This window comes from Hirundo rustica, chromosome 10 (assembly GCF_015227805.2).
Source record: "Hirundo rustica isolate bHirRus1 chromosome 10, bHirRus1.pri.v3, whole genome shotgun sequence".
NCBI lineage: Eukaryota > Metazoa > Chordata > Aves > Passeriformes > Hirundinidae > Hirundo > Hirundo rustica.
The window spans coordinates 13,974,336-14,117,706 of record NC_053459.1 but is presented as its reverse complement, the minus strand read 5'-3'; the positions used below and the strand labels follow the sequence as shown (position 1 = coordinate 14,117,706).

Sequence of the window (143,371 nt, the reverse complement as noted above, 5' to 3'; positions counted from 1 at the left end):
GGCAGGAGACCTGTGACACAGGCACGTGAACAATCAGAGATACAGCAGGAGCTGAGGACCCCACACTGTGAGGGTACAAAATCCACACCGTTTCTTTTGTTGGGGGTTCCTCCTTGGAGGCACCCAGCTCAAGCTGTTGTTTTGTTGTTGCACCATGATGAATTTATTTTAAGGATCCAGGTATTTGAAACTGCTATGGGAAACTTGGGGCCAAGCAGGTAGAAGAACTTTGCCTGAACGTGTGAGTGTAAGGTGTACAGGGAGTGAAGGGGGGCACCTCAAAGGGGCTCTGATGAGGCCTCAGTCCCAGCTCAAGTGCAGCAAATGTGACTGCCAGAGGGGGTCCTGGATGGTCAGGCAGGAGGGTTTCCTTAACAGGGCTTGCTGTTGTTTCCGCTGTAATGCAGAAACATTATTTACTGGTTATTATTTACTTACCCTTTCTCCTTTCCCTGGTATCCATGAACTCATGTGTACTGTTAGCCAGAGAAATATTTGCAGCCTCTGTGGTGAGTTAGGTTATTCTGGTCCATTCAAGAACACACCAGATGACCGTATGCACGGGCAACATTTATTTTGGAAAGGATATGAATAGAAAGGGCCTTTCAACCTCAATACACAATGAAAATGAATCAGCGAGAGAAACCTGCTCGTGCACAAATGAACTGTCGATTTTATGCTGGAATTTCACTGTTTACAGTACCATCTTTGCTGCCTGTTGAGCGGCAGTTTCTGTTGCACTCTCGTGCCTGCTCCAGTGTGATTCAGTGACTGCCGAGCAGTGCTGACCACACTCACCTCCCTTTGCACTGGGTGCGAGCACAGGACAGTCCCTGCCCTGCAGGATCCCAGCTCAGGCTCCCCCAAGCAACAGGACCCTGCTGTGCCCAGGTAAAGCAGATATCTGGGTTTCCTTATATATGTTTGGTTTGTTGGGGTTTTTTTTCCATACCACAAGAATCACCTTGGTGATTCAGTTTCCACTGCAAAGCTTTGCAAACAGTTCAGTCTTAGAGAAGAGGATGATATAGAAAGCAGAAATGCTGTTCAATGCTCCTCTGAATCAACAATTTTATATCACTGGAAGACATGATGACAAATCTTCCACTGCTCTCATCTTTTAATTCAACCATCTTGCTCGCCTGACTTCTGAATTGCAAAGCTTGAAATACATTGCTTAGTTCAACTTACCCAGAGGACAGTTTTCTTGTTAGTTTTAGCACACTGTGCCAGCACCAGTAAAGGAGATGGCCATAAGGGCTCAGCTGTGCTCATCTCTTGGACCAGGACCCTTGCTGAGCACAATCATGAAATTCCTCTGATGTCCCAAAGGAAATGCCCAGGCCACGTCATAAAAACACATCCTAAAAATCCCTTTGCCCTAAAATTATTTCACTCAGAACTCCACCTCCTTTGTTTCTCTTCACGGTGAGGAAGTAGAACGGCGGCATCCCCGCTTTTTCCTCGAAAGGTTTCCTGGTGAGGGATGCTCACTCGCCGCTCGGCCGAGTAGGACCGGAGCCCCCCGAAGGCTGGAGGGGCTCGAGGAGCTGAGGCAGTTTCCAGGAAAAGTGGCAATGGCAGGTCCTCCTCGGGACAGAATCGGACTTTCCACTAAACGAGCGATTTTAGCAACAGTCTCGGGAGCGGAGCGTCCGCATGGGACGCGCGGCGGGAGGGAGAAGGGGGGGGCGGTGGGAAGGGACGGAATGGAAGAGAAGGGGACGGACGGGACAGCCCTCGGTCAGAATCGGCAGTGAGCCCAGCAGGATCGGCGCAAGCGCCATCTTCTTGCTATTTATAGCGGGACCAGCGGGCGGAGGGCGCGGCCACGACAACAGCGAGACAGGGGCCGGGGTGAGCGGGGATCGGGGGATGCGAGCGGGCGTCTGCCGGCAGGATACGGCTCCTAAAGACTGCCGGCGTCGGGCACGGCTCTGCCGGGCGGCCGGAGATGGCCCAGAGCCCGGGCACGGGCTGGGCACCGCGGGCACCCCCGGGCAGCCGCGGCCCGGCGCCGGCAGCAGCAGCAGCGGAGCCCCGAACGGAGCGCGGCCGGGAGCGGAGCGCGGGCACCGCGGGCGGGCGGGGGCGGCCGGGCACGGCGGCAGCAGCCGCACGCCCTCGGGGCCCGGCCTCGGCCTTCGGAGGATGCGGCGGGGGGGAGCGGGGCCGTGCGGTGCCTCGCCCCGAGCCGGGGCCGCCGCTCCGGCAGCCGCTGCCCTCGGGGCCCGGCACTGACACCCGCCGTGCCTGCGCTCCCGGCAGCTGCCCCTGCACAGCCTCGCCTCGCCGCCGCGCTCTGCCCTGCGCTGAGCCAGCCCAGCCACAGGTGCGCCTCCTGACTGCACGCTCCTGAGATGGCAGATGGCAGGCGCCATCCTCAGCCCGGGGACCTGATCGAGGTCTCCCGGCCAGTCTACCAGCACTGGGCCCTCTACATGGGGGATGGATATGTCATCAACGTGACACCCGTAGGTAAGGCTGGTGCAGCCTGGCAAGTTGCAGAGTGTGTGTTGGGATGCCCCAAGAGCCCTGTCTCCCTCCATGGGCTGCTGCTGGTGGACCCTGTGTGTGTAGCTGCTTTTCCCAGAGCAGTCAGAACCCCATCTGAGATCCTGGAAGGGCCAGAGAGGGTCTGCCTGCCTGCTTTATCTCCTCCTTGGCTTACCCAGATGAAGGAGCCCCATCCCTGTTGGTGAGCACCACATCAGTATTTACCAGAAAGGCCAAGGTGAAGAAGCAGCTCTTGAAGGAGGTGGTGGGAGATGATAAATGGCATGTCAACAACAAGTATGACCGCTCCCACACTCCTCGTCCTGTGGGGGAGATCATCCGGCTTGCTGAGTCCTGGATTGACAGGGAGGTGCCATATGATGTGCTTGCCAACAACTGTGAGCACTTTGTGACAATGCTTCGCTATGGAGAGGGAGTCTCTGACCAGGTGAGTGACACGGGGTGAGCCCCTGGGTGCCTCCCAGAGCAGCTCCTGGCTGTGAGCCGGGGACTGGAACACAGCCTGCAGCCGGCATGGGGTCAGGCAAGTCCCAGGCATGGGCTCCAAACCAGCGCTGCCTCTGACCTCCCCAGAGCCCCGGGACGTGCAGGGTCACTGTGGTCTGTCTGCACCCTGGCAGTGCCCTCTCACTGAGGGCCAACTCCTGGGGTACAAACCTGGGTGTTACCCCTTCTGCTTATGGGGCACATATCTCTCACTGATTTATTTGCCCTGATTATCTCTGCTTTTTCTACATTATCATGCTGGGGGCAGTAAATACAAGTGCTCCTCATGTTTCCAGCCTGTGTTTACTTTCCCTTTATAGGTCAGAAAAGTAGTTATTGGTGCTACAGCAGCCGTAGGAGGTATCATTCTTGCTGGTCTTGCCACTGCTGTTGTGAAGAGCTTGTATGGGGATTCATCCAAGAGAGAGAGAAAGTACCACTGATGGGCTGCCTGGAAGAGCTCAGAGCAAGGCAGTGGGAGACCCTGGCAACAGCAGTTGCTGGTCAGCTATTGCTACGCCTGCCATCAAGGCTGATTAGCAACTCTGCCATCCTTGCTGTAAACATTAAATATGCCTTAATAAAATGTCAGAAACCCAAAAAACTTTAATTGCCCTCAAATCCTCTTTTATCTGAGCACAACTTTGTATCCAAGTTCCACTGTTTAGCCTGCTTTTCCCTGCTATCTCATTAAGAAATAAAAAGTCATGATTGGCACCATTTCAGGTGACCTCCAGCAGCACAAGCCTTGTTGCCACGTCTGCTTTTATTTCATTGCCTGTGATGATTTTTGTGGTAGTCTGGTTGCATTTGCTCTGGTGCAGGCTTTTCATCCATTTTCATCAATTGATTCCTGTAGGCATTTTCTGTATATCTGTGATTTTAACCTCAACTTTCCGAAAAAGTCTAATAAAAGTACTGCTGAGGGTTTTTCAGCTGAGGCTCTATGTGGGTGGGAAAGCCGTGGCTGCAGCATCTGCAAAGGAGCAGGCAGAGCATATGCAGTTTCTTAGAGCCTGTACTTGTGCTTCTTAAACTGAGAAACTCCTGGGAGGTTTGGAGGTTGGAGGGAAGGGCAGGTCTTACAAGCTGTATCTTTCAGACTTTTACAGGAGTACTCTGATTTTGGCATGGTGGTGTTATGTTTGGTTTTTCCCTGCCTAAAAAGTGTTTACAAATGTACTGAGCATGCTATATCCTTATCACAAAGCTGATGCGTGGATTGACTTGGAAGAAAACTGTTCAGGGAAAGTGTGCTTTATTTTTCTTTCCCTGGAGTATCTGTCTTAAGTGTTTGGAACCAGGCTACCTCTACCCCACTTGTGAGACACAGAATCCTGAGTTACTTTTCTTACAGACAGCTGCCTGGACTGCAGGGAGAGGTGAGAGCAGAAGAGCTGACTGTGAGAGGCTGGCTGGTTTTGTCTGCCCTGAGCAGGTTGTCCAGGTTTTACCCCAGCCAGCAACAAAGCACCAGGCAGCCTCTCCTTCACTCCCCTGCCAGCCCCATCAGGGATGGAATCAGAAGAGTTGCAGTGAAAAACTTGTGGCTTGAGAAAAAGTTGGTTTAGTAGGTAAACCCAAAGCTGTGCAAGCAACCAAAGAAAATGAATTAATTAATTAATTGGTTTTTTAAATGGCAGTTTTCCAATGTTTGAAATAATCAAGCCAAGGTTTCCAATTGTATTTTGCACTGCCCTTTGTTATTACGTGTGAGTAAAGCTCCTCGTTTTAATACAGGAAAACACATTATAATCAAACTGAAACTGAAACTCCTTTTTGGATTCCTGGAAATGAAACTGAGACTTCTGTCATGGCCAAGTTATTGAGGTGGTTATGCAGAACCTTTGAACTTTCCTGCACTCAGAGTATTCTCTCTGCAGCCCCTGAAAAGGAAGTGCAGTGTGAGTGCAATGTAGGGACCTCTCACATCTCTAATTCATCATGGAATGCAAGAGAACTGGAGTTACTTCATCTGGGGAATTGCCTTGCTGTTCTTGTAAGCTGTAACATTTCACAGAATGCTAAAGTTTGCAATCGTGCCGTGCTTCTCTTTGCAGTCAGGATGGTATTGCCCATTAGGGGCTGCCTTTCCGTGGAACCTGGTGGGTGCATTGACAGGATTTGGTGGAATGCTGCCCAAACCATAAAGAGAGTGTGAGGAGGAGCAGCAAAATCCATCACTTGCTGCATTCAGCACTTGTGAGCCTTTCTAGGAAATGCTGGCAAGACCTGAGAAGTGCTCAAATTGCCATGCAGAAGAGTCAAGGCTGTTCTTTTCCCAACAGCTGAGAGAGCAATCCTTGTCTGTGATGTGGGGCACAGCCAGAACAGGCACAGTGTGTCCCTAAAAAGCATGGAATTTGTAGGACATTAAACCATCAGAATGTGGTGCACATCAGAGGATGAAAACCTGGGCTGATTCAGTGCAAGCCAGGGAAGCCCCAACATTGTGCAGTCCTGACCCTGGCTCAAGGGCCTCACCTGGTCCTCTTCACTGTGTTTGTAGGTGGGGTAATGTAAATCTAATCCATCATGGTTTTGCTGCAAAGTCTTTTGAATTTACACAAGGCCGTTTGCACTGGCCATTTACATCCTCTGCTGGGTTCCGTACCAGTGGACTGGTACACAGGCCAGACATTAAACATGATCCAAAGGTTGTTTTAAAAGATGATATCCTGCCATGCGTACGGGAGCAAAGTCAGGATTGTTGCCCATCCCTGAACAGGACCCCTTCCAAGGCAGGGGCTCCTGGCAAAGAGGCAGTGACCAAACTTCCATCGTGGCAGGACCAGATTTTCCACACAACGGTGGTATCGGCAACAACCTCGGGAGCAGAAGGATCTGGAGCAGGTGGCGGGTGTGCCCCGATGGGTGGCTCCGGGGCAGTGGCGGCAGTGAGCCGGGCAGATTACACGCAAGAACCTCGTTCGCCCAATTTACAGCATTTAGAGGGAACTTTGATCCCGGCCACGGCAGCAGCAGGACAGGCACCGAGGTGAGCGGGGATCGGGGGATGCGAGCGGGCGTCTGCCGGCAGGATACGGCTCCTAAAGGCTGCCGGCGTCGGGCACGGCTCTGCCGGGCGGCCGGAGATGGCCCAGAGCCCGGGCACGGGCTGGGCACCGCGGGCACCCCCGGGCAGCCGCGGCCCGGCGCCGGCAGCAGCAGCAGCGGAGCCCCGAACGGAGCGCGGCCGGGAGCGGAGCGCGGGCACCGCGGGCGGGCGGGGGCGGCCGGGCACGGCGGCAGCAGCCGCACGCCCTCGGGGCCCGGCCTCGGCCTTCGGAGGATGCGGCGGGGGGGAGCGGGGCCGTGCGGTGCCTCGCCCCGAGCCGGGGCCGCCGCTCCGGCAGCCGCTGCCCTCGGGGCCCGGCACTGACACCCGCCGTGCCTGCGCTCCCGGCAGCTGCCCCTGCACAGCCTCGCCTCGCCGCCGCGCTCTGCCCTGCGCTGAGCCAGCCCAGCCACAGGTGCGCGTCCTGACTGCACGCTCCTGAGATGGGACAGGACAACAGCCACCCCCAGCCCGGGGACCTGATCGAGATCTACCGGGAATTTTACCAGCACTGGGCCCTCTACATGGGGGATGGATATGTCATCAACGTGACACCCGTAGGTAAGGCTGGTGCAGCCTGGCAAGTTGCAGAGTGTGTGTTGGGATGCCCCAAGAGCCCTGTCTCCCTCCATGGGCTGCTGCTGGTGGACCCTGTGTGTGTAGCTGCTTTTCCCAGAGCAGTCAGAACCCCATCTGAGATCCTGGAGGGGCCAGAGAGGGTCTGCCTGCCTGCTTTATCTCCTCCTTGGCTTACCCAGATGAAGGAGCCCCATCCCTGTCGGTCAGCATCGCATCAATATTCACCAGAAAGGCCAAGGTGAAGAAGCAGCTCTTGAAGGAGGTGGTGGGAAATGATAAATGGCATGTCAACAACAAGTATGACCGCTCCCACACTCCTCGTCCCGTGGGGGAGATCATCCGGCTTGCTGAGCGCTGGATTGACAGGGAGGTGCCATATGATGTGCTTGCCAACAACTGTGAGCACTTTGTGACAATGCTTCGCTATGGAGAGGGAGTCTCTGACCAGGTGAGTGACACGGGGTGAGCCCCTGGGTGCCTCCCAGAGCAGCTCCTGGCTGTGAGCCGGGGACTGGAACACAGCCTGCAGCCGGCATGGGGTCAGGCAAGTCCCAGGCATGGGCTCCAAACCAGCGCTGCCTCTGACCTCCCCAGAGCCCCGGGACGTGCAGGGTCACTGTGGTCTGTCTGCACCCTGGCAGTGCCCTCTCACTGAGTGCCAATTCCCAGGGATAAAAACCTTGGTGTTACCCTATGGACAGCCATTTATTCTGTGGCCCGACCCAGAATGCCGTGACCTTCCCAGAGTGAGAGGTCCTGCTAGAGACACCCTTCTGTGGGTCTTGGGCACTCCTCCAGCCACCAGGCAGCCTCAGCAAGGTGCAGCCAGTGGCTGCCAGTGATTTAGCTCTGAGTAGTGATTTCTGCTCTTAGCAGTGATTTCAGCTGCCTTGCAAGGTTCTTCCATCCAACTCAGGCACAGAGAGACACAAGTACCATATAGCGATTGCACAGGGTAGGCTTCATTGTCCAGCACCCTGCAAAGGGTAGCCAGGGACTACAGCTCCCAACTAAACAGGGCAAATGCTGCAGTATTTATGGGGGAAAGCAGGTGTGGTACCAAGGGGGAAAGACCAACCGGTTGGAAAGGATCTACATGGGTATATCAGAGCATTGTGGCTTCTTTGCCCTATCTGGAGAGAAAACTGCCTCATCTAAGAGTTATCTCCCCGGGGAGGATTGAAATGAGCTTATAACATTCCATTCAAGAGACATTCCTCCAGGGCAGAGGCCTGGCAGGCTCATCCACCTCCACATTACCCCATCTGCTAATGGGGCACATGACTCTCACTGATTTATTTACCCTGATTGATTTACCCTTCCTTTTCTGTATTATCATGCTGTGGAAGGTAAGTATAAGTGCTCATCATGCTTGTAGCCTGTGTTTTTCTTTCTCTTTTAAGGCCACAAATGCAGTTGACGGTGCTACAGCAGCCGTAGGAGGTATCATTCTTGTTGGTCTTGCTGCTGCTGTTCTGAAGGGTTTCTCTAGGGACTCATCCAGGGAAGAGAGACGGTACCACTGATGGACTGTCTGGAAGAGCTTGGACCAAGGCAATGGGAGTCCCTTGCCACAGCTGTAACTGGTCAGCTTTTACTACACCTGGCACCAAGTCTTCCCAGAAACCATGCTACCCTTGCTGTAAACACTAAACAATCCTTAATAAAATGTCTGCAATCCAAACTCATATCGTCTTAAAATCCTCTTCTATCTGAGTATAGCTTTGTGTGCAAGTTCAAGTCCAGCCTTGCTTCTCCCTGCCGTTCCATTAAGAAAAAAAGTCAGTGCTTTACTGGTGTGCTGTAATTTTGACATGGTGGTGTTTTGCTTACTTTTTCCCTGCCTACAAAGTGTACCTTTCCCTGGCTCTTCTGAGTCTCTTTGGGACCAGTAAACCCCGCAGTGTGGGGAGCTCTGACAGGAAAACCCAGTGGGCTCTTTGTCTCTCACCAGTTCCACTGTGCCATCAAAGTTTTTCCCCTTCACAACAATAAATGCAGTGATTGCTGGCATTGCACCCGAACAAGCCTGACAGATGATTCTTATGGTCCCTTCCCTCCCAAACCAATCCAGGATTCTGCTCTTTGAGCAGTGAAAACATTGAGGCTTAAAGAATAGCACGGGCAGACAGGAGCCTTTGCCTGCCATGGCTGGGGCCAGTGAAACTTCAGTGACCAAATGTTGATTCTAAAGCGTTCATAGTCCCAGCACCAGCTAAACCTTCCCCCAGCCAGCAGGAAGGAAAAGGAAAGGTCCCTGCAGTGCTGGGGGGAGGGTTGTGAAGAATGAGTTGTGAGGCATCTATGCTTCATCTCCCAAAGTACTGGGCCATGCTATTTTCTCACCACAAAGTTGGTGTGTGGATTGACTTGGAAGAAAGCTGTTCAGGGAAAGTGTGCTTTATTTTTCTTTCCCTGGAGTATGTGCCTTAAGTGTTTGGAACCAGGCTACCTCTACCCCACTTGTGAGACACAGAATCCTGAGTTACTTTTCTTACAGACAGCTGCCTGGACTGCAGGGAGAGGTGAGAGCAGAAGAGCTGACTGTGAGAGGCTGGCTGGTTTTGTCTGCCCTGAGCAGGTTGTCCAGGTTTTACCCCAGCCAGCAACAAAGCACCAGGCAGCCTCTCCTTCACTCCCCTGCCAGCCCCATCATGGAGGGAATCAGAAGAGTTGCAGTGAAAAACCTGTGGCTTGCAAAAAATTGGTTTAGTAAGTAAACCAAAAGTTGTGGAAGCAAGAAAAAACCCCAAAGAATTAACTCATTGTTTTTTTAAACATTAGTTTTCCAATGTTTGAAATAATTAAGGCAGAATTCCTGTTGTTTTTCTGCTGTCCTGTGTTTTTGCAACCTAAAAAGATTTTTAGTTTTAGTACAGGAAAACATGTTATAATCCATCTGAAACTGAAACTCATTCTTGGATTCCTGGAAATGGAATCAAAACTTTTTTCACAGCTAAATCAATTAGGTAGTTTTACAGTTGGCCATGAGTGTAGTCAAGACTGTTCTTTTCCCAAAAGTTGAGAAAAATATCCTTGTATGTGCTCTGAGGCACAGCCAGGATAGGCGTAGCCTGTCCCTAAATGGAAAGACTTTGGTAGGGATTTCAGCCATGTGGATCTGGTTCATACCAGCGGATCAAAACCTGGGCTGAAGCCCCAGCATTGTGCAGCTCTGAGCCCAGCTGCAGGGTCTCATATCGATCTCTTTGCTTTGTTTGCAGGTGGGTTAAAATAAATCTAATCCATGCTTTTTCCTGCAAAGCCTTTTGCATTTGCATGGGACCATTTGAGATCCCTCTGCAGCATCCTCTGCCATTTGTGGAATGGACTGTTTGACTGGTACTCAAGGCAGGTTTTAAGCAGCATCCACAGGTTGTTGTTCTGCATGATAATGTCCAGTGGAATGACAGGGTTAGTGCTGTTGCCCATCACTGGACACGAGGATCAGTTGAGGACAAAGACTCACTGCAACGAGGCGGCAGCTCGACTTCCTCGGGTACAAGATGAGATTTTTCTAATCAGCAGGTGGTCTTGGCACTACGACTGGAAGCACAGCCTTCTTTAGAGCAGGGGTTGACCGTGACAGGGCGGGACGGCTCTGGAGAGGCACTGGCAGTGAGCCCAGCAGGATTTGCGCAATTTCCTCAGCCATGAGCTAAGTTATAGCGGGAGCAGCGGAATTCTGCAAACCATGAAATTCCTCCCAGTAGCAGCTTTTCCCACAACTGCATATGCACGGGCATTGCCACTTGTCCTGAATTTTCAGATGGGCAGCACTCTCTCTGCTTTAGAGGAGGTATTTGGAAAACTCGTGTGTGTTGGCCCTCAGGCTTTGGCAATAAAAACTGTGCATCCAGCAGTACTTCCGAGAAACATCTTGCCGCCACCAGCAGCCTCACAGGCATGGTGCAACCCCATGAGGAATAGCGAACCCAGCTCACCCACTGGATTCCACTGAAGCCCTTGCTAATTCACAAAACTTGTGGGTTAATGTGGCATTTGAATGTTTTTCCACCCTTCTCCCTGCAGATTCCAATGTCCCTTGAAACACTGAGATCAGGTGATGCACTCCCAGCAGGCAGTACTAGCAGTGACAGCCAGACTTTTCCTTCATGCCAGGTTGAAATGTCTTTGGGTAGAAGGGACATGGACAAAGTTGGTGCCCCTGGACTATTGACTGGGGAAGCTGTCCCCACATGGTGACCCACCAGTGGTCCCTGTTGGCCACCAGCCCTGGGATGAGCCTTGCTGATTCCCAGCATCTCACTTTGCTCTCTGCCCTTCACCCTCTGTGGGTTTATGCCCCCAAGAAAGGCATGGACTGGGGCAAGGGAGAGAGCTCAGAGTAAATCCATACACAAATTTCCTTCACTCTTTCTTTTAATGTATTAAGTTTCTAGAGGACCGTCACATACTGGTGATATACAATGGTAATTTCACCCTAATTACCCTCCCTCACCTGCCTGCGACACTGACTTCTTTCTCAAGGTTTTGCTTTTTTTTTCCCAGCTCTTCAAAATCCCTATTTTACAGCAAGTCCTCTTCCTGTGCCTCCACCAGCCAGCTAGGCAGCACTCAGACCCTTCTGGCTCCCTTTCTTCTTTTAGAGGAGATGAAGTTGTACCATGCGGCTTTTCCCCAACTCGCAGGGTCCCCAGAGTCAATCTACACCCGGACTGTAATTATACAGCTTTTCACAACTTTGTTAAACTTGAAACCCTGTATGTCCTTTCTCCCCGGATGAGTGATACCAAGTAAGATAAAAACCTGTGGTGGGAACCATGTACTGATAAACAACGGGGATGCAACCCTGACCCAAAACACCAGAATGGTACCAACAAACTGAATCAGGCTGTAAATGGTCAGGTGTTCACAGCAAATCCTACTCACAGCTACTGTGGGTTTAGTCTGCAGATGGTTTCTGTGTTCAGGATCTATGTTTAGGCTCCCTCAGAAGAGTAGAAAACGGTTCAAATTCCATAGACAAATATTTTTGCCTTAAGGTTTTGCAGAGCTATTTAACTATGCTTCATCTGCAGCAGTTTGTTTCTTTTGTTTTATTCTGCAGCTACAATTTTAATACCCAGATTAAACTGCTGTTGCTTTTACATTACTAGTTTGCTCAACAATTCTGGGAATCAAGCACATTTCTACACAAACAGGTAATTATCTTCACATACATTTGCTTAAAAGGCATTGTTACTGGCTGCCCCATGACTGTCTGCAGCATCTGGAATTGAAAGTTTTTTAAGTAATGGAAGGAAAATCTATTCTGTGCTCATCATTGTATTTTGCCTTTTCACATGATTCCACTTTTGTACCCGATCCAGAAATATTAGCTACCAAGCCCAAAGCTCTCCTAATGTCACAAAAATCCTCCCAGTACTGAAGTGTGAGGTCAAACCTAATTCAAAGCCCCATTCTTCTATAATTTTTACAGTTCCTGATGAATTAAATTTGGTTTATCAGCACCTTTGAGAGCTGTGCACTTGCACTCACAACCCCATATATCAAGCTCAGAGCAGTCAGTAGTACCCTGTGAGCAAACTCACCTGATCATCTCCAGCAGACACTGGATGCTGGGGACATGGGAGGTGAAAGCTGAGGTCACAAACACCCCCTGTTCTAACAGTGGTATCACTGCATGGACCACTTTCAAAGCCTGAAATCCATGGCAGTCACAAGATGGAAAAAAACCCTTCCACTACATAATTAATAAATAATGAAATGTTGCTTTTTCAGAAAGACGTCATCTCTTGTTTACACTTAAAATGCAATGTCCATAGTTAGTGAGGATTGTGTTTGAGGGACAAAGCTTTCCTTTGGGAGACCCGGAGGAGTATCTTTAGGGCCAAACCCCCAAACTATGCCAGGCTGTTCTCAGCTCTGCTGGGATGCTGGACAGCACCAGCCACTGTGTGCTGGTGTTGGGGCTATTTGTAAATGTGGGAGTCTGCCTTGGTGTTTTTCTCTCAGCCTCATTTAGTGCTGCTCTCTGTGGTGTGCTGGAGGGAGGCTCTGTCTGGGTGAGGGATGCCGGTACTCGGGATGCAGAGAGGTGCCTGTAAGGGAACTGGCAGAAAAGCAGCTGCAAAGGATGCAAAAGGGGATTACTTGTGAAGAAAGGAAGGGTGGGAAAGATCAGCCTAGAGAAGCACTAGATGAATCACACTTCAAGAAAGCACAGTTCAGGAAAACACATTACTGATTTGGCTCCAGAAGAAAACAAAAGGGAACTTTACTTGAGTTCTGAAACCCTTCAGCAAGGCTGTACTTCTGGCCAGGAGACATCCTGCCGAAGACAGGCACATTCACCATTATCTGCAAGAAAAAACAATGAGCTTCCCTGGCAGTATTTGTGCTTCCATTGCTCCACCGAGGCAGGATTAGACCTTCCTGGTGTGTCCCTGACACTTGTAAAATATTCTAATCCCAATTCTAAAACCTTGACATGGTTTTGTTCCCCTTAGGGTTTAGGTGTCCTCTAACTTCATATTTATCCTGCTGTTTTCTGCCTCACCTGTTCTGTCAGAGGTTCTGAGAAGCCAGTGATCACCACATGCTCTGCAGCAGCTTTTAGAGCAGCCAGGCGTTGTAAGGGCTCCCCAAGTGCACAACAGATGGTTCATGACAGCAACAATAACACTGCTCCGCCTGAGGTTTCTTCTATCTGAAATTCTGAATATAAAACCTGAGAATCTGTCCCAGCACCAGCGATTTTATGGACTGAGTGGTAGGGGTTGAAGATCTCTGCTGCTGGAGGTGGTTATTTCACATTCCTGATGGCCCTGCTGAGCCAAGGCCATTGCTGGCTGTGCAAGTGGCACATGGTCATGGGGTTGATGTTTTTAATTAAACTGGAATTGAGAAGGTGACCATGGAGTAACTGTACTGCACAGCTGCTCACAGCACCACAGTCACCCCTGTCATCTGAGGTGTTACAAGATGCTGAAAGCAAACTGTTCAGGTTAAACCTGAGGCATGGTGGGAGCTTTCCTGGAGTTGTCAAAATGTGAAGTAACATTACAGCTGCTGACAGAAAAAACACTTTCTCCCAACAGAACACCACTGACATGAAATGAAATGAAATAAAATAGGGGGACAAGTGCATTGTTTTCTCTGAACCAAATTTTTGCAGCAAGCTGTACGAGTGCTTGACAGTAATCTGAGAGGACTTTCCATTCATTGAAAAATTGTTTCAGGCTTCTTCTTCCAAGGTGAACTCTACCTCAGTATTAGCATATACCTACTAGAAATAAGACATTTAGTTTCACACTAAAGTCATAACATGGCATTTCATCTCCACCTTGTCAGCCTCCCCAGGAAACCAGGGACACAGCCTTCTGCAACATCCCTTTGTAAAACTTTCACCTGGCAATACTTGATTCTTTACACCTTTTCACACATACCAGCCTGCTGTTAGCCACAGGCTGCTAGCTCAGACACCGAAATTTGGCCCAGCAAATTGTCACACAGACAATTGTGTTCAACTGCATTAATTCTGCACACTTCAAGCACGACTGAGGTGGCCACTGCAACTGCAAAGCCTTGCCAGGTATTCGTGCAGTAATGTCACAAGTCCTGAGGAAAGAACCACTCTACTAAGGATTTCTCACCAATGGATGCATAGTCTTTACCACACTTCCATACAGCCTGGGGTAGATATGAGCTAGCTCCCAGGTTTCCCCTGTTCCTCAGAGCTACTCCTGAATCCCCAGCAAGAAGACAGTTATTAGGCATTAGCACCGTTACATTCCCCTGGCACTCAAAAGCAGCCATCCCTGGCTGTGCTTACATAGGGAGCAGCTGTGTTTGCTTTGCATTTTCCTGCCAATCACCGGGTGATGGAAGCTGGAATGAAACCCTCCAGTTTGTCTGCTTCAATGAGCCTGACTTTGCTGCCTGTTAGTAGTAAGCCACATGACTGAAGAAATTGCTTTTATTCTTATGTGTTAATGTAAGAATTCTTTTAAATTTTCAATTTTCTGATCATTCCTCTGATTCTAAAAGCAAATATTTCCTCTTAACTCCGCAGCATTTTTCTGCATATACTTTCTACTACACACTGCAATCACAACTTTACAGTGCAGTACTTAATGATTCATTAAGCTGCAATCAATAGAGGAACAAACGAGATATAAGAGGAGCTATTGAGAAACCTAGGAAAGTAGAACATAATTTTGAAGACATATTTCTTGCTGCTGTCGGCTTGTTTGGAGGCTTGTGTCATTAGATCTTATGTGCTTCTAAACTAAATCTTTCTGTTGTCTGTTAAAACTGTTTTCACAGAATCACAGAATTGATAGGGTTGGAGGGGAGTCCAGAGATCGTCCAGTCCAACCCCCCTGCCAGGCAGGTTACCTGGAGCAGGTGAAACAGGAACCATCCATGTGGGTTGTGAATATCTCCAGTGGGGAACTCCATGATCCCCCTGGTCAGCTCTTCCAGTGCTCTGCTGCCCTCAAGAGAAAGTTCTCCCTCATACTGAGGTGGAACTGTCTATGTTTTAGTTTATGGCTGCTACTCCTCCTGTCACTGGGCACCACGGAAAAGAGTGTGGCACCTTCTTCTTGACACCCATCTCTGAGATATTTATAATATTAATTAATGAGATTTCCTCTCACTTTTGCCCAGACTAAACAGGCCCAGCTCCCACAGTTTCTCCTCATAAGAGAGATGCTCCAGACCCCAAATCATCTTTGTGGCCTTTGCTGGACCACAGGGAGCTCAGGTAGCTCCTTGTCTTTCTTGCACTGAGGAGCTCTTCAGCTCTTTGCAGGTCAGTGACACATAAAACAGCTAACCACAGAGCCACAGATCATTGGTTCTGTGTTGGCTTGGGATGGTTTTAAGGTATTCAGTGAATCATAGGAGTGACCTGAGTTCCAAATTTGCAGACAAATTTGAGTACAAACCTATAATATTCTTGATAGACAAAAAAGAAAAGCCTGTGCTTATTTGCAGCAAGAGGACAGAAGCCTTGACTCGAGTATTAATATCAATTATCCTTAATAACAGTAATTTGCATGTCCACAGTGAGTTTTGCACTGCTAAGATTTAAAGCTTTTGCAAGCTGGGTCAGTAACTCAATGCTGAATTTACATGGAAATAAATTAGGAGGAAATTTAGGAACCTGTACAGCACAACACACTTGATGTGACACATGCAATTACCGTGATCCTACATCTTCTCTGGATATTTTGACATATCAATATTATTTACACACTAAATCTTCAACAGAAGCAAGTCAGCTAAGAGATACAGAGCAGCTGAACTTCAGGCTGTACATCCCTAGTTGTTGTGCTCTGTGCATCTTGAACATACAAGCAGTGAAAACTTGTTTGTAGCATTAACTAATGACATTTAATGAGCCCAAGGCTCGTTTGCAGGAGGACCCATATACATGTAGTTGCAGTGGGGCCAGTGGAAATCCTTTTAGGATTTCAGCCCCAGCATAAGCTCGGATTAAAGTTTTTATTAAGGTCAGAAACACCATAAAGTTTCTCTTTTTGTATGAGTATAGAAACTCCACATGAGTGTCTTGTCTGCAAAAGCTGGACAATATTTCTGGTGGTACTTCCATGTGCATGTTGTACGGTTCCTCCCTGATCTTCCGTGGAACAATGACTGTTCTCCACAGCCCAGAAGAAAATGGGAATTGAGGTAGCATTGCTATTCCTTCCACACGAGCCCAGAAGAGGTCAAGAAAGTGAGATATTATCTGGGTCATTGATTACCCAAACCAATTCCATCCTGAACATTTCATCTTTCTTGATAAAGTGATTTGTTAATAACAAGCGACTGTTTTGCTTTTGACAATTTCACATTCTTTGTCTTCTGGCTGTGTAATCAGACCACTGAATTCAAGTTTATGAACCACCGTCTCAACAACTGTCATCTCAGCATACTTCCCAGGAATCTTGGTGGTTTTCTTTATATTTCACTTGTTTTCCAGTCTTTGTCCCAGCCTTTCTCTTAATAAACATTTATTAATGCAATATTCCTGAATCGACAGTCCTGGAAAACTGGAAACTGAAATGTGATGAGTTACTGTGACATTGTCATGGGAACAGAGCGACTTTTGAAACATGACTGATTTCATTGTTGCCATAGCACTGTCCTCCTGGTATTGTTACAAGAAATCTTGCTCCTTCTTCTTGGAAGAAGCAGGTTGGCTCTACGTTTTCAGCTGTTAGAACACAGAGCTTCCCAAGGGCCTTTGAAGACAAAGTCCATGGTGTGGTCTGATAATCTACTTTCAGCAAGCAGTGACCAGGCTCTCCCTCCCCTGCCTTACACTCTGGTGTTTCTAAGTAAAATTAGGAGAGGAAATGCAGGCAGCCCTGAGTCACTCAAAACCTTTTCAGATCCAGGGGATTTCCCTGAATCTCCTTATCCAGAACAACCAGTGGATGACAGGTCTCCTTGCCTTCACATACGGTTCCCCAGGCGGAGGATGGAAACCTAGGGATTTTCTGAAACTTGAATATTGAAACCATATTGTTAGTGGGACTGTTTTTAAGAGGGCCAAAAAGTACCCAATGATTAATTCTCATGAGTTCAGCTTGATGTGAAGTAACTGAGGTGGGAAAACACTCTGGGGCTGGGACAGGAGTCCTATTTAACAATTGCAGTTTGAGCAGAAGCAGCCCTATTGGAGAAGGAACAACTCGCAGCAGAGCTCTCAAACAATCCTGGCAGTGTGCCCTTGGAGAAGGGTTGTAAGGCTGCAGTATGGAAAGGGAGTGCATCTGCTTGGCTGGTGCTGCTCGCTCACAGGGCTGCATCAGCACTGTTGGCCTGCTCCCAGTGCCCCTGGGAGCAATCTGAAAGCCACAAGGAGCCCCAGTTTCACTTCCAGCTGTAGATTTTATATCTGCATAGCCACAGGCACCTTGTGCCTCCCACCTTGGTGTTAAAAATGGGTAAATTGGTTAGCCCCAATTGACACCATGCCTCAGCATAACTCAAGTATTCATGCCCCAGGGTTGTTTTTTTATGAAACAAATTTCTTTCTGTTTCTTTCTTTTCTCTTTCAGCTCATCCTTGAGGTTTATTCCCCCCGGGCATGCAGTTCGGACTGAAGACACGCAAGGCTGGCCTGGGTGAAGACACTGTCTTTTCATCACAGAAGTTGTTTATCAGAGTCCTCTTTTTTCATACACACACATTCCCCCCTAAGAAGCTGCTGACTGACATTGTGTCTGCCAGACCACAACGTGGCCCAGCACCATTTAGTCTGGCCTCTTAAGGAGAACTTTAAATAGATATATTTATCTTTGATCACCACTAGCATCCCCTGTTACTAGCACAGGCACAATGAAATTAATCTGGAAGCAAGCAGCTCTGTTAAAAAGCACAATGAATCTAGACCTGTTGTGCCTCTGGGCCATCAAAGACCCTTCTGTCTCCAACACATTATACCTTCTTCTCAGCCTGATCATAATTGGCTTATCAATTAATTATTACTTCAGAGACACCATGAAGCTGCTAAACATCACATAAAACCAGCAAATATTTATATCTTATTAAACATAAAATAGGATATTTTGTAAGTAGAATTGATTCCTTTACTGCCTCACAGTTTTGAGCTGAGCTGACAGCTAGTCTTACGATACATTTAAAAATGTGAACATTTAGGAAGGAGTAATTATGCAAATAGACCAATGAGATCTATGCACGCAGCAGTCATTCCTCCTCATGTTCTTGGCAAGAGGTCACCAGCACATTCCGAGCCAGATGCACACTGAAAACATCTGCAAAAAGAGCTTTACATTGTGGTGCCTTCCAGAGGATGTATTAAATTACATGAATTGATTCTGACACATGGATCTTGTTTTGTTCTGCTGCTTATGTGAGACACTGCCTGCAAAGGTACCTTGGTGAAAATCACTCTGGCATTGCTGGAGCTGGCTGCCTTTTGGGGGGCTGTGAGCCTGTTCGACATGCACCTCCTCAGTGGGGCTTCCCCAGAGCACTGGAGGAGGGCCAAGAAGAGATTGTTCTACGTGCCTGCAGTCTGGTCCCACTGGAGGAGTATTTTATTGCTTGACACTTATTAATTTCAGCTCATTAATTTGCATCAGATAGTAATTTCCCCTCTGCTTTCTTAAGAAGTATTGGGAATGTGATTATTCTCCTCTTGCAATGAATTTCTTCTTTCATTCATTATGGCATAATTATCTCTGTGGTGTTGAAGTATCTGGTGCACTAATAACTACTAATTATCCTGGGAGTTGATATGGGGTGTATGATTTGTCCTGGCTACAGGAGAAGTTTAACATTTTGAGTTTGGCATCACATGCACTGAAGTGCTGAAGTCTGTTATTGCATTTTGCAATATGAATTAAACAGTACAATTTTGAATATAATCAATTTTCAGGTTTATGTGGTTATTCCTTTAGGATTTCAATGGTCTTTAGGCTTGGAATTGGAAACTCTGCCAGGGTTTAGGGAAGTCCCTAAAGACACTTTGCAACTCTGATCTCTGGTCTCATGGATTTTGCAGAAGGTAGGTGATATTTGACAAACACCAAAATCAGCAAGACTTAATTTCAACAGAAGGAACATTATCCTAACATTTACAAGGTGAACGGTTTATTGACTAGATTAAGAATATTTATTAACTGTGCTGAGAATGACATAATTGAACAGCCCTGTACATATTCTCCTAATGCCCTCAGGGTAATTAAAAGCACTCAGGCTGATGTTGAGTTCTGTTTGCCTTGAATTAGCAGCCTTCTTTGTGGTTACACCTGCCACAGTAGTGCCCAGGTGTCTTCCTCCGAGGGACAGAGCTGAACAGGGAGCAGGGACACCCATTGCACTCTGCCTCCCCAAACACACCCGGGTATCTCTCTTAAGGAAAAGGTTGACAAGAAGGAGAAAGAAACTACAAGGTAAACTGTAGAGATCCAGAACCACTCGGGCCAGGACATGGCAGAGAGAAGAGCAGCTTGTTTCCTTCTCTTGCCTGCTCCCACCCATGGTATGATAGGTTTTTCTGAACACTATGTATGAAGAGGTTGGGTCACATTTTGTCCCTGAATCAATTTTATGCCTTGCAGTATCTTGATGTTCAGGGCTAACACTGGCCTCCCTGTTCCGTGTACTTGAGCTGAACTGCTGCAACATCAGAATCCAAAAACTAAAAAAATATATATCCAGTGTATTTAAGTGTTCTCACTTTCTACTCCTAACAGTACATTAATGCTGCTTGTTTTAAATGTGGATAAGAAAGGTATATTATACAATGGCAGTGTCCAAAAGCTTAAGACAACTGTGAATTATTCAAGCCACAGTTCTTCTCCCTCCTGCTGCAAACTACACTAATAAATAGTAAATAATTTGCTGTCAGAACAGAGAGAGATACCTTCCTTTCAGAGAACCTTAGCATTTCTAGCGCTGAACCTGAGAGCATCCCTTCATTCACAATGCAGCTTCCATCAATCAGGACAGCATCACAGGGGAGACAGAACCTTTTTCTACCTAAAAGAAATGTGTCTCCAGGGACTAAGTAACAAGATTCCTGTAGAATGATACAAAACCAAACTTTACTTGTGCCCAAGTTTTGGGCAGTTAAATTAAGTCTCAAGACACACACAGTAACAGTAATGTTCTCCCCTATACTATTTTAAACCAGTGCTTCTTAGAAATAATACTGGCAGAAAAACAACAGCTCGAAGGTCAGCCCTTTAAGCGTCTCCAAGTGAGCATCTTCAGCTTCATTTGCCTAGTGTCCATAAAACACCCTCACCAGGAAAACCTACCCAGGGCCTTTATATCTCCCACCACCCTAACTATTGCTCCTGCCAATGCCTTTGGGAGGCAAAAATAGCCATAACCCTTATTTTATGGTGAGGAACTGAGGCTGGGAAAGAAAGCACATACCTTGATGGGAGCTATGTGTCTAGACACCTTAAAAACCACTTGCCAACTGCTTGACAAGATTGTGTAATCAGCCTATAGCAGAGTCAGGAAGCAGGTCTTGGAAGGCCGGAATTGTTATCTAGCTGCTTGTTTGTGAAATTAAATTTCCAAGCTCTTCTTGACTCTTAACACAAATTAGTGTCTTCACCTGGGTGATGACAGATGCTGCAGATACAGATGTATCATTACTGCATCATACAGGCTGTGTCCACACTTTTTTGCTGCCCTGCCCACCTCACCTCCCTCTGCCCCATTCCTCCTTTGCTGTGCAATTCCAGATACACTTCAACATATTAGTTCATTATATAGGCTGGTGAGGAAAATAAGATGCAGGTGACTCACTCCTCACTTGGTGCAAATGGTAACCTGAAGTTTGTTATGCTCCTCAGTGAGGTGATGCAGCTTGGGAGGCTGCTGTGGATGGGAAAGCGATTGCAGCATTGAGACACCAGTATGTAACATGAATCAGGGGGGTTACAATTCAGTTGCCATGCTAACAGCACAGAAACTGAACTCAGAGTTATCCAGGGAGGTTTCACATCACTCATTAGAAGTCAGGATGTGAGTTCATTGAGTTAACATAGAACAAGCTGTGGTGGGAACATGGATCCAATTTTCTGTTTGATTCCAATTCATGCCCCTATATCTCCCTTGGCCTTCACGGAGCAATTCCTGCTTCATGCCAGAGTCAGCTCCCTTAACTGTAGCATTGCTATCTGCAGTCCCTTAGTAGAAGGTTTATTTGTGCTCAACAGTTGCAGGATATCAACAGAACCACTAAGTTGCAAAAACTGTCATTACAAAACACATTGCAAGAAGAAATACAGAAAATCTAATTGAGTTGGGTGTCTGAGCTTTGCCAGTTATTGCAATCTAATTCATACAACTGGATCTCCTGAGATAATGAAGTTAATTGTCATTGCAAGGCCATTAGAGACAAGCCTTATCTTGATTTAAAAGTTGCAATTGCAAAATTATACACACCAGTACTTAAGTACAAAGGTACACTGACATCTCTGAGCACTTGTTCAGCGTGGGAGTGCTACTCATCCTACAGATATTGGAGATACAAAAGCGTGATGTGCAGCCAACACATCTGTGCTGACAAAAGCCGCAGCTCTTCACGTGGACTTTGCCGAGATCAGTGAGAGGCAGCAATAAAAATGCTCCTGGCAGCACTTCGCAGACAGCACTTTGCAGACAGCACTTCATCTTCTCAAGGAACCTCTCAAAAATCTGAATCTTGCCCTTGCCAAGTAATTCAGCCCAGGAACAATGATTTTAGCAGTGAATTTGGAGTCAATGTAAGCTGTGCCTAGCTCTAAGCAGCACGTGGCCATGGCAAACAGCTCCATGCACCTCAGAGCTGCCATCCCTTCACGCCCTCCACCACCTCTAATCACATCACGCTGTCTTCAGGAGCTACAGCCCTCAGTGTTGACCTCTAACCCTTATGTCTTCCTGAAGACTAATAAAACATTTATCAGTTGCCTGGCTGGCAGTGCTGTGCCTGGGGCACCCCAGGGCACAGCTGTTCCAGCTCAACAGCTTTTCTAAGTTAAACAGCATATCAGCTTACATATGTCTGTAACTATGTAAGCTGTAAAAAATGTTGATAGCCAATTCCTCTTTGGCAGCAACTATTTTGGAAACCGAAAGTCAGACTTTTCATGACTGTAAGTCATGTGATTTCCCAGAGAGGTGACATTTCTGATGTTATATGACTGCTACACGGGAGACAGCACCCAAATATGGGGAAGGGAGAAGACTGAATTAGCATAAAAGTTTTCTGTGTTTTATGGTTTAAGAAAGTCACTGTGAGCATGATATTTATTTGGAAAAAAGAAAATCTAATGGTCTGTGAGGTCAGTAGTAATCAGCCTCAGGCTTCTGCTAAAATGACAGTTTGATTTCCTTGAACTTCCATATTTTAGCTACTCTACATCCTGTCAGCCTTGTAACAACAGCCATCACTCACTTTTATGTTTTATGTTAAAACAGGTCACCAGTCCCACAGATATCTGAGAGCATAATTGTGGTTATTGTGGTACCTAACTAACAGCAAAGTATTTAGATGAAGTTTTTCAGAGATTTACTCACCACTTGGATTCTCTGAAGTAGTAACAGATTATTCTGCAGAGCTAGTGGAACTAAAATAGCCAGTGAAAGCATTTTCTACATAAAGTTTGGAACTGAAATGAATTATTCATCTGACAAATTTATTCCCTCATTGAAAATTTAATGCCTTCTTCAACATTCAGTAGAACAAAGAGACAGACACTAAATCAAGGTGCCAGCCCTTCAACACTGAAGCTGTATCTGGACTGAACCACCACAAGCTTATGAGGACCAGTCTGCCTCCAGGCACTGTCATTAGTATTTCAAACATGAAGATTCACCCTTGGATGGAAGTGCAAAGTTCAAATTAAATAAACTTTTCAGAGTGCCACGCTGGAGTTCTCTTCAAAACCTCTTTCCAGAGGGCACTGAAAGGTTGGTAATATCAAATCTAACCAATTTCCAGAGCCCTGGAACTTTTCATGAATTTCGGTAGGGTTTCAAACATACTTCACTAAAAGTTCAGGCACATACTAGTTTAGAGTCTCAGCACTTACAGGTGTCTCTCATTTTAAAGACACTCATGTAGCTTCCATAGCCCAGTAAAGTGAACACAGATGGCACGACAATATCTTGTATGCAGAAACACATGCCTGGCATTTCTAAATGCAAACTCAGCAACCAACTATCCATAACTCTTTCCCCTCTTAATCGCAAGATTTGTTTGCTTTGTCCTCTGTAAAGGAAGATCAGTCCTGCAGGATGTCCTTATTTATGCAGGGAAAAAAAATCCATCCTGTGCCTATGTAGGAGAAAAGGAAGTTATGAGGTGAAAAAAGCAATTAAAAATATCAATTTTGCAAATATTTCCCTCTGCTCTAAAACACACTTGTGTTACTCTGCTGTTGAGGCCACAAGCAAGCCCAGCAGCAGCAGCAGTTCTCTGGTGGTTTGTAGTCTCCAGACTACACTCCAGGTGTAGCACTCCAGGTCTGTGTTTGCTGCTCAGTCAGGAGGCAAAATGTCCATATCCACAGGAAAAGTTCTGTCAGGAATAAAGGCCAACAGCAGAGGAGGAAGACAACAGTCTTTGACAGTACTTCCCTCCAAGAAGGGACATAGTCATCATAAGGAAAATATTTAGCTGTTACAAGTATGCAGCACCTCCTTAGCTTCTTATTATTCCCAGCAGCCTTCTGCCAGGAATGTGTGCTAATAGCCAAAAAAAAGATGTTCACCAGCTTTCCACCACGGATTATGTCTATGAAGTAGCAGTCTTCCCGTCCCAAAGCACCCAGGTGAAATCTTCCTAACTGTCCCCCAAGTGCTGACCCACTGACCTCTTTGAAAAGGAGCAGAGGTTAAAGTGGCAGAGGTGATTACAGTGCTTAGAGTGGCAGTGTTTAAAGATTACCTAGCATGTGAATTCTGTTCTCTTGCAGATAAGGCTGTATTTCAGCAGCAGGCAAGCAGGTCTTTATCTCCTCAAGCCAATAATTACCGCAAGTTTACTAAGACTTGATACTTTCATAGTGTCAGTGGTATCTAAATATAAATCACATGCCCGGTCTGCAATGCTACTGCCACTGTCACTGTATCACATGCAGCAGTTTTCTGAGGGAGTTCATACTAGGACAGTGAATTCTGTCTTCAGAAAAGTGTTATTGTATCTAAAAGACAAGATGTCAGGAATAACTCCACTAACCCGCTCTCTGGTGCCTCAAGCTGTAAGGAATGCAGAGAGCATCTGGCCTTCCCCTTCAGTGGCTTTTGCTGTGAACTGGGAACCCATTAAAGCTCTGGAGACACTTCTAGGAATTAAATATTAAGTATTTTTAGTTTGTGTCAAGTTATGCGGCTTTGTGACAGGCATTTACCATTAGGTATACTACTGTAGGTAGGAAGGTATTTATTCCATTTGCTTACGCCAAACTTGTCAAAAACAGATGATAAAATTGCTTTGAATCAAATGTTTTGTTCAAGTTGAAATAGTGTTTGGTTGAGTTTGGGGGGGGGGGGGTGTTTGTTTGTTTGTTTGTTTTGTTTTGTTTTTCTTATTCTTCTTAACTATGATTTCTTTATTTTCTTTGTTATTTTTAGATTCAGGCTAGATTATTTTCCGACTCTACTCTGGTGCAGATATGTTGACTCAAAACAATTAATGATTTCTTCTGATTTGCTCTTTGTTTCCCAAACTGCTTTTTAAGTCTAAAAACCAAAGAAGTCTTTCCCATGATTCCCAACTTGCCCAATTCCTTGCTTTCTGTGGCAGCACAGGAGTGCTTTAGCACACAATGATGGGAAAATACAGTTTACAATAATAAAGTGATTCTCAGCCCCACCCAACAAAAACATGGGTTAGCTCCAGCTGTGCAAAACTAACTGTGAAGTCATCTCAGAATATAGCTCCCCTGCACAGCTTATCCAAAGAAGGAAGGGTTCTTCTCAGTCCAAAGCCCTTTTGCTTGACTATCGTGTTGTTTTATCCAGCTAGGGACCAAAATTGCGAAATGCAGTGAGGAGAAAGGCAGATTAACATCAGTGGGCTAAGAGAGCATGTGCAGGTAGAAGCTGTTTTGTTTGGTTGTTTTTTTTGGTTTTTTTTTTTTGTAGGTAGCACTTGCAGGAATGTGCATTGTTTTTGCATTTATGTAAGGCAAACACAGTACAGCAAAGCAAGTAAAGCAAGTAACATTCTCCATCAAAGGTTAACAAATGAGGCATATGAGCTGATGGTTGAATTGCATCTGCAATTATAGAGAAACCAGAGACTAAACCTCAGATGGTTCAACCCAAGAGCATGCCACAGAATTAAAAAAAAATATTTTGAGACCTAGCTGACTTCACCTCTTTTACTTCAGGCCTTAGGTCCTTGAGGTTAATAACCCCATTAATGTTTGCTTCTTTTGGCACTGGTACAGCTGATGCCAGGACCAAAGCCAGGTGTGCAGCACTCGCCCTAGTAAAGCAAGCTCACACCACAAGGGACAGCACGTCCTTGAAGACCCATAGGATGAGACCATCACTTGTAATTAATACATTCCATTCTACATTTTTAGTGGATGTCCTGAGCAAATACCTCCTGCCACAAAAAAAAAAAAAAAAAAAAAAAAAAAAAAAAAAAAAAAAAAAAAAAAAAAAGGGTTAAATAATGAAGTAATTCTGCTTTGCAGGTCAGAAATTTTTTACCTATAAAATGCAAGTATCACTTGCTAAAAACTAAGAAGCAAACAGGTTTCCCGGCAGCAGTGAGCTAGCAAGAGAGCTCTTTTTGTTCCCACCATGGGAAGAGCACAGTGGTGCTGGGAGTGAACATTTCCAGATGGCTTTGGATGTTCGCAACTCCTTTCAGCTCTGGAAGTCAAGATTTGCCAGAAGGATTAAAACCTCCCCAAAAAAACAAGACACTGAGTAGCAGCATCTGAAATTCCATGAGGAATCCCAGGAATGCCTGTGCTCAGCAGCCTCTGTCCGGAGTAAGTTCTACTTGTTTTCTCAGAGGGGATCTGCCCAGAGGAGTACTGCTATTGCAATTAATTACTTTTCATCTGGAGCATCTCCCATCATTAGGGACTGCATAATGCAGTTCAACAGAGGGACACAACAACGGGGTGTTTCAACCACAAATACTTTACCAATATTCAGCAAGGTATTCCATTTACAGCCGGCAGCCATTTATGTATGGGCGAGGGGACAGAGGAAATGTCACTTTGGCTTTATGTTACTGCAGCAGATTTCATGCTTCCAGTTAATTTAGATGTAGGCAAAAGCAGGTTACTGCTAGAATGGGAAGGCAGTGATGACTCAGCTCTTCTTCTTTCTAAGTCACTGAGTCCTTTCAGGGTCAAATGCAACTGTCCTGGACATGTGCAATTTCCTTCAGAGTGACTCCTCGCTGCTGTCAAATGTTGGGTTGCTATGGCCTCCCATATTTCCTTCTACTGTTACTGCCACAGAATCTGAGAAGAAGGTTTCATTCAGAGGTGGCCAGGCTGAATCCTGCTCCAACAAGCGCTGCAGCCTCTTGTAGTGACTCTTTGAGTGGTACCGGAATGTCTTTTTCAGAAGCAGCCACAGGGGTCTGTTCTCAATGACAGCTTCCTGTAAAGGTAAAAGCAAAAAGGTTTAAGAGGACCTGGATAGCAGCTTACTCTTCTTCCAGAGTACACACATGGGACAAGTAGTGGAGACCCAGATATCCCACCAGCCCTGCTCATCGTTCCTTAAACAGCCTTTTATTGACCACATTTCCTACCAGCTCTACCAGAGTTCTCCACCAGAGAACTGAGACCAGTTCCTCCTGAGAGTCTTCAGGATCTGAGCAGAAAACACCACAAACTGCCCATATTATTTAGCCTGGGGTAGGGCCTGATAGATCCCACTCACCAGAGGAAAGAAAAGGTGGCCAGGACTTGCATTCCCTTATCATTCAGATGGAGAGCTTTAAGAAAAGGGAGCAAGGGTGAGGTAGCAGCAATTACTCCTGTTTTACTAGCTGTTCCCAAACTGGGCTGAGGAGGAGGGAGAAAGAGCAAGACTTGCCCATTTTGCCTCTCCAGTTAGTGCTGACCAGCGCGTCCAGTGATGCACACTCACCTCAACAAGGAGGGACACAGCAAGTGTCACTGCAAGCATTACCACCATGGAGATTCGCCACGAGGTAGGGGTGCAAACGAGCTGGGAAAAAAAGCAGAAGTGATTCAGCAAGGAGCCCACAGTAAACACTGGTGGGCAGTAGTGCAATAGAACACAGAATCATTTAGGTTGGGAAAAACCCTAAAGGTCACTGAGCCCAACCATAAACCTGGCACTGCCAAGTCCACCATGTCACTAAGGGACACAACTACACTTCTTTTAAATACTTCCAGGGATGATGCTCAAACACTGCCCTGAGCAGTCTGTTCCAGTTTGTAACCGTTTTAGTTAAATTTTTTTCTTAATCTCCAGTTTCAACTTTCCTTGGCACAACCTGAGGCCATTTCCTCTCTATCACTTGTTACATGGAAGAGAAAAAATGACACCCACCTTGCTCCAGCCTCCTGTCAGGTAACTGTAGACAGAATTAAGGTCTCTCCCGAGCCTCCTTTTCCCCAGACTAAACAAACACAACTCCCTCAGCCACTCCTTACACGACTTGTGCTCCAGATTTTCAGCACCTTTGTGTCATAAAAAGTTAGATTCTCAAACTGGCTTACCCTGCTGATGAGCTAATACTGCTATTTGTCTTGAGGAATTACTGATAAAGATGCTTTTAAATCTATGATGCAGTAGAGAAAACCAAAAACCACTCTTTAGAATTGCAAGAAGAAATCTAACTGTCTTTTTACTTTTTAATATCAAGAAACAGTTGAAACTGAGTATTTTAGCCCTAAACCCAGCTCTAGATTCCCAGAGATGGAACTGGCTTCCTGGCTGTAGCTTAATGGCTTTTGGAGATGCAGCTCAGATCCACAATTTGGATCAGCAATTTCTCCAAGGCTAGGCTATTGCAGAGGTTTTTATTACTACTCGCTCCTTTTCTCTTCTCAGCAATTCCAGTGAATTCCCTCCAGACCACTTGGGCTGGGAGTTTTGCAGTTCTCCCCAAAATCATTTTATCCCCTCGCAGCTGCAGTGCTGAAAAATGTTCTGCGCCACCACAGTCCCCAACAGGACAGTGACTTGCTTTGAAGTGCCATCTCGTGGCAGGTTCTCTAGCTGGCTCTGCCCGCTGAGCCGGGCTCTGCAGATAGTTACAGGCAACAGTGAGAAGTGGCCTGTTTGACATTTAAAACTGAGTCACGGACCTTTGACTCTCTTTCTTTTTCCACATTTCATTACTTCCATCTATTAAACAACTTGCTAACTGACGTGCCAACATACAGGACTGGAAGCTGCATTGTGTTCAGCACTTGTGACTCAAAGCCACTGCTCTGATTGCAAATATACAGAAAAAAAATAGCTGTGTGGTGCTTTTCTTGTTTTGTTCCTGGGACTCCTACAGCAAGGAGGTTAACATCTCCCAGCCTCAACATACTAATTGTCAGGCCTACTGACAACCTGTCCTTCAGCTGATGTAGATCTTATCCTTCCCTCACATTTCCCTTGGGATGGATTTGCACAAGACAACTCCCAGCTTGCATTCTGCCAGACTACATAAGTCAAGCTTTATTGGTATTTATTAATCAAGGATCAACATAGATCCTCTCTTGCCATGGCAGCCCCACTCGTCTTTCTCTACAACTGTTTTCAACCCAAAACCTGCTTTGGGAAACTGTAGGGTCTCTAAAATTTAAACGGGGAGCCTGAAAAGATTGGGGACTGAGAGCTGTTCTGAGTGCTAACTGGCAGATTTTGGCAAGAGGACCTTTGTTCAGAGTAGCACAGCTTGAGAAACAGAAGAACACGATGCTTTATTTTAAACTCACAGAGCCCAGCCCTGTTCTGTTCTTGGCTTCACAAGCCACCAACATACCACACATAAGCTTAGTGATGTTATCTTCTGTTTCTTGGACAATGTGCTGAAACAATCAAAATTACTTGTGTAGCTGTCCTGCTGAATGCGCAGATACTAGTTTGGAGTCATCGTATTTCCAGAAGTTTCTACAATCCCATCATCTAAAATCCACCTCTTTAAAAGTGATTTGTCTTTGGACTGGCCATGTCTCCCTGCAAAAGTCTGTGCCTTTTGTTAAAACAGTCCCTGTGTGCTTATAATGGATGGGCAGCAGGAAGAAAATCCCCTTTGGAACAATACTCACATCCATTTTGGAGTAGAGATCATCAATGTCAGCAAACATGAAGAAGAGGCAAATGCCCAGCTGCCCTATGAGCACCAGTATGAACACATCTGAAGGAATAAGAGCAAAGAAAAAAACCCCACAGGTTTATGAGGAATCTCAGCTGCTTGCCTTTACTGCAGAAGATCGTAATAAATTCCTGTGTTACACAGCCATCAAAAGAATCCATGGGATAGAAAGGAATTTTCAGCAAAAGGAAAATGAACAGAGGAAAATCCCAGGCTAACTCAGTCAAGTAGCTATACATGAGTGTGAGACAGGCATTGTAGCCACAGATTTAAAACACCAAATGGATATTTTGAACATTTGATTTGACCTTTTACACCTGAGAAGCTTTACAGCCTTCCAATGAGTCTCTCTCTGATCACAGTATATCCTGTGATTCAGAAAAATGTCCAGGATGTAGTCTTGATCTTGTTAATATGATTACGAATTCTGCCTTCAACTTCACTGATGTCAAGACTTTGCTCTTGATCAGGATCTAAAGAGTCTAAGTAATGGAGAATCTATTACCTTCTCCATCTGTAGGCAAATGTTCCAATGATGCATAAATTCATTTTCTCTCCAGCTGGCAAGCACTGAACTTCATCCTCCACCCACCCATTTGTGTATTGCCTTGCTCTGGGAGACTGATGACCCACTTTTCTGCTCTCTACAAGGAATGTCCCCTCCTCACTATTACTATATCAAAATATCAAAGCCATGAAACATGCAGCATTATTTTAACTCTTCAATTAATATGTATATAGCTGAAGAGAGATTTTCTAAGAGCATGCTATAGGATTTGTACCAAAGAGAAAAAGAACAGTTCTTCCATTACCCACTGCACCTTCTGCAGTGCTCATCTTACCTTCACATGACAGTCTTTCTCTTGATTTTTTGGCTGACATAACTTTGTTCAAGTTTACTTTTTCCATATTGAACTGTCCCAAGCTGACTTATACGTAATTTCTTCTCTCCCCATACTTACAGTTGGTGTAGATGGGTTGCCTGAAAGGCTTTCCCTTGGAAAACACTAGTGCTACAATGAGGCAATTGATGGTGCTCAGCAGCCACACTGTGGTGTTTTCATAGCTCTTGAAGCCATTGTCTGTTTGCTCATGGGCTCCATCTCTCACCCCATGGAGTCCCAGGCTGGTGGATGAATTCTTCTCATGGTTGTCCACTGACAGGCAGGCACTGAAAAAGTGTCACACTGCTCAGGGAATGATCATTGTCCTGGTTATTTCCCCCAGCTTCCACGACTAACTTTCAGGAGTCCTCTCTCACAGCCATGATATAGGTTATTGGCAATGTCCTCAATCTCACCACTGGTTGAGCTTGCTGAACTTGCTAGAGCTTGAACTCAAACCTGGTCCCTCCTGCAATCAAATCCTCCTCTCTGTGCTCAGCAGAAGCATTCTCACCACATGAACTGTGCATGGCAGGTTGCTGGAGACCTTTGGGACCTCAGACAACACAGTTTAAAGTATTTGTACCCTTGGGCAGCACAGGGTCTGCTGCAGCTGCTCATCAGGACTGCAGTTAAGCTGATCAATAGTTTCACGCAGACCAGCACCACTAGGTCAGCCCTGTGGTATCCAGAGTCCCAGAAAGGGGTCCTACCTGTGTATATTGGTCTTGGAATACCAAGGCTGCTCCTGGACCACCACAAACCCGAAGATCTGCATGCTGAGGCTGAAGAGGATGTTAAGCACAACAGAGAGCAGCAATGGGGGTGAGATGAGCTGGCTTGGAGGCCTGTAGGGGACCAGCTTTGGATAGGCACCTGTGAAACTCACTGAAACATGCACAAATGTATTTATTGGTGTGTCCAAAATACAAGCAGTGATTTTGCAGTCTGCAATATTCTTAATAAAACATACAAAGATTGTATCAAGTACAAAACACAGAGTTGTTTTCTTAAAAAATCGTCTTGACACAGAAGAGGTTAACTAATGTCATCTGATTATCATGAGGCATTTTTGAAAAATAAAATGTTGGCTTTTTATTTGGCTACTGTCAGGCCCAAGAATATGAACATATGCTCTTCCGTTCTCTTTCTGTCACTTGTCAGATGTGGATTGGGAGTTTTGCTGTCCTGCAATGTTCTGTTCATCCTCCTGCACTAAACACCTAATAGCTGGTTATTTGAAATGGAGGAGGACAACATTACCTGACACAACAGGTTTTCCTCTGTTCTTAGATTTAATAAAGTTATCCAGACTTTGAGTAAAAGAGCTGTGCACAAAGCTTTGATGCAATTCCAGATAAACTACTTGCAGCAATGTAGTTTTTGGCACTCAGTGGCATTGTGGCTGACCTTTATAGGCTTGATTTCATCAAAGTCTTTTCCTGTTGTCTGTGTTCCAGCAAGGATTGAACATACCAGGATGTGGTTTTGCTCTATGCTTTTCATGGCCCTGTCCTTGCCATTCCTGCCTCTAAAACCCTCCCTGCACTTATTCTGTCTCAATAATATTTTCTTTTTTTTTCTGCCTCAGCACTGGTTTCCCCTCTCATTGGCTTACAACTCCCTGCTCTGTAGTGTCTGACATCTCTTATTTCTTTTTTCCTCATTTCCACCTCTCTCTTCTTTCAGGGCTCTGGCCTACACAGCTTCAAATGTGAGCTGGACTCAAAAAAGTTAATCCCTACTTTTTCATTTGGGCATGGAGTCAGGTATCTTCTTAACCTGCCTTCCTAAATCAACAGGAAAATGCCCAAATAGATTTTCCACTGCACTAGGCGTGGGCTTACTCTTTGGACCTAAAGATAGGACCCCTGTTAGAAACAACCTACACACTCAGCAAATGCACCACTAAGTACTTCCCATCTTCAGGGCTTTTCTCAAACAAGACCCCTCTTCTACTAATCTAAACATTCTGTACTCTACACAGAGGATGTTTATCCTGCAGGAAGCTTGGCCTTCATTTTCTTCCTTTCTGTATGTAGCATTATGCATTTCTAAGGAGGAGAAAAATATTTGAGATCATTCTGTCATTAATACATAGGATGACTAAGGGGCTTACTTGTCACACCAATTACAGTGGTAATAGCCAGATCTTGGAACAAAAATTGGTAATTCCCAAAGGAGTTTAGTTGCTGAAAAGAGGAAAACAAAGAAAAAAAATCACAAATCAGACATTTGCCATGGGCATGTTTTTATCCTCTCCAGAAAGCCGTATTATATCCATGAAGCTACTGCTCCGCTTGTTCTGAAATGCTGCTCTGCAGATAAGGAGACCACACATTTCACCACCCTGCCAATAGGTTCCTCACCATTGGGCCTGAGATGAATATTCTCATTTTGCACATTGTTCAGACTAACTACACTTTCAGTTCACTCCAGGCAATAAAAGAGAAGAATATTTGAAGAGACTGCTTTCTCACTGCTGGGTTACTTCTGAACACAAAGCCCCCCTCTCCATCTGGGAAAAAGCCATGCAAAAGTGGTTTAAGGCACTCCAGGGGATTTGCTTACTGTCAAGTTAATTCATGCTTTAAATACTGAATAAATTGTAACAGCATATGCTTACACCAGATTCTTCCTTTTCAGAGACATATGCCCTCAACCAAAACACCATTCAGTATCTCAGCTTTCTTTTTGCCCAGATTGGGTCTTGAGCCCTCTGGCTGAAGTTAATGGGAAGAATCTTGCCAGTTTTCTGCTGAGGGTATAGGAGGACATGATCACACTCCATATGATCACAGCACAGAAGATTGCAGCTCAGGTAAAGGTAAAGCTCCTTCTCTAGTTTCACATGGCTTTTGTGCCCTATTTTTCCTACAAGGAAATAGTAGCTTATCCAGTTCCAGACAATGCGCTCCCAATACATACCCAGTAAAGCAGGAGAACACCAAGGTACTGAATTGTGCTGTAAAGTGCCATGTACTTGAACATGCAGAAGGAAGTGACAAGAGCAGCACGGCCTTCCCTGTGAGAAGGCATAAATAAAGTACAGCAATTAGGTGATGGGTCTGCTCCTGGTGCCAGTTCTCTCAAAAAGCTGTTGAAAAACAAGGCATGTCTCACAAGCAGGGAGGCCTCTACCAATATCTTGCTGGGAGGTGAAATAAATAAAATCTGATGTAAATGAAAGTAAAAATCTTTACTTGCAGATAGCTTGTTCGATGAAATGGGCTTGGTTCCAGTCACCTGTGTTTTGTAGACTACAATTTACCCCAACAACTTTTTCTGCTGACATTAATAGTGTAGGTAATAAGTCTGTACGAGGAAAAACTTACAAAGCCAAGCAGCTGCTCAGTGAGTTCAGAACTACCAAGTCCTCTCCTCCCACAGTGAACATATAATATCCAATCACGATAACGCTCTCTCCCTAGCTACTCAAATGTCCTAGTAAGCAAAATCAGGATCCTGGCATAACAGATGCCATATTTTATTAGCATAGGGTATCAGAAGTAGGACCTAAAATTTGTGTACAGGTTGGCTGGTGGACATTTGATTCAGCTTTATGAAACATTGTTCATTTTGTTATTTCTTTTGCATTTTAAGTACTTCTGATGACATAAAACTCAACTGTAAATGTCCACCTCTTGTGATAATTAATGTGTCTTAAAGCAATTACAGATAGGGACTAGGCAAATGGCAATTTCAAGGTCAAAGACATTTCTTTTTCTCTAGATATGCATATTGTGACTCGATGGGAACACCCAAGCCTAATGTTTGAGAGGAGTGGGAACTTTCTTCTTTATGAAATAGGAAACAAAACCCCACGCTTACCTGATTAGCTCTGGAACACAGGCTATGCTGGGCGTTTGGGATGTGAAAGGTGAAGCCACAGATGCCTCCTGCTCCGACAGTGATATCCCTGCGTGTGCCATTTTCAAAGCCTGAAAGTCACATTCCTCCTTAGTGCTCACTAGGAAGACACAGCAACTTGCATGTCAGCCAAGCAGTGACCCCTTATTACTGGATGTGTTCTGTGACAGCAGTCCCTCTTCACTCCCTGGGTGTGCTCCACCCTGGGGGCTCCTCCAGTGAGACGCCGAGTCCAGGGAAAGAATGGGGATGAGAGCATGGCAAAGTTCATTTTCCACAGACCCCACAGCCATCCACTCCCAGCTGCAGAAGACAGGCTAGGCTCTGCCTCCTTTTTTAGCACTTGTTTGCTCCCACACTTTATGCAGCTAGTATAGGTTCTCTGCTTGCTTCCCCCCAGGAGAATCTTCTGGTTGCTTTTGCAAGGAAAATGAACTGGTCTTTGAGATCACAAACTGCAAAAATCTCTTCCTAGGACAGCTCTTGCATGGTAAGGACCACACAGTGGGACCTAAATCACTGCTGGTGATAGTAGAGCTGCTCTGTGAATAAGTGGCACACTCTCATTTCTGGCATGTGCTCAGTTTGGAATATTCTACTGGCATTGCATTAATTTCTCATTTTTAAAATATACTGTAAAAAAATTTCACTTACCCCACAGTCATTGGCTCCATCTCCACACATGCCCACAAAGTAACTGCAAAATAAAGTGATAAGGGAAGTGAGGAAACAGAGTTCGCTCCACGCAAGTTATTTATGCAAGCCATGCAAGGTTTTTGTTAAAAGCCTTTCTGGAAAGTTAAAACCTGTCTGGCCAGACAGAACAGTTGAGGTGCTCACAACTGCACACACCAGGCTGATAACCTGAAAAGGCCTAAAGCTCACCTTGCTTTAGCACAAGGCCTGGGATGAAGTAAGGGTGAGGGTTTTCAAAAGACTTGGGAAACAGCTGAACAACAGACAACAAGATGCCAGTGACTCAGGAATATATATATATATATATGTGTGTGTGTGTGTGTGTGTGTGTGTGTGTATATATATATAAAAATCTATCCCACTGTGACTCTGAACAATCCAGACTGCCCTGCCACATTTCCTAACCCATCATACTGAGCCAGCAGTAGCACAGAAAACAGCCAGCCAGCTCAGAGAAGATGCAGTGCTGGGAGAGATTCTTAAAAAATCTTGGGGAGAAAAGTGTCAATCCTTTAGGCCCAGAGAGGAGTAAAAATGAAGGATGATATGAACAAACAAAAGCCAGGAGCATGGAAGCATTTGATCTTTGACAGGTTGCCAAGCCAGCATGGAGTTCAGTGTCTCTTTTTTAACAGTCTTTTGGAATTTAATTGCCAACTTGCAGATGTGTGGAAGTTTTGGTTTTGTGCTGTTCCATTAAATTCTATGCTAGACAAAATCTAGATCTTCCTAGACTCTTTTCAAGCCTGAAAATTCAACAAACACTTTCAAATTCATTAGGAACTTACTCCAGCTTCTGAAACTCTTCTACAAGGCTGGATTTCTGACTAGGAGACATTCTAGCAAAAACTGTTCCATTCAGCAAGAGCTATAAGGAGAAAAATAGGAAATAATTTTTAAAACACTTGAAGTAATTTCAGCAATAATTGGAATTAATATTGCCAAATATCACATTTATGAACAACTGGTTATAGACTCTGAAGCAAGAAAGGCTGATGATCAAGGATAAAGGGGATCTTAATCAATATTTTGAAAAAGTAACAATGACAATAAGGACAAGAGGCCTGATATGCCATCTGAGTTACCTGATGAACACAGATTGCCAGGCAGGGAGTTATAAGAAGAGAATTCATGAGATTATTCTGTCCATGGAACAGACAAGCTATGCTGAATTGCACCATGAGTAATATTACGTTTTCTCCTCTTCTCCAAAAGAGGTCAGAGTCAGTGCTGGGGAATAGGTAGGAATAGAGGCACGGATGTTTTAAATCATGTCCTCACACCTTAAGGCATGCCTGCTCCTCTCACATGCAGAGAAAAATACAAGGATTTTCAGATCCTTCCCCATATATTATCAGAGATTCATCCAGCCTATAAGTATTTCATGGTTATGTTTGTTCCCAGATGTCCTGATACACGTCTCTTCAGCTAATTCTACTGGGACAATTCATATCTCCTGAACAGCAAGGCTACTCAAATTATCCAGATCTTACCTTTGGAAGTAAATGCCTGAAATGCTGTGCTACAATTTGGTAAGATTTTCCACTCATGGCAAAATGGTACTGGCCTGATCCCAATGCCAGCCTGACTCCTGGCTCAGTCTGACTGTCATCCACCTATAAAATGAGACAGAATGAGTGCTGTGTCCAGGCCATCAAAAACTACTTGAGTTTACACAGACACTACTACGGACAAAGTAAAGGGCATACCATGGGGAGGGTGCTTTTGAAGGCTCTGGGAGACTTGGATTCAAGGCCCATTGCCCTTGCTTGGATTTGTAAAGGGATTGAGGCATATAACACCAATAATTTCAATGTTCACTGGGTGTTCGTTGCATGAGTTCTATCAAATGGATTGTTGCATTTGGTAGAATTCATGCAACAATGCCAATCTGGTGGGCTGCACTGGAAATGAGAGGGACTAGAGACAGCAGATGGGCACCACATCTAAGGAAGTCTTGGTGCAGTGGCTCAAGAGCCCCTGCAGATATTCCCACCATCTGCCTGACTCTCTACTTCCCAGAGAAGGGTCAGTACCTTCAGACTAACTCTTCAGGGAGAAAGTAACTGGTCTTTGTCCCTGCTTCTCTGTGGAGATGCTTGATGAAATAAATTTCTTATCCTGGCTTGCCTATGATTCACTGTGTACATGCAATTTCCCAAGAGTGGATCATGTTTTGATTCTGCAGGTATGGGAAAGTGCTAACACTCTACCTGCTTGAACAGGGCTGGTTTGTTCAACACAGCTCCACAGATTTTAAGTTCACATCTATACCATCAAATTTATCTTGCAGGGAAAGGAAGCATTTAAACTGGCATCAGCTAAGCATGAGGGCTAGAGACAACTCTTTCTGGGATTTATGCAAAGCTGGCCTCAAACCCAGCTAGGCAGTTAGCAAAAATGTGTCCACAGGATAATATGCAAGGAAGTAAGCTCTACAGGAGCACATTTTTATAAAGATCCTCTCCTCATAAACACTCTTCTAGCACATATTATGATGGCAAATGGAAGTTCTCTGTTATACCAGCATAATCCTTCTCCTTATTTAAAGCATTCCATCTTAGCTTGCTTTCCTGCTGTACAAAACCTGCTTCTGATAGGCTCACCAGGCTTCTGTAATCTTCAATTTTGTTTTCTTCTAGGGATTTCCAGGTTATAGATGCTGAAAAAGATCCAGGCACTTTGTCTGCTTCCACAAGAATCACTCTGTGTGTTGGAGCAATCATGCCAGCATTTCTGGCAACTGTTATAGCTGTCTGAATGTTGTCCCCTACAAAAATCAAAGGAAGTGTTATCTAAAAATGACTGCAGTGAGGGATTGGTTTTTTTTCATTTGCCTGAATTCTGAGCTTTCAAATATATCCAGAAGAATCAGTAAGATTTCAGCATCTGTGCGTAACTTTTAAACTTTTGATAAAGATTAAAACTTCGCAGATAAGGCTTGTCTCAATCATTAAACATATTTTCATTTGGAAAAGAAACATTTTGATATGGACATAAAGTATTTTCATATTCAGCTTGAAGAAATTCATATGGGGAATGTGCTCCTAGATTATTTGTTTTAGACAAAAAAAAAAAAAAAAAAAAAAAAAAAAAAAAGAGGCTTCAGTGTAAAGTTGCTGCTGCTATCCCTGATTCTCATTGATTGGCTTCGGTGTATGTGGGCTGAAAGGGATGAGGCCCAAGTCTATGGAAAAAATTGGGGGGTTTTATCCAAGCCCTGGTTTGGATTTGAAAAGAATAGCCCTTAAAGAAAAAAAAAAAAAGGGATAAAGTCATGCCACTGGTAGGCACGAGTTACAGATGTCAAAATATTTGGAGATTTGTCCTAAGCATGCACATTCCATTTCTTCTGCTCACTTCAGGAGGCCCTATAAAAAGGGATCTTCCATGACATGCCTTTATTAGAATCAGGCACATCCTGGCCAAGGAGGACATGGTTCACCCTATGTCATGATTGAAACACAGATGCTCCTTGGCTTAAATATCCATGCCTTCCTACCAGTGGGGTTGACAACAGTAGACTTTTCATTTAAACATTGGTGGACACCCTGTGTGGGCCAGTGGCCACAAAAATAATCCACCTTTTTCAGATACCTGTGACCATAACACTCCTGATGCGGGCAGCACTGAGCTCTTCCAGAACAGGTTTTGTCTCCCTCTTTAATCGATTCTCCATTATCAGCAGACCCAGGAATGTCAGATCAGATTCTACCTCCTCCCTAACAATCAAAAAGAAACAGACAGATTTAAGTATTTATTTTACCTTTATCACATTGGATTTGGTGATAACCAGTTATAACTATCAACCATCCCACCTAACTCAAAAGAATTAAAATAATTTGTCTGTTTTCTGCAGTCCCAGGATGTCTGTCTTTTGTGAATTAGCAGTGCTAATTCAGAACCAGAACCCCAAATTTCCTGCAGGATTCCCAAACTGTGCTGGTTTGATTTGGAAAGTTCCTGCACATTAGACCTTCTCATTTGAGGACTGTACAAAAAAGAAACACACCTTAGCTAATGTGTCTGCTCCTCTTGACAGTTGGACCTACGCGAAACAGCCTGTGTCAACTCCAATTCTGTTTTCCCTACATTTTTCTTTTCACCTGTGCTATTGCTTTTTTACAGTTGAACATGTGCAGTTGAGAACAGAATTTAGTAGACACCCCATCCCTGACTCATGAACTAGAAGTCTCTCAGGGACACAGGTCAACTCTGAAGAATGTGGAAAGAAGAAAAGCTTTCAAGCACTTATTTTAGACACCAAGGAGATGCCAAACACTTGCACGGCAGTCAGAGTTGCTGAGTCAGGTGGTACCTGAACAGTCACTGCTTTCACAGCAGATCTTGTGTTTGACCAGCAGCTTTCTCCTTTCTCCTGGCAGCATAAACATCACACATGCTGTAACTGCATACACAACTGGAAAATTTGGGCCATTTCACACACATTTGCTCATTGGGTTGGACAGGTCTGTTATGACACTTGTCACAAGAGTTACGTAACCACTTGCACTCTGCCTCAGTGTCATCGGCCCCTTCAGCAAAGCAAAAAACCCTGTGAAAAAGCAAGTGAGCCTCACCTGGATTAGGACCTGCAGCTAGTAAAGAGAGAGGACAGCAGTCACTCAGTAACTGCAGGTATTTCAGAAGTGGTGCTTCTGGAGTATCACAGGCAAAAGCAAAAGGGATTTGGGAAAAAACTATATGAATTTGTGTGCAAGTGTTCTTTTGTGAGGCTTGTGAAAAACTAATACCATGAGAATAATAGAAGAGTTTGCTGAAAATTTGCTTAGAAACTAAACAAGCTAAAAAGTTAAATGACTGGACCAACACAACAGCGAAAGATAGTTTGATGATCCTGGCCTGGAGAACAGTAATGGAGGTAATCTGCTGCCTTTGCTTAATTGAAGAGTCTCCATAATAAAAAAATTTTGGAAAGACTTCTCTTCAACTGAAATCATGGGTAAATCTGCAAGGAGACTAGTGTAAAGGATGGAATGAACGGGGACATGCACTGGTCTTCAGAGTGTAACACAATTATGCTTCCCATGTTAATCCAGAGTTGAGAAAATTAAGAAATGTGCAAGGATTCTGTGCATGTGCTATAGGAGTGCCCTGTATCTATTCCCAGACATATATCCAGATTTAAATCAGATTCCATCTGGCCTGAATCTAACAAAACTCTCTTCTCTGACCCTCCTCTTGGCAGGGGCGATGCGGTGATGGTGCTTTGTGAGGCCCCCCTGGCCCATGGCTGAACGTGGCCAGAAGCAGTATTCTGTGGCTTACCTTGTTAGGTCAGCAGGTGGCTTCCCTGCCTGCAGAGATTTACAGGCCAGTCCAATGACCCGAAAGCCCTGTGCTGTGTAGAGCAGGAGCTTGCTTTCAAAGTTTGATGGGACTGTGCAAAAGAGGAAAAGACAGTTTATCACAGCATTTAACTGCTTTCTAATAAAAGGAAGCCTTGGAGCAGGGAAGGTTTAGGTCCCAGAGGACCTGGAGACCTGGAGTCTGCTGATAGGCTAAGCACATCAAAGAAAGGAGCTGAATTTAATTTTGTTCAATAAGAAAATCTTCGCCTCTCCTTTATTATTCTGAACTCAGGTCCTAAACTGCAAAGACTTACTTCTCCCAGAGTGTCATGAAGGACCTGTGCTTCTCAAGCTGCCCTCCCAAGGTTTGGAGAAAAAAACCCAACTTTTTTTGAGGGGGGGCAGATCTGTAGACAACTTTTCCAAACATCTATTCTGCCAGAGACTCTACACCTTGTGCAGGAGTTGGTAGTTACCTTCATCTCTTATCTCTCTCAAAATCCTTCTTTGTTGAGAAGAGCTGTGTGAGAGTTTAGCTGTAGACTTGGAATACAACAGAGACACTTTTCTGGCTTTAGTATAAAGTCTTAGACAGAAATTTCATTGTACCATCCAAAGTCACTTATACATATCTGTTTCTAGGATGCATTTATAAATGTTTGTTACCTGTTTCTGCTCTACACAGCATGGCTACGATTTCAGGAGCCCCTTTTACGAAGGCCTGTGGATCCCCACCAATTTCCTGGGCAATGACAGACATTCTTTGCAAGGCTGAGGAAAATGGGAACTGATGTAAAATGATAATTCCTTCCACTGGGGCCTAGGAGAAAAGCAAGTGGATTACACACTCTAGAAAAGATTTTAAACTCAGGCCAAAGATTTTTAGGTCTGTCTTTTGGGCCACCGTAAGAAGCTAGCTATGTATAATGGGCAAATTTGTCACACTTAGATAGAAATGACTAGTACATAAAGATGAGATTAAATTTGTGCAGAAATATTTAGCTTAAGCAGTAGGAAAATTCACTGACAGACTACTCAATGTAATTTACTGATAGGAATTTACTAGTCCTCTTTCTTCAGTAAGACTCTGTTAGGTGTTACACTGGTCTTGCAAAGGAAAAATGGTCATCAGAGAGCTGGTGACATTCACTGTCCCACTGTCCCCAAGTGTATGCCTCCAGTAAGGGTCTGACATCAGCCACCAGACTCCACTGCATTCCCCACTCAGCTGAGTTCAGACAGAGTCTCAAGCCACAAGGACAGGCAAACCTCTGAGCTGGACAATCTCTAATCCAGCATCCCCCTGTTTCTGGCGTGAGCAGCAAGCTTCCCCAGGCATCTGCAATCAGACAGAGCAAGGCAATCTCCATGCAGGCAGTACAGGAAAGTGGGGAAGAGCTCTCTTGGACAAGGACACCCAGGCTTTCTTATACTGAAAGGCAACCCTTACATTGACAGTATAACTTGATCATGGATGTGAAACTTGCAAATAACTTACAGTGGTGGCTTTAAGTCCAGGTCTAACAACTGTGGCATTTGTGGATCCTTGACCTTCAATCTGGTGTCCGCTGGAATCATCTATCACCTGTATATTGAGAGAAAAAAATATTTCAGACTGCAACAGCAGTATAGCTGAAAGGAACCTCAAGGATCTATTTAGACCATTTCCTTGCCGCTAAAAAAAGTATCTTATTCATTCCTGGGAGGGGTCTGTCTGATGTCAAAATAAAAACTTCCAGTAATGGAAAATCCACTGCCTCTCTTGGCAATCAAATAGAAAGCCTCACCAGGTTCACTAAGACAATGCTTTGCCCTTGTACAGCAAATAAACTATGTCCTCTCACTGACAATAAATCCTTTATTCATTACAACACACTTAAATAAAAATGAGAAAGTAATACACAAACATTTGTATTAATGAAGAAAGCTCTGTTCTTGAAGTATTCCACAAATCATCTGGATTTTTTTATCATCACAACATAATTGTGAGGACCAAAAATATTTTTGGGGTCAAAAGAAACTCAATTATCCCTGTTTCACAGGAGTTAGTTAACAGAATTCCTGAATTTTTCAAAACTTTGACAGGTGTCTGGCTAAACCTGAGATGGCACGGTGATCTTCCTACTGTTTGCATAACAACAAATCACAGATTTACCCAGCCTGTGGCCTCGAACATTTTCACATCCAGTGGGTCTCCTTGGATCTTGCCCTCCCAAACAATTAGTGAATGACAAACTGCCAGTGCTTTGAACACCGGGCCCCAAGGTAGGCCATGGTCTGCAGGGAAACTGTGGATATCCTGAAAGCTGAAGCAAAAGAGAATGTAAACATTACTCTCAGAGAACACCAAACAACATAAGACTAACAGGAAAGAAGTCCTAAATTGGGCACAGTTAAAGTCCCACCCTGAGACCAGATCACATGCATGTTCTGGGGACTTGTCCTCCCCCATGAACTGCTCTTCATGCACCTCTCCACGCTGGAATACACATGCTCAAACCAGGTGTGTTATGCCTAGTTAGGGAGTCCAGTGAGATGAAGAGAGGAACAGATTATTACAAAATATTTCCTTGAGGTTTGTGCAAAGATTCTTTGAGTTCTGAAGCTGATATAAGTTTGAGCAATTATGAGTATGCACATTTCTGGAAAGGTCAATGGGCAAAATCAAGGCCACTGAAAGAACAGAGTGTCAGTCTTGTGGGTAAGAGTGACTTCCTTTCATAAAGGGTTGGGGTTACACTGAAGTTATTAGATCTAACCCAGCCTGTTTACTGAACACAGTCTGCCCAGACATGATGTTCCAAATCCGGGCCAACAATGGCTGCATCTTTTCATGTGGAGCAGGACTCCTGGGATAAGGCAAACAATTCATTCTCCAGAGGATATAGAAATAAAATTTAAAATCTAAACATGGGGAACGTGCTTAACTATTTAACAATAACTGTCTTTCAGATTTGGTCCTTTGTCTAGTAGAAAAACCCAATCACTACCCCAACAAATTTTGATGTCATTGGCATATCAAGGAGCCTTACCAGCTTCTTTCACAGGGCAGAAAGCCCCAAAGATCCAGGCCATCTTCTGTTAAGGTGCCAGTCTAGGTTAAAATGTACATTTAAATTAAATTCCCACATGAGAGCTCCAATAGGAATAAAAAGCAACACTTATTTTAAGAAGTTACTGTCCAGAAAATACCAGGAAGGTGCAGAGCAAAAGGGCTGCCAGAAAATTCCTAGATTCCAAGAAAAAAAAGAATTTGCCACAGCTTCTGTTCAGACACCAAGAACTTAAGTGCACAGCGCGGGTCATTGTGTTTCTAAAATACAATGGAAATGCTCAATCAAACCCCAGCCTCCCACCCAATGGCTCCCATTACCAACGAGGGCATAACCAGCACACAGCCATTACTTTGTCGAAGCAGACAAGGTTCAGCTGCCCACATATGTTGATCCTCTGTGGGCTGATGCAAAAGATGCCCTTTTTCTTCAACCTCTGTTGGGTGTAAATGATTCCTGTTGTCAAGGCAGCTGGCAGAGCTGGTGGAACAGCAATAGTGATAACATCCAAAGCCTTCTTCACCACTTCTCCTGCCTCCTCCTGACATAATAACAAGGACAGTTATCAGGAAGAGAGTGGCAAGGAGAGCTGCTTGCACTGGGTGTAGCCCTCTTCATCCCTCCTCCCCTCCCCTGCAGGTGCCCCGGGCTGTACACTTTTCTGCCCATGGTCTATCCCATACTCATCTCCATAAGAAATTATTAGGCTTAATTTAACCAGAGGCTTTAAAGCCTCAACACAGCTAAAGAGCAGCCTCCAGGCCTTCACCCGTTCTCCATGCAAACAAACCTGCCAAGTACAGTTCACAGCCTCCTCCAAAACACATGCTCAAACATGCCAGCTAGATCCTTGCACCCTCAGTCAATCCCATTTTCCCATGACACAGCACACAGGAACCTGCTATTTATACGGGCATTCATCCAAATGCCTACAGGCACAGCTCTGGACTCCATGCTAAGGAGACAGGTGAGACACATGGGATGGCGCTGAAAATGATGGCAGAATGCATGAGCTAATGATTTCTTCTGACCTTATGTTCTAGGAGTTGTGAAAGAAAATTGGTTTTGCCTGCAGGAAAAGATGTGGAAGTAACAGTTACATTTGTAAAAGCAGTCTGTAATTTGGGAGCTTAGAGGTCAGTGTAAAAGTGACTGCCAGGATGCTGAGTGTGGGCACCGTTACTCTGGGCAGTTGATATGAATGCTAAAGAACCGAAAACTTTTCAAAGTGGGGTCCTAGGACTGAGACACTGCAAACTAAATCAGATTTGCAGTTCAGAAACAGTTGAAAACCATCATGAGGTCTTCTGTGACTAATTCTGAGCTTGGGACTTGGACCACAAATCATGCTGCATTTGATGTGCTGAATTTCCATCATGTTCTGGTTCTCCATGATATTGTCTCAGACGCCAGAACACACCAGTTTGATGATATTTTGTATCTATTTTATGTTACAATGAAGTGCTTTCCACCCACCTTTAGCTAAACCCTCACAGAAGAGAAAGCACTGAGTACATCCTGTGATTCAGTCTTAGAAGACTGACAAGACAATTTCAGCGACTGAGATAGCATCAACAAGTATTTTACATATTATAATGGGGAAGTTAAATTTAAAAAAAAAAAAAAAAAAAAAAAAAAAAAAACCCACAACTGCAAAGCAGACACAAGAATAAGTTCTTAAACACACTTTCTTTGATATCCTAAGGAGAAATAATCTTCTGAGCCAACTGATTGTAGATTATTCCCCAGGATAAAAATTATTCAAAGATGAATTACAGAATCAACCATGCAACCCATGACTTGGACTTTACATTGGTAGATAATTATCATAGCATGAAATGATTTCTTGAAAGCTTCTGAAGTTCTAAATCAGTTAGGCTTTAAAATTTGCAGAACTACTGTTTATAGTCTACAACTCTTCTCACATTGATAAGCTGATGTATGAGAAGGAGTGAACTGTTCCACATTTCTCCTGAATTTGGTAACTCACCCCATTAAGTGCAAATACACACACTGTGTAGATCATTCCAATGGCTGCAAATGCTATGAGGCACATGAGGAACCGGAGGGCATCTCTGTACAGCTTGAAGTTCACGGGCTTAGGGTAGAGGATGGACCGCACCAGATCCCCCTTGGCTGTGTTGAAACCTGGACAGACAATTCAAAATCATTCCAAGCGGAAAATATTTCAAAACAATTCTCTGCAAAGAATGGGGGACTTCAAAATTATTCATAGTTTCTACAGCCTAAGAAAGAAGGCCCAGGTGTTTCATTTTAGTATATGTGACCTTATCTGCAGAATATAGTAAAGAGGGGATTTTGTTTAAGGGGGAAGGATTTTTTCAGTGTCTTAGAAGCAAAGCAATATAACAATATTCTTTTTCATAATTATATCCTGGCAGTTTTTGTAGAAGTTATGCCAAACAAAAAGAAACAATGCATAGTAACTTAGCCCAGCCCAGGATAATGATTCTCTATCTGTCTGTTGTAAATATGGATTAGTGCCTTTAACTTAATGTGATTTGATACATTCTCAGACTGTTTCAGTGAGAAAAATCATGGAAGGAAAAATGAACTCAAATGTTGACTGACCAATCCGCAGCACCACAGCTTTCACTACTCCTCTGTCATCTGCCTTGGTCTGGATGACCTCTGTTCCACAGAAGAGGACATGTTTTTTGTAATCCTCTGCACAGTACATTCTCCAGGGCTTGAAATTATCAGCTTGGGGTAGGTGGGTCTTTGTTACTGGAATACTTTCTCCTAGGGAAGATTAGCTCAGATGAGGAAAACTGCAGTATACTTAATAACAGCCTGCTGACTTTCAAATAGGTACCTAGACATCTTGGTGGTGAGTATTTACTAGAGAAAACAGTTTACAGCAATTTTACTTTTCTATTTTGACATTTTCAGTGAATAGAGCTCAAAGCCTAGCAAACAGACTGCCAGAGAAGAGTTTTCCTTTGCATCAGTACAGCAACTTCGTGTAAGTCTGAGAACTGAAAGCAGTCCAAGGACTCCAAACCCTAGCTGTAGATGTGGAGACTTGAAAAGAGGCTTGAACTGGTGTTGCATGACTGCTTTTGAATGGCCACAAGTTGTTTACCTAATTTGAATCTCCTGTGCAGTCACTACACATTCCCTCAAGCAGATGGGAACATGATATTCCTTATTTTTCCTCTCAGGTAAAAAGGAGGGCCTTTAGCTCAGTGCTTGACAGGAGAAAAATACCTTATTTATGTCCCAGCAGACACTAAGGTGAAGAAGAAATATTTTGTGACAGCTGACATTTTCTAAATGAAAGGTGTTTCTGGAATTTCTCATTTATATGAAATTTCAGAACTATCAGTTTCAGTTTGATTCAGACCAAGACCAAACTAAAACAAACAAACAAACAAACAAACAACAACAACAAACAAGAAATAGAACTGTGACCTCCTCCTGCACCAAAAATCCTGCTTTCCAGTGACCTCTCCTACCTGGTGTGTCCTTCACTGCATTCACAGGAATGTGAGGCTAAGTGTCTGGAGGGCTAGACAGACACTCAACAGGTTAGAGATGTTGCAGCAATGAGACATCCAGTGAGTGACAGAAACCCCTGCAGCTAGAGTGGACTATGGGCCCTGTCTAGGAACAACTTTGCTTCATATCCATTTTCTTCTGTCTTTCTCACTCCACTGTCCACTCTCTCCCTTCTAATCAGATCACCTCTTCCTAAATGCTGAACCCCAGGATGGTAGAAAATGATAAACTGCCCTTCCTAAAGTCCATATTGTCTGTTTAGACAATTGACAACAATTCAAACTCTATGATATCAAACTGAAAGAATCCCCTTCTTGGCCAGCTATGGACTGTCTCACAGAAAGGAATGTACATGATAACACAGTCTGTCCTGTGTCACTGGCTGAAGCCATGGGGGTTCAGGTGGCAAACCTAGGAGGGATGAGCTGTACCTGTCAGCATGCTTTCATTTACAGTGCACTGCCCGCTGACCAGGATGGCATCACAAGGCAAAAGGGTTTTGCCCTCTTTCAAAATCAGCATATCTCCAGGAACAAGATGGTGTGATTGCAGCTCCTGGAAACCTGAAAGTGACAAGTAATGCAAGTTTTGTGTTCTTCATATATTTCTCTGTAACAAGGGGGAAAAAAATACAAGGAAGTATTCGCTGAATAGAATTCTTTATAATGGCTGATAAACAAAGTGCCGCAGTAAGACCCAAGTATATAACCTCCAATACTTAAGAAAAGCCTAGGCATAAGTTCCATCTGTAGAATTCTTCCTTATCTACCCAGGAGCCTAACCAATGATTATTACTCCAAGGCACCGACCTAACTGATAAGCCTTGGATCTATATTTCTTTATTTGACTTCATCTCTTTGGTTTGTGCTCTAGATACCTTGACAATGAACAGACTTTGCATGGAGCAATTAGGTGGACTCACAGCCATTTAATGGGCATGTTGTTGACTATGTCAACGCTGCTATAAGAAAAACTACTTAATTTTTCTGACAATTTTCTGCTAAGGCTGCACTCAACTATTAATGTTTGATGTGCCACAACATATTTCTAAGTCAAATTAACTCGATGTGCAGAAGTGAGTTAACTGAGCTGAGAAACAGAAGAGGAAAACCACTTTGGAATAAAACTATTATTATATATGCTTGGGTTTGATATAAATTGCAATAGAAATAAAACACATTGAAAAAAGAAGCATAGAGGAGTCACCTTCCTTATTTCTGCAGACAGTGACCATGACGTTGTTATGAGACTCAACCAGTCTGTGCAGTTTAATGGATTGCTATAAATTAAAGAAGAACACACAAAATGTGTTACATCTTACTTACATGATGCAATTTGTCCACTAACAATTATTTTCTTTTGTTATTTGTAGTTATGAGAGCCTTCAGAAACTGGGTTCCGCCTCTACCAGGAACTATACAACCACACAGAGAAAGAAATTCCCCACCCTAATTACTGAGAGCATAACAAAATGTTACAAAGTGAAGCACTGGAATGGGGAAGGGAGGATGTGGATAAGGTACCACATAGAGATTGTGATGACTAGGAGGCCAGGCCATTGCACCTGCTACTACAGAATGTCACAAGCCCAAACCTCTGAGTAAGTCTCGTAGCACTGTGTACATGTTGTAACAGGTTGACCTTTCCCAGACATTAGAAATAAATCTGCCTTGTGGAAAACGTGAGGTGTCTCACCTTTCTAAGATCATACACAGTCAAAAATATTGAGAGGAGAGACATGATTATGATGGCAGTGGCATACTCCATGTAATCTTCAGCAAACCACAGACATACACTGAACAGCTGGAACACGTAAAATGGATTTAGGACCTGTTTGGAGAGACAGCAATAGTAAAGAGCTGGCCACATTTAAATGGCCCCCATGTATCTAGACAGTCCAACCTGTTGGGAAAGGTCTGAAAGAAGAGACTTTAAGTATTGTGACTTCTGACACCTTTGTAATTTTGTTAGCAGTCACTTTAATCAGATCAGACCATCTTCATCTGACAGAAAGGTCAAATAATATAGACCAATAGGATATTATTTGGGATGAGAATGACTCAGCCCAATCCTCATTTTGTTTGCTTCTTACAAAAAAAGTAACAAAGGTGAGAGAAGAGCAGATTGTGCTGTGAGCATGGAGCTCCCATACCATAAGCACACCACCACAAACACCCTGTTTAGGCCACATATAGGTTGTTCCAGTCTGAAAGAGATATTGGTGCTTCGTGTGGTGCTGTGCCCAAAATCATGAACTCATTGGATCTCTCTGCAGCTGTAGGCATGTACCAGGTACTGCTGTTCACTTAACCACTCTTGATTAAGAGACAGCCCTTGTCTGGAAGGTTTGACTTCCAGTGCAGCTTGGAAACCTTCAGCGGCCCTCAGAAGGCAAATAGAATGAGCTCCCAGGACAGAGATACACAGAAATACCAAGCAGACACACAGGCATGGGCATGGAGCACAGGGAACAAGGCAGAGTGAACGAATTTATGATGATTTCATGGAACACCTTTCCAATAGGATTTGAGAAAGAAATGTGCTTGAAGAGTGAGTAGTAGGAAGCTAAATCAGATGTAGAATCAATTGCATGCACACATGGCCTCCCAAGCAGCTTAGAACAAAAGCAACAGAAATGCTTAACCTCTTTGATGAGTAGTTTCCAAATAGGGATCACTGGAACATTAATAGTGTTTGGCCCACATATAACTCTCCTGTACGGGATAGAGATACATCACTCAGACAAAATAGTGACAATGTCACTCGCTCAAAAAAATGAAGATTTCTGTAGTCCTGAGAGCCTCTTTCAATCCCAGTTTAAAGGCTGGGAGGATATTTCTTCAAGAAAAAAAAATTAAATGTTTTTACAGTGCTTATGTCAGAAAAGATGGCTGTACCAGTGTCATTTACTTATGCAGACAAGAGATGTAACACAATTTACTAGGCAAATGTTTCCGTCACACAAAAATTACTTTGAGACACCATAAACAAAGGAATTCTGCATCTAAAACTAAATGATCCAAACCCAAATAATTTTGCAAAAAATTAAGAGTGATTTGAATGTAAGATTTGACATGAGCTAAGGTCAGGAGCTGGATTTTTAGTATTCAATCAACAGAAGATAACTTCTCTATTTAGCAGTTTCATAAATACATGTTCTGTAACTTGCTTAATAATACAGTAATTTATAAGAATAAGTTAAATGACCAGAACTAGTCAATTTGGAACCCCAGTGTAGAAGCAAACACACAACTTATCTGCACTCTTTCACAGAGATTTTCTCTTGCTCCAAATAAGAACTGCTTCAAGTTTGTTACCAGACATAGTCATTTTCTGATTGAGAACAACAGTGATGAATAGAGACACTTCAAAAACTTTGACAAGGAATAAACAACATTCTCTAGCCCCTTTCATTCAATATTTCCATGCATGACTGTTTCATCTAAAATTATGTGCATATTATTAAGTACACAAAAAACTCCTGGGAAGTGCACCAACAGAAGGAATTTACATATCTTTGAAGTCCATATGTTGAGTGTTCATGTTTTAAAATGTGTACCTGACATTCTGTTCATTGCAGGTGAGACCAGAACCAAATTTATCATGTATAGCCGAGCAACTGTAGTGGTCTTCTAGGACTCTAAAATAGAAAGGGAGTGTTTTCCTTAGGACATTATTCACAAAGACACTTGACTTCTTCAGAGACTTGCACAACCAGTGCAGTGAACTCACCCAACTTTCTGGAACTCTTTTGCATAGATATTCCAGACATAGCGGATTTTTTGTACTTGGATAGTTTTCACCTAGAAAACAAAACAGGGACAACAAAACATGCAACACAGCAAAAAAAATACTCTGAGACTTGCTCACAGAGCTCAGCTAGGCATCCTCACGGGGGTCAGGTAGAGATAAAGGAAATTTTATGGGGACAAGAAGGGAGAGAAGACAGGATTGCATACACTGATCCCCTAGTTGAACTATAGATGGGGATCCCCAGCTCAGTGCAGGTTCCAGTAAGCTTTACAGATCTTTAGGTCAAGCAAGTACAAAGCAGTGTTCTTTGTGAAGAAAGGAATAATCTTTACTCCGATCTCACAGAATGAATGTAAGAGATCACTGATGCCATGGTGGAGACACAAGTATCTGAAAAAGCCTGTATTCAGCCAACAACTCCCCTGTCTTCTGTCTGGTTTTGGAGAAAGCAGGGGGCTTTGGGCCATTTCCAAGCATAGTGCTGAGTCCTTCAGCTAAACAGACGTGCCAGCAGACAAGAAAGGCCATCCCAGGATACTGAGTCACTGCTAATGCTAAGCCCTTGCAGAGCAGTTATCCATTAGGAACACACGCTGTCATTTATAACTTGCAAGAGGAGTCTGTCCTGTCCTGCACAACAATAACAAAGTCTATTAGAGATAATGGCACTTCCTATCAGCTGGCAGAAGGCAGGGCTATACACCTGTACACACGAGTGATAAAGAAGTCAGCTCCAGGGAACTCTCCCTACCCAGCTCAATAAGAATTATTATGGGCCAATGAAATCTAGACTCAGCTCATCCACTGACTCAAAATGGAGCTATAACCACAGTCATTAACTTAACAAGAGGTCTGAAGTTAGGATTTTATGCAGTAGGAGCTGCAATATATGCAACGCTAAAACCTGGAGTGGGATGTAAGGGGCTCAGCTCTCTGTTGGAAGAGGTCCTTGGACAGCTCTTGGGCACTACACAGAACCCAGTGGACTTAGGCACCTTATATGGCAAAAACACTCTATGATTGACTTGTAAGTAGGGGCTTTTGAATTGCTAGGGGATAATTGAACTGTTCTATCTTCGCTGCTTTTGAAATCTGGTCTTTTCTATCTAGATGCTTTGATTGATATGAAAGTGATGTTCAAAGGGCCTATTATTTGAGGCTATATTTAGGGGTTTTTTTCTTCATATTGTGCCAGTTGATTAAACTAGTTGGCACTAAACTCTCCCAGGTACACTAATATATGTCCACAGCAGAAATATCAACAGCTTTGCTCAGCTAAAGTCAGGTTTATATTGAAAATATTTACTAAAAATTGTTGTAGATATAAAAAAGAAATTCTATTAAGTTAGAAATTTATTTCCTGAAAGGGAAAATAGCTCTTTTCAGTGCTCTAGTATCTATAATCAAGAGCCAGATACTAGCAAATGTGTCATTTTGCAATCCTACTGCTCACACAAACTCAACATGTAATGCCAAGCAAAGCACATAACTGAACTGTCTGGTACATGTTTTAGACATGGGATAATTACATTTACTCAGCTCATGAGGGACATGGAGATCTGCTTGGATCAATCCATTGTCGACCTTCTCCCCAGTGTCTCACCGGGATCTCAAATCTATGGAACTGGCAAAGACTAGGATACATTTTTGCAAGAAAAGTTAATAGTGTCTCCTGTTAACTTGACTCCAGCAAATGCACTTTAAAGAACAAATTGGTGCATACAAAGGCAAGGAAGCAAAATGTGTTGATGAAACATTTCTGGAAACGCTGCTGTAGCTCAGGCACTTTTCTGTTTTATTCCCCATCAGCTGCATTCATCCCTGTTTTCAGGTTACTGGGGCAGCTGCGTTCAGTTCTGCACAGTCTCCTTTCAGACACACAGTCATCCCTAAATTCCCTGATTCCTATGGCAGGAATTCTATTTATTTATTTATTTATTTATTTATTTATTTATTTATTTATTTATTTATTTTAAACTCTGATTCACCACTGCCAACCCATCTCCTGAAGCTCTCCTACGTATAACATAGGTTTTCTGTCATAAATAGTGGGAATTCTCATTTCATAATCCCCCTCAGAAAAAGAGAGGTTTCTTACAGAGGAAACTACCACCAAGTACAGTTCTCTTCTTTTTCCACAGTTCACTGTGCTCCTCAATATGCAAGATACTTAGCTGGATGTGTTTCACAGGTCATTTTCACTCCACAAAGCATGGCTGAGATTTGCCATCATCTCCCAGATGCTGCAGGGAATACTTTACTTACATGCAAACTTGGCTTCAGTATGGCTTTGCTGAAGATTGAGTCCTCCTCAGTGGCTGGATAATCTGGTCTACTTTTGATAAAGGCAGACACAGAGATCCATGTCACAGTCTTACGAGAATAAATCCGAAAATCATCCTAAGTGAGTACAGAAGAGAAGTGTCACAATTTGCCCCACAGACCAAACTCACTTTCACCTTGGAGTCAATGGTTACAGTAGACTTTCTAGAGCACTGCTCTGGCTTTTTTTAAGGATTAATCAACAGAAGCCTCCCAACCCTTGTGACTTAAAGAAAAATCATTAGAATAGGAACAGAACCACTGTCCTGTCAAAATGTGAGTACTGCAAATACTTCATTGACCACAGGTCTGGTGTGTTTGGCTGATAAGGATGGAATGTGAACACCCAGGTCAAGATCTAGAACAGGCAAACAGCACAGGACAGTCTGAGATGCAGTGACCGTGCTGTAAAGGGAAGATCAAAAGGAACACAGCACTGTGCTGCAAAATGGATGTTTAGTGCCAGTACCTTTACACAGTCACTCCTGAGTTAACACTTCATTGGAAGAAGTATGTCAGCACTTATAGCACCTTAGATAAGCTTTTACCACAAACTGAGTTCATGACCTTCCCATTTTTTTATAAAGTAAATTGAACATTAGAACTGCCTGACAACAAATGTTGTTAGTCTTGAGAGATTAGAGCAACTACTGTAGTGAGTAGCCTCATGCTAAATTGCAGTCCCAAACACTGAACTGCATACCTTAAGGCCAACTTTGAGACTGACTTACATTTTGTGTGTGAGCAGTTTTGCAGTTATGAAAATTTAATTGGAAAAGGGAAGAGTAAAAAAGATTTTTGTACAAAATATAAGTGCTTTGGAATAATTTAAGTGTTAAAAAAAAAAGGACTTTAATAATGTTTACATATCTTATTTGCCTGTTTTTCTTCTTAAACTGGTCTTTTGAGTAGAATAACATTTATTTTCTGATATCTTTAATTTAGATTCCAGAATGAGTAGATATTGGGATGCAGATTGAGATGGGAACCAGTGAATAACACAGGTGTTCATCATTTGAACTAAAGTGAATCAAAATTCAATAACAAAAATGAGTTAATAGGCTCTTATATTGCAAATGCAGAGATAATGATGACTTAAGAATTAAGGGTTTATGTGAAGCAAGACATAATTCCAAGGATCATGCTGATGAAATTACTTGTATCCTCATTAGCAGTAGCCATCACATTTGAGAACTGATATAATCAGAATGTAGCAAAACAAAACAAAACTGTCATTTTAACACAAAGAATCAGGAAGGAAATCTTAAATTTTCAAACACCCAGAGCATATTTGAGAAAGCTCCTTGATAACAAGAACATACAATATGATTCAATTCCTGCTTAGTTACACAAAGGCTCATTTAAAAACTCATTTGTTTGAAAAGTGCTTGGCATGGCACATCTTTTTAAAATTACACACAAGAATAAGTAATCAAAAATGCAAACTGAATTGAAGATTAAAAAAGGATATTAAGCCTAATATGATGTTTTTGATAAAAGAAAAAACATACCCCAGACTATTAGGATGCAGATTGCTTCATTATAAAGTATTCAACAGGCAGATCTGTGGCTTTCCAAACCTGGGATTTTAACTGCAAACTGCTCTGCTCATTTAAGAAGGCAGCTCATACACAGAGGCAGTGAGTGATCCATTTTGTAATTGCAAACATTGAAAGTGTCATTGTTCAGAAATCTTTGAAGCAGAACAAATCAAATTTCTGGAAGTAAACCAACCCTGCCAGCTCCTGGAGTATTCAGGCTCAGCTGGGATTCAGACCTAAGTCTCAGTTTGCTTTTTTCGTGTTGCGGTAACTTCCATGAAATAAAACCAGGATTTGCATATGTTGGAGTGCTACAGCACAGTCCTCAACAGATAGAGACCTGTATCAGGAAACTACTAGCAAAATGTACCACCTCTGAAAGCATTAACTGCAGGACTGCAAGCTCCTTGGACATGGGGAAGGGCTGGTGGAAAATGGAAACATAGAGCCAAGAAAACAAGCAGAACAGGCTTGGCCTCTTCTGTATACTGATCCCTCATGCCACACTTGGACACTGCTGGGGACAGTGCTAGACAAATCTTTAATTTGGCCCAGTAGATAAATTTCGGCAGAGAGGGACATCTTCACCAGAACAGCCAAGTGAGGGAAACAGGATCTGCTGGATACCTCCAAACAAACAGATGCTTTAGAACCTGGAGCACAAGGCTACAATGTAGAAAGCACAGGGATGGTAGGACTGAGAACAAACGACAGCCTTGAAACAACAGATATTACAGGTTTTATCAACCCAATGTCTCTCACCTTGTCCGATCAGCTGTTACCCTCCATTCCCATCACCATCATATACATAATTTGTGGAGTACTTTGAAATTCTTTAGATCAACAGTGGTACACATAAGATATGATTGCAGGAAACCAGTAATGTAAGAGATTTCAGCTAACTGGATACCTTACAGTTACCCACCTTCCAAATAGCTACCTACTTAGAGACTAATTAAAAGATTAAAATAGGCACCTACTGTTGTTCTAAGCAGAATAATATCCGCTTCTTCCAAGCTGCATCGGATGCAGTTTACCCACACATCCCACTCTGGCTTCCAGTAAAACAGCAGCCTCAGAGCCCCACAGGACAAGATGTATCCAGCAATGCACAAGGCCTTTCGGCAGCTTTGAGTTTTGTAGCCAAATATGTCCTGTACAGCAAAGAGAAGAGGAAAATCATTACTATTTCTCCTAAAGAAATGCCTGGAATACTATACCTTCCTATCATCCACTGCTCTCCCATATGTAGCGTTAGGTGCCTGCACCAGCTGGAACTGCTGTGCACAACTTGGCACAGACACAGCTTTTGTAGCTGTTACCCTCTTCCATCACAGCTCCAGTACGGGGATTTTGGAGGTTGCCAATGTGCCATTGGCCTAACATAATATTATTGTTGATGTTGTTATTATTATTATTATTAATAATAATAATAATAATAACTGTTAGTAAGAACAACTAATGAACACTTGGAGAATGCTTTACATGTTCAGAGGGCCAAAGGAAGCTACTCATTTCAGTTGTATGAGTAGGTATTATTATTCCATTTTTAAAGCTGGGGAAATTGTTACAGTGAGGCAAGGTGACTTGCCCAAAACATCAAAGAGTTGTCTGTCAGCATTACATTTCAAGAGCTGCAAGTCTTGGTACCATGGCCAAATTTCCTCTCAGTACTGCTAGCAGGGACTTAGTAAACATGAAGTGAAATGTATACAGTGAATTTATCGAGGAGATGCAGCCTAAGCTAAGATGGGAGATTCCACGGCTTCAATTACATTCAGTGACCAGGAGAATTTGCTAACATAAGGGTTAAGGTTCCTCAATTCCCTTCTTCTGAGTATATCTGCAGCAACTGTGCAATCTGCTTCTGAGGATCAGATATCTGCAGCCACAGATATTGCAAGATCCATTTATAAGGTGAGAAGAAAAGGCCATGTAATTGTAAGGATGACTAACGCATAATTCCTGGTTCTGTACTGGTGTCTCTGCTTGTTACGTGAAATGCAGGCCCTGCCCAGTGGTTCCACACGCTGCCTCGGCACACCTGCTCTGTGGCATTCTCCAAAAGACAGACCCTGTCATCCTAAGCAATCTCCAAGAGGTTTCTAAGGGGAAGAAGTTGGCAACTGTGAGGAAAAAGTATGGTAAACAACACAGGAAAGCGGCCTGCACCGCACAGGACCTGGTTATACCACCTGTGAGATGCACACACAGCATTTTCAAAGGCTTCTATAATCTCTGAGCAGATCCAGAGAATAAGGCAAGACTGCAGCAGACAGAAGGAAGCCTGTGGAGGACAGCAGACAGGGAGGTTTGCAAGGAGGTAGTTGGTGCGGCAGTCATGTGCAACTAGTATTCACATGTTCCTACAAACAGGTAAAGGGTCTCCATTCAACTCTCTCTAGCTGTAACCTTAACAAAAAGGTTAAATAGTGTGAGCACCAGCATACAGAATAATACACAAGACAATGTGAACTTACTCTTCACAGCATTTGCCTAGTAGCAGGATCCAGATGCTTGGATCCAGACTTCACAGTTTGTCAGCAATACAAAAGATGTCCCAAGGAGACAGAGAAGCCTAAGGGAAGAATTGTTAAAAGAACACACCTTCGGACTTCCTTCAGTATATGGATGGGCCTGGAATAACTGGAATAGTATTTCTGAATTGGGATGGGCATGAATATCAGGGTGGGGAAGAACAGGATTGCTGTCATGTGCATCTTGCTTCTGCCCATGAATCACTCCTTTAATTTTCAGATTTTGTGTCTTACACACCATATCTGAGATGTCAGCAAGGCTGTACTAATAGAATTAAAAAGAGAGAGGGTGGATGCTCTGCATGTGATTGGCAATCATTTGGGATCATCTTCTGTTGGCACTGTTCTTCACTGAAATGTTCAGTGGTTTCCCAAGCCTGCACAACAACATAACCACAAAACTAGAGCAAACTGTATTTCTCTGTATTTTTGCCTAGCAAACCATACACCAATGTATGAAAATATGTATCTGAGTCCCTCTATGCCAGCATACATTTTAAGGCCTTTTTTCCCAGCGTAGTTTTAACTCAAAAAGTGATTTGAATCCATAGATTCCAAGACACTCCCCAGAACCGAGCATGCATCAGTATTCCACATCTTGAAATACAGAAGAGAGGCAAACAAAAAAAACCAGCTCATCTTGGAAGAAAAAAACATCCATTATGCTGTGTGCTGGACCTTGCTGCTTCTCTCAAGGGACTTTCCTGAGACAGGCAGAGAGACAGACAGATAGAGCGACACCATTGAGCTGTTATGATCCTTCAAGGGTATGATTTGCCATAAAAATACAGATGTTGGTTTTCAGGTTTGTTGGTTCATGTCTTGATGAGTTTGACATTTCTGAGTATGGCTGTTCAGGAGTTCTACAAGGAATAAGATGGGAAAAAATAAACATCAGATGTTAACTGATGCATCTAGATGTCCATGGAGGAATCTGTTGCCAAAGCAAATCATTTCCCACAGTTTGGAAATATCTGGAGCAGGTCACCTGGCCCACATCACTGAGAAGTAAAGCTAGGCAGGGAAATAGACTGAGCTCCAAATCTGACTTGTGCCAAAGTTCCCTGAGCCAGAACCTTTCAAGCTTAACTTCAGTACAGAATGTTCTGTTAGGTTGAGGAGATTTTTCTGGGCCTATGTATTCAGCTGGAAGGATTATAGCAATGAATGCTGCATTCATAAAAAAAATAATACATGAATAACTCCTTGTTGAAGCAGAAACTTCTCACTCATCAGATAAGTCAAAATTAAATTCTTTAGAAGAATTCCCAAAACTATTATCTTCCACAAAAAAGGTGAATATTAGACCCATAACAGATATCCACAATGTGCATGAAGAAGGGAGAAACAGGTACACACATGGCGCAGGTTTGTTTAGTCACATGAGCAACTTACAGTAATTATGGTTTGGAAATTCTTGAAGCTTATTTAGGATTCCCTCGGCCTCTGCTACAAAGATCTCCAAGCAAATGCATGTCCACCATGGCAAACAATATTTTCAAGGCTGGCAGAAGTCCTGCTGAGAGGACTGCAGTGAGAGCAAATCTGTCAGGTTAGTTTTATGTTGTTAAGGAAATAACTTTTTCTGTGTTTCATTTCATTGTGCTGGTGCAGACATGTTTCTTTTGAAGAGGGTCTGATGAATACAGATTTTCAACTTGACAAATTTTCTAATGCATGAACAAGTTTTTAGAGTTAGTGAGTGCATTTGGCATATAAAACTGGTCACAGTCAAATAATCTGGGTTCTTGAGTGCACCAGACTAGGAAATGGTGGAAAACAAAGCAAAGATAAGCTGTCTGTAAGACTCCAAAGGGCTTCTCATCATCTCATAAGAAGTAACATCATCTACAAAATAAGCTGGTATACAGTGTTCATCTCATCTCTATAGAATATTTTTTAATAAATTGTAGTGTATAGTAAAATTTTGTTTGCTCATTTTTCTTGAGACTTACAAGAGTTAGAAGAGTGACTGTAACAAAATGGTTTGACTTGTGAGTGAAGGGTCTAAGAAGGGGCCAGGATTATTGGACAGAAAAAGCTGCCAGACCTGCTCAGTTGGCAAGTAAGGTTCTTAGCTGCTTTTACAATCACACAAAGCCAGCATTCAAGGGCTTATCACTCTAGTGTCCAGCAAGTCTTTGTTACTTTGTTTAAAAGAAAAATTGCCTCTAACTGCCAGGTCATCTGCACAGCAGAATTTAAATGCAAAAGTCAAATAAATTCAGGCACCTCTTTCTTCGATGAAAACAAAGCTTGTAGCTACCGTTAGGGAGCCTAAACAGTGGTAGTGAATGGTCATATTTCTGGCAACCCCAACACCAGGTACCTTATTATGAACTACCTGTTGCTATAACAACAGATAATAGGATTAGACTTGAAAGACTGGCTAAGTTTCACAAGCAATTTAATAACTGAATCTCATTCTTACCAACCAGAACCTGTTTCATCAGAGGTTTGTTTCCGTTTTCTCTGAAACCAGTAATGACATTCACTATTGTTCCATTAGCAACAAGATTGTAACATTCAGATTTTATTTCAATTTTAAAACTTACATTTTTCAAATTCAAAGTATATAAAATTCCTGTATCAGATTCCCTTCAGAATTATGGCATCTCAAAGGAGGCAGACAGCTGCCAAGATGCAGCAGCAAACTGGGGTTCACCAGCTGACTGACTGCAGCTCTCCCATTCCTTCAGCCACAAGCAATGGGGGAACACATGCTTAAGACAGCCTGCTGGTAAATCCTTCCCAAAGCAGTATCCAGTCAGTCTATCACAATCTTTTGCACTGCAAGACTTCAGCTTCACACTTTAGGTTTTGTGCAAGGGGAATGATTATTCCCAAGCTGCTCAGAGAAGAACATCAAATCAGCAGAGAGCATAAAGCAGTGTTTTTCCTTCCTCTTCGTATTCCACAGTAAATGCACTTCTTCTCAAAATCTTCAAGCAGATTTTTCTGAAGGGAAGCATACTATTAGCCCTCTCTGAGGCAAGCTGCTGTGTCCAGAGTTCTCTCACACTACTAAGATACTTCTGGTACTACAAATGGGTATGGAGAGTTTATCTCATGCTCTGAATATATTTTGCTAAGTTTTAGCTGCATAGCAGAAGAGTGAACTTTTATTCAAGCAAATGTTCTGCAACAATTCTAAAGTAATCCTAAAGATATACACAAGGATATACAAAGATCTATAAGGTTAGATTTTCTAAGTCAGAGTGATTACTCTTAAATTCAGGAGCACCTAGCACCTCAACTGTACCAAGTAATGGAAACACAGAAGAAAACTTCAAAGCATTTCTTTTTATTCCTCTGCAAATTGGACAGCTGGTTCAACGCAGGGAAGAATCGCACATCCAGAGTTCAAATTAATTACTTGCATACTTTCAGATTACTTGAACTATTCCACTCTGGAAGAACTGGCACTTGTACAGTGTCAGCTGTTATGTTATTAGAACAAGAGATCTGATCTTGTTTGAGAAGTCAAGAACTGCTTGTTAATAATTTGGTTCAGGTAGAATAAACTGACTGTTGAAAACAACATCAAAATATTTTCCATGGCTTTGAATTTTTAAAAAAGTAATTATCTTTACTTCATGTATTCTTCTTCACTCTACTTAAGGGGACCCTTCTTCATTTTCTTCACTACTACTCTCAGTTTTATACTACTTTCTTTTTTCCTTTCACACAAATACACACATTAGCTGTTCTCTTTTTCTATACACAAGTTGGTTTTTTTCTCATCCTCTTACAGTATCTCATACATCCTCAGGAATATATTCCTCTACCTCATACATTTTTTCTCTCTTACATCTATGTAACAAACACACATGCATTCCTGCCTAATTTAGCATAATCTGGCTACAGTTTTAATTGCATTTTCTACTCAAGTGCTTTACAAGTCTTTTTTGTTCAATTTCCATTTGGGAACCCCAGGTGAAAGAGCACTGATCATACTCACTGCAAGCATGGAGAGCATGGCAACTGCTCTCCATGTCATCCAGACACTCTGGATTCATAGTTAAGACTGACTCAACACTGGGCATGGAAAACCGTGCTGGGCATGGAAAACCAGATATTCACAGTGCAGACCCCTAAGCACCAGATTCAGGATGCATGGGCTCAGTATGATACTGGTGAGAAACAAGAACATCCTTGGTATAACTGGCTCCATACAAGCACAGCTTTGGTGTCCCAGCAGTGCACAGCTGGAAGTGAACATTCAGGGTACAATAGTGTGACTGTACACAGCACCAGACAATCCACTTAAACCCAATTAGCTCCAGCTCAATTCTGGCATTGATAGAGACAGCACTAATAGTGGTGAGAACACGACAGGGCGTTTATAGTCCTAGAAGGACAGGGCAGGGTGGAGCAGAGGCACAAACCCAGCAGCTGTTTGGAGCTGGGGAGCAGTGGCACATCAGCACCAGGGCTAGAGCCAGGAGTGGGGTGCTGCCAGCAGGTTTAGTAACTGGGTGGCAGAGCCAGTTGGGTTCTGCATTGCACGGAGTTAATTATTCCCCACCCTCGGAGCCAGTGCCTTGTGCTTCCTGCACTGCTCAGCTGATGCTGCTGGGTGACTCTCTACTGCATTCCCCAGGTTTGCATTACGCAAAATGTGGCATCTCCCCTTCCCTGGATGGCTGAGAGGGCTGTCTGAAAATCCACATTTTTCCTTGCAAGATAACAGGTATCCATATTTGCACAAGACACAGTCTCTTTCACTAGAACAGGAATCTCAGTGAGGAGATTTTGAAGATTTCTCCAGGATTTCTGAAAGTGAGCAGTGCGTCAACTTGTAAGTGACTGTGTTTCAATAGCTTTGCTATTGAAATCCTGCAGGCACTCACAGCAGCACCCCAGTGGCTCTGCCGCACAGGAATTTTGAGAAGCACTGCATTTACCAGATACGCCTAAGAACTCTTGTTGTACAGCTGCATCTCCAGCAGAATCTATAGAGGGACAGAATCCATGTGAATAGCTGACTCGTAACACATAGTAATGTCAAAGCAGTTCAGAAGCACTGAATTCACTTCAATCATGCACTGATACTACTAGTTAAGAGCAGTGCCATGTGGGAGACCAGAGATTTTGTGTTAACATAGGACTTATTTCCAGATGTTACAAAATGCATGCAAACACATTTCTCCCTGGGAAACTCTGAAAAGAAGTTCTGTATTTAGGAATCCCATCTTCTGAGACAGTGTTGGCAATTCAGCAAACTGCATTTGTCAGTAATTTATGCAAACATAACAGGTGTTTTTATGTTTTAGAGAAAGCCAAGGTTTCCAGTTCTCTAACTGGAGCTGATCCTGGAGATCCAGTTGTTAAATGGTTGGGGCTGCTGGTCTGGCCCATCCCTCAAGCTCATATTAAACCAATTCCATCTGGATTTTAACACCACATGAATAATCTGCTGAGCTATCATCCCCTTTTGGAGGGGAGAACCAGTTAAATCGAATGGACACAACCAACCTTATTTTCTTTCTGCTAAAAAAAAAAATTATATCCCTTTCTACGTGTATGTTTCTGCCAAGGAAACACCCCAACGAGCAATAACTCAATTAGAATCTGAAGCATTTTGTTGCTGAACACGTGCCACTTTCTGCTTCAAGCTGAAAAAGACCTAGACAAAGATACAACTCACCATCTCATTCTCTTCTCCCTGGTTAAGCTGTGCATAATGGTTCTTGGTAGGATTTTCCCCCATGAAATGACCCTCTGGAGACTTTCTACAGCACCCTCAGGACAGGTCTTCAGCATAGTGTGCTTGAACTTCTACATTGAGGAAGTGCTCTAAGTACACACCTTCCTTATAATTCTGATGATGTTTGAAATAGGGAGCTCCTCCCTCTCTGGGGTTAGCAGGTAACACTTTATCCCTCCTCCCTCCATTCTGTTGTTGGAGTTTTGCAGTTGTGAGGGTTCATGCAGAATTCACTCAAAAACAAAGCAAGAAAGAAAACGTTCAATCTTACAAGTGTTTGCCACAATATGACTCCAGAGCATAACTCTGGTAGCTGCAAGCAAGTGCTGCTGGCACAAAACTTTTAGGGGAGGGCATGAGGCGAGTATTTTTCTTCAAGAGATTATGGAATCATTGGAGACCAGGAGTGTGTCCAAATAAGAAACAAAATAGGCATTGCTCTTGTTAACACTCTTAGCAACCAGTCTGAACTAAGTGTCCAGCAGTGATCCCCACATATGCCATGGAAAATAAATCAAGCTCTGGTACTGTAAAAAAGGGCCCAGTTCATGCAGGTGGATTTATGTACTGACTGTGTCAGGATTCAGCCAGGCAGGATCAGGACTTTTATTCATTATTGAGAATTTCCTCATAGAATGTTTTCTGACCTTGCCATATAACTTTGGGAGACATCACTGAGGTTATTTACTCATTCCTGGGGAAAACTGGAGTTTCCCACTGATGTCAGTAAGCTAGATGTCTCTGACCTTTAAATCAGGGCCAAAAGGAAGCTGGCAAGAAAACAACACTGAGTATTACCACCTCTTTTTTTTTTTTTTTTCTCCCTCCCCTTTTTTTTTTTTTTTTTTTTTTTTTTGTTTTGGGCTGCATTTGTTGGTTAGTCTTGTGATTCATTCCCATTTCACTACTATTTCCTTGTACTTTGCTACTTTTTAAGAAGTTACACAAGAAATATTTTAGGAGTGAGGTCAGGAAAGGCAAACCTGTTCTTCCAGCAAGTATGTTAAGAAACAAAAACATTACTTCTAGGATGACTGAAACAGATCAAGAGGTACCAAGTCAGTTCCTATTCCTCAGCATTTTGCTGCCATGAGGCATGGACTTGTACAAGCAACAAGAAAGACCACTGCATATCCTCCAGCAGGAGAGACTCAGAGAAACTGAAAGGAGAAATGCAGGAAACAGAGAAGAGAAACTGAAGGAATTAGGTCAGTTAATACAAACAGATATGCACCCAGCACAGGGACAGATGTGTTTGAAAATGCTGGTGATAAGCACTGGAACCAAGTTGTTCCGCCTTGACACCTACCACACTTCCAAAAGGAGCCCAGACTAGAGGCTGGACTGACAAGGATATATCTATACCAAGCTGTCTAAGTGTGATTGATCGCACAAGATCAAGGTTCTCTCCAGACTCAACTTCAGAGTTACCCTCTCTTTCGTCCCACTGCAACTCTCTCTGAGCCTCTCAACTTATCATTTTATTCTTCTGAGACTGAGCAAAGGGAACTCTATTTATTATACAAGAGTAACAGTACAAACTAAAACTTTGAAAGAAAGAACATACTAAATTCCATTTCTGATAAACCTGATTACATGGGGGAAATGAACATTGCTATCTAGAAGCTGTAACAGACAGGAAACAACCGCAAAGGTACCTTTTCTAAGGTACCATCAGGCTGATGATTTCGGGAAACGACTCATTATTTTGGGAGGTGCCAGGGTTGAAAAACAGGACTGTCACACACGCTTTTTCTGCCTGGTCAGCTTTTGCTGCTTTGCCAAACATCACCCTTGCTCTTTCTAAAGTCTGTAGCAGACTAAGGTGCAGCAGGAGTCCTTGGTTGCTCTGGCACAGAGATGAGAGATGCAGACATCCCACCAAAGCAGGGTCTCCAGGGAAGAATAAAGGCTCATACAATCTTTTCACTATTTGTAGTTTTATTCCAGCTCCAAGGTGTTCTGCACTCCTAGAGAATACCCTTGTAGGAGTATTTATACCTTCACAACTGAAAACAAAGAAAAAAAAAAGGTTAAAGGTGCAAAACATTAATCATTTCCATAGTCTGACAACCTGTCATAATAATTCATCACAGTATTAATCTAGACTCAAAGAAGATGGTGAGATTTGTTAATTTTCTTTAGCACGTTCACCATAACCTGAAGAAAAAGCAGCCTGAACTGGAACCTTTAGTTATATGATGCTCTCTACTGTTTGGAGTAAGAATTACATGGTCTTTATTCACAAAAAGTTATTTGTTAGCATGTCCTATGGAGTATCATCATTCATCTTTTTAAATTGAAACTTGCCTTAAAAAATCATACATAAATTACTAAAACAACTGGTCAAGCTAAAATATAAAAGCAAAGTAGGATTTTAAATATAGTCCCTTAAACTTACAAATAAATAGTCACAAAACTAAGGGAAGTAAGAGACAAAAATATGTGCCTCACCTCATTCCAACAACTTTTCTCAGTCCTGAAAGTACATGTATGTATTACATCATACTTATGCAATTTATTTTGCTTTGAAAAATCTCACAATATAAACAGAAACCTGACCTCTAAAGCACCCCAAATCTCATTTTCTGTTTCTCAGCATGTAACACCCAGTTCTGGCCACATTACAGAAAGGAAGCTGTGAATCAACTGGTGACAGTCCACAAGAGAGCACAGAGAATGACAAAGGAGTCATAAAATATGGAAGAGGTACTTAGTGTTGTTCTGTCTAAAGAAAAGGAGACTGAGAAGAGTCATAGCAACAGTTTTCAAACATGTAAGTGGAGAATATTATCCATGTGTAATATTATCCATGTCCACTGTGGACATGTTGCAAGAAAGATTCAGATCAGGCACAAGGGAATACTTTCTATTAAAGTAAGCAAGCACTGGCATTGCCAGGTGAACATTCCAATGTCTGTGGTCTTTAGGGACAGGTGTGGTATACACTGCTCAGAAATGACCTAACCAGGTGATCCTGTGTGAGGGCAGATGGATGGAGCTGATGAGCTGTTGTGGTGCCTCCATTGCCTCCTGCTTCAACGTGGCCAGAAAGAAACCCCAATAACTCAACAGAAGCCCACTAAGAAAACACCTTGTGTTTTCCAGCTTTCAAGGCAATGCTGCCACCCATGTCATGCACTCCCCAGGCACAACAACAGCTGTTATCAGACTCTTATCTGTAACTGCGTGGAAGACCCCGGTACCACCATCCGGGCTGGGCTTCACCTCACGGCCCTCTCCAGCCCTGCCCTGCCGGGCCGCGCTGGGGTGCCCGAGAGGAGCCAGGGGCACAGGGGCGAGGCCCCGAGGAGATCACGGGGTGTGAGAGGGGCACAGAGCCCGGTGTGGGGATCCAGGACCCCGGTGTGAGGGATCCATGATCCAAGTGTGAGGGAACCATGATCCCCGTGCGGGGATCCCTGATCCAAGTGTGAGGGATCAATGATCCAAGTGTGAGGGAACCATGATCCCAGAGCGGGGATCCCTGATCCAAGTGTGAGGGATCAATGATCCAAGTGTGAGGGAACCATGATCCCAGAGCGGGGATCCCTGATCCAAGTGTGAGGGATCAATGATCCCAGAGCGGGGATCCCTGATCCAAGTGTGAGGGATCCATGATCCCCGTGCGGGGATCCCTGATCCAAGTGTGAGGGATCCCTGATCCCGGTGCGGAGGTCCGTGCTCCAGCTCAGAGGAATCCCGCACTCTCCGATTCTCCGCCCCTGGCCGACCAGCCCCCTCCGGTGCTCCCACTAAATCCTCCCTTCTCCGCCGCTGCCGACCCCGGAACCTTCGCGCGGGGAGGTGCGGTTTCCGGCGGGCCGGGCCGCGCGGACCGCGGTGCCCGGAAGCGGCTGCCGCTGCCCTTGCCCTCGGCCCGGCCGCGTTCCTGCGGCTCCCGGGCCGCTCCCGTTTCCTCCCGGCCCTTACGATGTGGCGGACACGGGCGGCAGCGGCTTGGTAAGCGGGACGGGTACCGGCGGGCTGCAGGCGGGCCTGGCGCTCGCGGGGGAGGCGGAGCAGCACAGCGGGTTGGGGAGCGAGGTGCGGGTGTGAGTGGCGCAGGGCTGGGCCGGAGGCTGCTGCTGGCGGTAGCCTGGTACCCCTGCGCTGGGCAGTTTCCCATCCTGCAGCTCCCCTGGGACGGGGGGGAGGCGGTTAACGTAGAAGGAGCTTCTTCTCCCGCATTCTCGCCCTGGGGACCTCGGGCCGCTTTCGTGTCCAGGCGTTGTTCCTTCCAGTAGCTGCCTCGGGTCCCGCTTGTTTTCCAGCGTTCTGCTTCACCGTTTCAGGTTGGAGCAATGACAGTGAGTGGTGGATAATAGCACGATGTTCCTTGGCAAATTTCATAGAGTCATGGCATGGTTTGGGTTGGAAGGGGAACGTGAAGATCATCGAGTTCCAACTCCTAGGTGGGAGCAGCAGTAGGAAAATAAGCGGTGTCTAGTGCTGAATGAGAAAGAAAATGCTGCCGTGCTTTTTGTTGGGTTACGTTTGGTTTGTAGTCACAGGCATAGCAGGCCACTTTTTTGTGTTTTACAAGACATTTGTAATTTCAGTGCAGTGTTGCAGGCCTGTAATCAGGCAGAGCTACTCGTGTCTGGAAGGATAGTTTTTGTTACTGTTAAAACCAACTTTGCAGAGGCTTGAAATTCGGAACTCATTAAGGACTTCATTTAATAGCATTATTTTGCCATCCTTTTCAAGCTTTTTCATTGTACTTCTCATTGAAGATCTCAAGGTGATTTTTTTGATCAGTATTTATCAGGAGGCTTAGCAGCAGGAGGAGAGAGGAAATAGAAAATGGAAGTTTTGTTGTAATGGAGGAATAATGGGGGGTTTAATGAATTATAAGATTTCAGATGTGCAAGTAAAGCAGTTGAGTAAGTTGAGTTTGAAATATGCAAATATTCAAAAGGAAGTTGTGGATTGAGGTTTTGCCAGAAGACTGTAATGGAATTCAATTTTTCCTTCAGTTTAAACACACAGGCTGAATGCTGTAAAACACAGTGTGGTCTAAAAGAAAAATCACGAGAAGAAAGTTACATAATATTACACAAAATGCTTCTAGCTTAGGTGAAGACAGCTAATGAGGAGTGACTGCCATGTGCTACCACATGGTCTCTGCTAAAAATAATAAATATCTGTGAAATGGTAATGACTGCAAAACAAAATAATGAACAACCCTGTCACTGGCATGCTTCGTACAGGCTTATCACACAGTGATTTAAAAACCTGGCTTCAAAAATGGGAAATAAAACATTTCAAGTGTGGAGAAAATTACTTTTGTATTGGTTCTATTTGTAATTAATTTCTGAGCCTCTTGTAATTCCATGTCCAAGAGGAGAAATGCTTTACTGGTTTAGGGATTGTTCTGTTCCTGCTTATTAATCTCTTTCCAGGTTTTAAGTTTCTTACTGCCAAAGCCCAGCCTTGCAGAGATAGTTCAGTATAGCACAAAGGTTGTCCTTCATTGCCGTAGGGATTTAGGAATGAGGACTTGCAGAGCAGTCTCTGGGGTTCCTTTACTGAGCTTTCCATTGCACTAAACGAAATTTTTAAACTTAGATCGTCAGCAAAATTGGTCTTTAAGACAGAAGAATGTCTGAATTCTGATTGTTAACTTCCAAAAGCTCAGTTTCTGGATTAAAACTCCTTTTTATGACAAAGTCTTTCACTTCTTTGGACATGAAGAACCTGCCTCTTATCTCTAGTACATTGAAAATCTTGAGGCAAAGAACTGTCATAGAGCATGTTATTAGAAAGTATTAGAAAGTATAGAAAGTAGTAGTATTTTCTACTAAGTATGATTAACTTGTTCTTGTTAAAATCTGTTCATTTTAAATGTTTTAGGACTATGGAATTAATAATTTGCCATTTCAATGATATGGAACACTTTCTTTTTTATTTTTTTATTTCTCCCAGTTGGAAATAAATGCACCTGATAATATTGAAAACCCTGAAAAAAGCATCAAGAGACAAGCTTTCATTTCAACTTTTAAAATTTCAAGACTGTAACTTCACATCTATTTTGCATTCACTAAATTATTTAATATTAACCATTCTGATGTGATGGTACATCCAAAAGATTTCTGAAGAAATTACTTTTTTCAGACTAGTTGTCTTTTCCCTAAACTAACAAAATTACTTCAAACACATTGCAGTGTGCAGATAGTGTAATCAAAAGTACACAAGTTTTATTCCAGGCTATGTGTTTGCCTAACATAGGCAGGATTGATAAGGCTCCTGTATTTTAACATGTGCTTTTCATGGCTGAGCTCTGCTTTCAGTGTAAAGGCTTCCAGACTTTTCTCTCTTAAGTCAGAATTCCTTCTTGAAGGCATCAATGCACAAGGTGCAGTCATCTCCAGATCTAATGTTGTCTATGCATGACCCAAGACAAAACCATAGTCTTGTAATCCTAGAGCCACAGCAAGTGAAAGGAACTGAAAGATGTCATTTAGCACATACTTCAAAGGAGACTCTGCTCGGCCAAAAAAGGACAAACGTATTCTACAAAGAGTTGTCTTTTATATATTGGGGGTTTTTAAAGTTTGAAGATCCTGTACTAACTTAGTGCTCTCTAAAAGTTCATTTAGAGAATAAGACAGGCCAAACCATTAAGTTTTCTTGTGTGTTGCAAGTCTTCTATGGACTCTTATCCCAAATGATGCTTTACCACACATTTACGTGCGTTATTGCAGTGTGAAAGTTAAATGTAATTCATAACACACTTCAGAATTTGTAGTTAAGGTTTTGTGTCTGTAATCACTGCAAATACTATACCCATTAACCATGGTTTTGCAGCTTTTTATTTTCCTCATAAGCATAGCACTAGTAGCTGGAAATTGTGCATTCGGAGTGATGTAATAAGATTATCTGTAACCAGCTAAAATATAATGTGGATTACTTCTAAAGAGGTGTTTGAATTAATGGTATGTTGAAGAAATCAGTTAAAGTTTTTATTTCTTTCTTTTAGTGTCATCTGCCGGAGTCTAGCACATAGCAGCTATGGAATAAAGAGAAAATCACCGCTTCAAAACCTGCATCTTGTTTCCCGAAGTATACATCATCCCTGCTATCCAAGTTCAAAGTTCCAGAGACCTCCATTAAGGATATCCGTTCAGCAGTTCTCTTCTCTGAATCGTCTTCCCCTTCACAAAACAAAACTTTTAAATGTAAAACATGGATACCAGTCCCACAGGAACTTTTGGCTGGCCAGATTAGCCTCCAGGCTTCTCAAAGTTCGCTATCTCATCTTAGGATCTGCAGTAGGAGGTGGCTACACAGCTAAGAAGGTATTTGTCTCTGGAATCTACTTTATCCATTTTGTCTTTGTTATTATATACTTCAAAACACAAGTTCTTATTATAGCCACAAAAATACAAGATGCCATTGCCTGGTTAACTGATGATAACAAAGATAAGTGAATATGGAAGACATTGTTTAGAAAACTACTATATATCTTAAGAGATCCAAGTACTACTCATATCTAAGGATGGTGGGTTATTATGTTTTATGTGTAGGTAGTAGTTGCTCATACACTCCTCTCTGTACATTTCTTTTTCTATTTCTACCATGATTTTTTTCCCTTCTCTGTTAGACATATGAGCAGTGGAAGGACATGATGCCAGATCTCGAGGACTATAAGTGGATTGTTCCTGACTTCATTTGGGAGCTTGATGAACTTGTTGACTTCGGTATCACAAACTATGATGTTACTCTGTCTAAAGACTGTCATATGTAAAGCTTTAAACATAGGAGTGTAGGTCCTCAGGGCCTCATTCCAGTAACTTTTCAGATGTAATTTAAGTGGACTTTTATTTTTGGAGTTTGATGTGTATTTGTAAGAAGAAATTAAGCTCTGTTTAGTGTGGATATTCCCTAATGCGTCGTTTCATTTGATAATGTTCTTGGTCATTTCCTAAAGCCTTATAATGCCATTAGTGAAAGGGGAGTTGCAGCATGATCAAGGACACTCACACAGGTTTTGGTAGTATTACGCAGAAAAGTCTTTATTTCTATATGAATGACTTACAAGTGAAGATATAAATAGATCAGTAAAAAATATGTGAGTAAAAGACCAGTTGAAAATGCAGAATAGTGAACATGCCTATCTACACAATTATCTTGAAGATACTGAAGAAAATGAAAAATAGAGACTTGCTTTCGTGAGCCTTCTGGTTGCAGTAGAGGCTTTTGTGTATTTTTAGATGAAAGACAGATCTGCAAATCAAGCACTGACTTATATTTTATATGCAGGGTAGAAATCTGGTCTTTTTTTAAAAAATCATCTCTATGAAGATTTTACTGCATGAAATAGTAGAATGGCTTGGATTGGGAGGGAATTTACTTAGTTGCAACCTCCATGCCATGTGATAATTGCAGAGATTGAGAACGGATTCAAGTTCTTCTTGTTCTTGCTGCACGTGGACACTACATTTTTATAGTACTTTGAAGCTAATCATTTTTACTTTTTAAGGATCACAAAATTGGCTTGTTTATGAAATTGAAAACTAAGCTTTTCTTAAAATGATTCAAGACATGAGCACAGTTGCGGTTTCACATAATTTTAAAACATCCTCTACGAAGTATGTGAAAGAATAATGTATGAAATGTGGTAAAATGCAGCAATAAGTTTTCAGCAATTGTAAAGTACCTGTGGCAGCCAACTTATCAGGAGGTTCAAAGTCTAAAAAAGCGAGTGGTTTTTCAGATGTGACAAGTCTTTCCCAACAGTAGTGGGGGGAGGTGCATGTGGAAAGAAACGTCTTTATTATTTTTAAAATAAATTTTTAAAAGCCGTATCCTGAAACAGTTGCTAAGTTTTATAGCCTAAGCTATTTTTGTTTACAAAAATAATAGAAAAAGGCCTGACTCACTAACTCTTGTACTGTTTTCCTAGAAAAACTTGTCAAAGCCCTCCCTGATGCAGATGACCTTGCCAAACTTCTGCCTGACTTTGACAAGATTGGAGAGAGCCTTGCTTCACTGAAAGGATTTCTTTCTCCTGGTGAGAACAAATTTTAAGCTAAGTTTTAATTTCAAAAGCTGAACCTATTTCAAGATGAGGGTATAAGTATGTCCTTAGATGCTAAATTGTGTTTGCATTGAATATCTCTTCTGAAAGTGTTGTGGACACAAGTAAGTGTAATTTATTTTTAAAAGAGAGAATTCTAGTAGCAAGTGCAGAGAAGTAAAATGTGAAATTGAATATAAAACCAGAATTCTTAAACAGCTCTAAACTTCCAGCTTGAAAGCTCAATTCTTCAGTGAGTCAGAGAAGCTGGATGTGTCCAGCTAGAACTTGGTGAGAATGTCACTGGACAATAGCAATATCACAGCTGTTACAGGAGAAGAGAGTTGGATTGTTAAGAGCGAAGGTTCTTAATGTTGCAAGCCTGTAAAATAGGGGATTTTACAAAATAGGCAAAGGTATTCTTCTGGGTTGAATGGTGTTTTCCCTCTGGTCGTGGACCCAGGAAAATTTGCTTGGAGATTTAGGTTTGGTGGGGCAGTGTTTCCAAGGAACAGGCAAGAGTTTTAAATCCTTCAGAAAAGGCACAGGGATGGTTTGTCTGTTCAGTGTATCCAGGCAGTAGCAGGCTTAACAGTTTTCAGGTTTTGGCAGACTTAAATGAGACATTTCTATCACTAGGCTTTTTAAAAGTGAGAACAATTAGATTTGGTCATCATATCTGACTTGTTGATGAACACAGCTGAAAACTTCATTCATTCTTATAATGAACAGCGAGATTATTTGTATTATATACTTTAGTAATTATGAAACCACATAAATTTGTATTCATGAAACCTTCTATCAGTGTGGGGTTATATCATTTTTCTAAGTATGTTTAAAAATATTTTCATATCAATGTGCATAAGAAGTGGGTGGGGTTTTTTTGTTTCTTTAAAATACTGTCAATGGCAGAATTAATTTATTGATCTTACAAATGCAGCGAGAATCTAAGTAGGGGCCAATTTCAGCAGAGTGACAAGTAGATTACAATCTCCTATGTATTTTAGCTGTTTAAAATTTTAACAGTTTAAAATTGTGTTATTGACTGATAGTGAGATGTCGCCAATTACTTGTTATTACACTCACACTGGCTTAGTGGCCATTTATGATTGTGTGGTTCTCCAAATGAAACAAAGATCCCTCATCTTTATTCTGCATTTTGTTTTGTGTTTATAATTTTTATTTCCCCTCTTCTGCTGATTTTTCACAGGTTACAATTTGGTTAGTGAAGTCATAGGAGCTTCTGATCTACTTCTGTTGTTAGGTGTGTAAAAGCCCTTTTTCCTGCCCTTAATCTGCCTTTTTACAGCAAACTGTTAAAGCACTACTATATTGAGTGAATATCAATATGAATACAACTATTTACAGCAACTTAATATGGATTTACAAGTACTTTCCAACTATTTTTAAAATACTTCATAGAATCACAGCATCTCAGAATAAGCGGAGTTGGAAGGGACCCATCAGGATCAAGTCCAACTCCTGGCCTTTTTCAGGGATATGTTAAAAATCCCACCATGTGCCTGAGAAATGTCTAAAAGCTTTTTGAGCTCTGGCAGGCTTGGTGCTGTGACCACTTCCCTGGGGAGCCTGTTCTGGTGCCCAGCCACCCTCTGGGTGAAGAACCTTTTCTTGACCTACGTTCCTCCCCTGTAAGAATGAATAGATGAGCAGTTAATACATCTGTCACAGTCCTTAGCAGATGCTTTTTATTTCAGGCTTGTTCCAGAGGCTTCTTTTGAAAGCCTGTATTTACAATAGGAAAGATTTTATTTTTTTTTTCTCAGTATGGTAACATCAATGGATCTTGTATTATCCTTCTGTCCTTCTCAAAAATGAATTCTACAGTATTTTGAGAACTTTTAATAGTCTTATTGAAGCTGCCTCCTCCCTTGTGATATCACTAATCTAAGTCATAACTAGATATAGAATTTTCAGATGGGTTTTAAACTGATTTTCTTCTTCAGTTTCATAAGATGATTTTTTTTTATAGGAACTTCATAGGGGTTGAAGCTTTAATTTTCTGTTAGGTATAGTTAGAGAATCTTTAAGTGCCTTTTGCATCTTATTGTTAGTTTCTGTAATTGTGTCCTAGGTTCTCCAGGAGAAACAGCATTCCGGGCTACTGACCAGGGATACGACAGTGACAAACAGTTCAAGAAGGTAATTACTCACTTGCAAACCTGAAAATGTCTTTATAAACAGGTATTTTTAGTTTGAAAGTGCAGCAGTAGCCCATTGCAGAAGTTCATTCGAAGCAGCTTGAAAATAATTTTTTGTTGAAAATTAGTTCAGTATACATTACTGCTTTTTTTATATAAAAGTAGTGCAGTGATAACATTTTGGCATAAGGAAATACAAGACAGATGTGAAAGTGTTTAGTAAATGCATTATTAAGAAAATTGGTCTGTAATAAGAATGTGATTTTAAATATTGTTATGTGAATTTGCAGTTTTTCAAGGCATGGTCTCCATGGCACTTGAGTTTATAACTTATTACTGAAGTTGGTTTAGGCATTTGTTTTTAAGCATTTCTGCTTGCAGTCTCATTTTCACAGTTGTAATTGTTACTTAAGAATTTCTGACTTAAAGAATATCCATTACTTAAAGTAGTCTGTTTTTTATGTTTTTTATCTAAATAAAGCATACAGCATATTTTTGTTACTATTCTCTGGAAAATAATGTTACTATATTTTGAAAACGTAAAGGTTTTTAGCACTTTTTTTCTTGAAGTCAAGAAGGTGAATTTTATTTTTTTTGTTTTCATGAACATTTCTGTTAAATTCCTAAGTTGTCATGTTGCTCATTCTTTAAAGGCTTACTTTTCCTGTATTTATGTTTAAAAATTGTTTTACAAAAGTGTAAGGAGAACAATATATATCAGGGAATTTGTAAATTATCATATACTTATTTTTGAACTGAAACTTTCTGGACTGTAACTGAGGCTTTTCCATAAACAACTTTTCTGTATATGCAGGCATGTATACATTTATCCATATTAATTCTGCATGGTAATACATAGTGAAACATGTACAAAATTCAGATCTGACAACAATTTTCCCCCCTGTAGAACAGTGATGAATTTTTACATGAGAATTAACCTAGCTTTTTATTTCCCCTTTGTCTGTAAACTGTGTTTTTCTCCAGAGTGATTGCTTAGCACAGGTTTCACTGTGTAAAATGTAAAGAACACCTTGCTGTTGATTTGTGGGGAAGTGGCCATCTTAGTTTATTGTCTCTGTTAATTGAAATAACTGACACCTTTTCTGAATATCACTAATATCATTAAAACTTGTTACAATCCTGTGCTTGTTTTGGAGGCAGTGACATCTGCATTTTAACTTTGACTGTGGTATGGAAAATATCACCAGATTAAATAAATATGATTAAGAAAATGTTGTCTGGTCTAATAATTATATCTGATAAGAGATAATTTAACTGTTAATTTGCTAATTAGTGTGATCAGGTTTTTTATTTGAATATTTTATTAAACTGTGTGACTGTAGTTGGAAAGGATTCTTTTCATACTTTATTGTGGAATAAGAGTGACATGTACCAGTTGTCTTTGAAAGTAATTGTTCATTAAATAATTAGATTTGATGACTGTAGACTTCTGTTACATTTCCTGCTTAAATGCTGAAAGGCCTTCGTGGCAGATTTTGTTCATAGCTTTTTCTTGTATTTTTTGACCCATAGCATAATCTTTAAAGGGAATGTGTTGGATCATACCAAGAGTTTCCTTGTCTGAAAAATGGCAAAATATTAATATTGTTCTTCTAATACTAAATGTAGCCATGAGGCTTCCTCTGCTTGCTGCTGTGTAGTAATGAAATATTTTGCCTGAGTTCCTGGCACAGTTCTAGTGCATTTGCTGGTCTGGCATTAGAGGCATTTATTAAATCTGAAAGTGGCTCAGTAAAATGCAAATGAGAAGATTTTTCTATGCTTCAAATTATATAAATTACTGTTTAACAAATGTTTATATTTGGTCATTTGATTGTGTCCCTCGTTTTATCCATTCTCTTGTGTTGTTTATCCTTATGTGTACATGCCTGTGTGTGTATTTCATGCAACAAATGTATACCTTGATGATGGATGTCTTGAATTCTTACACCAAAGTTCTGTTTCAGAGCTTGTTTTGATTCCTAAAGTGTATTTTTGAAACATTTAATTTCACTGAATGTTTTCTTAGAATATGTTTTTGAAGAGCTTTATTTAAGTAGCTAATTAATATTCTTCTCTGCATTCTATGAGATAAACAGTTCATAAATTTCTGGTAGATGCTTTCTCAACCCATTTTGAAAGACAGCTCACCATTATAGGATTGTTTGTTGTGGAGGGAGAAGAGTGGAAAACTGAGCTTTGTGGAAATGCTGAATGAGTAGAAGAATAAGCATCAAGTTTTAGGGCGTTTTGGAATGATCAGAAAGGGTTATGACATCATGAATTTAAACTGCAGTGTGTTACAGAAGTGGAGAGGGAGATTTTTTTTTTACGTTCAAGAAACTATTTGTCTTCTGCTAGTTTGAGAAAGTTAAGTAGCGGGCAAAATCACCTTTTTATAAACTATCTGTATTTTGCTAGGAATAAAAACTAAGCAAAAAAACCCTAAAGAACTTTTACTGAAAAAGCTGAACTGAACAGTTTGATAATATTTAGGGTAGTTATAATAGAATTTTTTAAATATTTAGATGCTTAGTTAAAGTTGAATATGATTGTAAAATGTTGCTAAATGTTGGTTGCTTTATTCTACATGGATTTGCAAAATGCATGGTTTTGCTGGCTCTATCCACTCCAGCTAGCAAGAGATCTTGCTAATGAAATTTCACTTTTGTTTGAACTGACCTGTTCATACCTGATTTTCATCTGTCTTTGTCATGCCTTTTGGTTTAACTTTGTTTTCCTTACACCCCAAATTTTTCCTCTCCTTTTTATTATAAACTCACGGCAGGGCCTGCTTGGGGAGCTCATTCTGTTACAACAGCAAATCCAGCAGCATGAAGAGGAAGCACGCCGAGCCTCTGGCTTCTCTTCCCAGCAGAAGCGAAAGGTGATGGCTTAAGGGACGATATGTTCTGCATTCACTCTAATCAAATACTTCAGCTCCCTGCATTTGAGCTAGCAAAGTCTAACTAATTAAATTGTGGACACGAATAATTGGCCAACTTCACTACAGATGTGTAGTCCTGTTTCAGTTTAACCAAGTTGCGTTTAAAGCATGATGTTAAAAGCAAAACAGGTATTTTGTGTTACTTTGAAATTGTACTATCTCTGCCTCTATAAAACTGTTATTTAAAGTAGTGTTGCTTGTTTATGGTCGCTCTGTCATGTAAGAGTGTAGCTATTTACAGGGAATATATCTCTGGAAACTTTTCTCCCCTGCTTTATACTGTTGTCAATCTGAAAATGACAGCAGCTCTTTAGTAATAATTTGGCACAGACAATTGAATACTGCTGGTAATAACAGTATCTACTGTATATTCATCAGTGGTAGTCCCTTGTCTGTTTTCCATCTTAAAGAAGAATGTTTACTGATTTGTTGTGCTTGTTGAACAGCTGCAGTTCTCTTTCCTTATTTAAGTTCTGATCATTTCATTAATTATTATATGGCTGGTTGGAAATTCCTCTTAAATTGAGATATTTTGGTTGTCTGATCTGTTGCAATCTGTAATTCTTGACCACATTGCTTTGTTAGCTGCTTTTGTGCCTCCTTAAAAGCCTTCTGATCGGTCCTGCTTTTCCACAGCTTTGGAATTGAGCCCTGAATACAGAACTTGATCTGAAGATAAATCCCACAGAAAGAGGAATGCTCTAAATATGAATGAAACTTTTAGATATATTTGCATAGCTGTAATTGTCATGCTTTTTAATCCATCAACAGAGGAAAATCAGTGTTCTCAGAAAGTATAGTAGTACTTCAGTGTTTTACTTTCTTGCCATATTATTTTATATGGTTTAGAGTTACAAACTCACTTGTCAGATTGTATACAGTTTATTGAGAGAGCTGGAGTATGGAATAGTAGACTGAAGTAATAATAAAATGTATTAACTTGTAAAATTTGCTGGAAAAACAACACAATATTTGGTACATAAAAATTTACCAGCCTAATAAACACAATCAGGAAGAAAAACGAGCTTGATACTACCTTTGTTTCTGATTGAGAGTCTGCTTTGTTAGTAATTTTTGTAACTAATTCCACAATTCCCAAGCTGTGAAGAAACTGCAAGGGCTATCTTTGTAAATGTTATCCTGCCCTCCATGTCAGGTACTGTGTTTTCAGAGGATTGGAGGTCTACCTTCCTTTGCGTACAGAAAGTTTTCACTTAGCATTCAGTGTGCTATTTGGCATACATGCTTTATGGCGAGGAATGAGTCTTGTTTGTCACGCTAACCTTTATGTTTGAATCAATTTGAAAGTGATGGTAAACTATTTTGTTTAATACCTTGATATGAGGGTATGGGTCAAAGAATTCAATCACTGATCCACGTTCTCTTTTGGAAGAACAAATTTGGGCTGTCATTAAGTCATTGCAGGCCCTTCTGGCAGGGCATAAACTAACCTTTTTTATTTTTTAACTGAGCTGGCTTGCTTGCATGTCTGTAGGAAGACGTGACTATTTTATTTCTGTTCTTGAAAGTTTGGTTGCCCATTTTACTTGCATATTTTTCCATTTTAATTTATTTACTCAGTATTAAATCTACTGCAGTTGTAAATTGAGTAACAGTAAAAACCATCTCACAATCAAGAGAAGATATTAAAAACAAAAATTTAATCCTCTCCTGTTGATTTTTTTGGGCCGCCTGTCGATAGTAAAATTATTTAGTCTGGTACAGCTGTGCTGTCCATTGCTGCTTGAATGCCTTTTGTCTGGGCATTGATATTTTCATTTAAATTATTGGAAGTCATTGTAGTTCTGCACATAATCAATTTAAAATTAGTCAAGTTAGAGAACGTGCAAGAACAAAAACTGTGGTTTCAAAGGTACTGGATTTTCAGATACACATAATTATTTTATGCAATATGCGACAAAGGCTGTTGGAAGGCAACTGCTGTGCAAAATTTGTAACTCTATAATGAGCTTTTGGACATCTTAGTGAACAGATAGCTCGGTGCAAGGGCCCTTGATTAAAAATAAATCTCCAGTATTCTTTTCTCATAATTGTTTAGAGTGGCAATGGGGAAAGGGGTGAATCTTGAGTTACAAACCATATTTAACTAGATTAAACAAATACTCATGTGCCTGTATAAACATACTTTAATAGTTGATTTTTTGGGGGAAGGGGGATAGAAATTGGAGATCAGTCTTATGTGACTGTTAGTACTTCAAATCGATGCTTTAGCTTTTATTGGCAACTTAAAAATTTCTAGGAATATTATGGACCACATATTCAAAATACTGTATGTACTAACATTGAAATCACACCTGTACCGAGCACTGAGGCAATGACATCATTCTAGAGCTGTTTGTTTGTTTTGACATAACTTGCCTAACATCCTTTTTAGAATTAAGCACCTAGTGCTAAATAATTCTTTGCTTCAGGTCTTGCAGCTTGAGACTGTGCAATATTTTGGCTTTCTGTGTTGAACAGAAGCATCAGCTCACACAGACATTGTCTGTAGGGAAGTGCTTCAGGGGTGCATCATGGCGCCACAAGTCCTTTGAGAAGAGCAGAGAGCAGGAAAATGTTATCTCCTTTGAAAGTCTTCAGCACATGAAAACACTTTGTTTTCCTTTTCTTTCCTAAATTTTCTTTCTTCTTTTGGCTCTTCCCATCATTCTCTTTGCCTTCCTGGTTTTATTTTCCCCTTCTATCTCTGAGGTGTTGGAGGTGTGTGTATATGTAATTGTTTATTTACACATAGCACCTTTTGGCTACATGCATCAAGTCCTCTGTTCAACTAACCCTGTTTCTGATGTACTTTTGCTACCACTGAACTAATTAACAACAATGAAGAGTTAATTTACAACATTTTGTCTTTGCTCTTTATGAAAGAAAATAACTGGAATAAGGTGGAATTGTCAGCTTGGATTTCTTTCTATAAAGTGCAGACACAATTCTTCGGGCTTTACAGCTAAATGATATTGATCACTATGAATAATTGTGGATTTTTCTTGTTTAGTCTGTAGCAACTGTTGTAAAGTTTTAGTAATGAAATTAATTTCTGTCAAGTAACAGTTATCCTCTGCATATTAGATAATATGCTCTTTCTCATCTGAAGCCAGCTTGAGTTGTAAATGTCACACGGGCTTAATCATGTGAACTTTATTTAAATATTGACACCCTCAGTAATTGTTTAGGTTCTTAATTTTTTTAAGCTGAATATTTCATTAGTCAACTATTAGATTTTGTTGTTTGTAAATATTTACTTCATAAGAATTTGTATTCCACCATTTATGCTTTTTGTCTTTGTGTTACTAAAAGGGGATTGTTTAAATCAACTGTTTACTGCAACTTGATGAACACGTTTTAGGAACATTTGGCTTAGAATGTTTCTTAATGCTTGATCTTATGAGATTAATGCCCTGAACCTCAAGATCTCTTGAAGTATAATATCCTAATTTTTACAGTTCTAATGTAATTTAAATTATTTTGAAATAACCCTTCACGACTGTCCTGATGATCTAAAATGTATGAAGTTGTGCAGCACATTTAGAATTCTGACAAACAAATATGAAATAAGAATGCATAAAAATATTCATAAATAGTGAATACTCACCCAGAAGTATTTTCTGTAGCAAGCAAATGTTCAGTGATTTTATGACATTAGGATGGTGCTAATTCAGAAAATGAATATACAAAATCCTGAGAATTTGACCTCTAAAACTACATTTAGTTCAGTGGCCAGAAATCTCAGCAGCATATGGAGCTGTTTTTCCTTAAGCCCACTTTCCCAGTGTTAAGTCTTGAAGGGTTAATTTTAACATTTGCATGTACTGAAATTCAGACAATTCTCTGATGTGAACCTCCTCTTGCAGATGGGGCTTTCCATCAGCTTTAAATTTCAAATGCTAAGTGAAGAATTTTAATGGCTGTAAAATGCATGTCAAGTCACTTTTCTTATGTGGAATGAAGCTTTCAGTTCTTAATTTGATTACTTAGAGTGCTTAAATTAAACAAGTGATGGTAGCCATGATTATTTTTCTTTGTAGGTTTCTGACAAAGAGAAGATCGATCAACTTCAAGAGGAACTTCTACGCACTCAGGTGACTTTTCTGAGTTATTGATGCCTTAAGTAGTGATTTATGTGCAGCTGACTCAGATTTACTAGACAAAAGCACACCTGAAATATATTTGGTAAAAATGCAGTGCTTTTTTCAGTCTCTAAATATATCAATGCAGAGTCCCCTGTGTTGGCACAGACCAAAGATCCGTCTAGTCTGTTCTTCTCTGACAGTGACTTACTGATGCATGACCTCATTCCAACCAAGTTTTAATCTCTCCTTGATTAGCAAGGCAGAAACTAGTTATTTGTAAGCTAGGTTTTTTCAGGAATGATGCACATTAGTCATATTTGTCAGTGTTCTGGTTTACTTGTTCATGTTAATGTACAATTGATCTTTTTTCTGCAGGCTTCTAAATTGATTGTCTCTTTGGCTCAGCTGCATTGTTTTACAAGGGCTTTCCTAACCTCGTTATATGTTTGCTAGTTTTGAGTGCATTTATTACTTACCTTTTTTTTAAGGACATAGTGAAATTTGATTTGTTTTTAATGTTGTAGAAAAACATTTTCAGAGTAGATGTCAAAACTCTATGCATCTCTCATCTTCAGAGTACTGTTGCAATCTCCTAAACAGGGGTAGGCTGGTACAGTTGTGTCTCGATCTGAGGTTTTATGCTGAAGGAAAGGTCTAAATGAGGCTTGCATATTTATATTCAAGCTCCATTTTGATTGAATGGCCAGTTCCCACTGACACAGATTTCTATCTGATTCTGTATGTGTAGCTTCTTTGAAAATGATACATAAGATGCTTAAAGATTGATCTTTGTGTCCTGAGGTTTGAACAGTGTGGTCCTATAAAAAGTTTTGAAGCAAAGGAGTTGCATTGCAAAAAAAAGTAATTCTAACACTATTCTCTTGGTGACCTCGTATTCCTAATAACTGGTGATCACAAAGGTTTCTATATTTTTGAAAGACCTGCCTGAAGGATTATAAGTTTTTGATATGTAGAACTTTGCTCATGGGAATCTACTATGTCCATAATTAACGAATACATTTGTACTATTTTTGTAGCTTAAATACCAAAGAATGCTTGAGCGATTAGAGAAGGAGAATAAAGAATTAAGAAAATTGGTGCTGCAAAGAGATGACAAGGGAATTCATCAGAGGAAGTTAAAGGTATGTGTTACAAAATCGCATTGAAATATGATTATGCCATGTTTTCCATTATGCTATTCTAAATTCCATTTGTTGATTCATATATAAACTTCTAACATTAGTTTAAAGATCCCTCTGTTAATTTTTTGAGTCTTCAAGACTTCTATACCTCCTTTATTTTTTAACCGTGTAACTTTTGGAAGTGGCTTCAGTTGACAAAACAAAGGAGTTACCATGTCTAACTAAATAATTTACCTAAGTGTTTGGGAAATGCGGCTTGGTTTTTTCATGTAGATTCTCTGTATTTTCTGATAATCTTGCTTCCAACTCTTCTTGAACACACAGTCTGATACTTTTGTGCTTTGACATGGGTCTCACTGAGTTTGGTAGTAGTAAGTTATGAGGTCAGGGAACATCATTTGGCTTTTGTTTTGTCTGCCAACATCCTGAGTATTCTAAAAATTGATGTTTTCTGTTTCTCTGTGTCATTTGTTAACCAATGTGGATCTTGCTCTTTTCTCTGGTAACTGAAAGATGAATCTTACTTGTGCAAAATAAGATTCATAACTCTAGATCCTTGTAAATGTTTATTGTTAATCAAACTAAGTAAATCTAGATGCTTAATGGAAGAAACTCAATTTAGCGTAACTTGAAAGCTGTGAAGTTTGCACTCGGTTCTCTTATGCTGTACATAGGAGCTCTCACTTTCCTCCTTCATCCACAGGAGTCAGGGAGTGACTTTACTTGGTATTGTATTTCATAGAACAAAGATCTGCTGTATAGACAGCTGTGGTTTCAAACCATCGTGAGAAAGGAAAAACTTTTTTACACAAGTTTACAGAAGAAGTAGTCTGAAACCTTTGTTCTCTGGTTTAGCTGTGTTTTCTCTATATACTTTTATTTTAGAAGTCCTTGATTGATATGTATTCTGAAGTACTTGACATCCTGTCTGATTATGATGCCAGTTACAACACTCAAGATCACCTACCTCGAGTAAGTAGATAACAAATTAAATGATTTTTACTGAACACCAGTTTTACAATTAAAGAGAGCATTTAATTATATTCCAGAACAATCCAGAGTTATTGCCAGGCTATTTTCTTGTAACCCCACCTTTTTGCTTAAGACATGTATTTTATTTTTAAAGCAATAATTTTGAAAATAACCAGTTTAACCCAGCTAAGCCTGTTTTGGCTCTTAGATAAACCCCGTCTAGATTCAGTTACTACTGCTGTGCTCAGCTTTTCATTTTAAATGGTTTTGGTCCGTGCACCGCATTCTCCTCAGCTTTGTAAAGTGGTTGTTGTTTCCCAGTGTGTGTGACTTGGGGGTGAGTGAGTAAAGGGGCCCTGTCCATCTCCCCACAGCAGTGCTGCTGTTGTGGGGGTGCTTGGGAAGAGATTAGCCTGACTGCTGCTGTAGGAGTGAGCCAGGAATGCTTCCTGCTTTCACCACCACCTGTAGCATGTAGGAAGCTGCTAAGATGGAGAAGCTTAGGATTCAGCTCTTTCCAGGCAAATGCAGCATCTACCAGATGAGTAGTAGATCTACCAGATGAGATGTTTTGCCTGCTGAAAGGATTTTGTGCAAGAAGAGAAGAGCTGCGTGCCATGAGAGCAACAAGCCCTTCCTCTCTTCATTAGGTGCCCTGCCAGGGTGCTTTGTGGACTGTGCTGTCTTAAGCACAGATCAATTTTTTGCTTGACTACAAGCTAATATTTCTTCAAAGATTCCATCTTTAAACCATTGCATTTATTATCAAGCAGAATACAGCTGGTGTTGATACAGAGTCATGTGTTCCTAGTCAGCTTTTGTCTGAACTTCCAAAATGTCCTTCCAAAAGCCAATGGCTGTTTAAACATTCACTTAAGGTGGTGGTGGTTGGAGACCAAAGTGCAGGAAAAACCAGCGTGTTAGAAATGATCGCCCAGGCTCGCATATTCCCTCGAGGATCTGGGGAGATGATGACACGTTCCCCTGTCAAGGTAAGAAACATCATCAGCTCTGAATCAGCATTATCTCTATTGTTCTCCTTCTGATTATGACCTTGATTGAAGCATATGTGTATACAGGTTTATAAAATGGCCTCTAAGCAAAGGAGTTGTTTCAGCCAATGACGAAAGCTCTGCAGGTCTGTGTGTGATCCATGTGTACTGTCTGAGTAGTAGCAATACCATTTAGTAATGTTGTGCTGAATAAGCATTACATAAAATTGTGTTTCTACTGGGGGAAGTGTACATATGCTATGTAAGTTTCATGTTTCTTTGTGTTGGATTTGCTATACTTTCTCATTAAAGCTTTTAACATTTAGGTAACCCTTAGTGAAGGTCCCCACCACGTGGCTTTATTTAAAGACAGCTCTCGGGAGTTTGATCTGACCAAAGAGGAGGATGTAAGTATAATAAAGTGACTAGAAGTTAATGAGACTTCTATTAATTCTCTAAATAATTTTGTGTCTCTGTGATCTCTTAAGCCCCTGTTTAATTAGAGTGAAAGATGTTTAGTGGGGCAAGGCATTGTATTAGTTATTAAATTATCTCTTCAGCTGGTACTGAAACGGATAAAATGTAGAGTGCTCCCTGTGCCAAGACACTTTTTGAAGCATGAAGTCACTCTGTTGTTTAGTGCCCTCCCCATTTTACCAAACTTACTAAACTTGCATTTGAAATAATGCTTATAAACTGAGATCTTCATCCCTGAATAAAAGTATCTTTCAGTGTGGGTAATTTTTCATCTTTCACAGTTACAAAGTTTTGTGTTTGATATTTTGCTTTTCTTGTAACAGCTTGCAGCTTTGAGAAATGAAATAGAAATCAGAATGAGAAATAGTGTGAAAGAAGGGTGCACTGTTAGCACTGAGGTAAGCCTTGTCAAATATTTAATGGCAAATATCTGTACGTGGATATGTTTTGTAAGTATTCTTCAGCTGGGAGACTGGTGAATCCAGTGTGCATATACTTTGTATTTTGCAGTATACAAAGTGTGTTTGGACTTAAAAACAGTTAAAATCAGTTTTATACAACAATTACTTGCATTAAAAGTTGCAGTTTCTGTTTAAAATGACAGCTTGTTACTGATTAAAACATAGGTGTGTGTGTTCATATAGTTTTATGTATGTGTGTTTGTCTGTGTAACTACACTCAAAGTAGGTGGTGTATAAACCTCTAATTCTGATTTTATTTCACAGACCATTTCCTTAAATGTGAAAGGTCCTGGTTTGCAGAGAATGGTATTGGTTGATTTACCTGGAGTCATTAGTGTAAGTATGCAGTAATTTAAAAAATGAACACATGGAAATCAGGTAGTGTTACTTGTGAGAACATTAGCAGTTGGGGATTTTTTTAACATCTTTTTTTTCTTTGTTTTTCTTCAAAAATTTATCTCCATATGCATATTAAAGACTGTGACTTCAGGTATGGCTCCAGATACAAAGGAAACAATCTTTAGCATCAGCAGGGCCTACATGCAGAATCCTAATGCCATCATCCTCTGTATTCAAGGTACTAAGAGTCTAAACAATTATCAATTTATATTTTTAATCATGGTTCTTATGTTACTCAGGAGTCTGTTCTGATGGTATTTTTCCTTTTGTGATAATTTGTGTAGTGTGCAAAACAGCATGATGTGGGATGTCTGTTTATTTGTCTGTTATGGCAATCTGCAAAATCTATGGCAAAAAGCAACTTTTTGCGTAGATTTTTTCTTAGCATTAAAGAAAAATGGTGGTAATAATAAAATTGAAGTTTTCCACAAAAGTGTTTTTGGAGGTAGCATGCAATTATATTGAGTATAATATAATGTTGAATATTTTGAGTGAGCTGGTACTTCCTCAAAGCTTACAGAACTACAACAAACTGGTTTGTTTTGATTCTGGGAACAAAGAAATTTTTCCACTATGTTTATCTACTGGGTTAAATTTGTAACAGGAAACTTACTTGATGGCTACTGTGTGTTAGATTACATAGCCGCTAAAATAAACTTTGTATTTATTTTAGATGGGTCAGTGGATGCAGAACGCAGTATTGTCACAGACTTAGTCAGCCAAATGGATCCCCAAGGAAAAAGGACAATATTTGTGTTGACTAAGGTTGATCTTGCAGAGAAAAATGTGGCTAGTCCAAACAGGGTGAGTTGAAACACTTTTTCACGTTGTGCTGGCTGAAGTCACACATGGTAAAATATTTGAGGTGCTGTCAGATATTGGACCTCACCTGCCTGTTCTAGATGGTTTTCAGTGCTTATTTCTGTATTAAGTATGATGGGGTTTTTTTGGTGGTTGTTGTTTTAATCTCAGGCCTTGCTTTTGATCAGCTTTGTGACTTCAGTCTCAGCTTCTGTAATACTGATTCTTTTCATGCACGTGACCTGAGCAAGTTCCATTTCCCAAAAAGGCTTAAGGATGTTCTGGGATAGATACTTTTGCTGTGATTTTGTTCTGCTGTGTTATGCCTTATCAGATTTATGCCTTTATTTTTTTCATTTGTTTTGTTTTCAATCTCAGTAGAACTCATAGTCCCACGACAAACTATTTCCTGCTGTAGTCTATGCATAGATATGACTAGATCTGGCCTTAAAACTGTGCTGAAGGAAGGAATGTCTCTGTGCAAAGTTAATTACTTATTTTTAATCCTTTATTTTCATAGATCCAGCAAATTATTGAAGGGAAACTCTTCCCAATGAAAGCTTTGGGTTATTTTGCAGTTGTTACTGGAAAAGGTAAAGAGAGCTCTAGTTCTGCTTATTTTGTCCTTGGTAGCCCAGAAAGCTGTCTAAATGGAACTGTTGCAGCACTCTTTCCTTTCTGCAGGAAACAGCAGTGAAAGCATTGAATCCATTAAAGAATATGAAGAGGAATTTTTTCAAAATTCAAAGCTGTTAAAGTATGTTGCTATTTTATTCCTTCTATTAAAAATGAGCCCGTGTTGGTTAATGCTAGCATCAGTTTTTCTTGCTGAATGTAAAAGGATTGCAATTGAGACACTAATTGAGATTTAGTATGCTTAAATTAAGTATCATGTTGAGGTGACCAATTTATCCTGGTTTCCTAATGCTTGCTGTAAGTCAGTGGAGACAGACAGGCATCTTCAGCCAGCAGTTGAGTCCACTGCAGTTCTGGGCCACTCTCCCAAGGTTTGTATGTCTCTCCATCTCCATTGGCTCTATGAGAACTAAGTTTCAGCCTGTGTCTAAGCACTTAGAGCTGAGAGGAGCGAATCCAGCCCAGAAGTGAGTTTTAGTGCTTCTAAACATCAGTTGTCTTGGTGTGACCGTGTTGTATTCAAAAGGTTAGTTTGTTGTTCTTGAGGAAGCTCACTGAGTGGAGTTTCGATTTCACAGGCTGGTATTCCTTAGGAGAGTACAGTACATGATCTTTGGGATTGTAGTACCTGCACTGCAACCTCTAGAATAAAAATTTATTTAGGGTGGGGTTTTTTGTTACTGTGTTTTGTTGTGGGGCCCTTTTCCCCTTGCTTGATGATCGATGCTGAGTAGATCAGAGGAGGAGACTGGAATTTGGGTTAGGTGCACAGTTACATGTTATTTTCTGCTCTGAGAAGCAAAGCTTTATTCTAGAGAGGAGAAAATGGGGGCCTAGAAGCATGGGTGTGCCAAGAACTTCCTCTAGCTGTCTTTCTTTACAGGACAAGTATGCTGAAAGCACATCAGGTAACAACCAAGAACTTAAGTCTTGCTGTGTCAGACTGCTTTTGGAAAATGGTGAGAGAGTCTGTGGAGCAGCAAGCAGATGCTTTTAAAGGTAAGCATATACTCAAAAAGCGAGGGAAATAGCAACTTCCTGTTAAACAGTCATTTCTTTTATGTGCATATTATACTGTTCTGCCAGCACGCTTGGGCAATTGTTTCATACATGTTATATGATCAGCATTTTCCATTAATTGATAATTGCCCCAGGTAATTTTTAGAAAAAAAACTAAAATAGCAATTTATTTTGCAAAGTACTGTTTGCTCTAAAACCAAAGGAGCAAATAAGTATGAAGAACAAAAATCAAGTTGGGGGTTTTTTTGTAGGCAAAACACAGTTCTTCCACTGGATTAAGATGTTTGAAATAGCTTCCTGGATAAAGGTACTGTCTGGTCAGCCAGAGCAGGGCTGACATGTGCAGAGCTGGAAACGGAATGACATGCTTTTTTAATGCGTTAATTCTGCAATTTGTAGACGGAGTATCTTGGCATAGACAGAAAAAAATTCTGCTCATTTGCAGACACACTTAAAGTTCTTGGAGAATTTTTCATAAACAAGATTCGTGGCAATTTTAAGACCTGCTGAACTTCTAAGGCAGTCACGAGGTGCATGTGGACAACTCAAAAAAATAAGGCCCTGTTTCTGATTTTTGCAGCCACACGTTTCAATCTTGAGACGGAATGGAAGAACAATTACCCCCGGTTGCGAGAGCTTGACAGGGTAAATCACACTACTGCTTTCGTTGGTGTGCTACAAAGGGTTGAAGATTATGAATTAAAATTTATGGCTTTTAATTTCATTTGTAAAGGTTTCTTAAGGTTAACCTAAAGTACTGACATTTCAAAATGTTAGGATGGTGTAAATGACTGTAGGGGAAGGAAATGCTGTTCTTCAAAATTGTGGTACTTCAGCACTTCAGTACTTCACTCTTCTAGCGTACAGCTACCTGACCTAACTTGCCCCCTGGGCTAGATCAGTGTTTCTTTGTGATCATGATAGAACTGGCAAAGAGAAGTTACATTCCCTGGTCTTTCAAACAGAGTAACAAAAAAACCGGGATCTCACTTTCTAATTCTTTTATAGAGATCCTGAATATTGAAATGCCATGCCTGGACAAAGGCATGCAAGAGGTTAGGGGGGAGGATGTATGGTAAACCAGGGTTAGCTGATGATATGCACACACATTGTTCAGAGCATGACCAGGAGGTATCATTTGGGGCTTAAAGGCCTTAAGGAAAAGGTTTTGGATTTTTTAATCTTTTTTATGGAAACATGATCAAACTATACTTACTCTTATTATTTCCTTTTGCACAGAATGAACTGTTTGAGAAAGCAAAGAATGAGATTCTTGATGAAGTCATAAGTTTGACTCAAGTAACACCAAAGCACTGGTATGGTAATTTTTTCTGTTTTTAAATTTATTAGGAGAAGTTTGCCTTTAAAATAGAGTTATAGTAAACAACATTTTCAAATATAAGCAAGAAACTGTTTTTCTTGGACAATGTGTTGTATTCCTGTGATCTGTAGCCTTGTTCTCTGTGTTCCTAACAAATTGAATGTGCACCTATTCATCACTTGAGTACTGGAAACCATCACATGTGTTACAACTCTCATTTTAGGGAGGAGGTGCTTGAGAAAACTTTATGGGAAAGGGTATCTACTCATGTGATTGAGAACATATACCTGCCAGCAGCACAGACTGCAAACTCAGGGACATTTAACACCACTGTGGACATCAAACTGAAGCAGTGGACTGATAAGCAACTCCCTAATAAAGCAGTAGAGGTGAGAACTTAGTTATTTAGATTTAAAAAAAAAAATTACAATTTAAAATGAAAGCATAACTCCAGAGAAGGAAGGTGATGTTTGAATAGCTGACTGCAGTTCTTTTAACTAGCTTATATGGCAGAAAAGGCTGGCACAATCTTGATGTCCTGGAACCATGTGGAGCAAAAACATTGTATTTTGCTCTTTTGGTGAATTTTGCCTATGAAAGAAAAAAAAACCTAATTTTGCAAGATTAACAAACCCCTCAAGTAGGTATTTTCACATTTAATAGTTTTATGCAAATTTAACGGGATTCTGCTTACTACAATACAGTGAAGCAAAGTTTATTGTTGCTTTTATTAGTACTGGATAAGGCAGCAAAGGAAAAGTCAGTGATTTATGCTTGCATGTTTTTTTCTTAAAGTCTTCAGATTTTCATACTTGGAAGAATTGTAATAAATGTGCCTTTATCAGCTGGTGCATGGTATAATGGTCCATTTCAGGAGGAATTGTTTCGTAACTTTCCAGGTGGCATGGGAGACTTTGCAAGAAGAATTTTCTCGTTTCATGACAGAGAAAAAAGGAAAAGAGCATGATGATATCTTTGATAAACTGAAGCAAGCTGTCAAAGAAGAAACTTTTAAGCGACATAAATGGAATGAGAGAGCAGAGGATAGCCTGGTATAATGTAGTGGGTTTTTTTGCATTGAAGTGTTTTTATTCCAGTCGAATAATCAGTATTTTTGCATTCTTTTGCAGTCTTTTACAGTCATTCTATAATCACAAAATGACTGTTGTTGTGTCTGTCTCACCTTTTCTAGGTAGTGTTTTAATTCAGTGTTTCTCAATTAATTTCATTATTTTCTTCTATTAGTTATTGCCCTAAATAGTATCTAATAAAACTGTTTTGCTTGATTCATGATCATCCTCCATAACCCACTGGCTGTGCAAGGGCAGCCTGGCGAGAATTGCTTAGCATCAGCTTATTTATTCTGTTCAGTGTAGCCACATAAAATAACATAATTCCATTTCCATCTTTATAGATTCTGTAATCCAGAGGGATTTAGTATCTTTTGCCTTTTTTTTTTCCATTCTTTATGCAGGCTGTAGAAAAGAATTAGAGGCACACGGAAATAATTTTGGCAGTGCTTTGAAAGGTGCCTCTTGAATATCTTATGTATGTCCAATATAATCTCAGCAGACATTAAAAAATTGAAAAGAATACTAGGAATGGGTTATTAACTAAACCCTGAATAAATGATTTACTGTGTACTGAAGTGACGTTCTGTGTTGCAGCGGGTGATCCAGCACAATGCTTTAGAAGATCGGTCAATATCTGATAAACAGCAGTGGGATGCAGCCATTCATTTCATGGAAGAGACGCTCCAGAGTCGGCTCAAAGACAGTGAGTGGTGTCATGTATTCCACTCTTCTTCCCTTATTAATCTGAGCCAGTCTTGATCTAGTTCACTGAAGTGCAGCCTTTGTATCAGCCCAACTGACACAGTGATGACTGCTTGCAATGGTACTGATACTGATAGAAATATTTAGTAAAGTACAGCCTCTCACGCTCTTGCTCTTCAAATGAGGCAGCTGAATGAGAAGCAGTAGAGATCTGTAGAGTCAAAAAATGGTCTAAATGCACGTGTGGGAGAACAGGATAAATCCATGGAAAACGGTTGCTCTGTTTATGGTTTCTAGCATTATCAGTTTTGGTGCAAGTTGCAGCCAAAGTAAGATTTGAGGGGTCTTTAAATGCATGCTTTGGAAACCAGAAGGGGGTGGGGGGTCTCAGTAGAGAGATATGGGTTTTATGTACTTGAAGTATCTGTTGGTTGGAAGTCATTTTAAAACTTTAGTGAAACACATCAATCATTGTTTGAAGTGAAAAACACCTGATGGAACTCAATGTGGTGTATTTTATGTTCTTCAACACAAAATGTTCATTCTTGTTCATGTACCTAATTTTGAAAGTATAAATTTGGCTGGTTGCATATTTTTTGTTTGATACTATCATACCTCCTTTTTCAGCTGAATCTGTTATTGAAGATATGGTGGGTCCAGGCTGGAAAAAAAGATGGTTGTACTGGGTAGGCCGCACCAAAGAACAGGTAAAAGGAAAAAAAATTGTAAAGAATTTATAGTTTGTTACCTTTTGGAAACTTTGATAATTACTCAATAAATTTTCTAAACTACCAATTGTCTTCACACTATTTAGATGGCTACAAAAAAATCTCACTTGTCATTTCTTTAAACAGTATGGAGAATTTAGTATACTTTTTCCATGCTCCATCTACAGAGTGACTTTGAAACTACTTTCCATTTTTCAGCTGAATTACGTCTTTGCTATTATGTCATTGACCTGTGTGTTGAAGTTCTTGCAGTAGAAAGAAATCAGTGGAAGCAGGTGGAAACTGGGCTATTCTCTTCTATACTTTTCATGCCTGCCTTGTAAACAGAAGTCACATGCAGTTTCCTGTCGCACTCTATTCAATTAGTATGCGGTAGCGTTATCACGCACATCAGTCACAGCTGTATCTCCTGATTGGCCATATTCATAACATCTCCTTTCATTTGCTCATACGTTTTGGAAATTTCCTTTGAATTGTAATTGCACCTTTTGCTGGATGCCCAGAGATGATGGGCTTTTTATATTAATTTTTCTAGATCTTTCTCTAACTGATTCATACTTTAAAGAAGTAAGCAGAATTTAAAAGGATAGGGTAAGAGGTAATTGTTTCAGAGAAAGGAATTTTACAGTCGGCTATTTGCAGCCAGCTATTGGAGCAAGGTAGTGACTTCAGCCCGTATTAATTGACTTTTATGAACAGCAGCTTAAGGGTATGAATCCATGGAAAGTTCCTGCTAGCTAATAGGCAAAAATTACAATTCTCATCAGTGTCACAAGTGGTGAACCCTGCTAGCAGATATGCATGTAGGGGAAAGGGGTCTAATACCTACAGGGTTTTTTCCCACCCTTCTATTCTTATTCTGTATTTCTGTGTATAATGAAAAGGAAAAAAAAAATAAATTGACAGTGAATCATCCATTAAAAATGCTGTATTTGATGCATCTTTGCATAAATTCCTTTTGAAGTAACTTAAAAGTAACAGTTAATAGCGTCAAAGGTTTTTTCAGCCCTTGCTTATTAAGCAAATAAGAGTGTTTATTGAGGAGGTGCTGATGATCTCTGAGTCTCTAACAATAAATTCCAACTAATCATTCCTATCCTAGAATATTCGTAATGAAACAAAAAATGAACTTGAGAAATTAATCAAGTGCAATGAAGATCATCCAGCTTATCTGGCAAATGATGAAGTGACGACTGTCAGGAAGAATCTGGAAGCAAGAGGAGTAGCAGTGGATCCATGTCTGGTGAGATCCAGAATTTTAACAAGACACATGGAAGCCCCCTGTGAACACTTGAGTGTTTTCTAGATGGCAAAGAAAGGACTCCATCTGAATCCTGAGTTTGTAATGCAGATGTTTCCAAAGAAATCACTAAGTGACTGCTTGCACGCGATTCACACACTTCTGTTGGCTGGCAGACAAAGGCTGTACAGCACTTTGGAATCTGTCAGTTTAGACTGGAATCAGAATCTGCTGAGCAGATTGTCTTGCCTAGGTTGTAACAAAGCTTGTTAGAAATTTTTGTTCAGGTGTAATCAAGGCCATTGTGAGCAAGTTACAGTAAAAACATACTATCCTAAAGCTTTCAGTGTGTTTGTATGTGAAGTTTGCAGTTCATTGGTACAATGAAGAGACAGATTTTTTTAAAAAAATACTTAGAAAAAGGCAGGATTTTTTTAGAGTGTCCCAAGGGATTCTATTTTACATTTGTAATGTTCTGGAAAATGGTATATCTTATTGCAGTGAAAGTCCCTTAAGGGTAATTAGACCTCTTATCTAATTAAATGTGAGATTTTAAATAAATGAGAATTCAGACATTAATAAGTAAGAGATGTAGATTTCCTATCGCAGTGGTTTATTTTCTGCAGTAACTTTGGCTACCTTTGCACACTAATACATGCACTTCTTCTAGGAAGAGGAGTTTTTATACTGTCTGCTACTCCTTTCTTGTACAGCACTTACCATTTTTTATAAAGGTCACAGTAGTGATCCACATCCTCTGCATGAGGTGGCTGAGTGCAGACTGAGGTTTTTTTCTAGCTAAGCAACTGGTTTTCCTAATTATGTTTTATGGATTTTCCAGAGAGGCATCTTGATACACATATGTAATTTTGAAGAATCGAAACATAATAAGCCTAATCAAGAAAAGTTATAAATGTTTGTTTACGTAAGACCCATTAAATATTTCTCTACGCTTTAATCTGGTTTAATTGGTAAATTAATGGGTACAACTCAAAAATGTGTTCTCAGTGTTAATATAAAGAATGTTTTGTAGTATTTAATTTAAACGTGTTTTGGCTGCAGACAGAATTTTAAGCATTCAGCCATGTGCATGGAAGAGTAGGTTTTTAAATTGACAAGTCATCTGTAGTGTTTGCCAAGTGTAACTAGCACATTAATCACGTCCCAGTTGCAGACAAATTGCTAAGAAATATTTAGACGTATGTTACATGATAGCAACAGTGGAATTTGGAGTTACATTTTAAAATTAAATGCAGTCATTAATCTAAGCACGATAGTGAGTGCATGTATTTATTTATTTAGTCAAATTTAAATATTCTTTTCCTAGATTAAAGACACATGGCACCAAATTTATAGAAGATACTTCCTGAAGTCTGCTTTGAACCACTGCAATCTGTGTCGAAGAGGCTTCTATTATTATCAGAGGCATTTTGTGGACTCGGAGGTAAATTGAAGAACAGATGTTCTTCATCTACACTGGTGTTTTGCCTTAATATTTCTATTTCAGTTGAAAAAAAAATTCTAAAAATACTTCAAAGTAGCCTGACCAGATAACTGGTGATCTCAGATACATTTTACACAAGGCTTGTAATAGATAAAATGCCATGCTGGTGGCAATTATGTAAAATGACCACTAGGTATCAGCCATGACCTAAACATCTGTTTCTAATCAATGTGTATCCAAAATGCATGGTTAAAACCACTTGTGTACAGCTGTTGATATGTTGTTGATAGCCATTTCTCCTGCTTTCCCATTGATAATTACTTACTTCACTTATACAAAAAAATTCAGAAAGCATCCCTATGGATTTATAGGAAAACTGTGGTCAGTAAATATTTATAGTTAGCGCTTAGGACCGTGTGTGTTCAATGGGAAAAAAAAAAAATAACAGCTATGGAGTTTCCAACCAGGTCTTTATAAATAACTTTGCAGTTTTGTGAACCCAAGCTTGTTCAATAAATGACAGTATTCTTCAAGTCACACAAAGAATACTTTATTTTCTTACCATTATATTTTAAATCAAAGGGAAATTGCTGGAAAGGCAGAGCTCCTCACTTTGTTTTTCTCTTAATGAGCCATGAAGCCGGAAATCTTTGTTAGTTTAGAAACACCTTTGCCTGTAAGAGATAAGGGAGAATGAGATCACCATGTGGAGAGCTGCCTCTTCATGAAACTTAAGCTCCTAATCAAGTTACTGTCTTTTTTAAGGTGTCCTGATGTGAACTTAACGCTCCCTCCTACCATCCTTGCAGGTGTAGAAACTCTTCTGTTGTTAACAAATACAGCCCTTGGCCCAGCCCTGTCTTCAGAAGCATTTGTCATGCAGGGAGTCACAGCCTGGAGCACAGCTGTTGTCTCTCAGTATATTTGCTACCAGCAGTGGTGTTCCCGTGAGCATTAGGTTACACTCCCCAGCCTGCATCAAGTGTGTGCCAATTGTTATTCCATGGTTTCCCATGATACAGCTCTTCTGTTGAAAACAGCAGACAGGAAGGTGATGCAGTGCGTTGAATAAGGCTGATGTGGTTCTCGTGAAGTATTTTTAATGTGTTTCCTTGTTACCTACACCAGTAATTCTGTGGGATTTTTGTGGAGATCTGGATATGAGGTTAGAGTTGCTGCTAAAAGTGTAAAGAGACATTCTTGTGGGTGTAGGATGTTCACTGGACATCAGAGGTCTGACACCACAGGTTCTGTCATTCCAGCTCGAATGTAATGACATCGTCCTCTTCTGGCGAATACAGCGAATGCTGGCAATTACAGCAAACACCCTGAGGCAGCAGCTCACTAACACTGAAGGTAAGGCTCAGGCAGTGGAAGGGTTTGAAACAAAAATTATCTCCTACTAAAAAAGTCATCCAATAATAGTTTTGCTGAGAGAGAAAATACCCTTTGAAATTTAAAAATCTTTCTCAAAGAATTTCCATTCTTAAAAGGCCCAAAGAAGGGGCGTCTGTGTTCAGAAGTTTGCCTTTTTACCCATCAGATTAATAAGTATGGTAACATATACTGTGTCTCCAACAGACCTTCCCAGAATTTTGTCACTGGAGTTGCAAAAGTATTGCCACTCACTTTTTTTTCGTTGCTTTGTTGTTCAGTAAGGCGCTTGGAGAAGAATGTGAAGGAAGTGCTTGAAGATTTTGCTGAAGACAATGAAAAAAAGGTGATGCTCCTAACTGGCAAGAGAGTTCAGCTTGCAGAGGATCTCAGTAAGTAGCCGCTCTACAGTGTTTTGGAATGAACTTGAAATGAAGCAAATTCTGACCACTGTCCCTAAGAATATTCAGTGTGATGTGGGTTGTTGGTGTGCTGGTATTTATTTAATATCATAAAGATTTTTTCTTAAATATGGTCAGATCTTACTGATTCTCTGGGTAGTATAGTGTGATAATATAATTTACACTAGAAGTAATTTCACTTAAATAAATACATTGAAAAAATGTAGTTAAAACAGAGTACTCTTTAAAGTAAGAATCCCCTTCCAGAGGGATTACAGTTGCTTTGGGTAACTCAAAAAGTGCTCAAAAACCATTAGGGTTTTATGATTAATATAATAAGATTTTACACAGTGAAGCTTTTTAAGGTGACAGTCCAGGTTGAGGTTGTTTCCTGTTGTCTGCCTGCACATCCAGTAGGGTTTAGACTGACTTTCAGCTGATGGGCCTTGTCTTGCACACATACCATTGTCTTTCTGGCAGCATTCTGCTGTTCTGTGAGATTTCCACCTAAACCCCAGCTGTGCACCTGGTCTGGGACGGGAAAAAACAGTGCTGTGCAAAAGGGAAAAGAAAAAAAAGCTACTGATAAATGAAGTTCCTGTAGTTACATAAATACCTGCATGTTCACATCACAGGTGACCATTTTTCTTAGACCTCTATTTTGTGTTTGATGTAGAAACTATTTTTTGTCTTAAAATACGACTTGGGATATTTAATTCAGAATAAACAGATTTTGTGATCAGTGTTTCTTCTTGTAATTAGGAAAGTTCTTATATCCAGGGTTCAGTGGGACAGAGAAGGCTGCAATAGCTGTTAGTTACCTAAGTACGAATCATATTTTTCATTTTTTTACATCCAAAATGTAATATAAATTAAATGTTTTGCTTACAATAAACTCAAAATCTAACAATTTATTTTTAATAGTACTGGTTTGGCTACACTGAAAATACTGTCTTATTGGAAGTATTGTTATTGAAATCCTAGTGAATTGTATTTGCTGTCCTTTATAAAATATGACAACATTTTGGAATTGTGAGTAGGAGCTTTGGTGATCTAGGGCAAATTGTCTAGGTTTTCTTGACTGATCTCTGAAACAGGTGCTATGACTGTTTAATTTTTGTGATAGGTACGTAATTTTCTCCAAACATCCTGTGTTGCTTTTGAAATCCTGTATCAACCTTTACATGAACATACTTTTAGTGTAGGTAGAATGTGTTTTGCAGCATAAGAGGTTCTCCTCTCTATATAAATGTTGATGTAAAATGAGCGGTAGCTGCATAGTAGAAATCAGACTTTTATTGAGGAAGTTCTCCTTTTCAAGCAGTGCTGGTTGCTTTATTGCTCTGAAGCTGGATGCTGATTATTGGGGGTATTTTTTCCTGTGCAAACACTGGTATAGAGTGAACCTTGGTGATTTTGATTTATCTTCAAGTATTCCATGTTTTAAAACAGAACTTAAAAACCCTAACATGCCCATGATGTTTAAATTAGCTGTGTCTTAATTTTGCACTGAAATTGACTTCGAATTTTTGCATTGGCAACTTTGCTTTTCCCCAGCCTCAGTAACAGGCTCCCATTTCAAAGCAGTGGCAGCTGAGGTCATTATTTTGTAAACTAAGCCTAGACCTGTAGGAGCAGCCTGTGTGTGTTCATAACCTGAGGTGTCAGTGCACTGGTATAAATGCTTCAAGCGTGTAGCTTGCATTTCATAAATTACTGTGTAGCAAAAACATGTCACTGCACTGTATTTCTTTAAATTCGGGAGGTCACAGATCCCACACACATTATTCTAAAGAAATAATTGTTACTCAATACAAAACAATGCATGATGACATGTTCTGCTTTATTGTACCTGTGGGAGGATTTTAAAAACTACTGCTGCTTACCTCTGTACTCAGATCAGCTGTGTTCTTTCTGCATGCTTTTATTGCTAAGTGATGTTTATGGGAATATGACAGGAAAAGGGGGTTTCTTTGCCTTTCCCTTGGTAAATAGAATGCTTTTCTAAGGTGCAGAAGTTGGTTTTTTTATACCCCTGAGACAGATTTTGATAACATAGAGCATTGAACTCGGTGATTTCCTTCTTGTAGCACTTAAAGTTCAGGACTGTCCTAAAGGAAAAAATCCTGACTCCTGTGGCACACATTCATTAAGTGTTGGTATTTTAATTAGGAAGGGAAGTGGTGTCCTGAATCACAAAGTCCAGTCTCTCTATTCCATGCAGCTGTGTTTATATAACCCAGCTGATTCGAATATCTTGAGCTCTGTCTTCAAATCAGTTACTTGTTAGGGCTCACTATTGACACTGAAAATGTGTTCCAGGATGTCATTCTTCTGGTGGTTACAAATAACCAGTCTATTTTTCAGCCTAAATTTGTATATATGAGGCTGGGATTCACTTCCTGATTAGAAACTCTACTTGCAAATGTAAATTATTTATATACCTGAGGTTGGGATGCCTCCTCTTGATGCTGATTATATGGGAACACTGTCTCACTGCTGTTATATCAGTCTTTTAATGGTGAAGCACTGAAAGTGTTTTATTGTTTATTCAGGATACTGGTTAATGGCTATTACTAACATGGGTGACCAAGTCTCATGATGAGAGCTCACACAGGACTCAAAACTTACTTCAGTGGGTTTTGTTGTCTGTGTTCTACAGCCTTGAACGGTACTTTAATCCTATATACGAATATTCTTTACAAATATGACATTTATGCCCTGAATCTTGCTGCTTCTCACTGTTCATATCTCAAGGTGTATTCTAGGTATTTCAAAGAGTGTAAACAGATCTTTGAAACAAATTATTAATTTTCTAATGTACTGAAGGTTGCTTTTTCTTCAGAAATATGCTTTAAATGTAATGTAAATGTACTCCTTAACATAAATGTTATCATGATACTTGTACCAGTGAATGCTACTAAGTTTATGGAAGTAAAGATGCTCTAGGATTAGAGTCCTTTTGGAAGAAAGGATCATAAGGTGCAAAAAGGGCAGAGGAGAATATTAACAGCTGAATTGGGAAAATTGACTTCAAAAATGTCCTAAAATGCAATGACTCTATAAGAGTGCTTGTACTGAAAGATACACCTGTGGTTGATGTATCCCAGTGTCCTGACCCTGGTGGTGAGCAGGCGTGGGAACAGCATAAGCATACAGTAGTACTTGCCTGTTATGCTCCCACAGCAGCCCACAATCTGTGGTTCCAAGATTTCCTAATCCTGAGGTAATATCTTTGTGATTAATAGGCATTCATGCTTTTTTTTTTTTCCTCCTGTGAATTTCTCTAATTGCTTTTTGAACTCATGTAAACTTTGGCATCTGCAACATCCTGTGGCAATTAGTTCCAGGGTTCAACTACACACTGTGAGAAAAAGTACTTCCTTTTGTTTGTTTCTGAGCCACCTGCCAGTTTCATTTGGTTCTCCTTAGTTCTTGCACTGGGAAAAACACTCAGTAATCTTTTTCTATTCATTTTTTTGCCATTCATGACTTCACAGATGTGTATGCTACCTGCACTTGATGTTCTTTTTTCTGACTTGAAAAGTTCTCGTGGTGTAGCTGCTCTTCGCATGGACATTGTTTCTTGGTTTCAATCAGCCTTGCCACTCTTTTCCTCTTTATTTAGTTCCACTAAACCCTTTTTGAGGTGAAAGAGCAGACCTTGCGCAAAATACTTGAAATGTATCTACATTATGGATTTATACGATTGTGTTATGATGCTTTCTGGGCTTTATCCTGGTGTTTTTACAGTAATTCCTTGCAGTCTTTTTCCTCTTTTGCCTGTTACTGAACAGTGAGCTGATGCTGCAGTGGTCTACCTGCTACTACTCCCAAGTTCTTGTGTGAAAAGTGACAGCCATGATATTTTTCTTGTCATGTTTTAAAGCTTTAGGTATAGTTGAGATATGTTTATTGTATTTTATTATGAGGGTTCAGAAACAAGAGTAATTTGCTATCTGTCTCTTACATGTCCAACTGGGTACTGTAGGCTTATTCAGCAGATAGATATTCACCTGTTTTAATGCAGTTGTTCACAACCTCCCTCACAACTCTGGGGCATTATTTTTGTGGAAGTTCTTCACCAAAGTTCTCTGCCATTTGCAGAACACAGCCCTGATTTGGATAACTTCACCAGTAATAGGAGGAATTACGTTTACTTTCCAATAGCTGCCTGCATCTTGATTGTGCTCATTGCTGAAGGACAAAATACTTTGATTTGAAATTTATATTCCACACAACTAAATATTTGCTTAACTACATCACTATCTTAAATATGCTGTGTTCCATAAGAAATAAAATGGGATAGAAGGAGCTAAATGTACAGTGATAAACATTAATTTTTAAAAGTAGAATTTCACAGGAAAGCCTCTTGGTAAGACTACCCTGTTTGTATTGCAGGCTTTAAAGCACTGCTTTGAGTTGGAGAGAAAATCCAATGGTGGCAAGTCAGTCCCTTCAAATTCCTGCAGCTGTTACACACAAGTGTGTGCAGCTCTACACAAGTCTTTTCCACTTGCTTTTTTTTTTTTTAAGATATTAAATACCCTTTATTTCTACAATAGCTTTGAAAATGGATGAGTCAATATATATCCTTTAATTTTATCAGTGATCTTTTGCAGTATTTGCAAGTTCGTTCTGTTTTCTCCTGTATTTGTGTTTAACTTTCCCACGTGAATGCTCCTGAACATTCATGCAGGCTGCCTCTGAAGTTACTGAATGTTTGACATATTATGTGTATTTTAAAATGGCAGCTTGGTTGGTTATTTAAAGATAATTATTTGAAGTTACACCTTCCCTAGAACGGTATCTTTTTAATTATGTTCTTCATTCTTGAGCCAATACTTTTTTCTTTTTTTTTTTTTGGAAAATAATACATAATTGAAAGACTTCAATTTCGACATGAATTACGTATTTTCTGCTGTTTTATTTTGAACGCAAATGCCAGACTGGTAATTTCAGCAGAAACACCTGATAGCGCGTGGATAAATCTCACCTTTCTGCGGACTGTTTGTACCGTGGTGACTGTTGAAAAGGTTGAGTTCCCGGTAGAAGGCTTCCCGGAGCCGCCTCGCTGTGTGCCGGCCGTGCTCCGTGTGCCCGGGGCCGCTGCCGCTGCGGGGCGCGCGGTGGCGCTGAGCGGCCGCACCGAGACCGTGCATTTACCTGTCCTCGTCCCTCGGGTGCATTTACCCCCTTGTCCCTTGTGTTCCACTCCCCTCGGAGTTTTCTGGTTTGTTTGTACGACGTGGAATTGATGAAGATTGTAAAGGACGGTCTTTTTTTTTTTTTTCACTCAGCTGTGCGTTTCTGGTCAGCAGCTATATGGGGAGTACTAGTTTAGTAAGTTTATTAAGAAAATAAACTGTTAGGAGCTGAATCCTTTAATCAGAAGGGAAGTGAGTCTTCCAGTGTCTTATCTTTAAGCTTCGTGCTATCTGTCCCTGTTGTAGTAGCACCTAGAGCGTGCTAGGTGGTGCACATGGATGTTGAATGCTTCAGGTGAATCCAGACTTCAGGCAGCCAGCAGGAGCTTGGCCATTCACTTCACTAGAGTTGAAATCTCACAGACCCAAAAGAAATATGCATGGCCTATCTTCGTTTATTCCTTCTCCTTTTAGTCCTTTTGGACAGCAAAACTATGAATGTTGCAAAGCCACGGGATAAACGAAATATAGTACATACAAAGCATCTTTCCTAGGTCAGCATATTATTCATCCAATATCCTGTGTCCTCACAAGTTGGAAAAGAAAACCCAGTTCTTCACCAAGTTATAAGTAAAACCATGTGCATGGGAGAGTCATTGGCAGGAGGTGGGAATGCCTGTGGAAACTTGATCCCGAAATTGCTAGGTATGAATGTGAATGGATCAGCCTCAGAGTTCATTTGTCAGTAATGTTGACACCTGTACAGGTGTCATGGGCTAGCTGAGACTTCATCCCGCACAAAAGCTTCTTGAAACATTTGAGAAGTAGGCCCTCACATGAAGAAAATAGAGCTTAGGGCCATTTGTTTCAATTCTGTCATACGTTTGTAAGCTATGAAATGTAATAGTTTGCAGAACTTAATTATTTTCTTGTAAAGACTAAAACATATAAAAACTAAACAAACCAGAGTTACAGTAAAATACTTTCAAGTTTTATATCTAAAGTCATTGCTTTGAAGTCACAGCATTAAATTTTTTATTTACTTTTTCTCTTGTTGAATGTAAGCCATTTGCCAACTTGGAGCATGAATGATTTAATATCATATAGGCATATAATAAACTTGCCATTTTAATGGAGTTAGAAAGCTAAGGTTGGCACTTCCATATGCAAGTTGCTGACTCAGGACCTGAAGTTCCTGTGATCTGGCTAAGCTGGGTGGGATCTGTTGTGTCTGTTCTATGTAACAAACTGGGTGTAATCCATGTGAGTCCCCTTTTTTGTTATGCATTTATGCAAAGTTGGGGATAAAGTCTGTGAAGAGTACTTTGCATATAATTACTTGCTCAGTAGTTATATTTTTTTCTTTCATTGCTGTTAGCTGCAGAACAAAAATGTTGTGTGAAAGTAATCCTATACTGTGGTCATTACTGTAGCCTAATTAAATTTCAGTTCCTTCAATTGAGTTTTGATTTGACCTCTATCTTTCATGACATTGTTGATTACGTGTGCTCCTTAAAATCAGGCTTTGACTTGGCTTTCTATAGCCTTTGCTTCCATTTGCTCTTCTATTATGAGCTTTAACTTTTTTTTTAAAGGTCACAGTGTTTCATAGGGGCAAAGCTCAGCTGTAGGGGGAAAGATCTCTCAAATAAGTAGATCATAGGTAATTTTCCCATAGAAACTAGAGGGAGACAAAATAGCTCAAAAGCCAGTGGATAGTAGTCCTTAAATCAGAACCCGTGTGTTTTTCAGTCTTTACAAGATATAGGAAAAAGGTATCAGTTTGAAGATATTTGATGGTAGTGCCCAAATGTCACCCCTGCTACCCAAAGACAGATACAGGAAAGAGGAAAGCATCTTAGGAAATGCAAATGGAGGGGTAATTTTATTGGAATCTGAAGAATTAGGATTATTTTGTGCTCTTATTTCTTCACAGTGCCTAAATATTGCAGTTTTAGAAGCTACTTATGTAAAAATATGGTTACTTTGTAGTTGTAAGACAATTCCAGAGGTGTCAGCAGTCTCGCTTTCATCGCATTCTCCTTTCACCTGGTCATAGCAGTGAGGAGCACTCTCTCATCTCATCCTGGACTGGCAGAATATTACACCAGCAAGATGGTGTGGCCTTCTACCCAGACAGATGCAGAACAGCCATTTCCCTCTGGGAATCGCCAAGCAGATCTCCAACTTCTGCTAAGCATGTGCAGGGTGGCTGCTATCATCACAGTCCCCTGCCAGCGGCTTCCCTGAGGACGTTAGTAGGGCCTGTATCTTATCAGAGGCTGCTTGTCATTTAGAGCACATTCATTTCTGCCCAAATCTCAATCAGTCACAAAGTGTGGGCTGTGTGTTTCTTAATGAGTTCAAGCTTGTGCTGGTGTCACCAATGTGCTGGTGGCAGCATGACTCCTGTGCTTCCTTTGAGCTCTGCACAGGTCCTGGTGCTCCATGATGCTGGAACTTGGGGGACAGTGTGCTTGAAGTCTGTATGGTCATGTCTTTGATTTCCCCTAATTTTGAACCAAAGCAATATTTCACAATAGACTTGCAAACTTCCTGTTAGAATGCAAATTAATTATTTTTGCATGACTATCATGTTTTTAATTCCATGTAGATAATTTAAGTAAATCAAACCCAAGCAAGTACACTTTGATGTGAAAGACAGTTAAATGTTCAAGGTCTTTTTTTTTTTCCACTTGAGTTTTGGGGCAGCAGCATGAAACTAATGAATTAAAACCAGAAGAATGTGTAGGATGGTCTGTGTGTCAAAGTGCAGATAAGGTAGTTCCTGCTTTGTGTCATGGCAGAAAGTGCTTTAGAAAGCTGCATCTTCTCACAGAGGGAAGTAATCCTCAAGGGAGAACATACATCACTTGTAGACATCCTGTGATGGAGTGATGGTTTACTTAACTTAAGAATCCCAGATGACCAAAGCCTGTCTGCTGTGATTTCTTAGTTATTGATGAAGAGTTAGGCACTGATGTCCAGGTCCTAAAATGGATCCTTACAAAGTTCACCACATTTGTCACTGACTAAAAGAAGCCTATCACTTAAAGTTGACATTGAAAAATAGTGATAAACTGCTACATGAATAATGACATGTTTAATGCCTATTAATCTTACTCTAGACCCATGTCTCTTGTACTTGAGGGTCATTGTGGTGTCTGCTGAATTTATTTTTTCCCTAAAATTTTCTGAATCATGCAAGAATCAATACATCTAATTGGATGCTATTTTCTCTTTAGTACTGGTTCCTTGTGAGTTACTTATTAATCAAAATTTAAGTACTTATCATGGAGAGATTTACTATTGGTATAAATGACAGGCTTCTAAATGGACCAATATAGGCTTTTGTTCTAAAGTAGTATGGAGCTGTGGAATGTAACATTCCCATTTCCAAAAGCTGGAGAGGTCAGTGTCGTGTATGTTGCACATTGTCAATTGTCATAGGCTCCATTTTGCCCATAGGAAGAATAGCAAAGAAAAAATAATAGAACCATTTGAATGTGGTGACTTAAGTTTTTGACTAATAAACATTATTGTTATGATCTAAAAATTTATCTAATCACCATTTCATTTTCTGCCATATTTTAGAGAGCCTTTAACTTAAATGTTGGTATATTACTTCATTATCTAATTACTAATAATGTTTTCTTTCGGGTGGAGAAACAACGTTTATCAGTTATTTTTTATGTTCAAGTCTTTTTACAGTTTTATAGCCTTAAAGTTACAGTAGCCTTACATAAATAGTTATCTTCATCACTGTGTGGGTCCTTTCTGCATAAGGAAAAGTTAATCTTCTGTTACATCACTGGATGAATCATTGGGTATTATTTCTGGTTTGCTTCCATGCTCTTCACTATTTGCACAAAAAATAATGAGCATCACCACATTCTGATTCATTCTAGTTTGTTAGTTTTGACTTGGAAGTTCAATCTGCCTGTATCCTTAAGTCTGATTCAAAGTATGGGATTGTTTTATAAGGTCTTGTCATTCTGCTACTAAGATCCTTCCAGCTGTCCTACTTTAAGCAGCACAGCTAAGTTCTGTTGAAAGACTCGAGTTGTTAGAGCAGTTTTAATTAAAAAGTCTGAGATGGAGACAGAGGGCTGAAAGATGCCCAAGTCCTACCTTGATATTGCAAACCTCGTGACTCTCATAAACTTGCAACTTAACACAGTAATGATCACTGATATGTTAAGCTAACCTCAATGACAGTGTAGAAATAGTTTGTGAGCTCACATCACAGTTTGGTAGTATTTAGTTTCCTCTCTGTAGGCAAGCAGGACTGATGAATAGCTCATGGAAATGTCTGTTGTATAAAGTCAGTAGTCTATATAATTGTCAGTTTTACTTCAGCCCCATAGCTCAGTTCTGAAATGCTCTGTAGAGACAGAAGGATTTCATGCTTACCAGCCTGAGGAGCCCCAGGGTTTGCTCCAAGAAGCTCAGCCAGTTTCTGTTCTGTTCCACCAAACAGGGGGCAAACACATGGCCAAAACTGTTCCGTTAAACTGAGAGCTCTTGCCAGTGAATCTGGAGCAGCTGTAGATCAAGACATTGATTAGTAATCTAGTATTTCAAGAGCACAATACATAGTTCCCATTTCTGGGGCTAAAGTTCATTGTTAGTAATGCTAAAATATTGTTGCAGTGCTCAGTAGCTTGCAAAAATAACTGAAGTGTTTTCAGACAAGCTGTCTTCTGCTGCCGCCTGGTGAAATAAAGGTAATACTGTTTCCTACAGGCAGCTGACAGCTTTGCTCAGGTGTGCTATGAAGGGATTAATAATTAATTTGATAGTAATATGTGCAACAAAGTAACTTCAGTGATTGCAGCTGTGACTTGGAGTTTTTTCTAAGATTTTTTTCTTAATTTTGTTATGTTTCTACATCAGGCTAAATACACAATTTGAGGGTGATCTGTTCCTGTTTAAGAACAGGGTTTGCCTACAACAGGGAAAACAAAAGTGTATCTTCGTAGGAAACAGGCTCCTTGGTGTTTTCTCGTGTTATGGCCATGCAAAAGGAGATCAAACTGGAATGTAAATTGAAATCATGATACATTGCAACACGTGTAAGAAACATAACATTAAAGGAGAACTAATACAATGTAGCATCAGTTGGCATCTTCATTCAATCTCACTACTGATAAAGAATGACCATGCCCGCTATGATCTGCAAGCTTGCATTTTAAAAGCTGTATATTTTTAATGATTCATGGATTTACTATATGAACTATTATAATTCCATTTAAACTTTTCAGGATTCTGCAGTGCTTTTATTACACTAATGAGCTAATTGTTTAAGAATCATTCACATGATTCATCCTCCTGCTCAGCCTTTAAAAAAAAAAAAAAAAAAAAAAAAAAACTTTTAGCTGCTGAAACTCTCTTGACAAACAATATTTATAGCAGTTTGACAGCAGGATGAAGAACAGCGTTTGTCTTTGTAACAGCTTAAAGAAAAGGCCTTTCCAGCACCCAGCCATGCAGTTACAATCTTGACCTCTTTCTTTTGCTGGGAACATACATACAGCATACAAGCAGCACCTCCCATGTGTTTTCTTGACCCTTTGACTGTCCATTCACTTCCCATCTGTTTTGCAGCCTTTAAGGAACAGAGGGGGCCCTCTACTTATAAATCTGTCTTTGCAGCTGACAAATTATGTTCTGTGTCTTTAAGGGCAGCCTGGGTGGTTTTAGCTTTTTTTTCCTTCCCCCCCCTTAAAATTTTAGGCTCTCCTCTCAGCCTTATCCAGAGGAAAATGTGGTATGTGAACAAGAGGAAACAAGAGGAAAAATGTGATAGGTAGTTTCAAAGGATTTTCTAAAATTCAGCAGCACATGACCTTGCAGTGATCAGGGAATTATGGCAGTGTTTGCACAAAGCATGAGTAAGCGTGTTGCTGCAGGTAGCTGTGGCTGGGAAGTCTGCTTTCTGAGGCATTATTTGGAATGCCTGGGAGTGTGCTGTCTCATGCCATTTTAACAAGTAAAGCTTTTGCATAGCCCTTAGTAAATCAAGGAATGTGGCACAAAAGGCTGAACTCCAAAGAAATGATTCCTCCTCCCTTCTCCACCTGACTGTTCATAGGGGTTGTATACAACTCCGGAGTTTGTCTCTTAGATAGCCCTAAGGTAAAAATCAGCTTTCAATAAAAAACTTTGGATTGGCATCTCTAGTTTTAATGGTGTGTTTCTGGGCATTGTGATGAATTCTGACTGACAGGGCTTTCCTTTATACTAGGGGAAAGATGATGCATTCACAGCAGTAAATTCCGAATTTCTGCCTCTGTGGTTAACTAACCATAGCATAGAAGTAGCACAGCAAGAAGTGAGAATGTTTGTAGGCAAGGAAGGGATTAAGAAAGGAAGGAAGATGGGGAAAAAAAAAAGGAGGGGGGGGAAAACTCAAGTCTAAACACAATCCAGAGCAAACGCAGCAACAACCATCCATGAGCTTTCAAATATCAAAGCCATGTAAACATTAGTTGGAGATAGAAGTCACTTTAATGTACAACAGAAGGATTTATAGTAAGATACTAACACATTTTTTGTGGTCATTTCATACTGTAGATTTCATCAAAGTACAAAATAGAAATGGATTTGTGTCCAGAAAGATTTTAGAATTTTTGTTACTGCAGTTGAAATTTGATATGATATGTGCACTTTTGTAACTTGGAAGGGAAATCTTCTGGCATATACAGACATGAACATCTTTAAAATTCTGTGCTAACATCATTGGTTCTTTACAGGTAAATATGTATTTGAATGTCTCAAAATAAATTTAGAACCATAAGCAAGACGGGTTTTGTGGGCAGAGGCCACATCTCTTAGAAAACCAATTAACACAGCTGGAAAATACAAGAAAACCTTTTCTTGCCTCTAGAAGTGTGTTTGAAATCAATCAGTAATATACTTTGCTTTTGTAATTTGTGTTTGATACTATTTGGGATTATTTGGCCTCACCTCAGGAGATTTGCTTGATAACCTGCTTCAGCTGTTTCATTTTATCACTGTTTACTGCTAGCTAAGCTTGGTTATCTCAGGCAGAAATCAGAAAGCAAACCTTGCTTGTAAGACTGAGTATTTCAGGGGGGTTCCCTTCTGACCAGCTTATGATACTAGGGAAAGCAAACTTTATCTGTGCCTGCGTCTTTCTGCATTCATAGTGTATTCCAAATCCTCATTACAGTTCAATTAGTCTGGTTTTGAGCCTTTTAGATTTGGGATCATAGGATTAATGAAAAGAAAATGAGCAAGTAGCAATATCATTTCATATGGAGATAAGGAGAGACTGAGCATGAATGAGGATCTCAAGACATCTGAATAAAGAATTTCCTCATTCTGTCAGTGAAGTTTTATGGGATATGGAGGGAGGATTATGGGAATATTCATGACCAGATCAAGAGGCATAATGAGTTGATGTATGAACCAGCTTATCTTTTAGGTAAACATGGGGTAAATGGAAAATAGAATAACCATTCATGGCCCCTAGGCCTGTGAATTTTACTGTTCTAAGATGGAAGCAAGGGTTTAGTTACAGTTATTCTTCATTGATGTAATTTGATTTTTGATCAGTGTCTAACAGGTGCTGGAAGAGCTGCTTATTTGTAACTTCAGGTCTGCATTAGAGCTAGCAAAGAGCACATCATCTTTCTAGAATCCAGTGTAAGCAATATGTGCATTAAAAGTTACACAGTACCTTGTAATAAGAATGTAGTACTTTGTTAAAATCCCTTTTGTGACATGGGAGCGTTGTATAAAAGAGCTTGGGTAGTTCAACTAGTTACCAAAGTAATTTGCTAGCAAGATAAATTTTTTTAATCTGTGGTTTACTTATCCTTGGAAAAACACAGTATCACAAGACACAGAGCAACCAGTTACTTTTGTCTACCCCTAAATTTATTTCTGCAAAACGTATTCTTACTGGAAACCCAGATGATTTTCTGTGTTTGGCATGTTGATTAACTTTCCTCAAAACAGAATGTACTGAAATTTACAAGTGTAAACGACTGATAGTTTGATCTAAGTGTCAGTCAAAACCCTACAAATGTGAGTACAGAGCTTGGGCATTTCACAGGGGCAAGAGCTTCCCTAAATTTGGGTAACAACTCACTCTCGAATTGTGAGAATGAATAGTTGTTCCACATATGAAGTCATATGGTGCTGATGAAACTGTAGCTAGTTACCCCAGAACTGCAGGGCTGCAGTTGCACTCCTCTATTAGAATTCTATGCCAGCACTTATATTTACTAGTTTATTAAGATGAGTGTTGTGTAAATGCATAACTCTGCATTTACAGAGTTATGCATTGCCCTCAACCTGTTTCGAAAGTGAGCTAAATCAGCAGACTGCTTCTCTGTGCTACAGAATGGACTTGCAGGAGAATGTTACAGGCTGCCTGGGATCTGCTGCTGCAAAAGGCTTTACTAGGGCTAAAAATACAGGGCATAGCATGAATAATTGCAGCTATCTGGCACTCATTGTAGCTGTTCTTTTTTAAGAATAGCCAGCATATTATTTCAAAGTATTAAATTACCTCAAGACCTCGTAATTAGTACAGTTAAGTAATCATTTCAATTCAGTCCAAGTATAAAAACTAATAAAGTGCTCATAGTATGCAGTCAATTTTAGTATACGTGTTCTCTGAGCAAACACAGCTGATTCAGTATATTCTGGTGGAATACATATTTGCTATCCTGTTATTTTAAGATGCCTTAATCAGAAAATTAGAATAGATTTGTTGGCACAAACCTTTTTTAAGGGTGAAATAATAATTACAGGTTTTTGCTGATGCTATTAATTTTCAGAGCTGGAATATTTCATTAGCAAGAGGTTGAGAAAGGAAAATACTTGCATTTAATACTGCTAAATCTGCCTGCTTTCACTGGGTCTAATGGCTTGATCAATACAAAGAACACACTTGGGAAAACATGTTGCAGTTGGGGAAAAAAGTGCCACAGAAAGCCACTGAAAGCACAACATAAAGAGAGCATCGGGGTCGTGAGATCTCATCCCCAGTTATCATGGGCAACTGCTGCTGTTCATTTTGGAGAGCAGGTTCCAGGATTAATAACTTCTAAATCCAGAATCATTATGGAATATTTTGGGTTGGAAGGGACAGTAAAGATCATCTTGTTTCAACATCCCTGCCACAGTCAGGGGCACCTTCCACTTGACCAGGTTGGTCAAAGCATCATCCAGCATGGTGTGGTCAAAAAATTTGTTAATTCTGTCCAAAACAGTATGTGATTCCAAAGGCTAATTTTGTAGACATTCATAGAGCAACAGTGTTGGAAGCTGAGCTAAGTAGATGCCTAAATAAATGCCACAGAAATAACATTTTCCATATACTAGAGGTTTATATACTGACATTCAGTGCATATTCTTTTCTTTCTTCTTTTTTTTTTTTTTTTTTTTCATTTAAAAAGATAGTAGTGAAAACACTTTGAATGTGCTCAGTAAGGAGAAGTGATCATGGGACTACCTTTTTTTTTCATTGACAGCTTTCAAAGACTCTACTGAGCTGAATATTTTTTTAACCTGGTAAAAATCAGCTACTGCTGTTTCTTAATTTCCAAGATACAGCTTTTGCCCTCACATCAACTGTAATCTTCATTTAATATCACAGTATGTTAAAAAAAAAAAAAAAAAAGCTGAAATTCAAGAAGCTTCTTTGGTGTCTTCTTTAGGACTTAGAGTGATTCAGTTTCACTGTACTTCTGTTTGTAGATAAGCACCACTGAGGAAGGGCACGCTGCAGTGTTGAAAGTGTCAGTGGCTTACCCTTCATCACCTAAGAATTGCAAGATAAAGACTGAAGTTGAGGTTTCTTCATACTCATGCGGGCTATTTTCCATATTCTTTTTTTCAAATGCTAACTAAAATTCTCTACTTCTGTTAGAACAGGACTGCAGTTCATTGAGTTGCTATCCTCTAAAATGGATTTTATGTTTGTTTGTGGGGTTGTCATTTTGCTAGATTAAACTTTGAGTTCCCTTAGCTACATTAGTGTTTTCTTTGTAGGTCATTTTTTCTGCTTATGCTTACATATGCCATTTAAAGCTGATTGTTTTATTTTTCTTTTTTGTTCTGCTGTTACTTCAGCTCAGCAAAGTTGATAACATATGGTATTGATAAAGAGAAGAAAACATAAAAGTTTTTTTTAAAAAGCTCAAACTCTGTATCTCAGACAAGAGAACATATGGCTTTAATCCAATAGTATTTTTAGCTTGGAAAAAAATATTTGTCTGTGTTTGTGCACATCTAACTTATTTTTGTCTGTCCCATTGCTCTCCCCCATTCCTTCATATTTCTGAAGTGTGTTTTTCATGCCTATAATCACACACAGAAGAAGATTCAAATGAGGATGTGGTGAGAGAGAAGCAGGAAATCTCACAGGCTTTGGATTCCAGCTGTGTTCTAAATCTTGCTTCATAAGCAATTTAATAAGTCAGATAGGTTATATGATGACAAGTGTCATATGGAATTGAGAAAAAAGTGGGAAAATGCCTAAACCCCTGGATTTTTCGCAATCAGTTTTGCCTTTTAATTCCTAATAACTATTTGTGTTTGTGGTCAAGTGTTGCTTTGGTAGGGAAGTAAACCCCCAGATTCAGATTTTGTATAAAATGAGCACATCCACCTGGTTACTACTGAAATGCAAGAAAATAAAATGCGAGTTTTAAACGTTCTTAACATAGTGTGTGCCCTTTGGAGGAAGTGTCTTGAGTACTGACGTGTGGTTCCCTGAAATTCTCCTGGGTGCAAGGGCATGAGCTTTCAACTTTATTTAGAATGATTTGTGGTGGTTGTTACACTTGCTGTGGAGAATGAGGATGTTTGCTTAAAGGAGAAAGTGGCTAGTGGGCATTATTTAAAACCTAACAGCTCCCTGCATGTAACAAGTGTACAGTAGTTCTGCTGTCTGTGATCTGATGGAAATTTCAGTTTTCTGAAATTCATTTCTAGTATTGTATTCCTTCAGTTAATTTTTGAATTACTAAATTAGCAGGATAATCATAAAATATATCTGTAGGAGTTCTTCAGACAGGATCAGATTTCTTTTTTTTTTCTGATGTAGAAAAAGGTTGTAAACTTTGGTAATTGAAAAACAAAATGCTTAGGGTAATATTGATGAAAGCATTAATATTTGGTTTTGTTTGGATGGTTTTGTTCATTGTTTTTATGTGGGGTTTTTTTTCTTTTGGTACATGTCCTCAGGTATTTAATAGTAATAGGTATTTGAACAGGGACCTTTTTATTTCTACCAGAAAAAGTTCGGGAAATCCAGGAGAAACTTGAAGCCTTCATAGAAGCCCTCCATCAAGAAAAGTAGATTGTTCGAGCAGGTAATCATGTTTTCATCATAAAAAGATTGCTACAGTTATCTCATTGCTCTATATAAAATTATCCATCTCATTTAAATGCATGTTTTCATACAGACTTTGTGAAAATTCCTATTAGTTTTATTCCATTGTCTGGCTGCTGCTACTTCTTGCTTCTAATCTGCAGAATGATACTTGCTGCTTTTACGTTACGAGCAGATATAAAACAGTAAAGTAAAAATATAATTACTGACCAGTTATTTAAGTATTGTGAATCACTTTAGGCTATTTGATTACGCTCAATTCAGTATTTTTATCTGTATTAAGAGAGGAAAGCATAACTAGCTGGAATCAAAATTAATGGAACATTTTTCTATGAAAGCAGTTCGGTTCTTTTGTTTTTCTTAAAGACACTGTTTATTGTTATCAATAATATTTGCAAGCAGATAATTTCCAAATCTCATCTCTGTTGATTCTCAAATCCATAATCCCAAATGCCATCATACTTTTGTACATATGTAAAATAATTGTCATTCTGTTTCAACAGCAACTTTACACAAGAATGCAGTCTTCTCCAGGATACCGTGCACAAAGACTGAATTTAAATGGCTTTTGTGTCCCATTCTGTTTCCTGTCTTTTGGGGAGCATCCTGAAATGTTGAAGGAGAAAGAAAATAATGTCTTGAGGGATTGAGAAGTTCAGTTAAAATCCACCTGCTGGTTTAATTTTTGAAGCTACATGCACAGAAGAATCTGATTTCTGTATTAATGAAATAGCTTGTCAGCTTGCTGAAGTTGTACATTGAATGGGTTTTTTTCCTGAAAGGGAAAAAAGCTTTTTATTTTTAGTATGTGTCTTGTATGGTAGAGCTGGATCAGATTCATAAAATGATTTTATCTGTTGTCATTTTCTTGCCTGCAGATGATGCTGGGAGTTTGACATAACATTTTAGTATTTGTATGTACATTAAAATGCCCTTCTAAGTAATGCCGTTTTTATTTGTTATGCTCTGTGTTGAAGCATTTGCTGATCACTTGGTACAGATTTAAAAACATTGTATTGAGATCCTGAGAGGAAATGGTGGATTTTGTTAAACTCCTAAACTACTGAGAGATGTCAGCCAAACAATTTTTGTAGTTCTTTCACCTGAAAGCACAGACTGCTGTTCAGTGACACCCTAAAAGGTTTAGGCTCAGGAAATAAAGTCAGCAGCTCCTCCTTTTACCTGTTCTTTCTTGATATATGTTGTTACTCTTGAATGTCAGCCGATTACATTTCATTTCTGGGATTGCACAGACTCAGATTTCCTTGTTAACTCCTCCCTTTACCATAGCTACAAAGTAACCTGGTGGAATACCTGTGAAATGTAAAAAGATAGAATGTACAGTTCCAACTTCTCCAGCTTCCTAACTAAAGGAAAAAGACATTAATTTCATTTTTACTAATAGCTACTCTAAGACCAAAATCACTTCTATAAGAATGTTATGCACAAGGTCCTTCCACACCCTCTTCATGTCTATCGTTCAGTAAAAACCAGTAAGGCACTGAAAACTGCCTTTCAGTTTTGCCATAGAAATGGTACTTGAGAGAAATTGAAGCATGACACAAGCTATCCCAGGTGCCTGGTGGTTAATCACCACCGCATTTCTCTGCCCACACTTTGCCACAAATGATCTGGATACGCTTCTGAATACTTGTGGCTAAGAAGGTGTTAGGCCTGAAGCAGTTTGTGTTGCAGTTGACTGATTATGTACCTTGAAAAACTGACCTAGATTTATTTTCCCTTTGGAAAAGGCAATTGATTTTGATATGTTGAAATTAAAAGAGAAGAATCCGAATGTTTTCCAACAGATATTGTTTTGGTTTGCCCTCAGAGGAAACAATATAAAGTTTGGAAAGACGTTCCCCAAATGTTTGGACATAAATTCAGCCGTGTGGACAAAAAGCTAACGCAGACCTTAAAATTATGTTGAAAGGTTAAATATTTCAGGGTGATCTAACTGAATGTTTGGAGATTTTCTGTTGAAAATTAATTCCTGAAAGTGAGTGTTTGAGAACTGAAAAATGAAAAAATGGCTTCTGTCGTGACCATCCTCTGAAGATAACTTCAGAAATATAAGTTTGCACAATTTTGAAGGCAGACACCTTTGTGTATAGCAAGTGAAATAAGTCTGTACTTTGTAAAAAAAACAAACTAAACGAAGAAACGAACAAAAACTTTCGCATTTATCTTGAGATCACTGATTGAAACTTCTGTGTAATGTAAATGTTGCAAAATATTGCATCCAGTGGCCCAATGTTAATTTCTTTTAGTGTGATGTTCCTATGGGTTTAGTTCCAACTTCTCTGTGCTGCTCATCTAAGACTTAGCATGATGTATTCCATGGAAACTAGGTATTTATTGAATAAAAGTGTAACTGAAGGAATAATAAAATGTGGGTTTTGAACACGGTGCTGTTGCACCTAACTAAAAGTCACTTTGACCTTCTTTTTCTCGTTTTTTAAGTTGTGAACAGGTGTACATTAATGATATCAGTACATGGTAATGATGTCAAAATGTCTGAGTCAAAAGAGCTGTGTCAACACCAGGTTAGTGGTGACTGTACCAGCTGTTATCTTTACTGTATAAATTAATGTACCATTTATATAATACGTTTAGACATAGATCTTGTGTCAGGCAGCATAAGAAGGATGTGCTGAATATTACAACAGTTTTGAGACAGAAAACACAATTATTTGAACTGCCTAAAATTCATGTGATACTGAAGAGTATGTTATTCCAAACTGGTTTGCACAAGTTCATGATATTTTTCTGTATTTCATAGGCTACCTTCAGATTCTGGATACAGCGATGTATTGTAAGGAGCAATGACTAATCTGTAATTTCAGTACCTTTTGAGCTTAGGGAGTAGAATCACCAAATGTAAACACTGTTGTTCCATAAATGGATATTTCATTTCCAAAGCATGTTCATTACTATCATGCAGATATGCTAAGTTATTTCTGTTTTTTATAAAAGGAACTGTTTATGAGCCAAGGTTTAAATAGTAATGGCCAAGAGGTATTCTGACAGTTTTTCAGGAAAAAGATACAAATGGTGTTTTTTTCAAATCTTAAGAATTACTCCTTCTCAGTAGTTACTAGTAATCTCATCCTAAGTTATCAGACCATGAGAGAAAATCTTGAAAATACTTAAAGTATAAAAACCAAACATAGAGGGTGAATACATCAATGAAGTTCTTGGTTATTTCAAACACCCCGGTGTGCTCTTTCAGCATCAAAGCCACATGAATCTGGTTCTTTGCTGAGTATATTTTTGAACATAAGCTGCATTATAACATATTTTGAAGACTAAGTTTTAGCAAATTTTCATGTATCTTAAATGTAGCTTAGTAATTCTTAACAATTGTATTAAAAAAGGTGCAAGAGATTTCATTACTTGAAATGTCGAAATATTGGGATCTCTAACCCTGACCCAGGACACCTTGAGTCAGCTAGAACTCTTTGTTCTCCGTGGGATTTGGTACCAGAGAGGTCTGTGGGGTGTTCTTATGTCGGGGAAGGTATTGCCAGATGAACTGCAGATACCTCTGCGTTCTTGCAGAGTTGCAGCAGGAGATATTTTTTGACTGTTTGGAATGTGTTTCTGAATCCTGAGGTGCTTCAGTAAAATCTTCCAGCAATGCTTCCTTGCACAGATGGGATGTACATGGTGAAGTTTACTCAGATTCTGGGAATATCCTCACAAGAACTTAACATTAATGGCTATCTGAAAAAACTTACCATCTTCATGACTTCTTTTTAAATGTCAGTTTAAAATTCTTGCATCCTGTTCTATTTTTTAATTAGTTCAGTAATCCATCTTCCCTTGCAGTAATCTGTATAGACTGTGGTCAATCACTAGTTTTTATTCAGTAAGATAAATGAAATGCATTGTAAAACCCCTGCAAGATAGGACCCACACAGTCAGATAACTCCTAAAGCTATAGTTTCACAAGTGCTGTGAGTACTAGATGGCTGTTATCACAGAGCTTTCACAGCATATGGCTGTTGCCAGGAATTTTTTTAGTATAAAGTACTATATGGAAAGGATGGGAAGACGCAGAAATGGTACAGAGATTGTAATGGTTGTTTATATTGTGGTGCTGGAGTGGAAAACCCATGCCTGTTTCTGTGTATACAAATCTTGCTTGCATCTGCCATCACCTCAGTGCTTCAGCACATCAGAAGGTGAAATTATCCAGGCTTTTGTTCTTTAAGAAGTGCTGAAAGTTAGAGACGTGATTTTGGTTTTGACTAGTAGTGATTCAGGAAGTAGTTCTGAAAGTACTGCTGAAACAGCTCTAGAGCCAGCCTAACAAATTCATCTAGAAACATTTCTGAAATTGGCTCTTTTAAGTTTCTTGGGTTTGGCTTTAGGTGCTGTTCCAGTGCCAATTCCAGAAATATTTCTAGTCCTATCTGCTGAAAAGCAGTTTATTGCATATAGTTGCAAATGCTTGTATGTTTGTGTTGCAGAACACTGCTAGGAGACTGTATTTGCTGCTCTTGGGAGTCTGAAGGCTCCAAGAGGACTTCCAGAGTAGTGGTGATTTCCCAATATGACTTTAAAATGGCTTTCTAAACCATCCATGGGTAGTGACAACCAGCAAGGTGAGCTTTGTTCAGGTTTTTCACACCAAAGGACAACAAGAAGGTTAGTGTGTTGTAATAACACCTTGCCTTATACCATTATTAATATAGGGGAAGATGTGAAGTTTGAATTCAAAGGGTGTTTTAGAATAGAGGCTTGAGCGTTACATCCTCTGTAGCATTTTAGAGGCCTTTTCAGGAAACACCCGTGTGAGCATTACTGGACAGGACTGACAGCTGCCACATCCTTAGAACTGCAAAGAACAAGCATGTTTGTGCTCTATTACTACCAACCTTACAATTTGGAAGTGACACGAACTCTACCTTGGACTGAATCTGCACATTCATGTTTCATAAAGGATCATCTCTTCCAGACTGCTGGAAAACAGTAAATTTCACAATAAATGCCTCTTTAGATTTAGATATTATTTCACTACAGAAATCATAACTGAAGACCATTTTCACTTCTGTTTGAAGCAACTGCCCTCTCTTTGCCAGCCTCATGAAATAAGTATTAAGGTAACAGTATGGCCCCTATATTTAGGAACATTGGAAGCAGCGTTTGCCTCATGTCCACAGGCCAATTGCCTGTAGCTTTTGATGTTTAGAGATAGAACATTTATTGCAGCCTTCCTTACAATGAGTCTGTTCTGGTTCATGTGAAAATCAACATCCTTTTTTTGTGTTGCTGCCTGACAGGATGCTACAATACTATTAGCATTTGCAAAGGGTTTGCTCCATCTAATAGTGCAACCCCCAGATCACAGGCTGCTCAGTTTGTGTTTCTCTATTATGTGAAAGACACAAAGAAGCTGAAGGCTGGCAAAGGCCTGTCAAATCTTGTAATGTAGCGAGCGACCCCAGAGCTTCATTCTGCTTTATATCATCCCTTGTTCCCCATCCCACCCCTTTCCTTGAATGGGCTCTGAGGTAGGTAAATGAATTCAGTGGTATGGTAGGCGGATGATTCCTTTCTGACCTTGTTCCTGTACCATTTGTTTCCAGGCTTGTTGGAGGGAAAAGGACCTATCTGAACTTTTTGTTTCAAATAATTTTCTCGCAGGTTGGGGAGTTAATGCAGACCTTGTCTGAACTCACCCGAGCGGAAAGTGCTCTGGGTACAAGCCGTGACACGCTTGGTCCCTTGGAATTGCCTGATTAAAGGAGAAGGCAGTGAATTGGAATTCTTTCACATTTGGCATTGCTTAAACACCTGGACACCTTTTTTTCCCCCCAGGATGCACGTGTTTATATCCTCTGTCGTGCCTTGGAATATCTGTCTTAAGAGCAGTCAAGAAGCAAACAAAGAATGACCTTTGAACAGCCCAGTGTTACGTGTTTTAGCGGGGAAGGAGGTGAGGCTGAGGCAAAAGCTGACTGCAGCACACACCAAACACCAGTGGCTTTCAAAGGAGTGTTTCAGACTGATGTCTGAATTTGGCACAGCACTTCTTGAACAGAGTCAGATTTGTTTTAGAGATTGATCTTGGATCATGTCTTTGATGGTAAGGAAGGTGAAGCTTTCCTGCATGCCAGGACTGAATCTTAGGAGCAGTGAGACTGCATGTCAGAGTTGCCTGAGCTCTGCATCCTTGAAGTTACTTTTGTAGAAAGAGGGCCAGAGGAATGTGACCAGTAACAAAACATGAGGTGGGAATACAGCTGTCCTGCAGAGTCATAAATTTGCCCTCTGCGCTGTCAATGCCATGATGTCTGGAGGACTGGTCATACCTCCTGCGTAATGGATTCCAAAGGTCTCAAACAGAACACAAATTATAGAATAATAGCCTATCCTGAGTTGGAAGGAACCCCCAAGGATCATTGAAGCACAGCTTCTGGCCCTGCAAAATTACTGCTCTATCCATGTCTTAATTGTACACGGTAAGTTTGCCATGTCTGAGGTGTCCAGTTCGAGTCCTTAGCCCAGCACAAACTAGTGGGAGGCCTGTTAATCATTTGAGCCCATCCCTTGGTGTTGCAGGTATCGTTTACTGGAGGCTTCCACTGGCCAAAACAGACATTGGGACAAATCTGTAAGAAAATCAGGCCTCAGAGTTGATACAAAAGACAGAGGAATAAAGGGAATGAATGAGAATGGTCATACCCCACGTTGCCTTAAAAAACGTAGATACTAATGATTTTCTGTTGGGAAACTATAGCTTGAAAGTGCAAGCATAAGGGATGTTATCTATCACAGATGCCTATGCATATTAACATATTTTCTGCATAGTTATAGACTAATAATAATGACATGTTATAGAGTAAGTAGTATTAAGTTTGACTTAAGTAAACTTCCACATCCTGCATGGATTTGTGGCATCCCCGAAACAAGCTCTGCTCATGCTTCATTTATGATTCCTCTGTGCTGTGTTTATGTATCTCAGGATGAGTTCATCTAACAGCTGTAATCTCAAACCCACCTAAACTGAAAGTTATTTGCATGTGCAAACATATTTTGTAATCTGGGACAAATTATGGACTAAATTTTTAATCCAAATGGAATAGCTGCCCCACTTGCTGGATTTCTTGCTAAAACACTTCATGCTTTCACAAGATTCCAGTATTGCAGATGTATAGCTTTGTGTAGACCTTCCTTACTATCTCACAAACAAGATCAACAGGAATATTATCTGTATAAGACCCTTCAAAAATACATACAAATAACTAATTTTTTTTTAATCCTCCAACAATAACCAGGAAGACAATGTTACCCCTCTTGTTCTTATTGTACCTCTGCTCTCACCAATGGTCAGAAGATTAGTTTTTATCTGGAAGTTCTGATCAATTAGATCTTTTTGCACGAAAGCATTTTTTAAGCTATTAAATGTTTCTTTTATGATCCAAGACTCGTTACCACTGGAAACTCTTGCTGTAAGAAGAGTAAGGGCTTCCCTTTAAAACAGTCCTTTTTTCCCTCCTGTCAGTTTATGCAAAGTCCATCCCTTCAGCAGGAGGAATAACACATCACTTACCAGAAAAAGAAAATCATTTTCCACTGCCTAGTGCCTGAAAATTGGAATTCCTTATTTTCCTTGGAAAAGCTTAAGGAAGTACAGCTAGCCATAGGTTATCTGGTGAGGTTCATTTCTGAACTCTGCTTTGTGGGATGCTTTTGCACGCCCTGTTTGCTTTCCCTGCCAGCACAACCTCCTTCCCTATCCTTCTCTGCCCTAGGGGCATGCTAATTATGCCCTCATCAGGTGACATCCTCTAGTCTGGGAGGTGCTAAAAGTCTCATCAGATGCTTACAATAATCTGTCTTGAAAATATATGGTAGAATTTCTCTACTACTGCTCATGTCCCTTTTAACTTTTGTTTTCACTGTCTTGGTTTTATCTACAGGCGTGTATCACATTTTATAAATATTCCCGTATCTCAACATTTATATTACATATGCATAATTGTCCAAGAAAAAAAGCATGACTGCCTCAGAAATCATGACTTGCTGACTGATCTCTGCCTAGCCCAAAACAGAATTTATCTAATCTAGTCTGAAAGACAAATGCCATTAGTAGATGAGTAACAGAGAAGAAACATTGGAGAGTGGTTCCTGGCAAGAGGTTGTTTTCATGTGGAAACAAGGGAATATTATACTACTTGCTGAAGCTTAGAGCAGCTCACAGATCCTCACTGAAATCAGGCTCTGTGATGAAAAGGCTGTAGCCTGTTGGGCCAGGAGATGGGGATTATGAGAATATTCATGACTCCTGAGAATCAGCAGGTGAGACCTAACGCACACTATTGCCCCTCAGCCCTTTCCCCAGCTCATCCTTTTGGTAAACAGTACATAAAGGCTGGGTTCCCAGAGTGACTGAACTCAGTTCCTGATCCTTTTTTTTCTCCTCTTTTTTTCGCCTCCATTCTTTATAAATAAGATTGCAGTGGTTTTGCCACTTGTCCCAAGCAGAAGCACGGAATCTCCTTTTCATTTCTAAAAAGCAACTGTGTGGCCAAACCAGAAGTCTTGTGACATTACTTAAGAAAGCAGAATGGTATCTTAGCATCCAAGGCCTCTTTTAAAACTTAATGAAAAGCCTTTCTGAGAGCTTGGATAAGCTGGAGAGGAATCTCTGTGACATATGTGCATTGTCTTAGAAAAGCATGGGTTGGAGCCAACTGTGGGCCTCTGCCTTTAATATACTGGGTATTTGTCATGCCTGTTTTGGTGTGCTTGCTAGTCAGTAAACACCCGTGTGTAGAGTTCACACAGTTGGAAGGAGTTGCAGGATGTGATTGACACAGGACACTGTTCCAGGCCAGTGAGTGGCAGGGGATGCTCTGTGAAAGAGAGATTTCCTTGGGCAAGATGGGCAAAGGTATTTTGCCAGCTTTTCTCCAGTGCAGCACAAAGGCATATTCTGTAGCAGATTTCATCAATCAAGTTTTTGTAAAATTGTCTCACTGTGATGTAGGTGAAGAGGGATTCTCACAAAGGCTGATCCTGTCCTGATTCTGACAGCTTTTACCTGCAGGCAGTAAGTTGCATGTTCAGCCTGGTGGGGTAGGGATGATTGTCAGCTCTTTAGCTGAAGGCTAGGTGTTGTTGTCCCTTTGAAGCCTGAAACAGTGCCTACGGTAAACAGAGGAGACCATGCTGGCTCTTCGCTTCAACTAAGTGTTGTTACTTGCTTTTTCTCTGCAGAAATGTGTCAGCCCATTCTGCTGGTTTGTGACCCTCTTGTACACGGATTGCAGCTATAGATCAGTGATTTGGCAGTGGGAGGTGTTGCAGTGAATGCAAGCACAGGACATTTAGACTGCTGTCAGCCTCAGGCCTGTGCCACTTTTCCAGGACTCAGTGAAATTGGAGTACTAATCCTCCCTATATGTGCCCTGATATATGACAAGGGCAGGCACTTTTCCAGGCCCATCAGCCTTCCCAGCAGGGATAGACAGTCAGCTCAAGCCTTTCTGGCTGTGCTGAGGCAGGTGATTGCAGAATTATGGTTTGGTTAAATGGCTCACGCCAACATTTGCTGTAGCCTAATGCTTGCAGGACATCATGAAGCCATAGTGATTATTCTGCATTAAGGCAAAGGTGACAGCTGTTTAAGATTTTCAGTCTTTCCAGAAAGGGTGGTAACATCATTTTAAATCCCTCCTGGAAGTTCAGTCTGCAGGAGCTGTAGTGCCTGGCTCCGACAAAACTATGGTTACAAACTTGCTTTTAGTGTCTCACCGATAAGTGTGTTTATTTGTTGTATCCCTGTGACGGCCTCAAAACAATACTTCAACAGTTTTTTTCTCTTAATCTGAATGTAACTAATAGTGCTTAGTTCTGTGGCTGGAATTTCATCCCCAACAACGGAAACTCAACTGCTGTCTGCTCAATATAGTTTTTCTAGTAACCGATGCATCTAGGTCAACAAACTGACAGGCATTGCTCATTTTACTGCTCGGCAAATATTGAACTAAAGTCTTCAGCACTGTAACACTGTTGACAGTTGTAGGATAAAAGCATTGTCCTCTTTTGTCACCATGAAGTGCATCTTCACATCTGATTCTGGCATAACACACTTGGTAAACAACAAGGGATGTTGTGCTCTGGAGTCCCAAGTGTTTGCTCTGACAATATAAACTTACTGCCTGCTCTCTAAAACCAAACATCTGTCTCTGCCATGGTTACTTCAAACTGATATTGAAACAATCCACTCTCTTCCTGAAAACACTGGAGGGTGACAGCGTGACTGCTGTTGAAGAAGCCCTTCTCTCTTTTTGAAAGCTATCTGTACCACCCTCCTTTATTACATTGCACATCTACATTGAGGAGCCCAGACTAGGCTTCAAGAGTCTGAAAAATAATACTTGAAAGAAAAAAATCCCTCTGGTTTTGTACAGTTAACACTAACCCTACTGGAAAGGACATGCTAGGTTTCAAGTCCACTGTCAATTCTTTCTTTTCCAGGAGAGCATGTTAGAAGAAACAAAAGAATAATGAGCCAAAATGCAGCTGAAAAAATTCCGTCATACACACCCTGTTACCTGAGCAGAGCACTGCTCCTTGCCTCCTCCTTTCCAAAATTAAACCTCCCCTGACTACTGTGAAGGTCCAGGATCATTTGCATCCCAGCACCCACTGCATCAACCCACGGTCTCTCCCTTCTGCTTTGCCAGCCTCTCGGGTTCCCTCGTCTGCTGCTGTGAGTGAGCCCTGTGGCTCAGACTGGAGCAGTTCAGCTGTGTGTGATTCAGTGGGGATGTGGCCCATAGGAATGGTGTCATTCACAATTATTTTATTCCCTGCTACCTTTGGTCTTTTTTCACTACATCTTTGTTATTTGTTTCATATTTAGGTCAAGGGTGAAGATTAAAACAGACCTGCCCTTCCTTTGCTTCACGTCTTCACTTTCACCTAGTTTGTTTTGCATGTGAAGTGCATAGAATCTTTATTTAGACCGGCTTGTAAGTTATAATGGTAGCCTCTATCACACTGTATCTGTTTGAAAAGTGTGTAGCTGCACATCTGTAGTTACGATATTACATATGAAACATTAACCCAAACAGTGACTGGAGATAAATCTCAAGAAAGAGCTTTTACAGCCAGTCGGATTCTGATGCTCTAGAGTGGTGCCAACCAGCTTAGAGGATTGGTCCCCTCCCCAGAAGTATTGAAAAATTAATCCACAGCTTTTTATATCCTTGATGGAGACACAGATAGCGACAGCATATGCTGTTTGTTGCCTTCTTGGGTTGAGCTGCTGGTGCTTCCTTTTCCTTTCTGCCTCAGAAAAAAACCAACAGCTCTGCCTTTGAGGTTAATGCAGTCACATGCTAAAAAGAAATTCAAGGCCCTAGAAAAAAGAAAGAGGCCAGCATAGATTTCACTACCAGGTGCTGAGATGGGACAAGTCCTATGACCATTTTGCATTTCAGACTCGTCTTGGGTCACTCAGAGCTGAAGGGAATGAGAGATGGGATTGTGATTGTGTACCCAGCAAAAAAGGAGACAAAGCTGCACGCTTCAGGAGAATGCCATCGTAATTCTTCCTATATTAGTTCAGAGGTTCGTTGATCATGAGGCTGGAAGCTTTTGTGGCTGATGTCAAGTGACTGCTTTTGGGTATGATTCACCTATTGTCTATAAGGCCCTTTTACCAAAAAGCAGCTGGTGAAGCCTCTATTTCCCTTAAACAAAACTGTCTTGAACTTTCAGGGGAGAACAAGGCTTTCACTGTGCTGCCTTGACTGAAACCCCAGCCAGGAGGGAGAAGTCAGACCTGTTTCTTGCTTTTGCAAAAGCAAGTACTTTTTTTTTCCCCAGCAATAGCTGTGAAGTAGACAAAGAAAGCAGCCATCAGCCCTGTGAGAGAGATGAGCCTGACCATCCCATAAAGCTGCAATATTTTTTTGTCCACCTGCAAATGTGGACGGCAGAAGTGGCTGCTGTTCTGGCCGAGCCAGCCAAAGCTTGATACAGCAGAAACTGATTTCCCAGCTGCTACCCAGTTGTGGTGTCTGAGTTTTTCACAAGTTTAAAGCTCATTTTTATACAATATGCTCAGCTCATGTGATTTTTGCTTTTAGATGACATATATCTATATGCACTCTATGCTAGTAATGAGGCAACTAACTTGCAGATCTTGGCTTCTCTTCTGAAGGAAGCAGTTCCCAGAAAGGTTCAGCCAGAACTTGTGGGTGAAGGAAGCAGAGGGGGAAAAGACAGCCTGATGCTTCAGTAAAGACAGTAGGGAGTTCCTGTGGGAAGGGGAATGGCAACCTTCTGATGAATAAGTTGGATTCTGTGTGAGGCAGCATCCTCCAGCTTCCTTCCCAGCAGGAGCTCATCAGGCCAAATACAGCTGGCAGCAGCTCTCCACCCTGCTGAGGCTTTGGAGTTGGACTTATGACATGGTAACAAACTACTGTTCCTGTACAGATGGACAGCTGGTTCTGTATTAAACAAAGGCAAGAACATTTTATATTGCCATTTGAAATACTCATCTTATTTATTTCACAGGTTTGGTTGTGCTCGCCTTGAAAACTGCGTGTATGTGTATGACAGCCTGGGAGTACCCCATGGACTCGTGTCAGTTCATTAACTCTGCTCCTTCAGAAACTGTTGTCTTCAAATGTATTCTTCAAAATTTTCCAAAACCATGTCTTAACCCCAAAAAGGCAAAATTTTAGATAAGAAGATATTTGAAAACTAGACTTCTAATAAATTCGAAGTCTAGTTCCTAAGTAAAGAAACTCCAGAAATTCTCAGCCTTTTTACTCTATATTCAAGAGCAACAAAGAAATCAACTGGAACCAACCAACCAGCAGAAGAAATGTTATTGTGAACAATTATATGTTGGTAATGGTTCTTTCAGCCGCTGATAATCAGAATTTATAATAGAAAAGAGACAAGCAGTCTTTAAGTAGAATCCATCAACTCCACCTCAGAAAAAGTGGAAATATGCATTAAGCTGTATTCGGAGTGTACTGTAAGCATTGAGCTTGGAACTTTTGGCTGCACCAGTTTTTACCTGCACAGTTGATTTTAGAATGAAAATAATGCCTGAATAAGACCTTTTGTCTCTCAAAATGTTTGTTCATGTATAGTAGGAGAGTTTTCCCAGAATTTTTCAGGTTCATTTGGCCTGATAATTTTAGAACAAATGCTAATGTGAAAATTGCATTCAGATTTAAGGAAACACTCACCTGAACAAAGGATTCACTGTGACCTGAACTGAGTATTTCCTGGAGTTTACTAACACCTGATCCTAAACATTATTAGAAACACTACTCAAACTCAACAAACTACAACTTTGTTCCAATATTTAGGGAGAAAGAGGAGCAGAGGAGCTGCCTTGGGCAGACAGACCTGCAGAGAGAAGAGAATGGGCATGGTATGCCACACTGCACACTCACATAGGGCTGTTCCAGGCTCAACAAAGCCACGGAAGAAACTATTGTGTTTTAATTGTGCAAACCCACGTGGATGATGAGAAGTACAAGGGTGGCTTTTTTGCTTGTTAAAATTCTAAAACTATTGCTTTGCTACAGACTTTTTCTCTGTAAATGCCTCATGGTTGAAATATGCTGTGCCTGAAATCCCCTGCTTCCAAGTCCTTCTGGAAATAGCTTTCCTGTATGTAGGGCTTAATTTGTAGTCAAGAGACAAAAGGATTGCCTTGAAATCACATCAGGTTAGATGACAGAGGACTGATAGCGTGTGCAAAGTCTAAGTCAAAACCTTTTGGGAGAACTATGGCATAAATTCCCAAGAGTTCATATATGCCCTTTTGTTTTCAGTAATTTTGCCATTATTCCAGTTTTCAGGTCCCCCAGATTGTCATTCCTGTTAGTTTTGTTTTCCTCGGTCATCACTGGGACAGTGCTGTGCATTTTGCTTGCGATTACTCTAATGAGGAACAAGGGCAGAATTACCTCAGAAAAGATTGTCCCAGTCAAACACCCCCATGCAAAGCTGAGGGCTTTAGGTGATAATGAAGACAACAGGGTTAAGGAGTGAGAGGTATAACATTTCAGGTAAACATTTTCAAGATAACACTGTTTCATTTATAATAAGCTGAAAACCGACCTGTTAGGTCCAAGGTACAGATGTAAGGTGAGTTGTTTGCTTAGTTCAAAAGGAGATTCTGAGGTATAATGCATACCAATGATCATCTGGGCTCTTTCTGTCAGCATTAATCTTGGATTTTCAAGGTCGTTTGATATTGCTTGGGTGGGGGTCCACTGACTTAAATGAAGTTTTTCCTGCTATTTTTTTCCACTTACACTGGAAATCAAAGGAGTTCAGCAATTCTTGACATGAAATATTTGAGCCAGACCCAGCGTTTTTGCTTTTTGCTTACTTGATTTTTTGTTTTATGAGGCAATTTTCCAGTGCAAGGTAAACATTTCATAAAGAAAATTATTTCTACATCTGAGATTTTTTTTCCTTATTTTCCTGTAACAGATTGTCTTTGGGGAATTTAGAGATGTCAAGGAGAGAATAAAAATCCATTACCTTCTTGTAAGCAGTTTGTAACAAGTGTTTGCATTCATACTCCTTGGTATTTCTGGGTGGTAAGACCAGAATGGGTCACTCTGATCATCTGCACCAAACTTCTGCTGGGCTAGAGGAGACTTGCAATAAAGCATCGAGGGCTAATGTAACAATCCTCCGTGATGGATCCTGTCACCAGATAAGTTTGCTAAGCTTATTACAGTCATTGGTAAAGAACACCACCTTATTTTGTCTAAGTTTATGCTGTACTTTCAAGCACTGAGGTGTCATTCTCTTTCTGACTTTTATCGGGTGCATTAAGGGTTGTCTTGAATTGGATCTGTTATCACGGAGCGTTAATTATGACTGGATGCTGAACTTGGAGGTTACTTATTCTGTTCCCTCCTAGCCTAAGCAAAGGTATTGAAGCTGGGTTTCCATGCAGACTCTCCCAGCTTCTGCCAGAATTTTCAATGCTCAGAGTGTTCTATGCCTGCAGAAAGTGGTACCTTGCTTTGCTGATGGAAACTAAGAGTTGCTGCATGAGCCAAACATGCAAAACCAGCTCAACAATCCCGGCTGCTGCTCCTCCAGTACCTGATCCCAGGCCCAAGGTCCTGGTCTGGAACTGGATCATGGTTTTACATTTGTGTGGCCATATCTGGCTTGTTGCCATCCTTGTGGGATAGGCCTTGCAGTGAGCATTCCCAAAGGTTGATGAGGTCTTCAGTGCAGTCAAAAAAATCCTTTCTTAGCGCTAATGATTCCCCAAAGTCCCACCCTGGTCATCTGGGGCAGTTCAGCCCCTTTCATCTTTGACTTTTTTAACCCAACTTGCGGGGTCTGGCAGAACTTTAGATCACTTTGCTTTTCATTTGGCATTAGCCCACTTGAAGTAGGAAAGTTTATGCCTGGAAACAGTTGGTTGAGATCTGAAAGTAGAAAATATTAATTCCAGGCATGGAGAGCTTTTAAAAAAAGCAGGAATTTCATGGAAATAAAACAGTCTAGTCTATTAAGTTCCTCTCATGGACTTTTATGAGGACAATTATTAATATTGTTGAAAATTATACTCATGAAATGTGTTAATGGGAACTGTGCTGGCTGCTGCCAGAAAAACTGCAACCTTTACAGCTCATTTGGAGACAGAAATGTTCGGCAAAGTAGCCTACAGGGTGCAAAGGTTTGCGTGGTGCCGGCTTAGACTAACTTAACATATGCCCTGTGTAGCCCTGGTATTGTCCAAAACCTAATGCCCATAATAAAAGAGAGGAAAATTGGACCCCAAGTGGCAAGGATTGTAAGCCCTTGGAATTCTCCTAATCAGAGATATTCAGCTATTTTTAGTTCATAATGTTTAGTCAAATAGCAACAATGATTTTTCTTCTTTTTTTCAACTCAGCTGCACGGTGTGTTGGAGGGGGTCTCGATGGCCTGTGACCTTGCCTTTATCTGTCAGTCTGTCACCACTGGTCTTCAAAGTGCAGCTTAAAGGATCTGAGGCTTCTGTGTGGCCTTGATGTGATCTGCTTTCCTGGTAAAGTTTTTCATTAGCGGGTGCTTTTTTAAGCTGGTTGGAACTTGCTTTGCTTGCTCTGTGGGATGTTGCTGGCTTGGGGGCTCTCCTGACCCCCACAACCAGGTTTAATAACCCTGCATGGCGTGTATTTGCAAGCATTGTGTGTATGGTGGATGCTGCTTCTGCACAGTGGATGCTGCTTCCTGCCTCATTGATCAGGCTCTTTCTTTTCTCCTCCTGCCTCTCAAATCTCCATCAAAGACTCTCAAAAGAAGAAATATTTTTTGCATTACAGTTGGATAGATACAGTGACTGAGCCACAAGCCCATCCATCTGCACAGTGCTTACCCACCTGCCAAGGGTACTGCCCTTCCACCCAGCCCAGATCCTTACTGCTGCTGTGTCAGCCATACATTTCTTTTCCTCTGAATCTTAGGGAGAGAAAGTACCGAAGAAAAGAGCAGTCCTGCTGGGTAGCCCAGTATCCTGCCTCCAACTTTAGCCAGAAACACATACCTAGGGTAGAGTGAAAAACAAGACAAGTGTGCATGATGCTCACAGTTAGGAGCTTTTTGAGCCAGAGCTGTTATTCAATATAACTTAACAAAGGATAAAAAATGTTCTGGTGACATGTAGTTCACTTGTGTGATCCATGCATTTTAGTGGCTTTTTGTGGACACCTGGATGCAATTATTGATGATGCTAGAAGACCTTTCTCGGTCACCAAAGGAAAATTATTTTTACATCCATAGCTGGAGCAAAGGTGTTGCGTGCCCCTATGCAAAATGAGTGGAAGGGCTGAGTTTGTCATAGCCGTGGCTGGCTCTGAGTGACATTGACCTTTCAGTGCCATGGCAGGAGGCCCTGACTGGCTCCTCTCAGAGTGTGTTCTTGCAAAGATGCTTTCTCACTGTAGCGCAGCCAGTCCTGTGTGTTTTGCCCATCAATAAACAGGTGGGACAGCAGGATTGATCAGCTGGTGCCCTTGCTCAGCAGGTTCTGCAGACATTTAACTTCAGCTTCTTTGCCTAGACTGTTTTTGGTCTCAGCCAGCTGGGGACCCACAGAGCACTTCTGGTGAGGTCCAGACTGGTTACTGTGCATTGGTGTGGGAGATGCAGCCCCTACCTGCACAGGCTGGGCTCCCTTTATTACAGAGCTGGCCATCGACAGGCAGCAGCTCTTTTCCCCCCAGTTCCAGCAGAAGGTCTGACAAACGCTAAATCCAAGCGATGGGAAGAAGGATTCCTCCAAAATGTTTGGTTTGCTTTAGTACAGTCTGTAAGGGGCAGGCCAGAGCAATTACCAGCATGCACAAGATGCCTGCTATGTTGCTTGGAGTGTTTTTCTTTGCTACGTGTCAATACAAACCTAGAGCCATTTTTCAGAGTTTGCCAATGGCTATAATTGAAAAGGCATGAATTGCCCTCAAGAGATTCCCCACTGCTCTGCATTATTATCTGCTGGATGGCAGCTCTATAGGCCATGTATCATTTTTTTTTTCAAATAACCAGTTAATTACTAAATAAAACAACCCAGCTTTCAAGCTGATTAGCCTAGATTAATGACCAGCAGCATGTTTCACTCTCCTCAACAATTTATCATGGAAAAGAACTATGTCTTTAATGATTTAGGTACCTGGTCTATTGAGGCTTGCTCCAATCTGTACAGCCTCCAATTTGATTTAATTGCTCTTCTTAGTTTGTGACCTGGAAAAAACCAAGTGACAGCTCCCATTAGTGAAGCCCAGCTTGCAACTTGCTTACAGTGTTACAAAGGCTCACTGGGTGTCTTTCTCTGCTGACTTCATTAAGAAGATATATAGAGGTCAAGTGTCACTTTGGCACAGAACAAGTACTACGCCGTTTATCAGCTGAAACAGGTTGAATCAACCTGTGTATTTTATTTAAGTTTATATTCATTCTTTTTCCCTCTTGCTGTTTTTACAAGATGTTTTTAGAAGCTCCTTGTTTTGTTTAAGCTAAGATTGAATATACAGACTGGCCTTAAAAGCATTAATTGCAGTTCATTTATTGTTACTTTGGCATGGAAACTTTGGCATTGCACTCCTCTACAGTTATTCAATAAAAGATCTTTTGTTATAAGGGCTTATTCAGGGCCCTTGAGTTTGCTTCCTAATTAATATTAGACTTCCTCACAGTTGTGCTCTGGAGTACAAATGCTCACTTCCCAAGGATGTTGCTGCAAAGGCACATTGAATGTGTCTTTAAGTGCATCCTGAATTACTAACTTATTATTGGGCAAATCCCTGAAGTCTTCACTTAGCCAAAACTCCCACTTAAGACAATGGGCCCATGGGAGTTGTCTCGTCATTAACTGAGCTCCAGCAGTTGTCTGGCACTCAGTGAACTGAGTCATGGTCACTGCCCCTGAGAGTTTACCATCTACACTAGAGACAAAAACTCAACAAGGCTGAGAAGATAATGAGGCAGCATGAGCTGGAGCTGGGCTCCCAGGCCTGGCATTGCACTTTGGATTCAAATGTTTCTGAAGGTCAGAGGAGCCACTGCTAACACCACTGGTCACTGCTGTGCTGTGACAGGCAGATTTCAGTGTGAGCTGTTCCTAACCTGCTCTTTCGTTGTGCTTTTCAGCAGAGAAGCCAAAATAGATGAAGTCTCTTCTATGTCCTCTCTTTTTAAGGAGATTTGTGGCCCTCTTGGACTGGCAGCTCCTGTCTGCTGAAAGGGGCTTCTTTGCACTGTCCTGTTCCAGGATTTTCCAGTCTGAGGGAAAGTTACTGTCTGGCTGACCTTCTCTACAGTTTTAAATCCCTGAGGCTCAGTTGCCTGGTGGCAAGGTCAGTACCAGCCTGTCCCTAACTGCAGCTCCCTAATCCTGGCTGTGCAAGTCACCGGGCCGTGATCTGGGGAAAGCCCTCCTGCAAGGAACAGACGTGCCACCATGTCACTAACACTGGGTCAAGTGGCAGGAGCACATCCTGCCCTCATCAGGCTCAACCTCTGGTGCTGATTACACATGAGAGCCAGGGAGAGAAGCCTAGAGAAAGAAGATGCACTGGTGGGTTGTTGAGGTGGAGAAGGGTTTGGAGAGAGCAGGAGCTGTGGATTGTGCCTAGGGAAGGTAGGGAAGGGGTAAGTCTTTCCCCCTACAGCAAGGTGGGGAAGTGTTAATCTTTTCACAGATAAATTATTACCTTACTGAGAGGGGTAAACCACACACCAGCCACAGGACCCAACTCCCTTTTTTTTTTTTTTTTTTTTTTTTTTTTTTTTTTTTTTTTTTTTTTTTTAATCAGAAGCAAGGCAGGTCTAAGAGGGAACTGCTGTGACTTCCTGATATATTCACAGGGATCTCAGAAAAACCACAAATTTTTGTTCCTTCCTTTCCATGACAACAGTTACTGCTAATCCTTTTTTCTAAGAAAGCAGTGTCTCAGGGAAAGGTTGATGGTGTTGATTGGTACCAGCATGAGCATTATTATCAGTGTCCCAAACCTGTGTTGAATGCACTGTAAAGATTCCTGCACAGCCTGCTTGAAAGCTCTAGAAGTCCAGAGATCCTTTGATCTACCCTCAGTATAAGACTTTCTACAGCCCATGTGCCCTCAGTGCTGTCCTGCATGAACACTGAGCTCTCATATCACCATCGCTGGAGAGAAGACTCCTACCTCCACAAAAAAAAATCCCTTGCAAAGAAATGTAAAATTTCATTTCATTTGATACAGTCCTTGCTACTACACTTGACAAAAAAAATACAGTACTAAGTACTAAGAATAACAAGGGAACACCAGGGTCTGTGTAGCAGAATAACTCCTCGCAGTCAGCCTTGGAGCTGCTTTTGCGCCATGGATAGGTCCATGCATATATCTCCCTAGTCTGTGGCTGGATTACTCTAAGTATGGAATTCAATGTAGTTGAGCAATTCAGGGTTTCTGGTTTATTTGCCACAGTTGTACAGTAAATATCACACAAAAGTTTCCAAGTTTTTCACCAACTTTCATCCCTGCAGATAGATTCCGTATGTCCCTATGGTGTGACCCAGTACAGATCTGTTTCTGCACAAAGTCCCTGTGGGTGCAGGAGCCCTTAAAGCACTCCTCATTCCACAGGGCTGTGCAGCAGGGCTGGGGACCTGGACAAGGGGTGCTGGTGGCATTCACAGAGCACAACAGCTCGTGGCTGTGTCAGACCTGGGTCTGTCTTAATCACTGTGCAATGGTCAGGAAGCTCCATCCCCTGACCCCTTCCTTCACCCAATCCCCCCTGCTGCTTGAGCCATTTGATCAGAGCATGAACCCAGCTGTGAGGAATGTGGGCAGGTGTAAAGCCCCTTCCTAATCCCCTGGCCTTGCACCTGGGTTCCTGTGGTACACTTTGAACCTGTGCCTCAGATCTTCATTTCGGGACATTAGAACTGCTTCTCCTCTGAGCAAGCCGCTGTCTTATGCATGCTCTTTGGATTTTCCTAAAGCAGCCTAAAAAAAATCTCCTAATCCTCCCTTTCTGCTGCGTATTTCCTGCTGGTTGCACTTTTGAGCCCTGGTGCACATTTTTGTCACAACAGAAGGTGGCTGTCTGCTTTTGCAGTGAGCATAGCTGCTGACAGAAGAGGCGTGTGACAGAGCCAGTGCTGGTGCCAGCTGCTGGTGTCTGCAGCACTCGGCTGTGAGGACCAACACCAGGGATGCACGAGGGCAACAAGTCGCCTCTGCTGGCTGCACCTATCAATGCCGAGCAGCACAAACCTCTCAAGGGAGAAAGACAAGGGGAGATCTCTCCCATTTCAAGCCCTCTCCTGTTACTAATGGGGACAGTCACAGCCATGGGAATAAGGCACGAGGCATTGATTCATTGAGCTTTTTCTTGTAATGCTGTAGATCTTCAATAATGGTCCCAGTTGTGCTTTCTGCTGTTCCCAGTGGGGCCACTTAATGACATAAAGAGCTTAACAAGGAGAAGCTGTGGTCACAGCTGAGGAGAAGGCTCTGGTTTACTGCTGCCAGGGGTTGTGCTGTTTATCACAAGCAGCATCGGCCTCTAAATATTTCTTACCATTGGGACTGAGAGAATTACTTTGCAGAGAAGGTTATCCAGTAAATCTGGCAGGGCAGAAACAAGAGACCAAGAAGGGAGCCTCTCTTGTGACAGTACTGGTCTCTAAAAGCTTTTGGCAGGTATCTGGAGAGGGTTGTTTCCTGTCATAAACTGTAATTATGTATTGGCCATGGATATGAGGTCTACTGAGCCATGCAGTGGGGTTTTCTATTGCTGTGTTTTCTTACCCGTTCCACTCTCTCTCCTTGGGGAATCCCAGAGCTCCAGGAAAGAAGCTTCACAGAATCACAGAATCTGCTGAGTTGGAAGGGACCCACAAGAATCATCAACTCCAGCTCCTGGTCCTGCACAGCACCATCCCAAGAGTCACACCATGTGCCTGAGAGCATTGTCCCAGCACTTCCTGAGCTCTGCCAGGCTTGGTGCTGTGACCACTTCCCTGGGGAGCCTGTTCCAGTGCCCAAACACCCTCTGGGGGCAGAACCTTTTCCTAATATCCAACCTAAACCTCCCCTACACAAGCTCGGCCGCTCCCTGAGGCGCTGTCGCTGCTCGGCACAGAGCAGAGATCAGCGCCTGCCCCTCCTCTTCCCCTCCGCAGGGAGCCGGCGCTGCACTGAGCTCTCCCCTCGGCCTCCTCCAGGCTGAACGCACCCAGAGCCCTCAGCCGCTCCTCACACGGTTTCCCCTCAGGGCCCTTCACCATTCACAGCCCTCTTTGGATGCTCTCTCGTGGTTTGGTGTCTTTCTTACACTGCGGTGCCCAGAACTGCCCCCAGCACTGGAGGTGAGGCCGCCCCAGAGCAGAGCAGAGGGGACAATCCCCTCCCTTGCCCGGCTGTGGCTGAGGCACCCCAGGACAGGGTTGTCCCTCCTGGCTGCCAGGGCACTGCTGACTGACATTCAGCTCTCCAGCCATCAGGGCTCTTTCTGTGGCACTGCTCTCCAGCCTCTCATTCCCAATCTGTCCAAACACCCAGGTTATGCCATGCAGAATCCATCATTTCCCCTGTTCAACTTCATATGGTTGGTGATTGCCCAGCCCTCTGGTTTGTTGAAGTGTCTCTGCAGAGCTCCCTGCCTTTCAGGGAGCCAATAGCTCCTCCCAGTTTTGTATTGTCTCTGAGCTTGCTCAGTATCCTTTCCAGTCCTGTGTCCAAGTCATTTATGAAGATGTTGAAGGGATCAACTTGCTGATGCTGAGCTCGATGCTGTGGAGCTGGGGAAGCCCAGAGCTCTGGGAAGGAGGAGCAAGCAAAGGGAGGAATGTGGTGTATCTGTGAGAGAAGGGAGGGCACCTCTGCATGATGTTCCTAGTGAAACCATCAGGTGCAAATATACTGCAGTTTATCCTTTCTACTGAAGTCATAACACAGTACACATTATTGGCAAGCATACTTGAAATGTAACTGTACAAATGTATCTAAGAAGTATGCTTCCCCTTATTTATCTGAACTGTCTTAGCTCCTGCCTTCCCAGCACTTCATGCATTTGCTAAGCATTAATCTTTCCACTGGTATTTCAGCTGGGCAAGTTGACTTTGCATCTGGAGTTTGGATGGGCAGATTAGACTCAATAAGTTATGATAGTTCCAGATCTAGAAGTCTTTGCTTCAATGGGAGAATGGTGTGTGAAGCCACAGCTCAGCTATGCACTTCAGGATATTTCCTCCAGCTGTCCACCCAAAGCCCCCACTAGCAGAGCTTGTTGAGCCTTTGCCATTATTTGGGATACCTTCACTAAGATACTGGTGTGCAGGAGGACAAACCTGCAGCCGGGGTAGCCATGTGGTGCTGAGCACCTGCTAAACCCAGCTGTGTTTTCATCTTGGTGTGAATTGATGCTCAACATTTATAGCAGAGCAGGTGTTAATGGAAGGTCACCTAAGGCTTCTCTGCAGCATAATTGTGGGGCTGTTTCAAGCTTTCTCGTTTGGTTTTAATGCAGATCAATGTCATAAAGTGTCAAGAATCATGAAGTAAGAGTGTCTGCAATGCTGCCTTCCAAAACTGCTTCTTGCATATCAAATGTAGAAATTCATCACCTGAGACCCAAGCTTCCAAGCATTTGGAATTACCAGAGGCTAAAAAGTGGATCATGCCACAAGCATAAAGAGCATGCAGATGGAGCTGCTGCTGGCTCTGCAGTGGATAACCTGTATGGGCTGATTTTCCCCAAATGACATTGTTTCTCATGCTTGCTCCCATTAGACACCCGGTCTCTGCTCTCAGGCTCAAATCTCTGTATGCACAAACTGGGGCACCATGCTCATCCAGTCTGGGACATAACTAAATTCTCATTCATTTCCACCCCACACAGAGCAGACCTTCAGTTAAAGGATCTTTGGCTACATTGGCTTTAATATCCTCTGCGGGATCGATCAAGCTCTCATTTCAATGAGTCCCACTTTCCCCTACCAGTTCATGCTCTCTAACAGCTTTCTTTGCTTTCTCACCTTTCTTTTTGCCACAATTTAAAGGCACTTCATTTAATTTCAAGAACATTTTTAATGAGAAGTTGGTGATTATTAATTTGATGAGAACTGGAACTCTGTGACCAGTGCTTTTGATCCTAGTTCTCAGGTGTGACATCAGATAACTTTTGTACCCTGGGCTTTGCTGTGAGTTTATTAGCACCAGAAAAGCTCTCCCCACAGCAGCGGCTGGTGATTTACGTTGTTGACAGGTGTGTGTGTTGCAGCACTTCACACCATCCCTCTGCTGCATCCCTTCTGTGCTGGGCATCCTCTGGCTGCTCTCCTTCCACTCAGGTTGCTGTGCTCCTGTTGCTTCAATACATTTTATTGCAAAGAGCGAAACTAAATCAAAGGGGAATTGTTTTTAAAATCAAGACTAACCCCTAGACTTGGTGGTGTGCCTAAAACAGGGATTCCCTTTGCTGGGGAAGCCATAACTTTTCCGGGTTGGTGTTGCTATAGAGATGGTGTCCGATCCCTCTCTGTTAATATTGCCCCTTTGGAAGGGCCCTGAATAGGCGCTGAGGTAGGTAAATTTATGCAGTGACACCGAGCGGGTGATTTTATTCTGACAAATTCCTGCAACGTTTGTTTCCAGGCTTGTCTGAGGGCTGGGACGCAGTGTTGGGCTTTTTGTCCCACGTGCTGCCCTCACGGGGACGGAGTTAATGGAAGCCTTGTTCAGAGCCGCTGGGGCAGAAATTTTTTTGCTGAGAGAGACAAAGGCTGAACGGGCCACCTCAGAGGTTGCTTTGGGAAGGCCGTCTCTTGTGAGCTCTCAAAGGAAACAGGAGATAACACTTGGCCCAGGAGTCTCATGGAGTATTTTCAAGCACCCTCCTCTCTGCCCCGCTGCCTTGTGCTTGCACATCTGCCTCCTGCAGCATCTTTTCTAGGGTGGCGGGGAGGGGCCTTCTCCAGAAAACACTAATTAGAGTTGTTTTTTCACAGCCTGGCAAGAGAATAATTACCAGCATTGTGAGACATGGCCCAGAGATGCTGTTGGAGTGGGATGGCTGTGATGGGACCAGCAGCAGCAGGAAAGGGCACAACATGGCTGTACCTGACTGTGGACCTGTGCAGGCTGGTCCCAGGACAACAGGGTTGTTTGGGTCCCCATTTCTGCTCAGTTGTGATTGTACCAGCCAATACAACAGGGAGTTGAGCTGGGACTGACAAAACACCATCAAGGCTGCCAGCACAAACGCTACGTGTCAGCAGCTCTCTGTGGTTTGGTTTGAGGATCTGGCTGTATTGAACATTTTCTGGGTACTCATGTGTTCTCAGGGGGATTCCAGCTCCTGGAGTCACTTGGTTACGGCAGAGGTCCAAGACACATGGCACACCACGAAGGCTGTGAGGTGTGCGCTGAAGGTAGCCTGGGATCAATCACATCATGCAGAGACATGCATCCACCCAGCTCCTCTAACCAGGCCAAGCTCAAGACCCAGACTCAGCATCACATCACCCTGGGGCTGGGAGCACTGTAATTGCAAGGGGCACCAGGGCATCTGAATAACCCTCAAGGATAGTGGCAAGTTGTTCTGGTGTAGAAAACTTTCAAGACAGGACTGGTAGAGCGCTTAAGTCTGGAGTCAGACTGGTAGTGCTCCATGGCTCCTGCTGTGCTCTCTAGGGACAGCAACGTTTCAGAAAAAGGGAAATGCATTCAGCATAAATTTATCAAAGAGCACAGGATCTTTAGAACTAAGCAATGCTTTATCATTAAAATATGGCCTTTTAATTCTACCGCTTTATAAGGGAGGAAATAATTTCTAATGAATAAATTATTGAATTAGTCTGTTTCTGCTGTTTAAGTGTCCCAATTTTTCAGATGTACTTTGTAATTTTTTTTACATTATTTGATGGCTTGCCTGGAAGGGACAGTATTTTGTAGTGAGTAGAATGAGAAATAACTGATTTTTTTAAGTTCTCCTCTTTAGCCATACAGATGTTCATATCACTATTCCTCATACTGGAACTGAGTGTCTCTTGTAATACAAATAACCAGATCAATCCAATTGGATGTTGGCATTTTTAATGCAACATATTTGAGTATTATATTGGTTGCAGTATTGATGCAGAGATTATTAATCAAAGGCAGCCCATGGGCTCTGATCAATAGAAGGCTCCAGGCTGCTTGGTGTTTTGGGGTTTTTTTTTGGGGCGGTGGGGGGGAGGGAGCGTGTTTTAATGTTTTGGTTGAGAAATTTTCTGAGAATTTTGTTTTTGCTTCATCTTTTTCTTCTATGCAAAGCTACCATTTCAGAACTGCTTTTTTACAGAGAGGGACACTAGTTCTTCAGAAAGATGAGCACAAAACTAGTTGGATTCACATAGAAAATCAGGGTTAACTTCATGGGACAGTGAGGATACTTAGGTGTTGGGTGGAGTGTTCAAGATGCTTTTAGGCCTATCAGAAAGAGTACTATGTAGGTATAAACCAGCGCTCCCATTAGGATGTCTGTTGTGTGGAGCAAGCCAGACCCTTCGTAGTGTTGATATAAATTTCATAGGAGCAAGCTGGAAAACAGTAAAGGTGAATGTCTGCCTGTATATTTGCAGTGGGTGCTGATGCAGAGCAGGGAACAAAGCCATCTCAAGTGTCAGCTAATCTGTCCCTTGGGCTGCATGTCCCACAGGCTGGCCAGGACTTGGGCAAACACTTGTGTCTGAGCTGTGCTGTGTATTCATGTGAGCTGAGCTGTGTATTCACGTGAGCTGAGCTCTCTACTCACACTTGTGTCCAAGCTGTGCTGTGTATTCACAAGTTGAACTCTGTACTCGCACTTGTGTCTGAGCTGAGCTGTGTACTCACATTTGTGTCTGAGCTGAGCTCTGTATTTACGTGAGCTGAGCTCTGTACTCACACTTGTGTCTGAGCTGTGCTGTGTATTCACGTGAGTTGAACTCTGTACTCACACTTGTGTCTGTGCTGTGCTGTGTATTCATGTGAGCTAAGTTAAGCACTCACATTTGTGTCTGAGCTGAGCTCTGTATTCACGTGAGCTGAGCTCTGTACTCACACTTGTGTCTGTGCTGTGTATTCACGTGAGCTGAGCTGTGTGCTCACACTTGTGTCTGAGCTGTGCTGTGTATTCACGTGAGCTGAGCTGTGTGCTCACACTTGTGTCTGAGCTGTGCTGTGTATTCACGTGAGATGTCCCGCTGAGCTCACGGGCGCATCTCACGTGCTGAGGCTTTTGCAGAATGGAGACCCTAATCTCAGGAGTTTTGTCGGGGTTACCAAGGACTTTTCCCATGTTATGTGCCTGTTTTAGTGGCCAAGCAGGGTTTCTGCTACCTCGTGCCTGGCTGAGAGTTGAGAGGACTGTCGTTTACTCGCTGCTTTTGTTTTCATAAAGAGGTCCATCCTCTCCAAACACACTCGGACACCTGCCATTTGCCCTCCTGGGACTGGTGGCCCACCGGGGACTGCAGGGCCCTGTTTCTGCTTGTCAGTGCAGGATGCCTTTGTAATGCAAACGGAGACGGGTTACAGCTACAAGCCCAGATCATTCACAACCATATAGCCAAGCAAGAAACCGCTCTCAATAGCACACAGCTATTTGCAGCTCCTGTAAATAATCCTCAAAGCCACACAGCACTCCTGTGAAGAAAGTCTGGCTGGATGGCTTGGGGATACAGTGCTCTAGGGATGATACACACCATTCTACAGCCTCAAAGGTTTAAAAGAAAAATTGAAAAGGCTTCTAATATAACACTGCCATTTAAGAGAAATCAGAACTGAAAAGCAGCTGTCAAACTTTAATTTCCTGGCTAATGAATGACCATGAATCCATTCTTTAATGATTCTTGACCCTAGAAACAAAATGTATTAGCACTTTCAGATTTTGCACAGTAGTGCTAAATGGGGCATGTAATGTACTAATTTAGTGCCTCTTTAGCATAATCACAACCTACATGCACAGCTACATTTCCTTGGCAGGCAGCTTTCACAAGACCTGCAAAGAACTTACGTAGGATGTTTCACCCTATTATTCATTTCACTGATGGCTGAGAATCAATATATGTGGAGTCCTGTCCCTGTCCTTTCTCCACAAAAAAGCATAAAATCATCCATTGATCTTCATGGGGTGATTAAAATGCCAAGAAATCTGTGCTTTTCTCTATCTGCATTGAGGCAAGATACCTGGTTTTACTGTGTTTATCTTGTGAATCTAAAATCCCAGAAAAATGCTGCATTTGGCTATAAATCCTACTTTCCAGGAGAAATACAGGGTCAAACTGAATAATGACCAAAGGCTATATTTTAAAAATAAAAAAATAACTAAAATTTATTTTAAAAAATAAATTTAAAAGTAAAATTTTCAAGTTTATAATCCTAAAAATATATTTCTAGCAGTAGCTTAGCCTGACTGTCCTATTCAGAAAGAAAGCAGTCTGAGAAGTGAATGCACTCAGCTTCATGTGACTACCAGCTTCCTTGTCTTTTTTTTTGGCTTTCGTCTGGTTACTGTTTGGTTTATGACCACTGTCACGGTAAATATATATTTTCTTCTGTTGAGGTAGAACCTGTGTTTCGGTTTGTGCCATTGCTGTTGTCCTTTCTCTGGGCATTATTGAGAAGAACCTGGCTCTGGTGTCTTTACACCCTCCCTGCAGATATTTATACACATTAATAAATCTGGTTTTCAGGCTGAACAGTTCCAAACTCCCTCTCACCACACAAGTTCAAATGAACCAGACAGCACTCCTGGCCATGAAAGAGCAACTTGGGTGCTTCTTTGCACTGTTCTAGCCTGGGGTTTGCTCTCCTCTGTCACCTCCCCACTGTAAAGTATTGCAATGGATGAGCCCTTTGGAGGAAACATTTCCAACGCACTTTCAGGGGATGTGGATCCAGATGGAAGGACAAACATCCTGAAGATGTTATTGTAACACCACAACAGGATCCTTGTAACAGTTTGCCTGATCCTACCTGGTTTATACAGATGCATGGGGGTGTCCACAAAGGCTTTGTTACAAGACCAGACCCATCTTCAAAACGCAGTTAAGCCACTTGTTATTTATTATATTAACATTTACTTGGTCTAAATAATGTTGAGGCCACTGCAAGGAGTTCTGCATATCTGTGTGGTCTACAGCAGGCAGAACACTGTGTGTGCTGTGCTCCTACATGGGTTTTGTCATGAAATCAATCCTTCCTAAGGCTCGTTATCCCTCTGTGTGCAGTTCTGCCAGGTCTGGCCAGTCCCTGCCCACAGCGGATCAATACAGCGTGATAGAGGCAGCTGAGGAAGACAATGCACAAAGAAACATTCCTGGCACTGGAAACAGACTGTCTGTGCTTACAGGAGAAGGTGTGAAGCTCCACACCTTTCTGCTCCTTGAGCATCTCAGGGCTGCTGGAGGTGCTCAGTCAATCAGAGTGCCCAATGCCTTTCTGAATGTTTTTATTTCCATACATAGGCTGCACTTTAGAGAGAAAAGCCTGGATCCATGCCACACTCTTTCCAGAAATTCAGGAAAAGGAAATGGGATTGTTAAATAAAATAGCATTGATCTGGGAGTTCCTAAGGGCAGTCTGCACAGTCTGGCAGCGCTTGCCTCTGCTGTGAGCAGAGCTGCCTGTGCAGAGAGGCTCTGACGCAGGGCCGGGGTCGGCTCTGGAACCGGGCATGGCAATGGAAGGTCTGCTCTGAGCCGTGCTTGTTGGAGCCCAGAGAACAGGCCAGGTCACCCTATGGCCTTGCATTTCTGCTCTGTGACTGACTGCTCGAGCAACGGTGTGGAGTTTGAGACTGCCTGTGTGAAAAGCTTTCCTCTGGTGAAAAACAGAGTCCTGCTGCCCTCTCAGAGAAGGCTCTGACTCCTAGGGAGGGTCATCTGCTGAAGGCACAGCACTGCCCCGTATTTGATTGATATTCATTCTCAGGGCTGTGTGAGTTGCCCCAGCTGTGGCTGTGGCTCCTGAGCCTGCAATTCCCACAGATATTCACAATGAGATCTCTGGAGGCAGGTGTGTTTGTGGCGTTTGGAGGAAGAAGTGCAATTTTTTAGGAGAGATTTCCTGTACGTCATTACTACCATCCTCAAACAGCAGAAATACAGCATGTAATTGCTACATCTGAAACTCCTGAGCTGCTACATTAGCAAGGAGTTAACAGGAACCATAGGCTGCAGTGGTTGCAGCTGTTTTTAATAACACTTATGGAGAAATTGCATCTTTCCAGAGATAATTCACAAAAAGTAAAATTTCTTCTGAGTTGATCAGATAGCAATTTTTCTTTCATCTCCAGTAACAATTAACGCTAAGACTTGGTTACACAAAAATGTAAAGACCATAAGGGGGGGGGGGGGGGGGGGGGGGGGGGGGGGGGGGGGGTGTTTTGTGATAGGTGCTTTAAAAAATTAGTATTAAAATAATAATTAACTAATGCTCTCTTGTGATGTGCACAAAAATTGCTGCTGACCATTGCTGTGGACATGGAACCCAGCCACTTCTTGCTGATACCTGTTCTGCTCTGAATAGAGTCAAATCTGTCTGCTCCAGTTAAAGACCCTGTTTTCATATATTAATTTTTAAGGTGATGGCTGTATCATCATATCATCTGCAAGCCTTGAAATGAGTCTGAGCCTGAGGACTCTGCAGGGCACACAGATGCTTGTTCAGCAGGGCTGGGCTTCTATTAGTGCGTGAATAGAGAACGTAAGCATCCCTGGGAATGAGGTGGGAAACTGCAGCCTGGCTTCACAGAACCCAAAACCTTGTACTTGACTGATGCCCAGAGGGCTCTGCTATTGTTTGGAAGCTGGTGGGAGGTTTGATGCTGCTCGAGAGGATGGAGGAAAGTTGTGCTACGGGCTGGATTGTCAGATGCGTCTTTTGGGGCCACAGCCTGCAGAGCCCGTACTGTGGGTCTCTGGGCCAAGACTATAAAATCACAAGTCACTGTGTCACTCCTAGCAGCACTTTGCAGCCCTTCAAGTACTTGGTGTGATCCTGTGCCCAAATCAGGGGAATGATCAGAGCAGTCGGTGTTGGAACACGCCGGTAAGTCGTGTTGAGAAAGGCGAATCAGCAGCTTTTCCCTGAGCTGGGCAGCGGCGGCTGAACCCTGCTCTCAGCAGAGATGCCTTGGTGCCCCTGCAGGTATTGAGCCATCAGCCCTCGTCCGCTGCAAAGCTGCACTCCCTTTTTTAAAAGATAAAGCAGATTCCATTGCACATGTACTGTCTAGCTGGGAAACCTGGCTGTGATTTTCATGGAGTGTTTCAGACTCATCCCTGACTATTCAGGAAGGCACGCT

The 143,371-nt window shown here is 41.4% G+C and overlaps 4 protein-coding genes across 7 annotated transcripts; 3 read left to right on the top strand and 1 right to left on the bottom strand.

Moving 5' to 3' along the window:
- The first annotated feature begins 1,762 nt into the window (after positions 1-1,762).
- On the top strand, positions 1,763-3,748 carry LOC120757358 (phospholipase A and acyltransferase 1-like). Its single transcript, XM_040074635.2, has 4 exons — positions 1,763-1,857; positions 2,269-2,478; positions 2,676-2,944; positions 3,324-3,748. Exons 2-4 carry the CDS (start codon positions 2,361-2,363, stop codon positions 3,444-3,446), a joined length of 510 nt encoding a protein of 169 aa, XP_039930569.1. The 5' UTR covers positions 1,763-1,857; positions 2,269-2,360; the 3' UTR covers positions 3,447-3,748.
- Positions 3,749-3,884: 136 nt separating this feature from the next.
- Positions 3,885-8,289, top strand: PLAAT1 (phospholipase A and acyltransferase 1). The gene is made up of 4 exons (XM_058421996.1): positions 3,885-6,001; positions 6,413-6,622; positions 6,820-7,088; positions 8,044-8,289. The coding sequence occupies exons 2-4, from the start codon at positions 6,505-6,507 to the stop codon at positions 8,164-8,166; spliced, it is 510 nt and encodes a 169-aa protein (XP_058277979.1). The 5' UTR covers positions 3,885-6,001; positions 6,413-6,504; the 3' UTR covers positions 8,167-8,289.
- An 18,220-nt stretch (positions 8,290-26,509) lies between these two features.
- Positions 26,510-62,620, bottom strand: LOC120757086 (probable cation-transporting ATPase 13A4). The gene is made up of 30 exons (XM_040074184.1): positions 62,558-62,620; positions 55,351-55,524; positions 52,773-52,907; positions 50,487-50,557; positions 50,314-50,394; positions 49,399-49,468; positions 48,450-48,584; positions 47,961-48,033; positions 47,186-47,317; positions 45,825-45,995; positions 45,223-45,380; positions 43,585-43,773; positions 43,212-43,273; positions 42,335-42,485; positions 41,678-41,764; positions 40,846-40,999; positions 40,157-40,268; positions 38,465-38,589; positions 37,474-37,637; positions 36,361-36,483; positions 35,656-35,735; positions 34,826-34,868; positions 34,133-34,242; positions 33,230-33,326; positions 32,421-32,493; positions 31,015-31,189; positions 30,380-30,588; positions 29,371-29,459; positions 27,227-27,307; positions 26,510-26,731 (listed from the first exon to the last, which is right to left on the bottom strand). The coding sequence occupies exons 1-30, from the start codon at positions 62,618-62,620 to the stop codon at positions 26,510-26,512; spliced, it is 3,609 nt and encodes a 1,202-aa protein (XP_039930118.1).
- A 3,830-nt stretch (positions 62,621-66,450) lies between these two features.
- On the top strand, positions 66,451-114,974 carry OPA1 (OPA1 mitochondrial dynamin like GTPase). 4 transcript variants are annotated; one of them, XM_040073735.2, is made up of 31 exons: positions 66,451-66,580; positions 69,600-69,918; positions 70,224-70,320; positions 71,526-71,633; positions 72,850-72,903; positions 73,735-73,802; positions 76,590-76,688; positions 80,792-80,845; positions 81,874-81,978; positions 82,864-82,950; positions 83,829-83,942; positions 84,269-84,349; positions 84,743-84,817; positions 85,145-85,216; positions 85,358-85,457; positions 85,953-86,083; positions 86,601-86,673; positions 86,765-86,837; positions 87,600-87,715; positions 88,317-88,381; positions 88,976-89,052; positions 89,281-89,446; positions 89,957-90,109; positions 90,725-90,833; positions 91,460-91,539; positions 92,663-92,803; positions 94,128-94,244; positions 95,507-95,600; positions 95,900-96,010; positions 112,443-112,520; positions 113,044-114,974. In XM_040073735.2, the coding sequence occupies exons 1-30, from the start codon at positions 66,552-66,554 to the stop codon at positions 112,505-112,507; spliced, it is 3,033 nt and encodes a 1,010-aa protein (XP_039929669.1). In that variant the 5' UTR covers positions 66,451-66,551; the 3' UTR covers positions 112,508-112,520; positions 113,044-114,974. The 4 variants fall into 4 exon arrangements, with proteins under 4 accessions (XP_039929669.1, XP_039929671.1, XP_039929672.1 ...); XM_040073737.2 differs by lacking the exon at positions 72,850-72,903; XM_040073738.2 differs by lacking the exon at positions 76,590-76,688.
- Positions 114,975-143,371: the final 28,397 nt, after the last annotated feature.

What these genes read in the sequence shown, in the direction of transcription:
- LOC120757358 (XM_040074635.2), top strand. Translation starts at nt 2,361, where the DNA reads ATGGCAGATGGCAGGCGCCATCCTCAGCCCGGGGACCTGATCGAGGTC. An exon ending in CATCAACGTGACACCCGTAG is followed by an intron (nt 2,479 to 2,675) that starts GTAAGGCTGGTG and finishes TGGCTTACCCAG; the next exon opens with ATGAAGGAGCCCCATCCCTG. An exon ending in GAGAGGGAGTCTCTGACCAG is followed by an intron (nt 2,945 to 3,323) that starts GTGAGTGACACG and finishes TTCCCTTTATAG; the next exon opens with GTCAGAAAAGTAGTTATTGG.
- PLAAT1 (XM_058421996.1), top strand. Translation starts at nt 6,505, where the DNA reads ATGGGACAGGACAACAGCCACCCCCAGCCCGGGGACCTGATCGAGATC. An exon ending in CATCAACGTGACACCCGTAG is followed by an intron (nt 6,623 to 6,819) that starts GTAAGGCTGGTG and finishes TGGCTTACCCAG; the next exon opens with ATGAAGGAGCCCCATCCCTG. An exon ending in GAGAGGGAGTCTCTGACCAG is followed by an intron (nt 7,089 to 8,043) that starts GTGAGTGACACG and finishes TTCTCTTTTAAG; the next exon opens with GCCACAAATGCAGTTGACGG.
- LOC120757086 (XM_040074184.1), bottom strand. Translation starts at nt 62,620, where the DNA reads ATGGGGGAAAATCCTACCAAGAACCATTATGCACAGCTTAACCAGGGA. An exon ending in CCACCTGCTGACCTAACAAG is followed by an intron (nt 38,590 to 40,156) that starts GTAAGCCACAGA and finishes TTTGATTGTTAG; the next exon opens with GGAGGAGGTAGAATCTGATC. An exon ending in TCAGGCATTTACTTCCAAAG is followed by an intron (nt 35,736 to 36,360) that starts GTAAGATCTGGA and finishes TTCTCCTTATAG; the next exon opens with CTCTTGCTGAATGGAACAGT.
- OPA1 (XM_040073735.2), top strand. Translation starts at nt 66,552, where the DNA reads ATGTGGCGGACACGGGCGGCAGCGGCTTG. An exon ending in CTCAAGATCACCTACCTCGA is followed by an intron (nt 82,951 to 83,828) that starts GTAAGTAGATAA and finishes CATTCACTTAAG; the next exon opens with GTGGTGGTGGTTGGAGACCA. An exon ending in CATCATCCTCTGTATTCAAG is followed by an intron (nt 85,458 to 85,952) that starts GTACTAAGAGTC and finishes TATTTATTTTAG; the next exon opens with ATGGGTCAGTGGATGCAGAA.